The sequence below is a fragment of the Mytilus californianus genome, unplaced genomic scaffold (assembly GCF_021869535.1).
Source record: "Mytilus californianus isolate M0D057914Y unplaced genomic scaffold, xbMytCali1.0.p SCAF_2, whole genome shotgun sequence".
Classification (NCBI taxonomy): Eukaryota; Metazoa; Mollusca; class Bivalvia; order Mytilida; family Mytilidae; genus Mytilus; species Mytilus californianus.
The window spans coordinates 108542586-108672495 of record NW_026262668.1 but is presented as its reverse complement, the minus strand read 5'-3'; the positions used below and the strand labels follow the sequence as shown (position 1 = coordinate 108672495).

The 129910-nt window shown below is 32.6% G+C and overlaps 2 protein-coding genes across 5 annotated transcripts; one reads left to right on the top strand and one right to left on the bottom strand.

The window, feature by feature from the left end:
• Positions 1-16234: 16234 nt before the first annotated feature.
• On the bottom strand, positions 16235-60044 carry LOC127730722 (uncharacterized). 2 transcript variants are annotated; one of them, XM_052239239.1, is made up of 13 exons: positions 59961-60044; positions 55728-55831; positions 53730-53823; positions 53181-53391; positions 49802-50021; positions 48609-48889; positions 43958-44098; positions 41812-42012; positions 39943-40061; positions 37935-38076; positions 29620-30638; positions 22681-22966; positions 16235-22197 (listed from the first exon to the last, which is right to left on the bottom strand). In XM_052239239.1, exons 3-13 carry the CDS (start codon positions 53747-53749, stop codon positions 21784-21786), a joined length of 3054 nt encoding a protein of 1017 aa, XP_052095199.1. In that variant the 5' UTR covers positions 53750-53823; positions 55728-55831; positions 59961-60044; the 3' UTR covers positions 16235-21783. The 2 variants fall into 2 exon arrangements, with proteins under 2 accessions (XP_052095199.1, XP_052095198.1); XM_052239238.1 differs by lacking the exon at positions 59961-60044 and having other exon boundaries at positions 55728-55878.
• Positions 60045-64758: 4714 nt separating this feature from the next.
• Positions 64759-125803, top strand: LOC127730720 (golgin subfamily A member 4-like). 3 transcript variants are annotated; one of them, XM_052239236.1, is made up of 23 exons: positions 64759-64921; positions 77184-77402; positions 78458-78724; positions 79983-80030; positions 82051-82206; positions 83455-83595; positions 83779-83919; positions 86603-86837; positions 89243-89421; positions 89694-89813; positions 90852-91031; positions 91834-96400; positions 96954-97084; positions 98930-99127; positions 101240-101287; positions 104049-104173; positions 110599-110746; positions 111380-111448; positions 115115-115216; positions 117991-118038; positions 118370-118456; positions 119860-119882; positions 120715-125803. In XM_052239236.1, the coding sequence occupies exons 1-22, from the start codon at positions 64841-64843 to the stop codon at positions 119863-119865; spliced, it is 7296 nt and encodes a 2431-aa protein (XP_052095196.1). In that variant the 5' UTR covers positions 64759-64840; the 3' UTR covers positions 119866-119882; positions 120715-125803. The 3 variants fall into 3 exon arrangements, with proteins under 3 accessions (XP_052095196.1, XP_052095194.1, XP_052095195.1); XM_052239234.1 differs by lacking the exon at positions 119860-119882 and adding an exon at positions 119684-119720; XM_052239235.1 differs by lacking the exon at positions 119860-119882.
• The last annotated feature ends 4107 nt before the right edge of the window (positions 125804-129910 follow it).

The window sequence follows — 129910 nt, the reverse complement described above, 5'->3', positions numbered from 1 at the left end:
CAGGCCGATGGTTTTGAATTGTTTTATTTTTTTTCATATCGGGGCCTTTTATAGCTTGCTATGCGGTATGGGTTTTGCTCATTGTTGAAGGCCGTACGTGAACTATAGATACTAACCGGACCTACGCCATTTGGTCTGTGATGGATAGTTGTCTCATTGACAACCATAACTCAAATCCTTATTTCATATCAAAATTGTAAGCCAAAGAAGGTTCTTGACCCAATTTTTGCTGCGTGCCGAAAAGTAGTGCTATGACGATGTATAGGACACTATAGATGTGTTACAGGCATTTTCTAAATTAAGACTGAATTTTCAGGCATTTTTTTTTAAATGCCCAGCCTTGACAGGCATTATATAAGATGACTAAAAATACCAAGTACTTTTGTACATTGACTGAAATTTTAAATAAAATTCAACAAATTGCCTCTTCAGATTCAGCAAGGATCACTATACAAATCCTTGGATTCATGTAATTTGTAGAAAAAGGATATCATTGAGATACATATGACCAAAAACACAATATCTTGTAAAAAGACTAATGGTTCAGCAAAATTGTTTATTCTTCAAATATCAGCAGCGAAAGTTTGTATATCCGTAATTAGTTCCTTTTAGTGAAACTATTTTAGATATGTACTCACTCTGCATGTATATCAGATAGTAGTTCCATGATCTTCTTATCATGATGGCAGGAAGACAAATTGTTCTTACAATAGAACAAAATTCACAAACGAACTTTTAGAAAATTAAGATTCAAAACAAAAGAGTGTGTTATATGTAGCAGATAAAAATAAGAATGTTTTTGATTGACTGATTGTTATTTGTTTGCGTCCAGTTGCAAATATTTTATGCATATTTTGGACGAAAACAAATCAATAATAAATCAGATAGGTAAGTTCTGTAATGGATGGACCCGGATAACGAACAGCAATTTCGATTGCCGCTTGAAATAAATATATGCTGGATAGGGACAAAAATGTTGCCTTCCAACAGAGCACCCGCAGAACGGTAAAAAGAGTTTTTAACATGCAGAGAGCATGACACTCTCTTAACACGATCAGGCATAAAATTTAATATCCCCATTCAGAAGTTGTGCATCCGCCACAGCCAAACGGATTCCCCTCATCAGCATGGGTTTCACCATACAAGGCTTTGTTTGGTTGTGATGCAAAGTTATGGGTATCTTTATCTTCACTGCCTCAAGTTAACAGTCTGATGAATTAAGGAGACATTGGTCTCAAGAAAAGACAAATCAAGGTAACACAGAAAATCTTAGGAAATCGTATGAAATTCATAAAAAGATAGACCGGGTGCCTCGACAGGATTAGCGTCTCTTGCAATTGTAACTGATACATATTCTTCCGCAGTGAGAAAATGAATTTTTTATCGGTATATTACTCCATATTATCAGAGACATATAATACATATATACCTATATATAATTGATAAATATTATATGTCTCCAATATCATCAACTTACAATTTTCATTTTTAGATACTTATGAGTAGACAACCTTTACTATTAAGTTCTTCAACTAGAACATAATGTCTTATCTTGTATATAGAAATGGAATTCGCTGATCGTTTTAAACTTTCTACTTGTGAATAAAGGTTGTAAAAGTTTACCAATTGTGTCGTGATGGCCATTTTATTGAATTATATCACCTTACTTCCTTACGGAGACTTTCAATAGATTTGATATTTGTTTTGTCGGCCAACTAAACGCCAACAATTCATATCAATGATTGAGCTGTATAACCACACAAAATACATGCAACAGAAACTCACCTAGACAAACAATTATCTAGTTCAGAGATTCTTGATCCAGAATTTTACGACATATATCGCAAGGACAGAACATTCCAACCTGGCCATGAGGTCGGTGCCGTGTCAAATGCCGTAAGAAAAGACCTTGTATCTTCAGGAGAAGTGACTTTGCACACTGATTGTGAGATATCATGGAACAAAATACAAGTTCAGGGAAGTAAACCCCTATACACCAGATGTCTCTATAGACAACCAAACAATGAAGCTGTCTCACTACAAAAACTGGACAAATCACTTGGAAGACTCACTCACAACTAAAACCTGCCCAATATAGTGCTTACAGGAGATTCCAACGTCCCTGATATTCAGTGGAAAGATGCATATTCAATCCGATCACCACAACAGTACATCCTAGAGGTAAATGAGACCATTCTTAATATCACAAACGAACATAATCTTGAACAACAAAATAGTACACAAACCAGAGGAATCAACATACTTGACTTAGTTTTCACAACCAACAAAAATATCATAGAGAATATCACTGTAGGGAGCGGAATATGGCTTAAAGCGACCACGAGGCAGTAATTGTGGACATCAAAACTAGAGTTAAACTTACAAAAAAGAAGCCACGCAAAACATTATTGTACTCCAAAGGAAATATACCATGTATAAAGACCAGACTGAAGGACGAATTCCCTGAATATATAGACACGACGAATTATAAAACTATTGAAACTTGTTGGGAAATATTTAAAACCCTTCTTACATCACTTATGGACGAACATATACCACAGAAAACATGCACCAATAGATCGAACATCCCCTGAATGACGAGAGATATCAAGAGAGCTATGCGCAGGAAACAACGACTATATAACAGAGATAAAAAGACCAAAAAGATAATAAGACTGGGTAAAATTCAAAGATATTAGAAGAACCATAAAAAGCCAACTAGAACTTGAACATAAAAACTGTTTGTCCAACTTATTAGAAATTAAAGATGAAATCAATACTGAGTCGCCTAAGCAAGGAATCAATAAACAATTCTGGAGATATATAAAGTCAAGAAAACAGGAGAGTAGTGGTGTATCGAAGACAATCCATCCAAAGCAGAAGCACTAAACAACCAATTCCAGTCTGTTTTACAGAGGAAGACATGGCTTCTTTTTCAAACATGGGACCAAGTACCATCAATAAGATTGACGACATACAAATTGAAGAAAAGGGAATAGCAAAGCTACTAAAACAGCTAAGTATCAATAAAGCTAGTGGTTCAGAAAAAATATCCTGCAGAATATTAAAGGAAACAGCAGATGAAATGTCACCTTATCTAAAATACATATTTGAAAGATCGTTATACCTAAAACAAGTCCCGCACGATTGGACAACTGCAAATGTAATAGCACTAATCAAGAAAGGAGATAGATCGAAACCAGCAATTTATAGACCGGTATCGCTTACATCAGTACCGTGTAAAGTAATGGAGCACATACTCTTTAAACACATCATGGAACACCTGGAATATCCTTGCAGACTACCAACACGGCTTTCGACAAAAGAGACCATGCGAAACACAGCTTATAATTACAGTTGAAGAAATAAACAGATATTTAGATAACAAGCAACAAACGGACTTATTAATACTTGACTTCAGCAAAGCTTTTGACACCGTACCCCATAAAAGACTTCTCCATAAACTAGACCACTATGGAGTCAGAGGAAGCATACACCACACCTCCAAAAACACATACAACAACTGGAAATGGTCCAAAGGAAAGCAGCAAGATTTATCAGGCATGAATATTCTCGCATCCAGGCATAGTAACATCTTTGTTAGCGGACCAAAAACTACCACAATTACAGGAGAGACGAAAAACATCACGTCTACTCCTTTTTTACAAAGTAATCCACCGACTAATTGCAATCCCACTTCCAGAATACTTGATGACACCAGCAAGATTGACGCGTCAGTTCCATCAAAGACGATTTGTCAGATTAGGATCAAGTTCTGAACAACGAAAACATAGCTTCTTCGTAAGAACCATTTCAATCTGGAATGAACTACCGCCTAGACTATTGGACATTGATGACTATGAGGCATTCAAGACCCACCTCATAACAAACAGATATCCGTAAATCCGTGTGATGCGTCAACCGAATCTTTACGGTTTATCCATGTATATGTAGATATATGACTTACTGGTAATTTAAGTATCATTAGATGCAAGCCTTACGCATTGTCATCATAGTGATGGAATAAAACAATCTGTACAAGTATATGCCACATGTTACTGTGTGAAAGAGTAAACTAAATTAATCTTTTGGCAGGACAAGCATCATTGTTATAAAATCTCAATGTAATAGAACATACTTTCTACATGCACATCTTATTATAAAGATCCAACACTATAGCAAATTTATGCACATGCAATTTACAATGCAAGAGATCTTGCGATGACCATGATAGGCCTTGAAACAAATAAATAGGAGTTATTCTGAGTAAATATTCCGAGGACATATTGCCAATGTTTGCAGCTAGGACAAGGTGGGAATCTTAGTTAAAAAGTATCATTAGGGAAACCTCGATGAACCCATTACACTTACATTACCCATGATGGACGGATGAATTGGTGTTTAATGTCCAGTGACAAAGATTACATTATATAAGGACGAAAACATGATGATTTGAAATGAATATGAACCATGTACACTGATTTTTACTAGACTGGAATAATGCTGAGCCAAATCTTTAACTGGGACAAAGGTAACAGTCCACAGGTAAACATGTCATTCTTAATTGACACATTTTTGCTCTTACTCCTAAATTTTAAGTTTATTTTGCTGCAGGAATAAAGCCTCTTTAAAACGATATTTTTAATTGGTGAGGCAAATTATGCATCACTTACTATCGTCAAATCATGATGCCAATAAGCCTGAAATTCGCTCTGAGTTTATATTTCCTATGGGTCAACCGTAAAATGTGACTTTTAAATATAAAGGAGGATGTTATTTGGCCACTGGTTACAGTCTACTGAAGCACTAATATTAATTTTATTTGGTCAACACAGAAAAATAAAACTTGTAAAAAATGATGAGAAGCAATCTAATTAAAATACAGAACTCTGATTTCGTTATACTGGACGTCATACTTCATATCAGAGTTCATATTCTAATTAGATTGTATGAGAAGTTATAATTTTTTCGACTATGATGATATTCTTTTAAAAACATAAACATTTTTCTATTCCAAAGTTGAAACTAGTTCGTCTTTGTTTGTTTTGTGAATGTTGTTGCGTTGCACGTGTGAACATGAAAAAAATGAAGACAAAACACGCAACCTCAAACGTAGACTGTTATTATTGAGTATAATGATAGAAGTATCAGTATCAGCATCAAAGCATGTAAACTTGATGCCAACCTACAATGTGAACTGATTTTCTTTAGCAGCTAAAAATAGTCCAAAATATTGAAATTATCGATCAACAATGATAACATTGATTGCTGATATGAATTGATTTCAAACAAAATATTGTGGTTACTGGTCAACCCACATAATCATATCTGGTACCTTCGCATCATATTTGGTACCTATAAATCATTTCTTGTTATTTTGCAGCGAATGAAAGTTAATCATAATGATATTAATTTTAATGTTGCTGTCTAAAATTAATTGTTATCTTAAAATTGTTCACTAAAAATATTCGACCAGTTTGATGAGATATCCGTGTAAAGCAAAATATTGTCCCCAAGACAATATTTCATGACTTTGTATTCTGAAAATTTGTCCCCATCTATGAAATAATGTCAAGAAAAGGAAAAAATTGTCCATATATAGATATCATTTCATAGATGGATAGTATGAAATTTTGTCTTGTTAAAGGGAGGTTATCCAAGGTTACATATTGTGTATATTGAGACAATATTTCATAGATAGATTGTCTTGAAATTTTGTCTCATGAAAAGGAGATTATAAACATTTAGTATTTTGGATAATGGTATTTTAAAGTGTTTTATTTGATTGATAAAAAACAAACAAACCTGCATAATGAATTGTGCAGCAGTTTATGGTTATAAACATACTTGTCATGAAAAATATTTAAAAAAAAAATCCCAGAAATGCTCACAATTTTATGGCAGAGGATTTCTCAGTGAAGACATAAGATTACTGCATATTTTCATGGACAGTATTTCACAGTGAAATATTGTCCAGGAGGTGACAAAATTTCATGGACAATGACAGTATTTCATAATGAAATATTGTCCTGGACAGTATTGCATTATGAAATAGTGTCCGTGGACAATATTTTGAAATTTTGTCCGATGGACAATATTTCATGGAGGACATTATTTTTATTATGTTACATCTGTACAGATTTGCATGATAGTGTCCGTGGACAATATTTTGAAATTTTGTCCGATGGACAATATTTCATGGAGGACATTATTTTTATTATGTTACATCTGTACAGATTTGCATGATAAGTTCACCCTGATAAACATTCTTGCAAAAAAAAGAATCAATGTACAACCAAAAATGAAGTTTACCAATATACAGGCCACAGTTTCTATATTTGTTTTCAAGATGAAGTAAAAAAAAAAACTAAGTTGAAAGTAACAAAATCATCATTTTATGGCAAAAACTCCCATTAGGAGTTGATTGATAAATTTGTTTGATTTATTTGTTTATCTTCAGTTAGTTGGCTGAACATTTTTTCTGATAATATCTGAAAGTAAACTATTAAAGGGTTTAATGACATTCTTACATTTTTGAAAAATGAAAACTAATAACGAAAACGGATGACTAACCGTGTGAAGTGTCAAAGTTAAGTACCTCCTCATCATATCAGGAAGTTGGACCAATGTTTTGTTTTCACACAATTTATTATGATTTTGTGGGATATTGTTCAAGTACAACATAAACTATAGCCAAAGGAAATTAATGTTCTCATCATTCATGCCATGTATGTGACTGTATTATAAATACCATCCACTGATAAAAATCTCATGTTCTGTGCATAAGTCTCCCAATCATCAATCCTTGTGAAATTTTTAGAGATTTTAATTTGTTTCAGAGGAGAAATTTATATATTTATCAATTAGATTTAATGATTACCTTTGTTGAATTCTTGATATATCAGAGCAAAAAAATGTTTTTATACGAGACCATCCTTTAATGATAAGTGGTAAGTAAGGTTCTGCTTGGGGGGATTTCCAAAATTCTTTCCCCCTAGAATATACAATACAAAATGGTTTGAAACTTCAGGGACCTGATATATGGAAGATCCATCACAAACTAGCATCATTAAATGTTGATCAGTTGGCAAACAGAGCATCCTTTCCATATAAACCCAATGGAAAATCACTTTTCCATCTTCTTTCCTGAAATTACATGTCAAATCTGAACCAAATGTATGGAAGGATTCATACAATGTGGTCTTAAATTATTTTAATCAGATGGAAATCAAGACTGTCAGAAGCAATCTTAAAGTCTTATTAACAAATTTAAATTACTCTTCTTCACTGAAATTACATGGGCAAATGTTTTGAAAAGGGGCATTGACGATTGGAAGACAAGTTAGTCCTTTCATGTGGTGTCAAGCATTTATAATTGATATGTGGTATGTAGGTCCCTCCCTTTAATACCAAATGCAATATAACTTTTCATCTCTTGTTTGAACTTGGCCATCTGAGGTAATCTTTTTATTCTAATTGTCCATTTAAAAAAAAACCTTTTGAGAAATACATGTTGAGTTGCATTGAAACTTCAGGTAAATGATTAAAACAAAACAATCTGAGTGAATTTATAAGACATTATCTTTTCTTGTTAAAAATTCTAAACATTGGTCAATATTTTGCATAGATGCAAGTTGAGCAACACTGGGTCTTTTGGGCCTTCAGGTTTACCATTTTAATTCAACCTGAATAAAGGTAACTACTAAATCAAATGTTACCTTATTATTTACATATTTTTAATATCACAATATAAAAGTAAGGAGATGTGGTATGATTGTGAATAAGGACAACTGTCCACTAATGACCAATTGACCATTAATTTTGATTATCTATAAATGCTTCCATCTATCTAACAAAATTTGATTAACTGTAGGCACTATAGTATAATTATGTTCTTTTTATGAACCATCTTACTTAAGTGTGTTGATTTCAGCATGCATCACCTCAGGCATGCAACAATTGTTTGTTATTATGTCCCTAATGATATTTGCTATGCAGTTGTATTAGCATTGGCACATCTTACATGTTATGTTATGTCCTCCATGCCATCAAAAGTGCAGCTGTCAAATTGCTTTTTATTTATTGTGTGTTGACAGTTTTATTTTATTTTATCATATATGTATTCTATATGTCCTTTTACAGAAAGAAAAATGTTTAACCATGTGGCATTACATTTTAGTACTGTTAAGCAAGTCAGTAGACAGTGGTGTTGAGATTTCCGATCAGCTGAAAACTTTTTCGTTGTATGTTAATTATTTCATTTTTCAAAAAGATAAACTGTATAGAGAAAAATGTTGTCCATTTCAGAGCCATGCCATTAAGTAGATACTCCAGGAATAGGATCAAGTGAAGAGCTTACCATGCGATTATTGGACTATCTTACCAAAAGCTATATTTATGTGATAAACAGTAGTAAAGCTGGATGTGTTCAGAGTGACAGGGTGAGATATAAGTCCAAAAGATGTGGAAAATTTGTTTGTTATAAATGGGATCAAGTTCCTGTCGAGGAGGATGATAAAGTTTGGAACAATATAAAGACAAAACTAAAAGATAATAGGCCGCACTTCAAAGAAGCTCCGATGTTTAAACACAGTTCTAAAGTGGTAAGTTTTGTATGGAACAGAAACATTGTCAGTTCATGTTTTCAAAGGAGAAGGGGTTTCTTTTAGCATCAATATCTGTATGAACCTAGGTTGATGGCATGTTTAGCGTGAGTTATATTAACAATGCCGATGCACACACAGAAAATTACATGACTAATACTGTATTCTGAGATAGACATAAGTGCAAAATAAGTTGCTTACAGTAGGTTATAGTGGGTCAGTATAGCATGCTTTATGAACTCCAACAATTTTAGGATTTTCCATACCAAAACATGGACAAAGTCATTTCTGCTTATATCAGTTTGTTAATCTGCATCTCTTTAAAAAGTATGGAAAAAGAGAAATCACAAAAATACTGAACTCCAAGGAAAATTCAAAACGGAAAGTCCTTAATCAAATGGCAAAATCAAAAGCACAAACACATCAAACGAATGGACAACAACTGTCATATTCCTGACTTGGTACAGGCATTTTCTTATGTAGAAAATGTGATTGACAAGATTTTTTTTCTACGGGACAGGTAGTTGTGCGCCTGTTATTTTGATTTTGAGAACTTAGCTTTTGGGGTGGTTTCCTATAACAAAACATGGACATTGGCCTTTTCTGCTTATATTGTTTTTAGAAGGCAACACATGACCAACATATTTTTTTTTATTTATATGGCCTTTCAACTTATAAACCATAAATATTGAAACCTTTTGAGTCCTTGACCAGTTTTTTAGGGGGTCTTCCTGGTTGTCTCACTTTTAAAATACATGTAACAGGAAAAAAAGTAAAAAATTATATGGAGCAATAGAAAGATGTTTGTGAGACAAAAGTTTAAATGTTGGACAATTGGGAATTGTGTTGATAGTAATGTATTGGGCACAGGACATTTGCGCTTTTTAACCTGACCTGTATCACAAAAGGACATTTGCGCTCCAAACACTATAGACATTTGTGCTTTAAATTTTGATACACCTGTATTAAATTGACCGGACATTTGTGCTTTTTACCTATAGGTGCTACCTGCAATTTTAATGAGTTGTAATCATTACGTAAATAAATTCAACTTATATTTGTCATTAGCTAGTTCACATTGACACAGTCTTAAACATAAAGTTTAAAGTTAAAGAGACTAGTAAAGGGAAAAATGTATATGTCACAACAGATTTTTATCATTGAAGAACAGTCGATTAATTACATTAGAACTAATTCATTATATTGATGAACAGGCACCTCAGTCAAAATACCAAAATATGTGGGCGAAATACCAATCAAGACAGATTACATGAGCTAAAAGTGTTCATTCCTTGGGCTTCAGATATCAAGTGAAAACTGCCTGGTGATGACTATACATGTCTTTATGTCTTTTGTGTCTTTAGAATGTTTACTTTAGATATATATAACTATATCATTGTGCTATGAAATGACTTTTAAACACGAATGTGCTATGAAATGAATGGGTGATGAAATGACTATTTAATTTTTAACCATAAAGAAAACTATGACTTTAAACCTACCGGTCCCAAGCCCTGATAAAAGAGAAGGGAAGTCATAAGAACCAAATCTAGTAAAAGTGCAAATGTCCTATATAAAAAACACAAATGTCCTTTTTAAAAAGCGCAAATGTCCTATAAATTGAAGCGCATATGTTCATAAGAAAATGCGCAAATATCCTATGGAAAAGCGCAAACGTCCCGCGCCGAATGTATTTGTGTAAGTTTAGCAAGTAATTAATCAATTCAGCTGATAAAATTTGAAATAAACATGAAGAAAAGTTGGGTACAAAAATATATTTACATATTTTATTTTGTCTCATGATATTTTGTTAAACTACTGTTTAAATTAAGGACAAGATAAAACAAAACATTGATATAGTTTAACTAGAGATTTTAATTTCATATAAGATCAGAAAAAAAAGAAAAGAAAAAAAACTCTATTAACATAAATTGTAAATTGATAAATTGAAAAAAATATATAATTGAAAATTGAAATTGACATGTTTATGCTGAAAATGAATTTATTCTTTTCCTGCTAAAGATTATCTGAAGAGAATAAATTATAATATTATCTCTCCTATATGTTATTTCTGTAATTCTGAATTTTAAACCTTTCTTTTAACGCTAAAAACTAACGCTAACAAATCACGATTTTTTAGAGAATATATTAAATTAATTTGATTCATTAGGATAATGAGAGAATTAAATTTTTTATAAATTCTAATTATAAGTTAACAAAATATCTTATTCTTACGTTTATTACCATGTGTTAATAGTTTAAACCTATTAACTTTTGCTTCTTTCTGTGCATGTTTGTATGACAAGCTATAACAATTCTTCCTATTAACAGTGCTGCATTTTATACTAATAATAAATTCCTGCTTGTGTTAGTTTTTACTTGAAAGTTATATTATCATTTTAGGTCAATAAAATATATGATTATATTTCATTGCGTGTGTAAATATGTTTTTTAGCTCACCTGGCCCAAAGGGCCAAGTGAGCTTTTCTAATCACTTGGCGTCCGTCGTCGTCCGTCGTCGTCCATCGTCGTCCATCGTCGTCGTCGTTAACTTTTTACATTTTGAACTTCTTCTAGAGAACCACTGAATGGAATGAAACCAAACATAGCATGAAAGTTCTTTATGAGGTGCTGACCAAGTGTTGTTACTTTGTAGTCGATCCATCATCCAAGATGGCCGCCAGCGGGGGACTTAATTTAACATAGGACCCTATGGGAAATACATACAAATGTCTTCTTTTAGAGAACCAGTGAATGGAATGAAACTAAACATGACATGAATGTTCCTTACCAGGTGCTGACCAAGTGTTGTTACTTTGCAGTCGGTCCATCATTCAAGGTGGCCGCCAGCGGGGGACTTAGTTTAAGGACCCTATGGGAAATACATACAAATGTCTTCTTTTAGAGAACCACTGAATGGAATGAAACAAAACATGGCATGCATGTTCCTTATGAGGTGTTGACCAATTGTTGTTACTTTGCAGCCGATCCATCATCCAAGGTGGCCGCTAGTGGGGGACTTAGTTTAACATAGGACCCTATGGTAAATACATACAAATGTCTTCTTTTAGAGAACCACTGAATGGAATGAAACCAAACATGGCATGAATGTTCCTTATGAGGTGCTGACCAAATGTTGTTACTTTGCAGTCAATCCATCATCCAAGATGACCGCCAGCGGCGGACTTAGTTTAACATAGGACCTTATGGGAAATACATACAAATGTCTTCTTTTAGAGAACCACTGAATGGAATGGAACCAAACATGGCATGAATGTTCCTTATGAGGTGCTGACCAAGTGTTGTTACTTTGCAGCCCATCCATCATCCAAGATGGCCGACAGCGGGGGACTTAGTTTAACAGAGGACCTTACGGGAAATACATACAAATGTCTTCTTTTAGAAAACCACTGAATGGAATGGAACCAAACATGGCATGAATGTTCCTTACGAGGTGCTGACCATGTGTTGTTACTTTGCAGTCGGTCCATCATCCAAGATGGCAGCCAGGGGGGACTTAGTTTAACATAGGACCCTATGGGAAATACATACAAATGTCTTCTTTTAGAGAACCACTGAATGGAATGGAACCAAACATGGCATGATTGTTCCTTATGAGGTGCTGACCAAGTGTTGTTACTTTGCAGTCGGTCCATCATCCAAGATGGCCGACAGCGGGGGGCTTAGTTTAACAGAGGACCTTATGTGAAATACATACAAATGTCTTCTTTTAGAAAACCACTGAATGGAATGAAACCAAACATGGCATGAATGTTTCTTACGAGGTGCTGAACTTGTGTTGTTACTTTGCAGTCGGTCCATCATCCAAGATGGCAGCCAGCTGGGGACTTAGTTTAACATAGGACCCTATGGGAAATACATACAATTGTCTTCTTTTAGAGAACCACTGAATGGAATGAAACAAAACATGGCATGAATGTTCCTTATGAGGTGCTGACCAAGTGTTGTTACTTTGCAGTCGGTCCATCATCCAAGGTGGCCGCCAACGGGGGACTTAGTTTAAGGACCCTATGGGAAATACATACAAATGTCTTCTTTTAGAGAACCACTGAATGGAATGAAACCAAACATAGCATGACTGTTCCTTATGAGGTGCCGATCAAATGTTGTTACTTTGCAGCCAATCCATCATCCAAGATGGCCGCCAGCAGGAGACTTAGTTTAACATAGGACCCTATGGAAAATACATACAAATGTCGTCATCTTTTAGAGAACCACTAAATGGAATGAAACCAAACATGCCATGAATGTTCCTTATGAGGTGCCGATCAAATGTTGTTACTTTGCAGCCGATCCATCATCCAAGATGGCCGCCAGCGGGGGACTTAGTTTAACATAGGACCCTATCGGAAATACATACAAATGTCTTCTTTTAGAGAACCACTGAATGGAATGGAACCAAACATGGCATGAATGTTCCTTATGAGGTGCTGACCAAATGTTGTTACTTTGCAGTCGGTCCATCATCCAAGATGGCCAGCAGCGGGGGACTTAGTTTAACATAGGACCCTATGGAAAATACATACAAATGTCTTCTTTTAGAAAACCACTGAATGGAATGGAACCAAACATGGCATGAATGTTCCTTATGAGGTGCTGACCAAGTGTTGTTACTTTGCAGTCAATCCATCATCCAAGATGGCAGCAAGCGGGGACTTAGTTTTACTTAGGACCCTATGGGAAATACATACAATTGTCTTCTTTTAGAGAACCACTGAATGGAATGAAACCAAATATGGCATGAATGTTCCTTATGAGGTGTTGACCAAGTGTTGTTTCTTTGCAGCCGATCCATCATCCAAGATGGCCGCCAGCGGGGTACTTAGTTTAACATAGGACCTTATGGGAAATACATACAAATGTCTTCTTTTAGAGAACCACTGAATGGCATGAAACCAAACATGGCATGAATGTTCCTTATGAGGTGCTGACCAAGTGTTGTTACTTTGCAGTCGGTCCATCATCCAAGATGGCCGACAGCAGGGGACTTAGTTTAACAGAGGACCTTATGGGGAATACATACAAATGTTTTCTTTTAATTAACCACTGAATGGAATGGAACCAAACATGGCATGAATGTTCCTTATGAGGTGCTGACCAAGTGTTGTTACTTTGCAGCCCATCCATCATCCAAGATGGCTGCCAGGGGGGGGGACTTAGTTTAACATAGGACCCTATCGGAAATACATACAAAAGTCTTCTTTTAGAGTACCACTGAATGGAATGAAACCAAACATGGCATGAATGTTCCTTATGAGGTGCTGACCAAGTGTTGCTACTTTGTTGCCAATTTACTGTTCAAGATGGCCACCAGGATATTTTATTAAATAACGGGACCAATATTAATCCAAATTTGGCCTCAATCATTATTTGGGTATCTGTTATGATTTTTATCTATCTTTACATGATTTGTAAAACCAAAGTAGAGTCAGGTGAGCGACACAGGCTCTTGAGAGCCTCTAGTTTTTTAAAATTAATCTCCAAACCTCTAAATAGTTAAATTCGGCAATCCTTCAATAATTATATTAAATCAGATGATAAATGAATAGGACACTTCAGTTAAGGATATCTAATTGTGTTGTCACAGTGATGTCAAAAACTCCTCGAAATTGACACATATTATCTGAACTTACTGATTTACACAAAAGGTTTGGTAAAATAAATTATGAGCCAAGGCTGTACATCAAAAGATATTTTACCAACATTGGAATCTTTGTAAGATACATCCTGTAGCAAAATATCTCAATTTTGTGTAAAGCCCATGCTCATAGTTATGTATTATTGCAAGATCCCAATGAGTTGGTTAAGGCTGATTCTACAGATTTGCGTGAATTGCACGAATTTGAAGCCATAATAAGACACATTTCAAACATATTAATTATGATATCTGCCAGACTGATTGATGTCTTGTGAACTTCTTAATGATGTCATTTGATAGTTTTATAGTACTTTTTGATTTCCAAATTCAAGAGGCAAAAAAAGGAACGTATCATACTTTCACCTTCAGACACCAATATGGAGAATATCCTGCAAAGGTTGGCATAATCAAACTAGAAGACTGCTTTCTTCTGGTATTTTGAAATGGATTTAAAACCATACTAAATATTGTTTTTATACACATATGCACTTTCAGAGTACTTCATTCTGTTGATACCTATGTTTTGGCATTGCACAAGGTCATGTTTTTCTCCGACAATTAATGACGTCTTTACACTAAATCCATTGGATGTTGGATGTGTACTGATAGATATTTTAGTCCAAGATACATGATTTTTTTTATTAGTTATTGGCTTTGAACTAGCTGTCAGTAACTGCGAGTACTCACAGATCTATATTTTGTGTTTTTTGTTGTTGTTATGGATGTATATATACCCTGCCATGTGCTTTTGTTAGATGTTTCTCTGCTTTGTATCGATCTGATTAGTTAACCCCTTTGGCCGCATGTGTCATATCTTCGTCAATTAACTCGATAATATTTAAAAATTTCAGATTCGAATATTATTGTCATTAATTACTTATTGCATTAAAACAACAATTACCGCGTTAAAAGAAGGTTTAACTAGTTAAAATAAGGTAATTTTTTATTATTAATATATCATTTTAAAAGTAGTTTCAACGTGTTAAAAATAAATTTATCGCCTTAAAGATAAATTTAACGTGTTAAAAGCAACGTTAACGCGCTAAAAGCAAGTAACAAGTTAAAAGCAACTTTAACACGTTAAAAGCAATGTTAATGTGTTAAAAACAACTAACATGCGTTAAAAGCAACCCTTATGCGCTAAAAGTAGAGTCAACGGGATCAAATGTAGATTGAATGCCGTAGTAGTTAAAAATGACTTATAGGTTTATCTAGTTAAGCAAAGTTTTAACGCGTTAAGTGATGTTTTAACTCATTAAAATAATGTAAAGTAATAGTGTTGAATTAAACGCGTTAAATGTGATTTATAATTACATATGTGGCAAGTGCGACAGGTATTTTATTGCGATAAATGTCTTTTTTCACTTATGAGTTAGATCTCAAACTTAATCAATGCAAAGTTTAATGCGTTAAATATATTGATTTCTTAACAAGTTAAAACTGTATCTTCACGTTAAATGTTAACGTGTTACTTTATTGGGTTTTTGTCATGAACGGCCTTTTATACCACTGTCCCAGGTTAGGGGAAGGTTGAGGGCTCACAAACAAGTTTAACCATGCTACATTCTTTAAGTGCTTGTCCCAATTCAGGAATAGTTCAATGGTTGTCATTGGTTCATATCTGTCATATTTGTTTTTTCGTAAATTGTTTTGTTATAAATTAGGCTACTAGTTTTCTCAATTGAATTGTTTCATATTTTCTAAAGGGGGGGGGGGGGGGCAGCATTTATAGCCGACTATATGGTATGTGTTTTTCTCATTGTTGAAGGCCATATGGTTGCCTATAATTGCTTACATCCACTTCATATGAACTTTGGTGGATAGTTGTCTCATTGGCAATCATACCACATCTCTTTATTTTTAAATTGATCAGAAAACAGCATTTGGTGCAGACAAGGTTTCCAGAAAAAGCAACACATACCATTATCTAGATCCCCAACACTCATCACAGGCCAGACATAAACAGAATAAACTATTTTCTAATATTTTATTTAAGTCAGTCATACATACAAGAGTGCACACGCTGAAATGTCTCGCCTTCTTTATTAATCATTGATATTATGTTGATAGTCCTAAATATAAAGCTTTATAACAACTGTCACATAAACTTAACATTAACCAAAAAACTAAACATTCACCAATGAACCATGAAAATGAGGTCAAGGTCAGATGAACCATGCCAGGCAGACATGTACAGCTAACAATTCTTCCATACAACAAATATAGTTGACCTATTGCTTATAGTTTAAGAAAAACAAACCATAACACAAAAACTTAACACTGAGCAATGAACCGTGAAAATGAGGTCAAGGTCAAATTAAACCTGTGCGACAGACATATAGATCATAAAATATTTCCATATACCAAATATAGTTGACCTATTGCATATAGTATTAGAAAAAAAGACCAAAACTCAAAAAATTAACTTTGACCACTGAACCATGAAAATGAGGTCAAGGTCAGATGAAACCTGCCAGCTAGACATGTACACCTTACAATCATTCCATACACCAAATATAGTAGACCTATTGCATACAGTATAAGAAAAACAGACCAAAACACAAAAACTTAACTATAACCACTGAACCATGAAAATGAGGTCAAGGTCAGATGACACCTGCCAGTTGGACATGTACACCTTACAGTCCTTCCATACACCGAATATACTAGACCTATTGCTTATACTATCTGAAATATGGACCACCAACACTTAACCTTGTTCACTGACCCATGAAATGAGGTCTAGGTCAAGTGAAAACTTTCCAACGGGCATGAGGACCTTGTATGGTACGCACATACCAAATATAGTTATCCTATTACTTATAATAAGAGAGAATTTAACGTTACAAAAAATCTTAACTTTTTTTTCAAGTAGTCACTGAACCATGAAAATGAGGTCAAGGACATTGGACATGTGACTGACGGAAACTTCGTAATATGAGGCATCTATATACAAAGTATGAAGCATCCAGGTCTTCCACCTTCTAAAATATAAAGCTTTTAAAAAGTTAGCTAACGCCGCCGCCGGATCACTATCCCTATGTCGAGCTTTCTGCGACAAAAGTCGCAGGCTCGACAAAAAATTAAAAATAGTATCAAACAGATGTATAACATGTGTAAATATTTAAACAATATGCGTAGATAATTTAATAATATATTAGATAATTAATTATAAAATATGCTTCAATACATGTAGTAAGTATCTTAATATACATAATGTCAGAAGTCTATTAATTACTAGTAACAGATTTTTGGTAATGTAGAGAATACAGAAGTGTACATTTGTAACTGAAACTGAAAGTACTCTAGCACCTTTCTTAAACAAAAGTTGAAAAATGGTTTGATTCAATGTAGTCTGAGATTAATGATTTTCCAAAATATTGGAAGGAGTTATTATACAAAGCAGAAAGAAAAAAAAAAATTTCAATAGTTCAATATAGCCTTCCTTGCTGGTTGTTCAAGTTTATTTTCTCTCTTTGAGCTTTGAAAGAAAACATTGCAAATTCAGGATTATTTGCAATGATTTTATTATTCTCCGAAGCTTTTACGTGTTAGTAAATTCAATACAAAGTTCAATACGCAAACATTAAATCTGATAAAACATTTGTAAAATATGCAGTGCCTCAAAGTTTAATTTTAAGTCCTCTATAAAATGTTTTAATTCAAATGATGTCTGATTCTTATGAATATAGAAGACTTTTCAAAAGAAAAATTGTATGAAAGCTTAGTTTGGACATTTTTATAGCAATTCAAAATTACTACCCATCACCTTTAGCATGACAATAACAATAAAATTTCTATACAAATTGTTAGACTGATTTTTCATAATTACATTGAAGTGGAATTAAAGTCTTATAGGATTGTAAGTATGCTTTATTTTATCACCTTGCACTTTCATGACTTGACTGTGGTTTTCCACAGCAGTTTGTTCAAATTTCTGACCAGTTGAACAGTTTGGTTTTATAAAACAAATTGCAATTTGGTCAGAATTTTGAATAAGTTGCAATAGGTGAAGAGCAACACTTACAGTCAAGTCACAGTAATAGCCATTAAAGTTTGTATTACATTAAAAAGGTCTGCTAGCAAAAGCATATTCTGTGAACCTGTACAATAAAAGAAGTATGTTTTGTGTCCAAAATAGTAGTTTTAAAGTATATCAATATCTTTTCAAATTTGTCATCTAAAGAGAAAATAAATGTATAATATTTTTAAATTTTATAATTATTTGTATTCATGTTTTATTTCCATCATCTGAATATCAAATATATGTTTTGTAGTGGCAAAAAATATGAAATCAACTTATTTTACCATTAATTGATAATCTTACCATGAAATTGTAGAGATATAATATACTTAACATAAAAAGAAATATGTTCATACAAATCATAGAAAGATGTATCATGCCACAGTTTGTTTGTTTTGAGTAAGGTCTGTGAACTATGTTATTTTAATCAAAATGTGATTGAAAACTGCTTTTTTCTTAAAAGTTCTGATGGTTTGAAAATGGTTGACCAGAATAATGAAGGCATCATACTGGGTAGTCAAGTTCAACATAATCATAAACAATCAACAAAAAACATGGTCTTGAAATGTGTGTGTGTGCATGGTTTACAATTTAATTAACAAAATATAATATAAAATGTAACTTCCTTCTAAAATTTATTTCAAAATATAATATATAAAAAGTAACTTCCCCTTAAGAAAAATCAGTTTACACTTTTGTTTTAAGAATCATCTTAGATTGAAGATCAGTACCTAAAAATAAAAAAAATTTTGGTTGGCATATCTAATAAACAAGAGTGCACACACTGAAATATCTTGCCTGCCTTACTAATCATGATTGAATTTCATACCAAACATCGAATATAGTGAGACTATAACCGGTACTTATAGTATCTGAGAAACAGACCTAATTACGAAAATTGAACATTGAACCATAAAAATGAGGTTACAGTCAGATGAACTCTGCTAGACAAAATGAACACTGTGCAATCATTCAATACACTGAATACAGTTGACCTATTGCTTATAATATCTAGGAAACAGAAATAACCATGAAAACTTAACATTGACTAATGAACCATGAAAATGATGTCAATGTCGAAAGAACTCTACCACACAGACATGTTCACCTTACAATTATTCCATACACCAATTATAGTTGACCTATTGCTTATAGTGTCTGATTAACATAAACTATGAACACTCAACTTTGACCAATGAATCATGAAAATGAGATAAAGGTCAGATTAAATATGCCAGATCTGCCATGTTTACCTTACAATTATTCCATTCACCAAATATAATGGCCATATTGCTTATAGTATCTCATAAATAGACCAAGGAGGTTATATGAGAAGGAGAGAGGACGAAAGACGCTAATTACACATGAAATGTTACCGCCTTTTTTATAAGTGGATGCTAATTAGTTAAGATCGATTCGGTAGCAGAGGGAGACTTTGTCCTAATTACACATCCGAGTAAGAACGGAAACACCCGGAGTGTTATAAACTGACCGTGATTTTACAAAATAAGGCTGAGATCATGTATACTAACAAGATATGAAGGTTTGGCAAGGATCCTAGACTATCAAAAAATACACACCAGATGTTTTCTGTTGACGTATTTCAGTCATCATTTGATCATGGTCGACGATGTATTTACACAAAATGTATAAGCGATGCCTAAGTGTTGGAGCTCGAAAAAGAATTTGACCCAGAAAGATTCTGCCTCTGCAGGACGAACGACTCAGTAGACCTGAGTTGCTTTTACCGTTCTATCTACAGCCCAATGCAATGAGAAACAAACTTTTCGCTGGCTCTCGATAAATTTCTCTTCGTTTCAATTACAAATATTCGCTCCAGTCGCAGCCGGTCACCATAAGGAAAGCGCCTCACATATTCCTCTATTTTCTATGATATTACCTACTAGTTATCATGGGCAGCATCATACAGGTGAAGCGAAAATCTTTGTTTGAAGCAAGGTGGGGTTCAATAGAAATTGCATTCTTAAATTTCTTTCTTTACACCCTCATAACTTTGTCATTTCTTAGCCGATTTTCACCGTAGTTAGACGATATACTTTCGAATTTCGCGTCAACTGATATTGCACAATAAAACACATTAAAACTTATTAGTAACAATAAGTACACCTGTATTTTGATGACCCACTCACCGATTACAATCACGTGACATTAGCGATCCTCCTAATCACACGGACTGTTTGCGGTAACAGCCTGGTACATCAGAGGACCATATCAAGTGGGTGATAAACATGTCGGTTTCTTTATATTTTTATCATTTTCCTCTGATCGAATTGCTATCCTGAGGATGCTAATTTTATCTCAAGCAGAGTGTTCACTCTCCTTCTCATATAACCTCCTTGAATAGACCAAACTGGAAACACTTAATGTTGTCCAATGAAACATTAAAAGGTCAAGGTCAGATGAAACCGGCCAGACAGACATGTACACCTTACAATCATTCCTTTAACCAAATACAGCTGATCTATTGCTTTTAGTATCTGTGAAACAGACCAAACACCAAAAGCTTATCATTGACCAATGAACCATAAAAATGAGATCAAGGTCAAATAAAACCTGACAGTCTGACCTAACAATCATTTCACACTTCAAATATAGCTGACCTATTGCTTATAATATCTGAGATACAAACTTCAACCATGAAAACTTAACCTAGACCACTGATCCATGAAATTAGTTCTAGGTCAGATAAACCCTGTATGACAGACATATAGACCTTGCAAAGATCCTGAATACAAAATAAAGTTATTCTATTACTCATTATAAGTGAGTATTTTACAGGACTAAAAAAACAATAAATTTTTTTCAAGTAGTTGCTGAACCATGAAAATGAGGTCAAGGACAATAGACATATGACAGACGGAAACTTTGTAACATAAGGCATCTGCATACAAGGTCAGTCTGCACCAAAATCTTTTCCAATTACTAGTCTGAAGACCAATATTCCGACATTTTTCTTATGTGTCTAAACAAACTTTTGCAAATACTTACTAGCCCGAATAAAATTTTACTAGTCTGGGGCATCTAGTGGCTAACTGTGCAGACTGTTAGGTATGAAGTATCCAGGTCTTCTACCTTCTGAAATGTAAAGCTTTATACAAATAGTTTATGCAATCGCTGCTGTGGCTGAATTGTAATTCCTATGTCTTGCATTCTGTGACAAAATACAGACGGGGCCAAAAAAAAACTATGAAATATTTCAATGACTTTGTACTGTCCCATCTAAACAGGTCAAAGTCAGATGAATGTGATGCCTGTCAGATAGACATGTTTACCTAACAATTACTCTATACCAACTTCAGACCATGAGGTATATGTTTACAAGATATAAATTATCAAGCTATTCTACCTTTCGAAATTTAAAGGTTTATACAAATAGTTTATGCTGTGGCTGCTGGTGGAATAGGATCCCTATGTCTATAAGTTCAAGGACATTCTTTGCAGGCAAGACAAAACCAAATATTACACATAGAACTAAATCAAGATTTCATCTCTGAAAGTTTACTAAGTACTTCTGTCGCTAATGGACGATTAACAATACTGAGATCCCAACATTTCTTCATCAGAAATTGCAATTTGTTATGAGGTCTATATTTAGTCTCCAACTCTGGTCTAGTACCATTGATTACATATTTACTCAATTCATTTAAATTTTTAGCTATAAACTGATATCCATCTGACTCTACACCAACTGGGTGCGTATAACCTGGACGTGCATACCACATTTCCCATAAAATTATCCCTAAACTAAATATGTCAGCTTCTATCCCATACATTTTTCCCTGAAGGACCTCAGGTGCCATTGTAGTTGGTGTCCCAGTGACTGTTCCCAAGATGTCCTCTGCCTCTTTAGCTAAACCAATATCTGCAATCTTTGCTTCACCATCTTTCACCTGGGAAAAAAAAAACAGTCACTTTGAAATTTCAGTTTTAGGATGTTGATGTGAATAATGGAATATACACTCCCATCAAACACAATCAGTAAAACAACTCATCAACCAAACAGATAACTTGCGTTTCCAAAAATATTCTACATTTTTTGAAAGATGGTTTTAGCTGACATGTCATAGAAGTTCCATGCAATTTTGCAGTTTTATTTAATTTGACAGTTGCCGTTTTTATACAATTTGTATTTTCATTTGAATTGTTTCACATTTTATCATGTCTAGATCTTTTAAAGCTGGCTTCTAGGTGTGGGTTAAACTCATTGTTGAAGCCATAGTGTGACTTATGATTGTTTTTATTTGGACTCTATTAGATAGTTGTCTCATTGGCAATCATACCACATCTCCTTATTTTTATATTGAAACATATATAGCATATAAAGTAAATGTTTTAGATTTACCAAGATACCAAATAAAAGATTTGAACCTTACCAAAATATTAGCTAGCTTGAGATCTCTATGGACAAATCCCATGTAATGGACATGAATTAATCCGTTACATACACCACACATCATCTTTAGATAAAACTCCCATGATGCTTTACACAATGACACGTCCTTGAACTTGAAGCATGGTGGTGGATCTCTTTTCCTGTATACAATGTTTTCTAAGCTGCCATCACAGTATTCCATATAAATCTGAAGAAACTTTTTACTTTGACTCCCAAGTCTGTATGACACACCAAATAATTCAACTATGTTTGGATGATTAAGTTTTCTGTGAATTACAAGATGAAATTTCTCATCAATTCATTAACCCATAATATTTAAAGGACACAATAATATGGTTTAGACACTTGTTTATATCTTGATATGAATTAAAAGATAAGGGGGGGTATACATGTACATTAATGAGACAGCAACCCAACTATATAAAAACAATGGACAACAAACATTCTCAAAAACAGACAGGTGTTTAACAAAATGTCAATCTCTAAATCAGTATGGGTTTATAAAAGTTTTGAATAAAAGAGAAGGTATGGTAAGGGCTAAATTCGGCCTAAAATTTGAAGTTCATCTGATGAAACATTTTTGACATTTTTCAAACACTTAAGTGTCTACTTCAGTCGATTCAATTAGTTCATGTTAAAAATTTGAACTAATTTGGTCATTTAAGACTCTCAAACTCGGTCTACTACTTTTATAGAGACTATCAAAGATCTGCCATCAACACCAGTTCCTTACTTGACATATTGTAATTTAATAGTCTTAAAAATGGACTAAAGAATAGTGGAAGACATGAAAAACATGATGAAACATTACCTAGTATATTTAATAAATCGTTTAATGATAAAGAAATTACATCATAATCACCTCCAAAATAAAAATCACCATACTCATAAAAAAGCTGTCACATCAAAATCATTCAAATATGGTTCTAGCATGCAATAATAAGTTAAATTCAACAAAATATTCCCATAACACCTGTAAAATTCATCAAATCAAAATGTTTATACAGTATGGCCAACAACTCATGATGACTAGCAATCCTAGTGATTATAAAAGCTGTTGGACAAAAGGTCTGCAACTGTCAATCCACTACAGTATGTTAAACATGCTCAATATTCTTGCAAAAATTTAAAAAATCAAAATAGAGGTATTGCATGGTTCACTTAATATGATAAAATCAGTCATACCCAGAATAAAAGTTTGGGAAAACAGTCTCAAAGAAGAAGTCTTCACAAATTGCCATGCTACATTATAGGTAAAAATGGTCAAATTCCCAAAACTTTTGAAATTAAATGCTCTGCATGGCGCAGGTTGATACAACAGCAGAGGTCAAACACTGACAGTTGGGGCAAGTATGGACACAACATTCAAGCTTGATACAGCTCTGAATTTGGATTGTGATTAAATATTTGATACAGCATAGGTTTCTGGCACAGAAAGAATGTGGTCTAAGAACTTAAAAATGTTGAAATTGAACATTTACCTATTACGGTCCAATATCAATAAATTTATATACATGCTTAGATTCAGCATATCAAAAAAACCAAAGAATTCAATTTTTGATGAAATCAAACAAAGTTTAATTTTGGACTCTTTGGACCTTCATGAATGTCATGTGGACCAATTTGATAAAGGTGGCCTAAATCCAATATCAAAATACACGGTTAGATTCAGCATATCAATTAACCCCATATGTTCAATTTTTGTTAAAATCAAACAAAGTTTGATTTTGGACCACAATTTTGACCAACTTAAAAACTGGGCCCAAAACAAAAAATCTAGATACGTGTTTAGATTCAGCATATCAAAGAACCCCAAAGAATTCAATTTTTCTTAAAATCAAACTTAGTTCAATTTTGGACCTTTTGGACCTAAAGTTGACCAATTTGAAAACCAGGCCCCCCCCCAAAAAAATCAAATACAGTTAGATTCAGCATATCAAAGAACCCCAAGAATTTATTTTTTGTTGAAATCAAACAAAGTTTAATTTTGGACCCTTTGGACCTTAGTGCCAAGTTGCATTATTTGTAGATCTTGTCTTGTTGATCTTTTTTGCCTATTTAATGGTAAAATTTTGACATCTAAGGACAGTAACTCCTATAAGAATTATTCTGACAATTTTAATGTAAGTAGACAGTAGGTAGATCTAAAAATTCTCAACATTTTTTCCATGTCAGATTTTCTCTTTCTATAGCAGTTTCAAGAAAATAGACATAACTTGAATTTTATCCCTATATTCTATTTTTTTGCCATGTTGGCCATGTTATTTGGCAGGTGGGGTCATCAGATACATTTTTTTTAAACTGGACACCCAAATGATGACTATGGCCAAGTTTGGTTAAATCTGGCTCATTATTTTTAGATGAGAAGATTTTTGTAAAAGTTAGTAGATGATGGATGGAGAAAAACTCACACTGAGCTGAAAAGGTTTCAACAAAATGATGATATACAATGTAGTATGGTTAACTACACATCATGAATACTGGCAATTTCACTCTGCATGAAAGCTTTCAGACATATGATCTCAGAGGAAAAGTCTTCTCAAGTTCTCATTATGCTACAATATGCCAAAAATGTCAAAGTCCCTTAACTACATCAAATTATTATGAAGACTAAACATGAATTTAAGCTTTCAGGTAAACAGGTGTTAGATAAATGGTGTTCACATATTTTAACATTTTTATCCCTCTGCAATGGCAAGGAACATTGAAAACTGTTGGACAAAAGGACTGAGACTGTCATGATGCAACAATAAGACAAAATGGTCAATATCATATATCTCCCTAGAAAATCAAAATGGCAGTACATTATGATCAACAACACATGACAAGCATTGAAAAGGTACTCTTGTGGAGAGTTGTCTCGTTGGCAATTATACCACATCTTCTTATTTTTATATACAAAATGCTGTAAATAGGCAATAAATAGTCAAAGTCCCATAACTCCTGCAAAAATTGTCACATCAAAATGATGGTATTGATTTTTTTGCAGTCTTAGACATATACATTTGAGTGCAGTATAAATTTCCATTTTTTGGCATGTCATTATTTTTCATCAGTGATTATCTTTTTCAGTCTTGCTTCCAATGGCTTAACAGATTTCTTTTAATATATCTTCATGCATCTGATTAAAACAGATCATTAGATTTGTGTGTTGCTCCTGTAAGATCTAAAAACATTCCAAAGTGAGCTTTTAGCATCCAATCAAATCTTATAAAATATAAACTAGAGGCTCTAAAGAGCCTGTGTCGCTCACCTTGGTCTATGTGCATATTAAGCAAAGGACACAGATGGATTCATGACAAAATTGTGTTTTGGTGATGGTGATGTGTTTGTAGATCTTACTTTACTGAACATTCTTGCTGCTTACAATTATCTCTATCTATAATGAACTTGGCCCAGTAGTTACAGTGGAAGATATTTTGTAAAAATTTACAAAAATTTACCAAATTTATGAAAATTGTAAAAAATTGACTATAAAGGGCAATAACTCCTTAAGGGGTCAATTGACCATTTTGGTCATGTTGATTGATTTGTAGATCTTACTTTGCTGAACATTATTGCTGTTTACAGTTTATCTCTATCTATAATAATATTCAAGATAATAACCAAAAACGGCAAAATTTCCTTAAAATAACAAATTCAGGGGCAGCAACCCATCAACGGGTCGTCTGATTCATCTGAAAATTTCAGGGCTGATAGATCTTGACCTGATTAACAATTTTACCCCCGTCAGATTTGCTCTAAATGCTTTGGTTTCAGAGATATAAGCCAAAATCTACATTTTACCCCTATGTTCTATTTTTAGCCATGGCAGCCATCTTGGTAGGTTGGCGGGGTCATCGGACACATTTTTTAAACTAGATACTTGAATGATGATTGTGTTTAAGTTTGGGTGCATTTGGCCCAGTAGTTTCAGAGGAGAAGATTTTTGTAAAAGTTTACGGACGACGGACGCCAAGTGATGAGAAAAGCTCACTTGACCTTTCAGGTCAGGTGAGCTAAAAATTGTTGTTGGATAAATTGTGAAATATTTCTGAATAAACTTCTGACATTAGTCCAATTTTATGCATCAACCTAGTTATAAACATTTCTCAACTCAGCACAGCAGTAAAGTGTCATTGTTTTATTCATATTTCATGCAATTTAAACTGCATATAAGTCAATAAAATATCAATATAACAGGGCTGGAAATTTTTTAAATGATAGAATAATATCAATATTTTAATTTCCATCTGGTCGTAAAAACTTTCTTCGGTCACAAATTTTTGTAATTTTGCTTGTTTATGGGGTACCCCTCAAATAATGGTTTTGGCAGTCACCTTAAAATTAAAAAAAAATAAATGTTTTATTCAGTTTCAGGCTCTGTTTGTAAATACTTTCGATGCACATATCATCAAGGGTCATCAAAATGCTGAAGACATGAACAAAATACCATTCCTGAATAAAATTTGATAACTTAAAGTTGGCAGGTTTTTATCTTGAAATTTAACACATTTTTCTTTGAAAACAAGAAGACGTATGATTCAAAAATAGTATTTCATATTTGAGTGGAAAGAATATACTATTGAGATACTGTATGTAAATTTCAATGGACAAAATTTGAAAAGTTTTGTTAAAAATCAAGAAATAAAAACATACCTTTTTTTAACTTCAGAAATTTCATATCTTTCAATCATCTTTATTATTCAAAGTAATTATTTATCAAGTTCAATTATTAGGACTTAAATTTGATAGTTTCGATGTGATTTTGTAAATAATCTGGTTTTTTAAGTGTGTTTTGATCACATAATGTTGTTCTTTTTGTGTAAATAAGTTATATATTTGTTGCTTAAATTTTGACATTTTAGAATAGTTAACCGAATCCTTTGGATAAGAATTTTTTCTGGATAATGGCTACTTTTTCCTCATGTTTGAATTTATGATATATTTGAGGTTTGACCTTTGATCTCAATTTCACAAAAATGTGACCACTCTGATATTCAATATAGTTGTGTGTTCTTCCAGTACGTTAAAGTTTTAAGCTAGAGGCTCTAAAGAGCCTGTGTCGCACATCTGCATCTCCAACAATGGCCATTTTTTTAGTAAAAATCAGCATTAAAGGAGAACAACTCAGAGTTAACTGAAAATTTCAGTAATGGGTGCAATCAAGTTTTTTTCTATATCTTAATATTTTGAGGGACCATGCATAAGTGACCCTTAGTGGTGGTATTGTTAATAAAGATACTTGTATAAAACTAGATATCACTGGAATCAGAATTATCTCTAGTTTATAATGAAATAAAAAAAAAGTGTCATTTTAACATATTAAAAAAGTTTTACTCAGAGAAAATGAAAAAAAAGCCCAATCTCAGCATGGAAAAATCTTAAATCAGGTCATGTGCATACCCATGTAGGCATGATACAGGCACATTTCAGATGATCAAAAGTATATGAATTTCAAAGATTTTTACCTGGTCTTTCAAAAAATTCTCGCTTCAGGGTATGTTCACCTGCTCCAGAAAGAGCTACAGTAGCTACAAATAAGTTTTCAATTTTCACTACTAAAAAAGCAAGAAGTTTACAGTGTTGTCTCCCCTTAAAACAAGTATATTTAATCTGAATTTTTAAATTATTGTGATCTTCAACCTGTTTAATTTGAAAGTTAACTAACTATTTTTTATCATCAGATACAAAAAACATATTCTTTTTCACCAATTATGTAAATAAAAGGGATTTCCCTCCATGTCTATTTTTAGTCGAGGAATAACCACTAGTATTTTATACGAAATTGTTTACAGCACCCAGTACTGACATATTTGTAGATCTTATCTTGCTGATAATTCTTCCTTTTCAAAGTTTCTATTTACCTATTATAGTTTTCAAGATAAATATGCAAAAAATGCAAAATAATTGTAAAAAACTATCATTAAAGGGCAATAACTCCAAAACAAGTCTACTGAAGATTTAGGTCATTTTGACACATTTGTAGATCTTCGTCTTGCTGATCAATTGTGCTATTTTTAGTTTCTATCTATCAATAACAATTTTTAATATAATAGGCAATAATGGGGAAAATCGTCATTAAAGGGCAATAACTTCAATAAGGTATCGACTAACGATTTTGGTCATGTCGATTTATTTGCAGACCTTGTCTTGTTGATCATTTTTGCTTGTATTGTTTCTATCTATCTATTATAGTTTTTAAGATATCAGGCAAAAATGCCAAAAATTGGTAAACATTATCATTATAGGCCAATAACTTTAATAAGAAATGTCTGACGATTTTGCATGTTTGACTTATTTGTAGATCTTGTCTTGCTGATCATTTTTGCTTTTTAAAGTTTCTGTCTCATCTATTATAATTTTCGAGATAATAGCAAAAAAAGTTTAAAAAATTCATCATTTAAGGACAACAACTCCTATTAGAAGTGGTCTGACTTTTTCGATGCAATAGACAAAAGGTAGAGCTCAACATTCTGAACATTTTTGACCCGTCAGAATTTCTCTATTTATAGCGGTTTTCAAAATAATAGGCAAAACTTGCATCTTACCCTTATGTTGTATTTTTAGCAATGTCAACCATCTTGGTTGGCAGGCCGGGTCATGGGACACATTTTTTAAACTAGATACCCTAATGATGATTGTGGCCAAGTTTGGTTAAAGTTAGCCTAGTAGTTTCAGAGGAGAAGATTTTTGTAAAAGTTAACGACAACGGCCAGGTGAACTAAAAATGAAATCTGGTTGCAGTACTAAAAGGCCAGCGTGTCACTTAAAATGAATGGTTGATTAGAAATTTGCATGGGCATCTTAACATGACCCCATAGGATAAATTACTGATCTTACATGAGTGACAAACAAATCTAACAGAGCAAAGTAAAAATCTGATCTTCATCAGTTTGACATTTAGACATATTTCTCATATTTTCTCTATAATATTCACCTTAGATTTTGCACTTCACTTAATTGTACATAGGAATCTGTCCTCTCCAAAGGTTTTCTCAGTGTCTTCACAGCAGCTTTAACCCACTGATCCTTGATAAGAACTTCAGTTGCATGTACATCTGAAAATTGTCCTTTACCAATTTCTTCTCTGGTATCTCTTATATTTTTCTTTGGTAATTTATAACCTGAGAAATAATCCATGTTAATCAGAAGTAATTTCCCAAGAATGCTCTTGCAGGAAAACTCTAATGGTTGGAATTGTTTTCGGATTTCACATGATGTTCGGAGTTCATTTTTGATATGACAAATAAACTGTTCATCTGCTTTTATCTGTTGTGGTATAACATTCTCACAGACAAAATCTACTTTCATTTTAAAATCTTTAAGATAAGTCTCTTCCATTAATTTAAAAATAGCCTCCTTATTGTACTGCTCTAAAACTTCTGAGCACCAGTCCATCATATATTTTAATTTATTACAGTTATAATCATTTATTTTCTTTGACTGCTGAACTAAATCCTTGACCCCAGCAGCTACACCAAAAGGAAGTGCTATCAAGCCTGCTCCAACGACAAGAGGAAGCCAAAGAGGGGAGGTAACTGCAAGAACAATTTTCTCATGCTTGGTAAACAGTGGATCATTACTATGATTAGGTGTATTGCTGTAATCATGAAGTCCTTCATCCAGAGGCATACTTATGTCAAGTAAGGTCCTGTTAATCTCTTCACATTGTGCATCAATTAGTTTACACTCTGCTTTAAATAAATTAGACAATTCTTGAGTGATGTCATTGACATTCTCTCTAATACACCAGGCTCTGGTCTCGGTATTTATTCTTTCTATTATCAGCTTCTTTGCTTGGTATTCAATTACTTCAAAATCTGCACCTTTTGGTAATTCTGCTGTCGACCATAAGAACATATTTTTATAAGTTTCCTTACACTTTAGATGCTGATATAACTTGGTGGAAATCTGGTCACAGCGAAATTCAGCCTCTTCTTTTACTCTTTCCTTCACCTTAAAGAAAACATACTAATAATAGTCTAAAAGTAAAAATGTCATCTCTTAATTTCTCATTCTAATATTACACCATTTCTGCAGACAAAAGTGCACTCATTGAAATGTCTCGCCTTCTTTACTGGCCATTGATTTAATGTCGATAGTCCTAAGTATAAAGTTTTACAACAAGTATCACATAAACTTAAAGTGATCCAAGAAAATTATGGCAAGGTCAGATAAACCAAATCAGAAATACATGTACCCCTTTCAATCATTCCATACACCAAATATAGATGACCTATTGCTTATAGTATCTTAGAAACAAACTTAACCAGGAAAACTTAACATTGACCAATGAACCATGAAGATGAGGTCAAGGTTATATGATACCTGCCAGACAGACATATACACCTTACAATTATTCCATACACCAAAAATAGTTGACCTATTACTTATAGTTTAATAAAACAGACCAAAACTCAATAAAATGCTCCGCAGGGCGCAGCTTGATACGACCGCAGAGGTCGAACCCTGAACAGTTGGGGCAAGTATGGACACAACATTCAAGCTTGATACAGCTTTGCATTTGGATTGTGATTAAATATTTGACACAGCATAGGTTTCTGACACAGAATGAATGTGGTCTAAGAACTTAAAAATTTTAAATTGGACATTCACCTATTATGGTCCAATATCCAAAATCTAAATACATGGTTAGATTCAGCATATCAAAGAACCCCAAGAATTCAATTTTTGATGAAATCAAACAAAGTTTAATTTTGGACCCTTTCGACCTCAATGTGGACAAAGTTGATAACGGGGCCCAAAAATCAAAAATCTAAATACATGGTTAGATTCAGCATATCAAAGAACCCCAAGAATTCAATTTTTGATGAAATCAAACAAAGTTTAATTTTGGACCCTTTCGACCTCAATGTGGACAAAGTTGATAACGGGGCCCAAAAATCAAAAATCTAAATACATGGTTAGATTCAGCATATCAAAGAACCCAATATATTCAATTTTTGTTGAAATCAAACAAAGTTTAATTTTGGACCCCGATTTAGACCAACTTGAAAACTGGGCCCATAATCAAAAATCTAAATACATGTTTAGATTCAGCATATCAAAGAACCATAAGAATTCAATTTTTGTTAAAATCAAACTAAGTTTAATTTTGGACCCTTTGGACCTTAATGTAGACCAATTTGAAAACGGAACCAAAAATTAAGAATCTAAATACACGGTTAGATTCGGCATATCAAAGAACCCCAATAATTCAATTTTTGATGAAATTAAACAAAGTTTAATTTTGGACCCTTTGGACCTCAATGTGGACCAATTTAAAAATGGGGCCCAAAATCCAAAAACTAAATACACGGTTAGATTCAGCATATTAAAGAACCCCAAGGATTCAAGAATAAAACCCCATTGAAATTGGTCAAGAAATAAGCAATTTATACGAAGTATCTTCTTTTGCACAATACTGTGCAATTAAATATTTCTTGCTATTGCGCAATACTGTACAATTGACAATTTCTTGCTATTGCGCAATATTGTGCTATTGGATATTTCTTGCTTTTGCGCAACACTGTGCAATTGAAGATTTCTTGCTATTGCGCAATACTGTGCAATTGAAGATTTCTTGCTATTGTGCAATACTGTGCAATTGAAAATTTCTTGCTATTGCACAATACTTATTATATAATAATTTACACATCCTGTTTGGTGTGCATCTCCTACCATATCATTATTATTTGCTTTTAAATATAAATCAGAAATAACCAACTTAATATGGAAAATTTTAAATGAAAAAAAAAAAATGAAAAAAAGAAAAAAAAGGAGAAAAAAAAAATCCCCCCCCCCCCCAATTTTTTGAACCCCCTTATGATTCATCACACCCAAACTCAATCCCAGCCTTCCCTTTGTGGTATGGTACCTTGCAGTACAATTTTAGAGAGATCCATACACTTGAACACAAGTTATTGTCTGGAAACTAGAAAAATGTGTTTCTTGGCCCCTTTTTGGCCCCAAATTCCTAAATGTTTATGGCAATTACCCCCAAACTCAAACCCAGCTTTCCCTTTGTGATATGGAACCTTGTAGTACAATTTCAGAAAGATCCATACACTTGAACACAAGTTATTGTCTGGAAACTAGAAAAATGCTTATTTTTGTCCCCTTTTTGGCCCCCAATTCCTAAACGTTTCGGCAATTACCCCCAAATTCAATTCCAGCTTTCCCTTTGTGATATGGAACCTTGTAGAACAATTTCAGAAAGATCCATACATTTACACACAAGTTATTGTCATGAAACTAGAAAAATGCTTGTTTTTTGCCCCTTTTTTGGCCCCTAATTCCTAAAATTTTGAGGCAATTACCCCCAAAATCAATCTCAGCATTCCTTTTGTGATATGGAACCTTGTGGTACAATGTCAGAGAGAGAGAGATCCATACACTAACACACAAGTTATGTCTGGAGGTTACAAAAATGCTTATTTTTGGCCCCTTTTACCTTTACTGTTGGTACCATAACCCCCAAAATCAATCCCAACCTTCCTTTAGTGGTATTGTACCTTGTGGTAAAATTTCATAGAGATCCATTCACTTAAACTAAAGTTAGAGTGCGAAAACCAATGTGTCTTCGGACGACGCCAGACGACGACGACGACGACGCCAACGTCATACCAATATACGACCACAAAAATTTTTTTGCGGTCGTATAAAAACTGAACATTGAGCAATGAACTGTGAAAATGAGGTCAAGGTAAAATAAAACCTACCAGATTGACATGTACATCATAAAATATTTACATACACCAAATATAGTTGACCTATTTCATATGATTTTAGGAAAACAGACCAAAACACAAAAAATTAACTTTAACCATTGAACCATGAAAATGAGGTCAAGGTCAGATGACACCTGTCAGTTGGACATGTACACCTTACAATCATTCCATACAAGTATCGTAGACCTATTGCTTATAGTATCTGAGATATGGATTTGACCACAAAACTTAACCTTGTTCACTGATCCATAAAATGAGGTTGAGGTCAAGTGAAAATTGTCTGACAGGCATGAGAATCTTGCAAAGTACACACATACTAAATATAGTTATCCTATTACTCATAATAAGAGAGAAATTAACTTTACATAAAATCTTAACTTTTTTTTTCAAGTAGTCACTGAACCATGAAAATGAGGTCGAGGACAATGGACATATGACAAATGGAAGCTTCACAACATAAGGCATCTATATATAAAGTATGAAGCATCCAGGTCTTCTACCTTCTGAAATATTAAGCTTTTAAGTAGTTAGTTAACACCACTGTAGCCCCCACAGTTGCTGCTGCCGGATCACTATCCCTTTGTCTAGCATAATTTCGGCGACAGAAGTCGCAGGCTTGACAAAAAGTCAAGTAAATATTATCATATTTCCCAAATAGTCAGAGAGTAAATGTGGAAAGATTTGAGCCTTTCTTGAAAAACTTGTATTCCTTTTTTAGGATGATGACAGTGAGGTAAGCCACAGAATTTAATATATTTTTTTGGCCATCATATATTTTTACTCATGTCACTAGTAAAAGCAAATAACAAAAGTGCTCTAAAAAATTTTGAATCATGTAATGTGGCATTAAAACAAATTCACAACCAAGGAAACATACTACCACTTGCACAAACTTCTTCCTGGATTTCTAAGGAGAAGGTACATTTTTGGGGCATATTTATCCCTATTAATTCAAAAATCAAAAAAATTATAAATCAAAAAGCTTGACAGCTGTAAGGGGAATAAATAGCTTCGCTGAGCGCAGCTGGATACGACACAGATGTCCAACCCTGAAAAGTTAGGGCCAAAATGGACACAATATTCACGCTTGATACAGGTCAGAACTTTACCCCGTTTTTTTGCATTTGTGCAATACACTATGCTGTTGAATATTAACCCCCCCAAAAAAAATATTTGAAGAAATTTTCTTTTAATTTCTGAAATCTGAAATGAGAAAAATTGTCCCCCTCCAATTTTTTTCACCTCCCCCTTTCCCTTATTCAAACAAAAACAGTTGTGTATAAGTTTTATAACATTTGGTTGAGACAAACTAAATTTAGAGAACGGAAACGAAACATTCAGCAATTTTTATGTTTATAAAGGAACATAACTCAAGAATGGTAAAAGGGTCGCCACCAAATTTTGTACTTAATCTGTATTATGTAGTAATAAGCATTGTGTATAAGTTTCATAACATTTGGTTGAGGCAAACTAAAGTTAAAAAACGGAAACAAACTAATTATCAGTAGGAAGTAAAATTGAATATTGCATTGTATAAAGCATTGGTTGTAGTTGATTCAACTACCATTATGCACAAAGAAAGATAACTCCAATTTTCAAAGAAGACTTTAAAATATTTTTCGAAATGAAGGGTAAAAATTGCTTTAATTTATCAGTGGAAGGCAAAATTAAACATTGCATTGTATAAAGCATTGATTGTAGTTGATTCAACTATAATCATGGACAAAGGGAGATAACTCCAATTTTAAAAATGACTTGATATTTAGAAAAAAAAGAAGAAAAATTTAACAATTTTTCCATTTGTAAAGGGCATAACTCTAGAACAGTAAAAGTGATGGCACCAAAATTCAAACTTGATCTGTATATTGTGGTAATAAGCATTGTGTATAAGTTTCATAACATTTGGTTGAGGCAAACTTAAGTTAGAGAACGGAAACGAAAAATTTAGCAATTTTTCCATTTGTAAAGGAGCATAACTCTAGAACGGTAAAAGTGACGCCACCAAAATTCAAACTTGATCTGTATTTAGTGGTAATAAGCATTGTGTATAAGTTTCATAACATTTGGTTGAGGCAAACTAAAGTTAGAGAACGGAAACCAACTTTGGGAAGTACAGACGGAAAGACAGACGGACGGACGGACAGACGGACAGACAGACAGACAAGGGTAAAACTTAATGCCCCATCCGCTACGGCGGGGACATAAAAAATAATTCTTTCCCTCAAGCTATGGTCAGTATCTCAGACAATCATCATTTCTTAATAAATAATTTACAAGTAGTGTAAGGGAGGTAATCAAACATTGTTATTTAAATTGATTTGGATTACCTCCCTTACACTGCTTTTAAATTGTCTCAATTGTCCTTTAACCAGAAAAACCCTTGTTTTTCCCCTTTTTTTGCCCCTTATTTCCTAAATGGTTTGAGCCATAACCCCCCAAAGTCAATCCTAACCATCCCTTTGTAGTATGGAAACTTGTGGTATAATTTCAGAGAGATTCATACACTTTAACACAAGTTATTGTCTGGAAACTACAAAATTGCTTATTTGGGCCCCTTTTTTGGCCCATTAATTCCTAAACAGTTGGGACCATAACCCCCAAAATCAATCCCAACCTTCCTTTAGTGGTTATAAACCTTGTGTTAAAATTTTATTGGTTTCTATTTACTTATACTTAAGTTATTATCCGGAAACCATCTGTCTTTGGATGACGCTGACGACGAAGACAACGACAACGTAATACCAATATACAAACCAACAAATTTTTTATTTTTGCGGTCGTATAAAAAAGGTACATTAACTGGGTAACTGAGAAATATTGTACACTGAAGACGACCACACCAACCCAAACTTCTTTAAACTAAATAGACCATTGGCAATCATACAACATCTTCTTATTTTTACATTGACCATTGTTTCTTTTGATATAAATTTTCTCCTCCAAAAATAACTTGATTCAAACATATTTTCACCATAACAGGACAATTTACAATTAAAAACCCATAAACTCGAAAATAATAAGTGAATATAGTTAAAATGTATTCTGACCTTAAGACTACATTGTAAAAGTTTGGTGAAGATTGAATTAAGTAAATCACTCAATAAGGCAAAATAAGATTTAATGATATTTGGAAAATTGGTAGTTTTGCAGATTAAAAGTCCAATTTAGTTGAAAATTATCAAAATTTATACCGACCCAAAGACCACAATTCTTAATAAAAAATTTGATATAATACAAATTGTTAAGTCTCTGAGAAATCTTTTCAAAAGACACAAGCTGCTATTTTTCTAAATGGATGCAATTGGGTTACTGTGATGTTAGACCCTCAAACCTATGTTAACAATGCGGCAAAGTTTTGAGTAAAGTAAATGTGTGACATATGAAAAATTGCATACAGCATACAATGAATAAATACATATTTGAAAGAATATTGAATCCACACAATTCTTAAGACACAAGCAAATTCTAAAATTGTATACAGACTGTCCAAACACTATTTTTAATAATTTAGTTCAGCTTGAAGTAAATCAATCAAGACATATCTGAGGTAGCGTGTGTCAAGTTAGGTCCACAGTTGTTCTACCCCCTGGCCCATCAACATTTTTTTAAATGTCTATGGTACAATTGAAATAAAACAATCTTGTATCATTCTAATCTCTTAGTTACATAGACATAGAATATTTTTGAATTAATTGCATTTGGTAAAATCTGAGTGCACTTTATAACCTGCTATAATTGTTCTCATTGTATTTTTTCCTTCAAAACAACAAAACTTAATATGTTCATTATTTCAATGCATTAAGTACTGTCATTTTATGGTTGTTTAAACTATGAAAATCAAAGTACAGGGAATTAACATTTAATTTTGCAAAATCAGAGATAGTGTTGAGGTGGAAGACATCCATTTTGACTGATTTTACACAGTAGCACAGTCATGTCCTATTCTAAGTTGACCATATCTTTAATTCATTATCCTGTGCTTTGAGACTGCTATACACTTTGAACATAAAAGAACCCATACAATTATTTGTTAAGGCCTTATGTGTATTTTTACAATGCAAAGTTTCCTGACCTTCACAGCAACTTTCATTTTTATTGGTCGTTTGCAAAGTGCTGACAGAACCCATTATTTGATGACTTGTTAAATTTTCATCATCCTGAAAATGCATGTAATATTGAACCTGGATGAAAGAAAACATCTATAAGTTACTACTACCAGTTTTAATGTGATATGAAAATATTCATGAGCCAGTCATTGAAATTGTGAGATCATCTGAGTAAATAGTATGTCAGTACTTTGATTTCAGTTATTGATGCCTGTCCCATATTTGGAGATATCAGAAAGTCCTTTTTGTTCTTCAGGAATCAATGAAACAGAACTCAACCATATCAACACCCATAACAACTATTTATCGAAACAGACTGTGTTGTTACTTTGAATAATGAATAATGAATAATTATGTAGTATTTTGTTTTGTATTTGTAAACTCTGTAAATTCAACTTAACACAAATTTTTGTTACCTCTTTGATATTGTAACTCAATTTTTTTATTCGTTCCTCAATGTTCACTTTCAGTTTTTTCTTTTCATCTTCAGTTTTCCTAGATAATTTAATTCTTCCTACAATTCTTTTTAATGCCTTTTCTAAAAACTGTTTCTGCCATCTATAAGGAAGAAAGAGTATAATTTATACATGTACTCATTCTTTGAATAAAAATTCAACAAATCATTTGACATTCAAAACTGGAATTTTTCGTACAAATTTTAACAACAGAATAAAATGATAAGATGAAGAGATGGAAGCATTTAGTCTTTACAAAATATCTACTATCCCTGCACCTTATTTTGATTTGGATGAATGACTTTAATTCCAGACAATGGAAGACCTTTGTTATAGATAACAAATGAAATTATGAACTATACCTAAATGATTCTTATCAAAAGTGGTGATCTGGACAAGATTTCTATGTGCAGACCTTTAACACCTGTGACCTTGACTTTAGATATTCATTTGTACTCATGAAAACCCTTAAGAATGATTAAAGAGTTGTGGCCTAGTATATGTATGAAGGCTTCATCATCAACATCCTTTTTGCAAAAGAGATAGTAATCACTGGAATTTTAAGTTAATTAAAACACAAGTTCTCTCCTTTTGATTTCAATATTGGATTGAACTGTTTGCATGAAGAAATAAATAATTGTCACTAGTATTAGGAAATGATTAGATGATATGTCATTCAAAACTGTATGCACCTTATCATCTTATTGTATTTCATCTACTTGTCTTATATCCAAAGCCTATGTAAAGAGATCAAAAAGCTCTGGAGCAGACATGTTTACTTGCTAAACAATTTGACTTTGAGTTCAAAGGTGAAGGTTATATATTGGTGATGGTGGTATATGACAATAATAATCAAAAGATAACAACTTGCAAATCATAGAAGTCAATATTTAAGGTATTCTGTCAGCCATACTTGTATCCAACATATTATCTTATGGTGATATGCTAACACACTTAATATCATAAGTAAGTCTATGCTAAAAGATAACAATATTCTGGCCAACATAAGCTAACTTGCAAAAAACTATTCATAACTTGATTTAAAGGTCAAATATTAAATATTCAATACAATACTTTGATGATGACTGCTTTACTAATCATGATTGAATTCTACGCCAAAATTTTTATGATCAAGGTTTTACTACACATATAGCATAAACTTAATCCACTAAAATAAGGGCATGGTCAGATGAACTATGCCAAACAGAAATGTACACCTTAGTGCATACCATACCCCAATATAGTTGATCTTTTTCTTATAGTATCAGAAAAATTAGTGTAACCAAAAAATATTTACCAATGAACCATGAAAATAAGGTTATGGTAAGATGAACCATGACAGATGAACATGTGCAACTTACAATCATTCCATACACCACATATATTTGACCTACTGTGTTTTGTAACTGAGAAATGGAATTAAGATATGAAGAATCCATGTCTCCTACCTTCTGAAAAGTACAGCTTTGTGCATAGAGCTAACATAATAACAGGATAAAAATTCAGCATAAACCTATATGGTCTAGATATCAAATCACTGTCAGTTGCACTCGTCTTTGGAAAGCATCAAGTTATAACATTAACAGTACCAACTTTTATGCACCAGATGAGCATTTCAACAATTAATGCCTCTTCAGTGATGCTTGAGGCTGAAATATTTGAAAATCCAAAACCTAATCAAAATATTGGAAGAGCTGATCAAAACAAAAAGGACCTAAAGTATAGCCAAATCCGGACAAGAAATCAGAGCTTTGCATGAGGAAGATATATTCCTTAATTCAAAGTGATTTAAATATTTTCAATCTAACAATATCCATATTTTCATGCCACTACTGGGCTGGTGATACTCTCGGGGACTTACAGTCCACCAGAAGAGGTATAGACCCAAGTGTAGTAATAACATTAATGGTACCAATTTTTATGAACCTGATAATAATTTTTTATCTATAATATCATTGTACCATCTTACCTTGAATGTCTAGCAACTTTGGCCTCTAGACTGGCAGGAATCATTTCTCCTATTCCAATAAGAAGTTTCTGGAAATTGGTAGTATACTCTAATCCTGGAGTAGCTGCTCTTCTTGTCTCCTACCATGGAATAGCATGTTTGATCACTTTTATGTCATCAAATAAATAATTATTAATCCTAATCTTTTCATCACATATTTTCAGATATACAATATACAATATATATCATTTTGAAATCATGCATGAGGTCACACCAATTTGATTTGTGGTTTTTAGGACAAAAGCTCCAAAAAATATTTTTTTGATACAGTTGTTTTCATTATATGGTAATGATTGTTTATTGGCTGCTTGACATCCAGTTGGAACTATTTATCCATATTTAGGATCAACATAATGAGTGAGGTGAATATTTCTTGCTTTGTACTAAAACAACATCCTGACTAAGATAGTTATATTGCTATGCATGTAGATCTCAATGTATTAAAATATTCCCTTAAAATACCTGTCACCACATTCACATGCATTATTCTGACTGAGCAAAATACTCTTTCCTTTTGCTCCTAAAAGCTGCAATGCATTTAAAACTCTTTAGCTTGACTAGAAGTGGTTGAACCAATTACACATCCCTAATTATTATGAGCATGACTATCACAATACCACCACCTTGGTCTCGAATGTTGGAACTCCTAAATTTCTCCTTACAAAAGAGTTCTGCTTGCATGCCAATAGACTAACAAAGGGATATGGGGTTTAATCAAAATAAGATAATTCTGTGATTTTTTAAAAAGTTCATGGCAATTTACAATTAATTTCATCCAAGATAGATAGGTCTATGCCTGTTGAAACAAGAATAGGGGATGACGATGGTTCTAACAAATATTGATGTGATTGTGGTCATCTAATGAAAGATTTTGAATTATTGCCTCCTAGAACAGGTCTTCAAAGGTAAAACGAGATGCATTTTGCATGACTGTGTGTTCAATAACTACTTGTCCACTGAAATGAGTTGACACAACAACATGCTGGCATCCCGATTTTTTATCTTTTATTTACAAATCGATTTATCGCACGTGTGTTTGAATCAATCGGAGAAATATATGCAATAGAAAAATGCTATGTGAAAAAAAAATTCCAAGGAGAAACTAATTTTGGAGCAGCATGCGGACATAAACTTTGCGGAAGCAGTAATTATTTTTTTTTATTGAAAAGTCAATTTCTCCAAAACAGGGGCAGGAAAATCCAAAGAATTAGGAATCAAATTGGTGTGGCCTGAGATATAAACCTGGTTAATCGAATTTTGTCAATCCATACATTTTCAAGGAGCTGCAGATTAACAAACGGTTATAAACAGGAATGACTTTGTCAATGTATTGGTAAGGGAAAATCCCCAAATTAACCTAAGTTTAATGCCAGTTTCTATAATTCATGACTTGTAAGTTTTATTGATGGAATAAGCTGGAGTGCCTGTATTTAAACTACTGACTTTTGGACTACTGAATCTGAAATATTCTAATGAATTCGAAAAGATTAAATGTGCCATGTTTTCAAATGACTGGAGCAAATTTGAACCCCCAACCTATAGGAGATAAGCTGGAGTGATCTGGTAAGGTTAGTGTCCAAGTAGACCACTTGAAGTATGCTATATCGACCAATTACAACCTACTGTAAGAAAGGAATTTAAGGATTTCACACATGTCTACCTCAGAATAGAATATTGGTATTGTAAATTTCTGTGTGTGCATCAACAATGTTTATATAACTAAAGCTAAACATGCCATCAACCTAGGTTCTTACAGATATTGATTCTAAAAGAAACCACTTCTCCTTTGAAAACATGAACTGAAAATGTACTGCTCCGTACAAAACTTACCTCTTTAGAACTGAGTTTAAACATCTGAGCTTCTTTGAAGTGCGGCCAATTATCTTTCAGTTTTGATTTTGTATTTTTCCAAACTTTATCATCCTCCTCGGGAGGAACTTGATCCCATTTATTACAAACAAATATAGCTCTAGTTGGATCAAACTCATACATCTTACTATCCTTCTTTTGTACCTCAAATATCTTCAAAAGCTGTAAAAAATATATATTTCTAATTTATGTTGATAATTGATGTAACAGTATATTTTTAAATATCATATAATGACATCCTAACCTGTTACTTTGAACGAAACATTTTTTCATTAACTTATCAAATAAACCTTAATTTGGAGGTATTTCAAATAAATAATTCATTGTTGACATTAAGCCCGTGAACAAAACAAGAGTGAATGTTTCCACATTTTTTTAACTTTTATCTTACCCTGTCACACCTCCAGCATTAATACTGTTTATCACATATATATAGCTTACCCTGTCACTCTGAACACCTCCAGCATTACTACTGTTTATCATTTTAATAAGCACTTACCCTGTCACTCTGAACACCTCCAGCATCACTTCTGTTTATAACATATATAAAGGCTTACCTGTCACTCTAAAGACATCCAGCATTACTACTGTTTATAACATAGATAAAGACTTACCCTGTCACTCTGCACCTCTAGCATTACTTCTGTTTATAACATAAACAAGCATTCTGAGAGTATTGCATGGCAATACATAGTCCCCTACTGGGTAAAAATTCATTTTACTGGAACAAAATGCTAACTTGTTCTATAACTTGTCATGGTGTAAACAAAAAGTAAATATCATGTCAATATCTTCAAGCATGACTAAAAACAGTGTGGAAAACTGATTATATGAGTGAAAAAAACATTAGATATGATTAATAGTTCTCTAAAATTAGATATGATATAATACGGTGTATATCTATTTTCAAATTATAATCAAATATAATTAATAGTTCCAAGTATTTTTTCTTTCATTTGTCACAAACTAATATAGATTTGTAACTTATCTATAAAATGTCAACAACATTTATCTACACAATGTAATGTATTGAAATATATACATTAATAAAAATAGATTATTATCTAATTAAAGGATTTCTCTTCATAACTTTTTTTTTATATATATAGCATTCAGAAAATTAGTTTATACTAAATAACAAACAAACCTGCCAAAAAATTCTTCAAATAATTTAACAAAGAATGTCTTTTAAAAAATGAGTCCCTTTGTACAGAAATATGGTTTAACATAGTACTCTAACATTAGATATGGTCCAGAGTTATGATGGTCTATAACTCTGGACTAAATCATCAGACCGGAACAAAATTTGAACTTGATCTATAACTTGTCACGATAAAACTATATACCAAATATCAAATCAATATCTTCAAGAACGAAGAAAAAAAGTGTGGAAAGCTGATTTGCCTGACTGACAGATGGACAGACGGACAGATGAACAGACGGACAGATGAACAGACGGACAGACGGACAGAGTGCAAACCTAAAGTCCCCTTCGACTTCGTCGGAAGGGGACTAATAAAGACTTCCCCTGTTACTCTAAACACATCCAGCATTACTTCTGTTTATAACATAGATAAAGACTTACCCTGTCACTCGGAACACCTCCAGCATTACTTCTGTTTATAACATAGATAAAGACTTACCCTGTCACTCTGAACACCTCCAGCGTTACTACTGTTTATCACATAAATAAAGACTTACCTTGTCACTTTGAACACCTTCTACATTACTACTGTTTATCACTTAAATAAACACTTACCCTGTCACTCTGGACACCTCCATCATTACTTCTGTTTATAACATAAATAAAGACTTCCCCTGTTACTCTAAACACATCCAGCATTACAACTGTTTATAACATAAATAAAGACTTACCCTGTCACTCTGAACACCTCCAGCGTTACTACTGTTTATCACTTAAATAAACACTTACCCTATCACTCTGAACACCTCCAGCGTTACTACTGTTTATCACTTAAATAAACACTTACCCTGTCACTCTGAACACCTCCAGCATTACTACTGTTTATAACATAAATAAAGACTTACCCTGTCACTCTGAACACCTCCAGCGTTACTACTGTTTATCACTTAAATAAACACTTACCCTATCACTCTGAACACCTCCTGCGTTACTACTGTTTATCACATAAATAAAGGCTATAGCTTTTGGTAGATAGTCCAGTAATCGCACGGTAAGCTCTTCACTTGATCCTATTCCTGGAGTATCTACTATAATGGCATGGCTCTGAAATTGACAAAATTTTACTCATTACAGTTTAATTTTATGCTATATGAAATAATTAACACAATTTAACCAGATAAACCTTGTAGTAAATGAATAAATTTTCAGCTGATTGGAAAACCCAATATCACTGTCTACTGACTTGCTTTGTAGTACATAAAATTTAATGCCATATAGTCAAACATTTTTCATTCTGTACTTTTAAAATAAAACTGTCAACACCGAATAAATAAAAAGCAAGTTGACAGATGTATGCTGCATTTTTATTGGCAAGGATAACACTATTTTAACATGTAAGATGTGCCAAAGTTAAAACAACTGCGTAGCAAATATCTTTAGGGGCCTTATAACAAATAATTGTTGCATGTCTGAAGCTGATGCCGGACACAACACACCTAAGCAGAATGGTTCATAAAAAGAACATAATTATACTATAGTGCCTACAGGTAATAAAATTTTGTGAGGTACGGTAGACAAAAGCATTTATAAATAATCAAATGGTCCACATAATTTGGTCACTAGTGGACAATTGTCCTCATTCACAATCATACCACATCTCCCTTACTTTTATATTGTGATATTAAAAATATGTAAATAAGTTACATTTGATTTACTAGTTATTTTCATTCAGGTTGAATTGAACTGAAAAAACCTTAAGGCCCCAAGGAGCTAGTATTGCTCAACTGGTATCTCTGTACAATATTGAATAATGTCTACCGTAAAATGTTTAACAAGAGAAGATAACGTCTGACAAATTCACTTCAGATTGTTTTGTTTTAATCATTTACCTGAAGTTTCAGTGCATTTCATCATTAATTTCACAGAGGATTTTTTTATATGGACAATTAGAATCAAAGATTGCCTCAGATGGCAAAAAGCTCAAACAAGAAAATGAAAAGTTATTTTGCATTTGGTTTTAAAGGGACCTACCTGCCACATGTCACTTCTGTTAGACACCAGCAAAAAAAGGAATGTAATTTGTCTTCCAATCATCTATCCCCTTTTTCAAAACATTTTGCCATGTAATTTCAGTTGAGAAGATTATTTTAAATTGGTCAATAAGACTTAAGATTGCTTCTTTCAGCCTTGATTTTCATCTGATCAAAATGAAATGAAACCACCATTGTATGAATCTTTCCATACATTATTCTGTCCAGGGTTGGTTCAAAATTGACATGCAGTTTCAGGCAAAAAGTTGATAAAGTAATTTTCCATTGGGTTTATATGGAACTGTGTGCCAGTAATGCTGCTCTGTTTGCCAACTGATCAACACTTAATAAGGATAGTTTGTAAAGGGTCTTCCATTCAACAAGTCCCTGAAGTATCCAACCATTTTGTATTGTACTTTCTAGGGGGAAATCCCTCAATCAGACCTTTACTTACCAATTTTATCATTTAAGGGTGGTCTAAAAAAAAATTTTGGGCTCTTTCTTTTAAGAAGTTAACAAAGCCTATTATCAATTCTGATTGATAAAAAATATAAATGTCTCCTTTGAAACAAAAATCTATAAAATTTTACAAGGATCGATGATTGAGAGATTATACACAGAACATAAGATTTTCATCAGTGGATGGTAATACAGTCACATACATGGCATCAATGATGAGAACAGTCCATGTTGTATTTGAACAATATCATGGACACCTATCCCACTAAATTATACTTAAGTGTGTCAAAAAAAAACCAGGTTGTTGCGACTTCTGATATGATGAGGAGTTACCAAATATTTGACACTTCACAAGGGAAGTCATCTATTATGCAATTGTTTAAGTGTAAGAATGTCATTTAACCCTTTGAATATTTATTTCTTTCAGATGTTATCACAACTGAGTTGCATATTGAGTATTTTTTTACCAAGAATGTTTATCCGGTGAATTATTATGCAAATCTGTACAGACATCTCATTCTACTTGTCAAACTGACAATTTTTGGTCCAATATTTTTACATTTCATGATTACTGTGAACAATTTTAAGATATAAATCAATTCCAGACAGCATCATAATTATAATAGATTATCATTACTGCCACATCATATTTGTGACCGCCTATTCCTATTCCTGACATAAATCAATTCCAGACAGCTACATAATTATAATAGATTATCATTACCGCCACATCATATTTGTGACCTCCTATTCCTATTCCTGACATTTGAAAAGTTTTAGAGGCAAATGAATATTTAGATTCACCAATAAGAATCAAACATTATCTTTACCAGTTATGTTTTTGCCTGTTAAAAACAAAAAGGCATTCAACAAATTAGTTCCAGCAGGTTTGGATCTGATTATATATGCACTTTCAAAGAAAAAGATGAAAAAGAGATTTGAGGAACATGCAGCCTTCACGCTTAACTTTTGAGTCCACAAGCCAGAAGCTCAATTTAAAAAAAAATTTAGTTGGATTCTGTTGGCTTGTAGAGAAGAATTTTACAAGTCCGAAAGCAATTTTACAAGCCAATGCCGTAGGACTTGTGGTTAAGCGTGAAGACTGACATGTATGACATCATGCAGTCATGCTTGCCATCCAATCATTATAAAATAATGTTTCAAAAGACGTAATTTCAGAATATAATAAACTGTTGACACAGAGATATGTCTCGCCTGTCAACATAAAATTCAGGAAAAGAAAATCTGATGAACAGCAACATTGCTTATTAATTCAAAGTGTTAGACCATGATCTAGTGGGCAGGGCCTCAAAATGGTTGACAAACTGAGATGTTCAAACAGTAATGTAACTTTATAGAAATACTGTTGTCTATTGTAAGTAGTTCCTATCAATCTAACAAAAGCAGAAAACTTAACATTGTAAATTGGTAATTATTTCAGTCACTGGACCATGTCCTGATAGTAATGCAGCAACTTCATACAAAATATCATTGATCTATCACAAGTAGATACTATCAAACTAACTTAAGGATGTGTTCTTCTGATGTTTCAGTCTCGTTGAAATCTTGTTCGAGAATTATTTCCAAAACATGTGATACAAGTGGAAAATATTAATGAATTCAAAAAATATTACAATCAAACTAAACTCTGTGAAAAAATTGTGTACTTACAATAAGTAGTTTTTGAGTAATAAAATTTTCAAAATTTAAAACCAATCCATGCAGTCAGTGTCATCAGCTAAAATGTTGAGAAAATGGGTAATGGTACAAGAAATGATTTTACCAAAAATATGTACATCCCATATAATTTTTTCTTTTCAAAATTCTTAGATATGTATTTTTCAATCATTTATAACAAAGAAGTTGAAATAATATACTTTTTGTTCTAAAAAAAAAAGAGAAAATCCCAAATTTACAAAATTTACAGCATGGTCAAATTTGACACCAAAAAGCAACAAAATTTTATAAAACTTTCTAATATAAACACCAACCTATAGTTTTTTTAAGTTAAATTTATTCAGATTGGTCCACTTCATATTTAGTGAAAGTATGAAAAGTTTAATTATGGAACTGTGATTCTTTTCATGATAATAGCCCAAAAATGGATAAAAATTGATGAAAAATGAGAAAATCATTAAAAATGGGGTACTTTCAAATGGCCGTAGCAATAAAAGATGTGCACCACCATGTAATTTTTTCTTCATAAATTACTTTCTTACAGTCATATAAACCCAAAAATCAGGTTAAGAAAAAAAGTTTAAATCTATAAATGTTTGGCTCCTCAGAGGTGTACATTCTTTAGCAGAAAATTTAACACTGAAAATTGCTAATCAATTCAAAGTCAATGGACCATGTCCTAGAGGGTAGAGCCTCAAAATAGTTGTCAAACTGCTATGTACTGATAGTAATACGACTTCATACAAAATATCATTGATCTATCACAAGTAGTTCCTATCAAAATAACTTAAGCAGAAAACTTAACATTGAAAATTGCAAATTAGTTCAAAGTCGCTGGACCATGATCTAGGGAGCAAGGCCTCAAAATAGTCATCAATCTGATATGTACTGGTAGTAATGCAACTTAATCTGGATAATAAAATTCAATTCCTGCCTCTAGTAGTCATGTTTTTCACCAAATTCTATCAAAACAAGTGAATCTGTGAGCTACTGCTCACTAATGATACCCCTGCCCCGCTAAAAGTATAAGGTTAACAGGGAGTTGTTGAGTGATGAATCTGAAAACGCATCGCACGGTCAAGCTGACTCATATAAACCCTGAAACCAAATTTCAGAAATCCTTGTAATGTAGTTCCTGAGAAAGATCCGACAAAAAATATTCATGGGACGGACGGACTGTCAGACCGACGGATGGACTGACGGATGGACAGACAGAGGTAATACAGTATACCCTCACTTTTTTAAAGCGGGGGTATAATTAAGAATCTATATGAAGGACCAACATACAGTATTTGTCTACATTGGGTCATTAGTTTTAGAGCAGAAGATTAATATGTGAAACATTAACAGATACCAAGTGATTGCAATTGCTCACACTAGCTTATTGGCCAGCTGAGCTTGTTATACAGAAACAAGAATACTAAAGGCATATTACCAATAAGGCATACCTTCAGAATAGGTATTGGCCAATGTATGTCTACAAATTTATATTTATTCTGGTTTGCATCACTGACATATTTTTGCAATTTTTCTTTCATCAATGCAGCTTCCATGTCTTTAGGTAAATGAAGTCTTGTTAGTTCATCATCTTTATCAGTTACAAAGACAGCCTTTTCTTCCTTATTCCATAGTCTACAGATTGTGGTAGTACAGGTCAGCAAGGAATGGGGTAACACATCACTTCCAAGTAACAGGTTCAGTAAGCTACTTTTTCCAGCAGTTGTCTCACCTTACAAACAAATAAAATGGAAACAGAGTACCATACTGGCAGATAAAACTTGTTTACCGAACTATAAATTAAAGGCTTATCTATCAGTAAACATATTCTGAGGAAAGAGAAAATTTCTTTCAGGAAGTTTATAAACCTACTATCAAATTCAACAACCATCTACAACTTTTATTTCTGCTAGAGATATCCAAGCTTTAAATAATGAGATTGACTGAAGTTGAGATCATTGATAACCACTCTGTCAAATAGTTCAACTCGTCTCATCATGGTATAGAAGCACTGAGTACTGAAATTAAAGGTCTGTTTGAAGCTAAAATCAAAGATCAGTGGATGACCTAACTATTTTATAAAATTTCATAATTACATTGATCTTCATAACACTCATAGTTGATATTAAATATAGAATAACTATACATTGTCTCAAAATATAAAATTCATTTTTACAAGGCTTAGAAATAGGAAGAATGTGAGGCTCTGCCGAGCATTTATATCCTGTTTCGAGGGGGCTACAAATAAAATTTATACTGCGACTTTTCCAAATTGCCGTATGAAATATTTTGGGTAAAATCAAACAATTTTGAATTTGAAGTGGACAACATAAAAATTCCTCGAACCTGTATTCTTCATTGACGTCAAAACTAAAACTCTATGGAAACATACTATCAACATCACAAACAAGGCATTATACGGTCAGTGACTGTATATCACAAACAGGGCATTATACGGTCAGGGACTATATCACAAACAAGGCATTATACGGTCAGTGACTGTATATCACAAACAGGTATACGGTCAACAAAAAATTGTCTGCCCAAACAGCACAGTTGCAGTATAAATAATTTACTGTAAGTATCAAGATGAATATGTGCAAAAATTATCATAATCAAAAGTTTAATTGTAAAATGGATATACCTGCCACAACAATTGGACACTGCTCCTCCATTAACTCTTCTTTATAGGTCTTGATTTCTTCTAAAACATCACCAAATTCTATTTTCATTTCTTGTTTTAATTTACTGTCAACCTGGTCATCAGTCATAAACTTTTCAAGGTTACAATAAAGGTCATACAGTTTCCTTTTCCTCTCCATGTCTTTTTCTAAAATTTTCTCAATTATTTTTGCTCCTTGTTGCTAAGAATAACAAAAAAAAGAGATAATTTAATCTGTATTTGTTGTGAATTTGTCTATGTGTGTCTCACACTCTATAGAATGCCCCCAATTTGTGTTGATATAAAACAAATATATTCCTGTTTTGCTAGAATAAATATAGATTCTACCACTGCATCGAGTGTGATACGATATTTATCCACTTGAGACAGTTGAATTTTCAAATTTAAAACTTAAGGCTCGCCGAGCTTTTTAAATATTTAAGATTTAACTGTCGAGAGTGGATAAATATCGTATTGCACAAGATTTGGTGGTGGAATCTGTTTCTCTAATGAGCTTTAGACGATATGCAGACAATCTGAATCCTTCTTTTGCAAAGACTTGCAAAAAGATGTGTTCTTGGTTCGCCTTTTTTCATGACGTCACAATAGGAATTTCAGAGGAAAGCAAGAAAATTTGACGTCATAATCGAAATTTTGACCAATGAAGAACTGAGATCAAACGAACCATATGTTGATAAAATAAAAATAATCAACAGGTCAGGAAAGGGATAAATCGAGTAAGAATTAGAGAAATAAAAATATCATTCACATCAATAAAATAAAATATTAAGTGTATAATGTCATTTTTTAATGAAGATTTCATCAAAGTATTAATAAAATTCAGTCAATGATTTACGAGGAAATGCAGATATAAGACAACTGTTCATTATTATACATAAGACAAAGCCAATGTTAAATCATATCAATCAAAAGTAAAAAAGAATGTTCACCAATGTCATTCTGTACTAAAAACTTTCAAAAAGATTCAATGATTTCAGTTGAATGATTGATCTTTGCTATTTAAAGTCCAGTAGAAAATGTTTCATATATTTTAATGACAAGAACTAAAACCAACAGCTTGATTCATGATAAAAGAATAAACAAAAAACAAATAAAACACATAGCAACCAACGACAACCACTGAATACAGGCTTAGGACTGTCACATGAAGAATGTGATGGGGATAAACAAGTGTGTAAGCACTCAACCTTTCCCTTAACCTAAGAGTTCTTTAATGCTTAGAGAGTTTAGTGTTTTCCTTACATAGGACATTATATTAAATGCTCCCATTTCAACCAGATGTGGGTTTGCATTTAAACATCCCAAACAGCCAAACAAACAACCCCTCAGCAAAGAAAGTGAAACCAATTTCTATACCCTGTGGTACCCTCAATGGTCCCTGGTTTGCAAATTTGCAAAAGTTTGCAAAATTGCAAATACAAAGATGGGATAAACAATAAACATCACAGTGGTCTTGGTTAAGGAGCTGCAAATACAAAGATTGTATTAACAATAAACACTCTCAGTGGTTTTGGTTACGGAGCTGCAAATTCAAAGATGGGATAAACAATAAACACTCTCAGTGGTCTTTGGTTTAGGAGTTGTAAGTACAAAGATGGAATAAACAAGAAACACCCTCAGTGGTTATTGGTTTAGGAGTTGCAAATACAAAGATGGGATAAACATTAAACACTCTCAGTGGTCTTGGTTAAGGAGTCTAAAATATAAAGATTGGATAAACAATAAACACTCTCAGTGGTCTTGGTTAAGGAGTCTAAAATACAAAGATGGGATAAACAATAAACACTCTCAGTGGTTTTGGTTAAGGAGTTGCAAATACAAAGATGGGATAAACATTAAACACTCTCAGTGGTCTTGGTTAAGGAGTCTAAAATACAAAGATTGGATAAACAATAAACACTCTCAGTGGTCTTGGTTAAGGAGTCTAAAATACAAAGATGGGATAAACAATAAACACTCTCAGTGGTCTTGGTTAAGGAGTCTAAAATACAAAGATGGGATAAACAATAAACACTCTCAGTGATTTTGGTTAAGGAGTTGCAAATACAAAGATGGGATAAACATTAAACACTCTCAGTGGTCTTGGTTAAGGAGTCTAAAATACAAAGATTGGATAAACAATAAACACTCTCAGTGGTCTTGGTTAAGGAGTCTAAAATACAAAGATGGGATAAACATAAACACTCTCAGTGGTCATTGTTTTAGGAGCTGCAAATACAAAGATGGGATCAACAATAAACACTCTCAGTGGTTTTGGTTAAGGAGCTGCAAATACAAAGATGGGATAAACAATAAACACTCTCAGTGGTCATTGTTTTAGGAGTTGCAAATACAAAGATGGGATAAACAATAAACACTCTCAGTGGTTTTGGTTAAGGAGTCGAAAATACAAAGATGGGATAAACAATAAACACTCTCAGTGGTCTTGGTTAAGGAGTCTAAAATGCAAAGATTGGATAAACAATAAACACTTATGTTAGTCATTTGTTGTATGTCAAATCTTTTTTGTTCATTTTCTGAATTTATGGATGTATTATGATATTTCTGAGGAATCAGCTGGTCTTTCTTGTAAGTAACTTATTTCTGATAGAGTCAGTATCAAATTTACTCAATGCTGAAGACAATGAGAAATTAATTTTGGAAAATTGGGCTGTGGCTTTGCATGATTTTTTCCATATTTTATTTGAAATATTCTCATAAGCATCTACCCTACCCCTTATTGGCTTTAACCGTTTTTTATTCCCCTGCTGCGGTGGAGGGAGCATTAAGTGTTACCCTTGTCGTCCGTAAAGTATGTCCTAAAATTAGTTTCCGTTCTCTAACTTTAGTTTGCCTCAACCAAATGTTATGAAACTGATACACAAAACACAGATCAAGTTTGAATTTGGGTTGCATCGCTTTTACCATTATTGAGTTATGCCCTTTATAAATGGAAAAATTGCTGAATTTTTGGTTTCCATTCTCTAACTTCAGTCTGCCCCCATCACATACACAATGCTTATTACCACAAAACACAGATCAATTTTGAATTTGGGTTGTGTCACTTTTACCGTTCTAGAGTTATGCCCCTTTATATATGGAAAAATTGCTGAATTTTTCTTTTCTGTTCTCTTACTTTAGTTTGCCTCAGCCAAATCTTAATTAAACTTATACACAATGCTTATTACCACAAATTTCAGATCAAGTTTCGAATTTGGGTGGCATCACTTTTACGTTCTCTAGTTATGTCCCTTATAACGCTGTGCAAGGGGAGGCATCATCTGTGTCCCATGGACGCAGTCTCCATTTATCTTACATAAAGCTAGTTTCACAAAACGTTGTACTAAAAGACAATACATACTGAGGCATCAGTTGAGAATGTCATTGTTGTGCTATCTAATTTCTCAGTTGGTTGCTTTCCTTTCTTCATCAATGTACACACCAATTCTCTCATCTCTTTCTCTGTTTCCAAGTTATCATAGTTTATAGTGTTGTTCTCTAATATCTCACTTAATTCAATGATACCAAGGCTTTCCACTTCCTCTTCTGTATAACTGCATTGGAATGCAGAACTAAAGAAATGGATGAGTGCATACATATTAACCATTTAATAAATGTTGAACTGCATAAGACTATAAAATTATTTAACTTTGTTAATATAGCTTACTACAATGTATACACAAAAAATCGCATAAAAATAAACCTATCAAATAATTAAGTTTCTATAATTTTTTTATACAGTATCATAAATACAGAAAACCTAAATTGTCAGTTTTAGATGAAGGGACAGAAATTTTTGGTGAATATTCTTTGTCGAAAAAACTTGTTATTGTTACTGAGACATGTAAACAAAATTTTTCATAAAATTCACAAAAACATTTGTTCAATAAACTTCACTTTTGATAATTACCCTTCTCGATTCTCTTGCATTCTGAATTTGTTTTCTCTCTACAACTGTGGCTTTTGATAAAATATCATTGTTGCATTTCTTGTAACAATTAAATCTGCAACAGGAAAATAACAACATTTATCAATATCAAGCTTTATAAACAGCCGTCTAAATCTTAACAATTGCTTCGTATTAATCACTTTTGTAATTGTATTTGTTTTATAATGTTCCAACAGTTAAAAGTAATGTACAAATTAATATCTATATGAAACAAGAAATGATTGTAACAGGATGCTGTTACGAAGTCTCCCAAACGAAGCTCCCATAATTCGAAATTCCCAGTGTCGCCTGACATTGGAAAAAGTCCAGTGAAAATTGGTTCGGTCCAGTAAAGTATATGCATTAGTGATGCCTGGGGACTAACCCTGTATATGATTCAAATCATCTTGGCATGACAAACCAGAATATATATGGTTTAGGGGTGGGGATCTCGACCATTTAAAAGATACTAGAACATTGGGGGTGGGGGGAACCCCTGGGGACTGACCCTATACATCATTCAAATGTTCGAGACACGACGAACAAGAATATATAGGGTTAAGGGGTGGGGATCTCGACCATTTACAAGATATTAGAACATTGGGGGTGGGGGGAACCCCTGGGGACTGACCGTATACGTCATTCAAATGTTCGAGACATGATGAACAGGAATATATATGGTTTAGGGGTGGGGATCTCGACCATTTACAAGATATTAGAACTTTCTCAAATAGCAGGGGGTCAGGATGACCCCTGGGGACTAACCCTGTATATCATTCAAACCATCTTGGTATGACAAACCAGAATATATATGGTTTAGGGGTGGGGATCTTGACCACTTACAAGATATTAGAACTTTCTTAAATAGCAGGGGTGGGGGTGACCCCTGGGGACTAAACCTGTATATCATTAAAACCATCTTCGCATGACAAACCCGAATATATATGGTTTAGGGGTGGGGATCTTGACCATTCACAAGATATTAGAACTTTCTTAAATGGCAGGGGGTGGGGGTGACCCCTGGGGACTAACCCTGTATATCATTCAAACCATCTTTGCATGACAAAGAAGAAAAGAAAGGAGGGTTTTACTATAGTAAAACCCTCCTTTCTTTTTGATGTGCTTTATCATGACAAACCAGAATATATATGGTTTAGGGGTGGGGATCTCGACCATTTACAAGATATTAAAACTTTCTCAAATGGCAGGGGGTGGGGATGACCCCTGGGGACTAACCCTGTATATCATTCAAACCATCTTAGCATGACAAACCAGAATATATATGGTTTAGGGGTGGGGATCTCAACCATTTAAAAGATATTATAACTTTCATAAATGGCAGTGGGTGGGGGTGACCCCTGTGGACTAACCCTGTATTTCATTTAATGTGCTTTATCATTTAGAACATTTTCAATTAAAAAGATTGTGTCTATCACAAACGGTTTTCAATTTATAATCATTTGAAAATTTAAAAAAAATAAAATCCCATAGGGTTCTATAGTAAAACCCTCCTTTCTTTTTGCCCCTCAAAGTACCCCTTTATAAACCCCAATGCACAAACAAAACCCTGATTGCACCACTAGACATGTAAGTCTAGCATATTGTGAAACCCTAAGTTAATCTGACAAGCGGTTTTGGAGAACAGGTGCGGACAAGTTCAAATTTAAATGTGGCGGAAGAGGAAGAAGAAGAAGAAGAAGAAGAAGAACTGAGCAAAACCAATAAGTCTTCCCAAACTTCGTTTGGGATACTTAATAAGGAGATGTAGTACAATCGCCAATGAGACTTTTATCCACCAGAGACCAAATCGATCCACCAGCACCCAAATCTGTTAATTTGCCTTAAATGTTAGTAAAAGTAACAATTAAACTGATTCAACACTGAAAACAGGGACTACCTGATCTAAGTTGATATTGACTAATTTTATGTAAAATTACTTCTCTTACTGAGGAGATTGTTGCTACTCATATCAATACAAACCTTCTTAGATGACAATCATGCCCAAATGTCTGGTTTAGTTCATTATGTACAAGTTTCTGTTATTCCTCTGTCTGTTTGCACCAAATAAGCATTGGTTTACTCTGCTAAAAATATGTTTGAAGCATATGAGCAAAAACTATAATAACAAAAGAAGATGTTTTAAAGTGTTTTTCCTTTACCCTCTCCCCCTATATTTAAACTTATCTTACCTCCTATACATATCTAGGAATATAATTGGTTAAATGCGACCGTGTGGGGACTGTGTATATTTCATATGGGGTTAGTAGGCGGGGGTTTATTTTAATACACGGTTAGTAGTGGTGTTACGTCCCTTTATAAAAAACAACACGGAGTTGAAGAAAAATCTGAAACATTTCACCCAGACAACAGATGAAGAAATTGATGATGAACGATTGAAATAAATGCAGAAAACAAGTTAAAAGCTAACAAGTTGTTATTGTTGGCATTCGTTTTTGTATAGACCAATGGAAGTAGTTTCTTTACATTGAAGACTTGGTCACTTTGATAGGCCACTGGTGTAAATGCCACATGTTAAGATAGTCGGTAAGATAAATTCGTTACAGTGTGTTAGTGACCTAATACGATATATATGGGATCAGTAAATTCCATATGGGGTTCGAGCTTCACTTCGCTCTCACCACATATGGAATTTACTGACCCCATATATATCGTATTAGGTCACTAGCACACTATGTAACTAATAATATGTGTCTAAAGATGTGTGTTTTGATAGCGATACATACAATAAAAATGAAAAAATCAGGATATTAAAAAAATACTTGTTGGAACAATAAACAAACAGCTGAAATTTATTTGATACGGTCCACTCTGTTACATTGTTTAATCACCTATTGTTGTGCAGATATCTATTGTCAATGACAATCAATAGAATACAATACAATGACTTCATGAGGAAAACATTAGAAACATTTTTCACAACTTAGTTTATTTTGACACCATCTGCAGTAATGACAAAAAATGCAAATCAAAATCAAGGAAATTTTTTGTTATTAATTTTCCGAAACATAAAATGCATTTAAATATTATATATATCTAAGACCAGACTTCCTTTAAAACTTTAACATTGCACAGAGAATAATTTTTGAGGTGGAAACACAGCCAATTTTCATAATACCTTAGTAAGAAAGATAAATTTATTTTAATGTGGCATAGTGACAAACATCTAAAACATAAACTCTGAAGAGCTTTTCATTGAATATAAAAACATATACATGTACACTTACAAATAAAACAACATTAAAGCATGCAAATTAATAACTATAAAACAGCTGACACTAAAAGCAATTATAAAGCACTAAGATAATCCATAAATGAAAGTCAGAAGATACCAAAGTGATAGTCAAACTCATAAGTCGAAAATGAACTGACAATGCCATGGCAATTGACAAAAAAACAAACAAGACTACAAAACACAACATAGAAAACTGAGCAACACAAACCCCTCTTACCAGGGGGGTTCTCAGGGGCACCAGATGAATAAGCAGATCCTGATCCACATTTGTGCTCATGTAAGGTCAAACCAAGCGATCGATTAAGTCTAATTGGATATGTCACATTTGAGGAAAAGAGAATGGAGTGTGGATATGACTTTTGGAACATATCTGTTTTCATCTGTCCCCCAACTTTGACTTACTTAGAGCGGAGCGTGAATCTAAAGGAAGTCTGTCTCATATGAATAAAGGAACAAGTTGGCAAGAAAAGGAGTTGGTTAAATAAAGTATAATATGATTAGTTTTGATTTAATAGCTTAACATCTAATATCAAAGTAAATGAAATAAGTAATTTGTTATAAATAATAAGAATATATAATACGAGTTTGTTACTCTGGACAGCACACCTCTATGTATTATCCTTATTAACATGATTAAATAAATGTAAATGCATATATGATCATACTGTAGATATGTAACAGTGGTTTGATTCCGCCAGTGTACTTTATCCGGAGGAAGAAAATCACCAGTGATTTTTATCCACCAACAAAAATTCACTAGGTTTTTCTATCCGGGTCCAGTGTAAAACATCCACCAGTCATTATATGGTTTTAAAAAGAATTTTTTTGAAGGGAAAATATATATTAAATGTGGCTTAGTAGTTTTTAGTGTATTTGAAACTTGCATAGTTGATTTATGTAAAAAGTGGAGAGTTTTCATCCAAGGAATGTTCACACTAGTGTTTTTGTACCGGAATGATTGCACTAGTTATCTTATACCGGGATTAATTACACTAGTGCTTTAGATCCATACATTGATGAAGTGATTAATACTCAGTTTAAACACACGATAACACAATAATGCTTATTAACAAATAAGATTTAACACGATAATTTTTCTATGCAAATTTATAAAATCATATGCTTTTAAATTGTCACTAATTGTAATATTCATATTTATTGGATTGCCGAAGTTTTTCTGTGTATTTGCTTTTCGGTCGACTTAGATATAAAATCATATCTTCTATGTCGATATCAAAGGATGCTTCTATAATTGAAACTTTAAGTAAGAACAAATCTGCTCTTTAAATTTGTTTTATATCAAGTTCAATGTCCTGATCATTGATAAAGTATTTTGAGTTATAAAAATATCCTCCTCATCATCATCAATATTATTTACTGGATTGACTCTGGTTAATTAAACTGGTTCCTTGAAAATCATTCTATTTTAACCCATTTATTTATGTAAACAATAAACCGGTCTAATATAAACAAAACAACGATATCAAGATCAACGCTTTCACACTATTTACATCCAATATTCTCTAGGGAAAAACAGTTACCCGGAATAAATACACGGCGGAATGAAAGTACGCTTACATAGAAACATTAATTTTCGTGGGGTAAAAATTTCGTGGTTTTGTCTCTATATAAGAATTCATGGGGATTTAATTTCGTGGTTTGCAGTAAATGGAAGTGTTATTATACGTAGGTTAAATTTTCGTGGGGGTTTTAATTTCGTGGATATATTCTTTCCACGAAATAAACGAAACTAAATCCTCCACGAAAATTTCTGCTTTTACAGTATATATATATCTATAAAAATAAAAAGTATTATTATTATTGTAACTCTATACAAAGATAATCTAATTTAATATTTTATTTCTGTTTTCATTTAAAACCTCTAATAATTGACAAATTATTGTCAAAATGTCTTTATCTTCATTTCCAAATAACCTTGAATAAAAAGAGATTTGTTCTGAAGTTTTGAAATATTCTTATTTTTACTAAATATTTTGCTTATTTAAGAAAAGGATTTCTAACATTAACCAAAGCTTTACATGTTACAAAAATGCATCTTATCTTCTATTTCCTCATTACAGAATTTGTATATTCTATTTCCTAGTTTAATATTAAAGTAATGACCTTTTTGTATTTCAAGTTTGAAGATATGGTAATTTCAATAAGTATATGGCTTAAAATTAATGTTTGGTTTGAATAATCGATAAGTTCTTTGTTTATTTCCAGATTTGTTATTTTGTCTTTTATCATTTAAAATAACTCTTTCTTCCATGAGGGTAGGTGTGCCCTTTAATGTCAGGTGTCAAACCGTCATTTTAGGCTACCGTTAGCGTCAAATTGGTTAAAATTTTACTGTGATTCGTCAAAATATCCTTCTTGTGATTCGTCAGAGGTCTCAAATAATTACCGTTTCCGTTCTTTTGGGGAAAATATTAACGTGATTCGTCAAAATCAGTCGATTTTTTTATCGTGTTAAAGAATGTGTACATTATTGCGTCATGCACCAAAAAAATAGCGTTAACGTCATTTGGCAAGATTTTTTACCGTTATTCGTCAAGAAGGTACCCCCATTACAACCCTCTTCCATATGCTCAATATTTGGAATATTATTTCATTTTCACCACATTTTTAACAGTTTAATGTTTGTTTTAGACAGGTACTTTCTATACTATGATTGCCTCCAAATCCCCATTTTCCATTAAATGCAATGAAACAATAAATAAGATAACTTAGAATGAGGTATCACTTTGGTATATTTACAAAATTTCACCTCTCTTTTATTCAGTATGTTTTCTGTTTTGATATATTAATATCCATTTTGTAATCGCACTTTGAAAATTTACCATTTAATACACATGCCTACAGAAAAGGTCATAAAACTTAAGGAATGGAACAAGAAACGAAAAAGCTCTATCATGAATCTTATGTAAATCATGTACCAATACGATTTATTGTCATACTTGTATGGAATTTTTGTAATGTCTTAGAAAATTCTGCAAAATTCTGTTTACTGTTATCACATGCAGGTTATTTCCAACTTTCACTTTAACCGGAAGTAAATTATTATGGAACAATTCGCACCGTCAACAACTGGACCCGAAACAATCCGGATCGACAAGGACCGTATCGTACTAAGTTCAGCACGACGTGTACAATCTATTCTGCTACAGCTCAGTCAATCTTGAAAACGTTGCATTGACTGGTCAGTTCAATAAAATATGGCAGCATCAAGGTTTTTTTCTCAATCGAGACCAGCTGTATATTAAATAGTTCCAGAAAATAAACGCATTCAATAATGAATCCGGTTCCTTTATACCTGGAAGAAGATACAGATTGCACAAGTTTTTCTATTTCAAACTAAATATTTAATAAATCTTTTCGTTTTCAGATCATTATCAAAAGTATAGCAGTTTTGTAACTGAAGCGTAATCGGTGTCATGGTCTAAATTGTATAGTATGATTGCTAATTCCAGTTTACTTTAAATAGAAAAAAAGCTAAATAGAAGCAAGGATTTGTATACAAATCCTTGATAGAAGTTATTGTATATGGCGTATATGATCGTATATATATATATGAACGAACGAGATCAACGGATCTATTAATTTATTTATCAAATGAAATTTTGAAAAACTCGGATTATATATGATATACAGTATAAAAATATACATGTGCAAATCCTGGTTTAACCAATAAATCGTTTTCGAGTGCATTTTGTTTTACTTTAGGAAAGTTGTCTATTTACAGGTTTCAAATCATCAAAAGAAAAATTAGGTTGTTTTCGTAAATTGAAATAAACAGCTGCGCCACGAGCGCATGATACGCCCGTCGTCTTGTGTGTGAGGTTTTATGCAATAATCATAAATCGTTTCTGAGATACGGCGCGACATGTGAAAACCCCCCTTTTTTATATAAAAAAATCAATAACTCTTAAATAAAATTTTGAATCATCACCAAAAAGTATACAGATCTTTAGATTAATATAATTAAGAAGTGTGTAAAGTTTTAAGCAATAATCATAAATCGTTTTTGAGATACGCCACGACATGTAAACCCCCCACCCGTTTTAGTTACAAAGTCCCGTAACTCAAAAAGTTTTAATCTTATTTTCACCATAAACTATACAGATCGTTTGACCATCATAAGAAACAACTATGTTAAGTTTCATGAAATTTGGATAAGTCGTTCTCAAGTTACGGTGCGACATGTGGACGCCGGAAAGACGGACAGACAGACAGACGGACGCCGGACATTTGTAAACCATAATACGTCCCGTCAAAATTTTGACGGGCGTATAAAAAGAATAATGACTGGCAAACCATTGTAGAGCCGACTCGAGATGGTCCAAAGACTAGCAGCTTGTTATGTATCTAACAAACATCAGGCCTCAATGCGGTGACTTTAAAATGAAGAACAGCAATTAAAGCGCTGTTCCTTTGCTTTTTGTGTGATTTTTGCTGTGCATAACTGATTTTGTGTCATGGAGAATACCCCATATCATTTGTTTTTCTATTACACCCATCATCATGACAGTGGTTGCAAAGCTACATGTCAATTTCAACTTTATTTTGAATTAGGATTACACAATCGTGATTATGTAGCAGCCCCTTTTGTTGCTTATACAACATTGCACAGTACAAATAAAAGGGTCTCCTTATACTTTAGGGGTCTATGTACGTCATGGTTAGTGTTCATCATGGTAAGGTTTAACTGAGGTGCGTTTTCACCATACGTTTTCAATAAGATTTTCCACCCGTTTTAATGACGTATCCCAGGTAAATAGAAAGGCGGTTCACACGATTTGAGCTCAAGTTCATACGATTTTCAAACAATTTTGGCAGGTGCTATAGCAATGAACGTGAGGGGAATTTTCAAATCGAATGAATAACTATTATGAATGAAAATTGGATCTTTCATCTATTTAACCAGATTGACTTCAATATGCTCTTTAAAATAGCAACGATAGTCAAGATGAATTACCTGATTTTAGAACAATTAGTTAAATTAAATATTTAAAATTAAATTGTCTATTTTTAAGATTCAAAGGTCAATAAAACACCTATATATTCCCTAGAAATGATACATTTTTCTCGAGCTATTCTTATTTTCCACTAAATATAATTTAATCCCAGGATATATATATTGTCTAGATTTGTTCTCTCAAGAAGAAATTTTCGTTCCTTTAAATAACTATGTCGTTCCTAGTAAATAGTATAAATTTTCCTTAATCCAAATGTTATTTCGTTTCCTAGAAATATTTCCTGCTACTGCGCGTTTCATTCGTTAGTTTACAATCTGCTTCTTGTTGTTTGAATCCAGTCGGTCACCGATCATTGAACTGTTAGCGACCTGTGCTCACCTGTCCAGGAGTCCGTTTATCAATCGGCGCGCTACGTTTGCGCGAATTTGTCAAACGATTGCGCGAAAAAAAAATCCACGATTGCGAGTCAAAACGCATTACGTTTACGCGAACGTCTAATAAACTCAAAAACATGCATGTTTAAAGAAATTTAATTTCAACTCCTGAATAAGTAGAAAACTACCCGAGAGTAATAGTTCTATATTTAACGGATATAAAAATAAGGAGATATGGTATGGTTGCCAATGAGACAATTATCCACTAGGGTTAAAATGAAGTGGATGTAAGCAATAGGCAACCGTACGGCCTTCAACAATGTGAAAACCCATACCGTATACTGAGTCGGCTACAAAAGGCTATATATATAGTATAGTCATTTAGGAGCAAGCTACAGTATAAGATTTCTAAGAGTTTATTCCGTATGACTTAATATAATATGTAAGTCTATGAAAAGGACCAACCAGCAAATTTAATATGTACCGTACCGTCTAGAATAGACCTCGAGCTCGGACCGCTGTCTTAACCGTCGCGTGGACTGCCTCGTTAGCTTCGTCCGGCGACTAACAGCCAACTTAGAACTGGTACGGACCAGCGGCTCTTTTCACAAAAAATCTTAAGAGTAAAAATACTCGTAAGTCATACACATTTCAGTATAACTTACGATCAATTTTAATCGTAAGATTTTTTTGTGAAAAGAGTCGCAGGGGAATCCGACTGTCTAATTGGATACTGCGCAGATAAGGAAAAAAATATAAAAGTCTAAAGATTTGCGCAATAAAATTTAAATTTGATGTGACGGCATGGTAAGTAGCAATATCATCCTTTACGACAGATAAAATAGCTGATCTGAAAGGTACACCATCTGCTTGCCACTATACATCATATATTGTGTTACAACCCTACATAAAGCCGACGAGGAAAGGCATTACTCAACCAGCGACATCAGTAATTTAATACAGCCTAGGTGGTCGAGTGGTCTAGGGCGCTGGACACGGTGCAGGCGGTGTTGCCACGATGTCACAGAAGCAAGGGGGCAAATAAGGAAATAACAAAAATTTGCTAACGCAAATTTGAAGACCTAACATTGTTGGGCTAAATTTGAGACGAATTACACATAGATCAAGGTAACGACATATTATATCAAAATCCGAATTACTATGCTGTCAGAAGTCAACAAGAGAGTTGGAAAGAAATGACTTTGAAGTTATACATAACAGCCTTAATTTGGTTTATTTGTACATAGTATATAGTTCAACATGTTACCTTATTATACGATTTGGGATGACTTCGGAATTGTATGCTAGTTTCATTGGCGCAAATGAAGTGGTCCAAAAGTATTATTGGCGCAAAGGAATACGTTTTGGCCCAAATGAATATTGGTCCGATAAACTTGAAAAGCTTAAAAAACGATACATGTTCACTATTTTGTAGTGTATCAACTGCAGATGAAGAAAAATGCAGTGTGAATCTGTTTTTCATATAAAGACATTTAAAAAAATTCAAACTTGAGTCCTAGATATCATCTTGAACCATTGAAATATATTTTCAATCACGAGTTTAAGATTAAACATGTAAGGAAACTATTAGCATTATCAGTATTTTTATTATATGGAAACAGGTATAATCAATGATTAAGAAAACCTTCTAAAAACTTGCAAAAACAAAGATATTAAACCATTATTTCCTAGTATTGTCATTCTTCATGTCCAACAAACAAACAAGAGATGGTCATGACTCACATTAATAAAACATTGAAATGAAGTTTGAACCCAAAAATTATAACAAGACATGTAGATATGACATCTGAATCAAGTGTTAGACACTTCTGCTGAATAATCAGATACTGATTTAGAGTATTCATCATTGCATGTTTGAAATACAGCATTGCTCAAATCTTGTATACTTTTTTTATGCCCCTCACCCATCTGAAGTATTGAAAATTTGAATACACCCTTTTTTGCATTCACCATAATTTTCAAAACCCCTTAACTGTATCCCCCATTAAGATTACAAATGACCAGTCCCTAATTCGGAATTATTTAAAATATTCTTTTTCATCACAGGCACTTGGGTCATGGAACCATTTTTTTTGTTCGGTCACGGCGGAGACATATATGTGTATATACTAGTATGTCTCTGGTCACGGTTGGGGATTTTTTAGTAGATTTTCTTTAATATTTCAACATTTTTTAATTTGTACTTGCTCTTGTTCATACGATCTTACAATACTAGTAGTCCATTTATTCTATTTTTTCGCGTGCAGTTAGTGGAATTCAACGGGATCAATCAATACACCTCGCACGAACTCGACTAATAACACCAAAACTTATGTAGACCTCTTGTTTTGTTTTTTTTTGTATTACAAGCATTCACAAGATAGAGATTTGAAACGTGTCCGTGTCAAAGGTGCGCATGACAGCGAACAGATTTGTTATGAGAAAAGAAACAGACTAGCTACCTATAGCTAAACAGTCACTCTAGTGATGTTTAAAAATCTGAAAAAGAAACTTGAACAAGGGGTTGCACAAACACCCTTAAAGGGAGCCCTCAGTGCTGTGACAAAGGTATTTTTTCATCTGCACATTATCTGCAGCATCCGGTTCCATCAGAAATCATGAAATTGTCTCCCTTGAAAATATATACATTGATTGTACCTTTTTAATCACACTAATCATCCCAATTGTTTCAGGAGATATTTTTGTCCTAATAAGTGCACACACCAATTAATTCTTTTCATTGTTCTGTTTTGATTTTTGTTGCTTTTTCTTGAGTATATTTTGTCATTATGTTCCCTCAAAGGGGGGGGGGGGGGGGGGGGGGCTTTGATTTTTTACAGTTTGTTCTTGCTCTGTGTTGTAAGACCACTGTCAAAGGTTAAAGCAGGTTGGGGACATTCATCCAAACGGGTTATAATATACGGTATGAATATGGGTCTGATAAAAAAACTTCTATCCCATTTGGGCTATGATATTTCAAATGGGTAATTGGGTGATTGTGACATCCCCAACCTGTTGGTACGCTCTTTACACAGTAGAGCAGAAGGTAGAGGGCTCACAACCCTGTCACATCAGTATCCAGACAGAAGTATGTCACTGTGACCAACATTTCCAACTTCAAGGAAGTCTGCATTTAAAGAATGATGTTCAATCACACACATTGTGTATATTTGTCACAAAATTATTTGATAAACTATGAAATTGAATATATAGTATACATTATTCAATGTCCTTTTAACAGTTGCACTAATACTGCAATATTTGAATTAAGAGTGGTGCAGAAGAATATTATACACTTATTTACTTGCTATGAGAACAATAGCAAGTTTATAATCCCACGAGATACCAACTATTTTCAGACATTTTTTAGTGTTTCCCCTATCACACAAAAAGGGCATGGTAACTTAATTGAAAAAGGGCATCTAGAGCGCGCTAAAATTTATAAAAAGGGCACCTACAGTGTATGGAAAATTAACAAAAGGGCACCTACAGTACAGGTAGAGACTTATTTTTATGGATGCCTTAATCCGTCTAGATGTCCGACTGGTCTGACAGTTGTCTGAGTGTAATTAACACCTGCTGTGATATTACCTGTGCAATATCAGTGGAAGGTCGTAAATATGTCCCAGCTTGATTAGAATTAAATTTTACCTGTACATATATTTTATTTTTTATAGAGGATAGATACATGTTAAATATTGAATAAAACTTTAATAAACTATTGAAAATTTAATCAGAGATCAACTTTTACATGTATGTGAAGTTGTTATACAAATGAAAAAAAGACGATTTTTAACAATGTATTGCTAATCGTAAATATTTCATATTATTCAACATAACAACAACCAGGACGATTTTCAATTGAAGTTTTCATAAAAATGTTGAGCCATCAATCACAAATAAAAACTGATCCCGTATTATAGTTTTAATAGTTTATTGTATCTGATTTTATGCCCTTTATGGGCCCTGTAATTTGGGAAATAAAAATATTCTATTCTATTCTATTCTGTAGTATGTCTAAAGTTTGTAAACAAATTAAACTATTATTTTCCATTCGACATTAGTTCACCGCTGGTGCCTTTACATCTATTCATCAATGTTCATACCTGTCAATCATTACACGCAAGTTTTGGTCAGCCAGATCACGAGTGCTTACTATTTAAACATATTTCCCGTCAATCTTTAAAACAATTACTTTTTTTTATTACAATATTTATAAAGCCGTGAACATGTTTCGGATCCTAGTATTTATAAAAAAGTTTCAATAGCTGATTGTAGTATTCTAAAGTTTATAAACAAACAAATTAATTAAACTATCATTTTCATTCGACATTACGTTCCCTGCTGGAGCCTCCACATCTATTTATCAATGTTCATACCTGTCAATCATTACTCGCAAGTTAAACATTTTGGTCAGCCAGATCACCCGTGATTACTATTTAAACATATTTCCGTCAATCTTTTAAACAATTATTTTTTTTATTACAATATCTTAAAGCCGTGAACATGTTTCGGATCCTAGTATTTATAAACAAAATAAACAAACTTTTATAGGATTTTCCAGTATTATATTAGAAATTTTGTAAAATTTATAAATTTACATATACATGTAATGGAATTAAAAAATTTGCTGACACGTGAATCGTGTTTTTATAAACAATTTTTACGAATTGTGCCAATCAATACACGAATGTTTTCAGTTTTGATGGTTATTTGTTGGAATTCAAATTAATCATGATTTGCCGATTTAAAAAAAAAAATGATTTAAATTATTCATTAAAACTAAAATAACTCGTAAAATTTAAGAGAAACGGAAGCGGGGGAGGGGTATTCAATCAAAATATTTGGTGCTAAATTTCTTGCTGATGGGTATTTCCGAACTTAACCTAAAAAGAGGTGTCCGAATAAAGATCGTGGTTATGAGAATTAATTAAAAAAATTGGTACTTGATACTTATTAAACAACAATTGTTAGACTCTTTTCGTACAATATAAGTAGCCCTTAAAAGGACTGTTTTGAATTGATGTAACCTTGCATTCATCTTCAATTCAGCTTCATGCTCACGACTTTCAGTTGGTACTCTGGTGTCTTCAGCTTATCATCAAAATACTTGAGAGACTTGCCACTGGATCTCTCTGGGAAAATCTTCTTGGGTAGATCTCCTGTAGCTCGCCCGTCTACTAGAACTGCTCTCAGCAGTACTTTGTAGATATGGTCGATGAAATTGTTACAAATATTTATGGTCACATCTTCTCTCCAAACAGACTTGATACCATTGATGAGATCTTCTTTTGTCCTTGGTTCTTTTTTGGACAATCTAGACTTCATCATGCTCCACACCATCTCGATTGGATTAAAATCGGGACTCTCTGCTGGCCAAACATCCCACCAGTTAATATTCGGCTGCTTCATGAAGTCTTTTGTTGCATTTGCAGTGTGCTTAGGATCATTATCTTGTTGAAATCGATGAGTGTCAGGGTAAACTCGGTTGATGAATGGTATTAGGCCTGTCGCTAGTATAGAGTTAATATAGAATGCTGATGTCATGATGTTTTCAAATATCTGAATACTCATGGTCCCCCGACGACTTTTACCAGCCCAAACGTGTACCTTCAGTGGGTGCTTAGGTTTAGGTAGAACTGGAGCAACGGAGTCTTTTTCTCGGTAGATGATAACCTTGTTATCGTGCAGTTGCACGGAACATTCGTCAGTGAAGATTATATTGTCGAAGTTATCGTTGTCGTCAATGACGGCCTTAGAAAACAGAACCCGTTTTAACTTGTTTGGTTCTCGAACCATCTGTCCATATCTAGGTGAAGAAGCTGTATAACCGGCTGCTTTGATGACTTTTTTGACAGTTGATTTGTTTGTGTGTGTACCCTTGTCTGCTAAAAGACGCTGAATATCGGTAGACGTTTGAGTAGGTTTATTTGCTAGTGCATTCTTTACAAAGTTGACATCATGATCAGTGATATATTTGAAAGTTGGTAGTTTTTCTGCTTCCTTGCTCAAATTTTCGTAGCCTATCTTGCCGCTTTGGTATCTTTTGATGACATGTTTAACGGTACCACAGGTAACATCTATGCCTCGGGCAGCTAATTTATTTACAATGGCATGAACTGGCCAGCTCTGTCTATACAAAGCGATGATTTCTAGGTTGTCGTGATGTGTAAGCTTAAACTTCGGCATGGTATGTGAAGATATCGAACTATGCTGATAAGTTAAATATACAAATGCTATTTAAATGCATCCCCTAACATGGCATGTGTATTGCACGGGAAATTGACCAGGAGTCGACTTGTCTAGGTAACACCTGTAGACCATCATCTGATCAAATTAATACACATGTCAAATCAATCGTGAGAAAGAAAGTTGGAAATGCAAATCGTGTGTTACTGACACTAGCCCCATAAGGCTTTTGTAAAAGAACATTTCATATTGATTAAAGATGCATAAAAAACGGATACACAACAAAACTAAATATACTTTAAATAAAATAATTAACTAATGATTGGATGTAGATATTTTACTCATAAATCTATATTGTTTTCACTCTTAATTGTACATATTAATTTCAGATAATTAAGATATTAATTACCTATCATCTTAACTTAAAAGGCTTCAATTAATCCGATTTCGTTAAAATATTTCTTAATTGAATGATTACATTTTAAACCTGAAGACAAGTATTTATCTTTAAAAATTGTTTAGCATATTTGTTAGTATAGATTAAAAACATGAAGTATTAGATTAGATAAAGATACTTTCTATGTATAACTTATAAATTGAATAAAATGATAAATGAGGGTGTTTACGGGGTTTACAGATTAGATAATAATGCTGAAAATAAGAAAGGCAATAAATTGTCATATTGCATTGGTATAGTATGGACTGGCAGTTGTTGATGGAATTAGAACTCAAGATAGCAAGTGTATTGTTTCAAAATAATATAGTATATGCATCTTTAAATAAAGATGAAAATCAACATTATTCCGGGTAACAGCAAGAGACCAAGGATGTATGTATATTACTAGCTATACATCTTTGTCAGACTTTGAAGGACTAATGCATAAATTTACTAGGTAGTAATTACATGATTTGACTGATGTGGCACTTAAATATGAAGATTAGGATATAAGATCTGAAAATCTAGTTCAAAATTTCACTTCAATTAGTTTCAGGGGACAGTTCTGATCAACAAAAGTTGGGCCCCTTTTTTTAAACCAGGATTCACAGTATAAATGAACTTGTAGAACTTTGTAAGACTATTACACTGCATAATCATTATCCTTATAAAACGTTTAGATCGATATTTGGAATTCATTTCTATAAAGTTGGAACCAAGTATTTGTACAAATTCTTATTATAACGATTCTAATAACTGTAAATTGTAAATTAATCGAGAATTGATCACGTTTACGTTCAATTTACAATGAAATGAAAACAGGAAGTGACAAGTAGATAATAAATTCAGAATGAATCCGGATTCATCTACGGATTGGTTCGTTCCTAAAAAAGGCAGTAAATTATCATTTTTTTTTAATATGATTTACTTAGTAAGAACTATATTTGTCTCTCCTATTTATTTTATACTAAATTTATTTCGTATTTTACGTTTTAGAGTCTATAAATTCATAGGAACACTTTCACGCATGCGCAGTATATCGTAAACAGTAAACGTGGTAAAGGAAGCACTTGTTTGACTCGTGAAAACTTTTCTGAACGTTTCGAATAAAGTTCTATCTTTTTAATTGAAATTGAACGTTTTATACCAAAGATCACGAAAATATGATCATTATTTGACGAAACTATGACAAACGAACTGCAAATTGTGATCGTTTTAGAAATATTGAAATTAAAAAGCGAACTGTCCGGGGGAAAACAATTTTGTTCAAATGACGAAACTACGACAAACGAACTGCAAATTGTGGTTGTTGGCCTTGAGAAATATTGAAATTAAAATGCCAACTGACTGATTTTACTGGGGAAAATTATTATGGTGGTCAATTATGAGGTTTATTAATAATTAACGGATTAGTGACCCATCCGATGGCGATAAGCGGATTAACTGTAATCACAACTTTATAAAACCTGTTGTAAATGTTAATTAACTGAGGGTCATAAACTTGCCAGAAACAGGGCATTTTTTGAGACAATGGCGTCACCCAAAGAAGTGAAAAAAGGGCATGGCGTTATTTAAACAGAGCATGGCGTCTATCCATGCTAAACATGCTTGAGGGAAACACTAATTTTTATAGAACTAAAACATAACAAATGTATAATATGGGTTTGTCCTCGTCTTCTTCATCTATGAATACTTTGGTGCTAGCCTGTAATATATTTTTAGGCAATCATATATATACCTTGAAATTTTATCACAAGGCAGGGTTCTCACTAAGGTGAGTCCATGAGTCCTGGACTCATGAACATCTGTTTGGACTGATCATTTTTAAAAACTGGTGAGTCCAAAGATGCATCAAGATTGAACATGTATCAACTGACCACATACATCATCATTTTATCACAAAAGTTCAAAAATAATCTAGATTTGATGTCATTTCCTTGCTATATTTTTGTCATGGGGACTGAAATAATAAACTATATGGCAATACAATTTTTTATTCTCACTGTTGGACTCGCCATGACCAAAAATGACGAGTCCCTGGACTCACCTTAAAAAAACTTAAGTGAGAACCCTGACAAGGGTTACTGAAAATTAGATTCTTACAAATAACAATGAACAAAATGCTTTCTTTTTGTGCATTATGTGCATGTATATGTGACTATTTTTTCCATGTGGTGTATTTGAAACTTTTGTGTTTTTCGGCATAATAAAACGCTTAAAGACTGCTTATGAAGAACATAGTAAGTTAGTTGTCCTTTCCATACCCACTATTGCCTCTGTCTTGCCTCAAGCAATAGCTGTTATCTCAGGAACAACAAACTTGCTATTACCCTTTTAATCAGTCAATAAGTTTATGCATATACATTGTACTATTGACCTCAATATTCTGCACATTTTCTTTGATATATGATTTTTTATAGCTCCGTAGTATCAAAAACCTTATTTATACGACTGCGGTCGTATATTGGTATGACGTCGTCGTCCGAAGACACATTGGTTTTCGCACTCTAACTTTAGTTTAAGTGAATGGATCTCTATGAAATTTTACCATAAGGTTCAATACCACAAAAGGAAGGTTGGGATTGATTTTGGGGGTTATGGTACCAACAGTTAAGGAATTAGGGGCCAAAAATAAGCATTTTTGTAACTTCCAGACATGACTTGTGTGTTAGTGTATGGATCTCTCTGACATTGTACCACAAGGTTCCATATCACAAAGGGAATGTTGGGATTGATTTTGGGAGTAATTGCCTCAAAATATTAGGAATAAGGGGCCAAAAAAGGGGCAAAAAACAAGCATTTTTCTAGTTTCATGACAATAACTTGTATGTAAGTGTATGGATCTTTCTGAAATTGTACTACAAGGTTCCATATTACAAAGGGAAAGCTGGAATTGAGTTTGGGGGTAATTGCCCGAAACGTTTAGGAATAAGGGGCCAAAAAGGGGCCAAAAATAAGCATTTTTCTAGTTTCCAGACAATAACTTGTGTTCAAGTGTATGGATCTCTCTGAAATTGTACCACAAGGTTCAATATTACACAGGGAATGCTGGGATTGATTTTGGGGGTAATTGCCTCAAAATTTTAGGAATTAGAGGCCAAAAACAAGCATTTTTCTAGTTTCATGACAATAACTTGTGTGTAAGTGTATGGATATTTCTGAAATTGTACTACAAGGTTCCATATCACAAAGGGAAAGCTGGAATTGAGTTTGGGGGTAATTGCCCGAAACGTTTAGGAATTGGGGGCCAAAAAACACATTTTTCTAGTTTCCAGACAATAACTTGTGTTCAAGTGTATGGATCTCTCTGAAATTGTACTGCAAGGTACCATACCACAAAGGGAAGGCTGGGATTGAGTTTGGGGGTGATGAATCATAAGGGGGTTCAAAAAATTTGGGGGGGGGATTTTTTTTTTTTTTTTTTTTTCTTTATTTCCTTTTTTTTTTCTTTTAAAAATTTCCATTTTAAGTTGGTTATTTCTGATTTATATTTAAAAGCAAATAATAATGATATGGTAGGAGATACACACCAAACAGGATGTGTAAATTATTATATATAAAAAGTATTGTGCAATAGCAAGAAATTTTCTATTGCACAATAGCAAGAAATCTTCAATTGCACAATATTGCACAATAGCAAGAAATCTTCAATTGCACAGTATTGCGCAATAGCAAGAAATATCCAATAGCACAATATTGCGCAATAGCAAGAAATTGTCAATTGTGCAGTATTGCGCAATAGCAAGAAATATTCAATTGCACAGTATTGTGCAAAAGAAGATACTTCGTATAAATTGCTTATCTCTTGACCAATTTCAATGGGATTTTATTCTTGAATTCTTGGGGTTCTTTAATATGCTGAATCTAACCGTGTATTAAGTTTTTGGATATTGGGCCCCGTTTTTAAATTGGTCCACATTGAGGTCCAAAGGGTCCAAAATTAAACTTTGTTTGATTTCATCAAAAATTGAATTATTGGGGTTCTTTGATATGCCGAATCTAACCATGTATTTAGATTCTTAATTTTTGGTTCCGTTTTCAAATTGGTCTACATTTAGGTCCAAAGGGTCCAAAATTAAACTAAGTTTGATTTTAACAAAAATTGAATTCTTAGGGTTTTTTGATATGCTGAATCTAAACATGTATTTAGATTTTTGATTATGGGCCCAGTTTTCAAGTTGGTCCAAATCGGGGTCCAAAATTAAACTTTGTTTGATTTCAACAAAAATTGAATATATGGGGTTCATTGATATGCTGAATCTAACCATGTATTTAGATTTTTGATTTTTGGGCCCCGTTATCAACTTTGTCCACATTGAGGTCAAAAGGGTCCAAAATTAAAATTTGTTTGATTTCATCAAAAATTGAATTCTTGGGGTTCTTTGATATGCTGAATCTAACCATGTATTTAGATTTTGGATATTGGACCATAATAGGTGAATGTCCAATTTAAAATTTTTAAGTTCTTAGACCACATTCATTCTGTGTCAGAAACCTATGCTGTGTCAAATATTTAATCACAATCCAAATTCAGAGCTGTATCAAGCTTGAATGTTGTGTCCATACTTGCCCCAACTGTTCAGGGTTCGACCTCTGCGGTCGTATCAAGCTGCGCCCTGCGGAGCATTTTATTGTAATATCAACTGATTTCAACAACTCTCTCTAAAACTATCCTAGTTAAAATGCCAACTTTTTTTATTTCAGTTTTTCTTACACACATGAAATGTACAAAATGATTGCATTGTAATATGTTATATTGTTTTTTTTTATTTTGTATTGATTGCCTCCATGTTTATTACATGTTTTTTTTAAAAATATTCAATTATTTGTAAACATTGATTTACTTGACAAGATTTTATTTTATATAGATATGTTTATCGCAAAGTTAATCAATTTAATACAGCAAAATTCCAGCAGGACTCCACCTGTTTCATGCCAAAGGTCCCACATGTTTATATGGTCTTTTTGTAACCGAAAAATGTCTTAAGGATGTTTGCTCCTCTTGTTTTTGAATTTTTGCCAGATATTCGGAATCCTCTGGTTTTATCCATGTAGTGTCATTAAAAATTTTGCCCACTAACCTCTACTTTTCTTTCCATAATTTGATTAAATATAGTTTAAAATGTCATCTTTGAAAATCTTATAAAATCCTTGTTATTTTTTCATCGTTTTTGAAAGAAAAAAGGTGCCAATGTTAAATGTATGAAAAATCTAGAGAGAATTATTTCCCGCCAAATTTTCAATGGCTTTTATCTCGAAAAGAAGCACACGGACCCTTCATTTTTTTCTGCTTTTTAGCTCACCTGGCCCGAAGGGCCAAGTGAGCTTTTCTCATCACGCGTCGTCCGTCGTCGCCGATAACTTTTTACATTTTGAACTTCTTCCAGAGAACCACTGAATGGAATGAAACAAAACATGGCATGAATGTTTCTTATGAGGTGCTGACCAAGTGTTGTTACTTTGTAGCGGATCCATCATCCAAGATGGCAGCCAGCGGGGGACTTAGTTTAACATATGACCCTATGGGAAATACATACAAATGTCTTCTTTTAGAGAACCACTGAATGGAATAAACCAAACATGGCATGAATGTTTCTTATGAGGTGCTGACTGAGTGTTGTTACTTTGAAGCCGATCCATAATCCAAGATGGCCGCCAGCGGGGGACTTAGTTTAACATAGGACCCTATGGGAAATACATACAAATGTCATCTTTTAGAGAACCACTGAATGGAATGAAACCAAACATGGTATGAATGTTCCTTATGAGGTGCTGACCGAGTGTTGTTACTATGAAGCCGATCCATAATCCAAGATGGCCTCCAGCGGGGGACTTAGTTTAACATTGTACCCTATGGGAAATACATACAAATGTCTTCTTTTAGAGAACCACTGAATGGAATGAAACCAAACATGGCATGAATGTTTCTTATGAGGTGCTGACCGAGTGTTGTTACTTTGAAGCCGATCCATAATCCAAGATGGCCGCCAGCAGGGGACTTAGTTTAACATGGGACCCTGTGAGAAATACATACAAATGTCTTCTTTTAGAGAACCACTGAATGGAATGAAACCAAACATGGCATGAATGTTCCTTATGAGGTGCTGACCGAGTGTTGTTACTTTTAAGCCAATCCATAATTCAAGATGGCCGCCAGCAGGGGACTTAGTTTAACATGGGACCCTATGGGAAATACATACAAACGTCTTCTTTTAGAGAACCACTGAATGGAATGAAACCAAACATGGCATGAATGTTCCTTATGAGGTGCTGACCAAGTGTTGTTACTTTGAAGCTGATCCATCATCCAAGATGGCCGCCAGCGGGGGACTTAGTTTAACATAGGAGCCTTTGGGAAATGCATACAAATGTCTTCTTTTAGAGAACCACTAAATGCAATGAAACCAAACATAGCATGAATGTTCCTTATGAGGTGCTGACCAAGTGTTGTTACTATGAAGCCGATCCATAATCTAAGATGGCCGCCAGCGGAGGACTTAGTTTAACATAGGACCCTATGAGAAATATGTACAAATGTTTTCTTTTAGAGAACCATTGAATGGAATGAAACCAAACATGGCATGCATGTACCTTTTGAGGTGCTGACCAAGTGTTGTTACTTTGAAGCTGATCCTTCATCCATGATGGCTGCCAGATGGGGACAATGTTTAACAAAGGACCCTATGGACAATACATACAAATGTCTTCTTTTAGAGAACCACATACTGAATGGATTGAAACCAAACATGGCATGAATGTTCCTTATGAGGTGCTGACTAAGTTTTGTTACTTTGAAGCTGATCCTTCATCCATGATGGCCGCCAATGGGGGGACTTCCTTTAACATAAGACCCTATGGGAAATACATACAAATGCTTCTTCTAGAGATGCACTGAATGGAATGAAACCAAAACATGGCATAAATGTTTCTTATGAGGTGCTGATTAAGTGTTGCTACTTTGTTGCCGATTTACTGTTCAAGATGGCCACCAGGATTTTTTATTAAATTACAGGACCAATATTAAACCAAATTTGGCCTCACTCATTATTAGGGTATCTGTTATGATTTTTGTCGAGCCTTCGACTTTAGTCGAAAAAGCGAGACATAGCGATCCTACATTCCGTCGGCGGCGGCGTCCACAAATATTCACTCTGTGGTTAAAGTTTTTGAAATTTTAATAACTTTCTTAAACTATCCTGGATTTCTACCAAACTTGGACAGATGCTTGTTTATGATCATAAGATAGTATCCAGAAGTAAATTTTGTAAAAATAAAATTCCTGTTTTTCCGTATTTTACTTGTAAATGGACTTAGTTTTTCTGCCAGGAAACATTACATTCACTCTGTGGTTAAAGTTTTTAAAATTTTAATAACTTTCTTAAATTATCCTGGATTTGTACCAAACTTGGACAGAAGCTTGTTTATGATCATAAGATAGTATCCAGAAGTAAATTTGTTAAACAAAAAAATTTATTTTTTCCGTATTATACTTATAAATGGACTTAGTTTTTCTGCCAGGAAACAATATTTTCACTCTGGTTAAAGTTTTTAAAATTTTAATAACTTTCTTAAACTATCCTGGATTTGTACCAAATTTGGACAGAAGCTTGTTTATGATCAAAAGCTAGTATCTAGAAGGAAATTTTGTTAAAATTTGTACCTGTTTATCCATATTTTACTTATAAATGGACTTAGTTTTTCTTCCAGTTAACATTAAATACAGTCTGCAGTTAAAGTTTTTAAAACATTTATTAGATTCATAAACTATCCTGGATTTATACCAAACTTTGACAGAAGCTTCTTACAATCAAAAGATAGTATCTAAAGGAGTATTTTTATTGATTTTTTTTCCTCATTTTTGTTGAGCCTGCGATTAACAGCAAAAGTAGGCGAGACACTGGGTCCCGCTTAACCCTTACGAATTTTAGTCTATTTTTACATGATTTCCAAAACCAAAGTAGAATCAGGTGAGCGACACAGGCTCTTGAGAGCCTCTAGTTTAGTTTCTTTATTTATATACTATCAATTTATAACAGTCTTTTAAAAAACTTGTTATTTTGAAACAGAGTAGCGAACATCCTTAAAAAAGAAAGTTAACACTGGTCATAATGTAAACAGAATTTATGGTTACATATACAGGGTACTACCTCTGTTCCAATAGACTGTCATATATACAATGTACTAACTTTGGCAAATTGTTTGTAGAATGATTCAAGTACAACTGAAAGTCCAAAGCAAGAAACATCAAAACAGAATGGAAAACAAGGTAGTCCTCAGACTGGTAAAGGTGATGGACAGGATTTTGGTATTCCACAGGCAGAGAGTACACCAAAGAAATTAGGAGACCAATCTGCCAGCCCTGCTGTAGGTCAGCTTGTGGATATACCACTACAGGATGAAGGAACTCCTAACAATACCACTGATGTATGTGGATAATAAAGATTTTAAAAAAGATTGAATCAAACAATGCTACTGGTCAAGAATGACCATAACATGTTATTTAATGTAATAATGGCCTTGATGCTTAAAAAGGGCATACTGCTATATATTATCTTCAGACAAATATTTTTATTTCATATATAAAAACTTTATTTTTTATCCAATTGAGACTGGGAAATTATTTTGTTTTATCTGATTAAGACCGGGCAATGCCAAGTCTTACTATTTGATGAAAGCGTCGGTGGAAGAAACTCATGTGATGCATTTTCTCATAGCTACATGTATATTACATCCTTGCTTAAAAAAATCCAACCATTTTCCGTGTATTTTAACTTGCTTTTGAATATAAATTTCATAGTTAAACTCTATCCTTCCTTTCAGTATAGTGTAACTTGTTGATTTCAATTGACATAAATTTCAGTTCAGATTTAGAAAAGGAAGTAAAGTTTCTGAATTTATTGGAGGAATGATTTATTTGACAAACCTTCTCTTTTTGCTTCACAATAATAAAATATGACATTAATGTTTTGATGAAGTGGAAATCTCTACCATTTTATAGAGGCTTGATACCAAAGTGACCTTGTACCAATAAAAAAAAACACCACACTAGTAACCCACTTTTCATCATGTTCATTGCTAATGATATGATAAAAGTAGAGGATTTCAGTCTCAAAGCTATGGCACCAATCTTGTAACCTTTCATACGTCACAAGACATTTCCAAATGAAGTTGCTATTTAAGAAAAACTGTGAATTTGTACAGTATATAGTCAAGAAATTGCCTGTTTTGTTTAGCTTACAAAACACGAAATCACAGATAAAGGTTACAAATTTCAATATGTAAAATTATGCAAATGAAAATGAATATAAGATTACTTAAATATGAGCTCTCGCAAATGATGCAAAAAAAATAAAAATAAATTAACATGAATTTTGTCTAAAGTGAAATCTTGTTTTAGACAAAAGGTACTGAATTATTGACCATTGAACAGAAATGTAAATAAGTTTGGTATTTTGATTTATTTTGTTTTTACTTTATAGTTTGCATCAGCCTTATCCAACTTACCAGGGGACGAAACTCCTAGACCATCCAGATCTAGAACTTCATCAATCAGTTCTGTTACCAGTGACAGTTCTTTCTTCAACAATACTACATTTGGAACTCACCATTACCAATTACCATCAGATGTGGAGAGTGAAATAGATGAATCAACATCAAACTTTGATTCTTACAGTAAAGAGGATTTATATATGCTTATTAAAAGATTTGAGCGAAGAGCCTACAAATATAAGTCTAAGTTTATGGAGGTATGATAACTGAAATATTTACCACTACTCTTAAAGAGTTATGGTGGATGTTTATTTCCAACCATCCATGCTGAAATTAAGAAAATTAGATAAAAAAATTCTTAAACAAAATTTGAAAAACCATTTGCAATATAACATTTGTTAGATAATACAATTATAATCTTATCTGTATACAAACATGGTCACCACTGTTTCTAAAAATAAAAAAATTGACAAACAAAATTAGAAAAATAAAAAAAATTATGTGAATTTGAAGGACCAATTATTACAAAATTTTTGTTGAATTGTATACATTTTATTGTTAACTACTTTTTTTTCGCAAGAGTTTTATTGCCTTGACTTTCCTGAGTACTTAGTAGAATAATAGCGCAATTTTAATTGTCGTGAGTATGTCCAACTTAGAATATCTCATATTAATACATCAAGTAATTGAGATGATCATTAAAATAGATCAATGCTGAATAGGTATCTACCGAAATAAGTTGGTTTACAGTATTTATCAATCTACGATCAAACATTGATGCCATTGTTACTGAGAACAGAAATTATGTCACAAATTCAATAAGAAATTATGAAAATCATGCAAAGGAGTATTTGTTGTCTTTATATACAGTTAGCAAGGTGCAAAATACTACAAATAATATTCCTAATAATTCCTAATTCCTGAGAATTATTTTGATTCTGATGGAATATATACCATCATAGTTTTAAGTAGAAGCCAACTTTAAATAGTTGATGAAGTTTTTTCTGTTCCCTTCTACCCTTCTTTGAATGAACATTGAACAGAATGATGTAATAATGATAGATAAGATATTCTTGAAAGCTTTATAGTTAAATATTGTAAAAAATACTTCATAAAACTTCTTCTAAAACCAGCTAAAAAATGCCTTTTATAAGGATGAAAATATTAAATGCACAACTACATACAGGTAAATAATAAGTTTTGTGCAAGTGTCAAAAATATTTCAATTTCGTGATATTTAGAAACCATTTTGTGATGTAGCTGAAACAACATGTCATATATTACAGATTGCACTATAATACACACTTTGATGAAATTAATAAAAATGAAATATTAAAAGCCTTTTGTCTAAAAGAAAATGTTACATTATACATGTTATATTCATGAATTGGAGATAAACATTACAAATTGCTCATTTTACAGCTTAATCAAACCTTATTGACTGTCTGCTACATTGATTTACAGCGTCACATATTACTTGTCCAATTCTTATTTTAAATATTTCTGTGTTGACAGGTAGCTGCTGCTTACAAAGACCTAGCTCAAGAAAGGGAGAAAATCAAGGTAATAGGCCATCCCAAATTATTTGCACCTGTATGGCTTAATAAATGTATTGAAAACATGCAGAATTTTGAAAGTTCTAAAAAGGGATTGTTCATAGGACATTTGATTGGACTTGCTTTTATGGATATTTTACACTGATTAGGGGTAAAGTAATATATATAATATACATTTCTTATGAAATTTAAAAGAATTGCATTCAGTTTTCTTATTATAAAAGGGGGAAAAAATAAATACAGAACATTGCTAACAGATCTAAATTACCTCATAATATCTATAATTTATTTCCGCTTTCTTACATTTACAACATGTTTTAAATATTTGATATAATTCGTTTTCTAAAAAAGTTTACAAACTGTTAAAAAAATATCAATGAAATGTTAAATAAAAAACTTTAAGCCTATGTTTACTGAGGAGTCAGACTCAACAGTAATTGTATTTTCATGCTGATTTTACGCAATTGAAAAATTTGAAGAAATAAACAAATAAAATTGCTACTATTTCATTGGAATATGAATGCACACATTAATATATATATAACCAGATGTCCATAACTGATTTCAGAACCTAATTTATTATGTTTTTGTCGAGCCTGCGACTTTTGTCGCAGAAAGCTCGACATAGGGATAGTGATCCGGCGGCGGCGGCTACGGCGGCGGCGGCGTTAGCTAACTTCCTAAAAGCTTTATATTTTAGAAGCTAGAAGACCTGGATGCTTCATACTTTGTATATGGATGCCTCATGTTACGAAGTTTCCGTCAGTCACATGTCCAATGTCCTTGACCTCATTTTCATGGTTCAGTGACTACTTGAAAAAAAAGTCAACATTTTTTGTAATGTTAATTTCTTTCTTATTATGAGTAAAAGGATAACTATATTTAGTATGTGCGTACCTTGCAAGGTCCTCATGCCCATCAGACAATTTTCATTTGACTTCGACCTCATTTCATGGATCAGTGAACCAGGTTAAGTTTTCGTGGTCAAGTCCATATATCAGATACTATAAGCAGTAGGTCTACTATATTTGGTATATTGAATGATTGTAAGGTGTACATGTCCAACTGGTAGGTGTCATGTGACCTTGACCTCATTTTCATGGTTCAGTGGTCAAAGTTAAGTTTTTGGGTTTTGGTCTTTTTTTCTAATACTATATGCAATAGGTCAACTATAAATGGTGTATGGAATGATTGTAAGGTGTACATGTATAGCTGGCAGGTGTCATCTGACCTTGACCTCATTTTCATGCATGGTTCAGTGGTCAAAGTTAAGTTTTTGAGTTTTGGTCTTTTTTTCTAATACTATATGCAATAGTTCAACTATATTTGGTGTATGGAAATATTTTATGATCTATATGTCAGTCACGCAGGTTTTATTTGGCCTTGACCTCATTTTCAAGGTTCATTGCTCAGTGTTAAGTTTTTGTGTTTTGGTCTGTTTTTCTTATACTGTATGCAATAGGTCAACTATATTTGGTGTAAGGAATGATTGTAAGGTGTACATGTCTAGCTGGCAGGTGTCATCTGACCTTGACCTCATTTTCATGGATCAGTGGTCAAAGTTAAGTTTTTGAGTTTTGGTCTTTTTTTCTAATACTATATGCAATAGTTCAACTATATTTGGTGTATGGAAATATTTTATGATCTATATGTCAGTCACGCAGGTTTTATTTTACCTTGACCTCATTTTCAAGGATCATTGCTCAGTGTTAAGTTTTTGTGTTTTGGTCTGTTTTTCTTAAACTATAAGCAATAGGTCAACTATATTTGTTGTATGGAAGAATTGTTAGCTATACATGACTGCCTAGCATGGTTCATCTGACCTTGACCTCATTTTCATGGTTCATTGGTCAATGTTTAGTTTACTTGGTTAATGTTAAGTTTATGTGACAGTTGTAATAAAGCTTTATATTTAGGACTATCAACATAATATCAATGATTAATAAAGAAGGCGAGACATTTCAGCGTGTGCACTCTTGTTTGATTGTTATAAAGCTTTATCCTACAAATTTAATACAAATTTTCAGACCACACTTACAATGACTCAGGACAAAGCTTTCCGTAGGATATCAGAGCTAAAAGAACAGATTCAATTGGATCTGATGGCTAAAAAAGATCTTGAGGAGAACTACCGACTTATGTTGGAAGAAAAGGATGAGCACATCAAAGTGTTTCAGATGCAGGTATACAATTTAGATAATTAAAAGAATTGTATATATAAGTTTATGAAAGCCAATTTGTCATAGCCAAATAGAAATGCTATAACAATGAAGGTCTTATCTAATAAAACAAATCTTGTACTCCCTACTCATTATTATAATGAAAACCTTTAGCAAAGATTACAAAAGAAGATGCAGTTTAATAATAATCTTTTACAGTTCACAGTTCGACTTTTATCACATTTGATTGAAAATTTGTGAGTTTTACTTTGACCCCCATGAGACATGAAACAATTTTCAAAACTGAAAAAATTTTGATCTGAAACCAAACTGTTTGAGTAATATGTAGCCATATAGATGAAGAATGCCTTAAACAAACTATTTTGTATTATAATGCAAACATGAATCAAAGGGATTTTGGGAAGTACTGTGTTGTGTTTTTATTGTGTTATCAGTTTTAAACCTAGATCCTTGAAACTTGATGGATAGATTGTGCACATGTTGAAGTTGTGCACCTGGTATTACAGAATTGTTAAAAAAAAATTTTCTCATTTTTCTTTCAGTCTTAAGAAATTAGACAATTTTCCACAAAATTTTCAAACATTACCAATTTTTATGGCCCCACCGCTAGGCGAAGGGAGCATTAAAGGTTTACCCTTGTCTGTCTGTACATCTGTGTGTCCCGAAAATTGGTTTCTGTTCTCTAACTTTAGTTTACCTCAACCATATGTTATAAAATTTATACACAATGCTTGTTAACACCAAACACAGACCAAGCTGGAATTTGGGTGCCGTCACTTTCACTGTTCATGTGTTATGCCCTTTGTAAATGGAAAATTGCCAAATTTGCTGTTTTGCGCACTCAACATACAGGTACAAAAGTCATTAAGTTTCAAAGAAAACAAAACTTCAGTAGGTTTGAATTAGTGCATTGACTCCTGCATTTTTACACACAATCCCATGGACACATTCTTCTTTTATTTGTAATCAACTGCTCCTGAATTTTTCAGCCTTATCTTTAAATTTCTCAGAAATTTTGCAAGTTTGCACACCCATTGAAGTTGTGTACTTGCACTATTGAGTTGTTTAAAGATCCCCCCTCATTTTTTTCCATTTTATATTTCCATATATTTATATGGTAATTATAGACCATTATCTCCATTGCTAAATAACATTCTGAGCAACTCACCCATTTAAATCTTTGATCTATTTTCAGATCAGTTGTTGTTTTTGTTTGAATTCTTTAAAAACCACTTCTTATTTTATTTGTAGATTCGCTTACTTAGAGAAGGTAAAGAGATTCCACCAGAATTGGAGAACAAAGTTACTAAAGCTAAACCTCAGAGTAAGGAAGTAGGGAAAGGAGACAACTCAGACATACAAACTGATGATGTTAAAATTCTAAATGAAAAGGTTTGTAATTCATACTTTCTGCAATTATTTGAAGAATAAACGACAAATTTATCATTTGATTTGATATTCTATCAATAGTTAAGACCATTTGCTCATGAGGAGAAAAAAAAAATGGTTATTAAAGTAGAATTGGCATATTTCCTTTCATATTAGTATTTATTTGATTTTCTTTATCAATTTCAGGTGAAAAGGCTGGAGGGATTATTAAGCAGGTGTAAAGATACCATCAAAACAAACAAAGAGAAGTATGCACAGATCACAACAGAAAAAGATCAGATTAACAAACAGCTACAAGAGAAAAATACAGAATTAGAGAAATTAAAGGTAAAGTATCCACAGAGTTGTTTAGGGCTGTTCCATTAAAACATAGATTGTACCCAGGAAGGCACTTTAAAAATGGGGTAATTACCTATAGAGGCAAATTAAAATTTCATTTACATTTTAACTTTATTGATATGAGCGTCACTGATGAGTCTTCTGTAGATGAAACGCCTTGTCTGGCGTACAAAATTTTAATCCTGGTATCTATGATGAGTTTATTTACAGGGGCCAAATACTACTCAAACTCTCTTCTCCTGATATAATTTATTACAAAGTAAATGTCTTTTTGAGCCTGATTTATATAAGTTAATATACAATTGAAACTCTTCTGTTATGAGATTTCTATTTGCCTAATAAGTGAAAGTTTTATAGTTTTATGCCTGAATCTAAATATTTGAAAAACATTTACTTATAGAAATCTAAATCTATACTTAAAAGATTAATGTAAAACAATATCACACTCCAATTTATCCTAGCTTGACCCTACCCCCTCCAAAAAAAAAATACATATAGACTCACAAAAATGTAAATGTTTAATTGATTGCTTAATATCTGTTGACAAATATTTCATGCAAGTTCTGGATCTAACAAAACCAAAATGAAAAGATTTATGTGTGCAACTATTGGTAGACTGAAATTTGAGAAAATTTTGATTTTGGGATGTTATCTTATGAATCAACTCTTATTAAACTTGATTTGAAAATGCATCATGTGTCAGATGGAAAACATATTGATTTTAGGGCCAATAACTCAGAGGTCAATGTCACAGCAGCTTTGAATAAACAATTTTGGAAATATTTTGGTTTCCTTAATGTTATTTGTGAACTATATGTCCAAACTTGATTTGATAATGTCCCATCAGATGATAGAAACCCCTATTGATTTTGAAGTCAGGAGGACAGAGGTCAAGGCAACAGCAGCATTTGATAGATTGAAACTGGGTCAAACTTTTGGTTTCCAGACTACATCTGTGTTGAACTATATGTCTAATATTCACCATACTAAGCTTGAGAATGGCCCTTGGAAATTTTTTTGTCAGTAGATTAAAGGTCAATGTCCCAGTTGTATGGAATTTTAAGGTCACCTGGTCAAAGTTACTGCAGCAATAAAAAGACCAGAAATTAAGGCAATTTTTCTTACCTGCATCAAAATTTGCATAAATTTATCAATTTTTATCATGATATTTTGAGATATTATAAATATCCATGTCCGTCTGATAGGTTTTACCTTACCTTGACATCAATTAATGGATTAGTAATAAACTGCAAGTTTTCTTGATTAGATCTATTTCTCAGACACTTTCGGCAACAAGTCAGCTAAATATGGATTATGAAATGAATTTAAGGTGTACATATCCAGTGTGCAGGGTTCATCTGGCCTTGACCTCAAATTCATAGTTTCTTGGTTGACTCTAAGTTTTTGTCAAGCCTGCGACTTCTGCTGCAGAAAGCAAGACATAGGGATACTGATCAGGCAGCAGCGTTAAGTAACTACTTTATAGCTTCATATTTCAGAAGGTAGAAGACCTTGATGCTTCATACTTTGTATATAGATGCCTTATGTTATGAAGTTTCCGTCTGTCATATATCCATTGTCCTTGACCTCATTTTCATGGTTCAGTACTTGAAAAAAAAGTTAAGATTTCTTGTAATGTTAATTTCTCTCTAATGAGTAATAGGATAACTATATTTGGTATGTGCGTACCTTGCAAGGTCCTCATGCCTGTCAGACAGTTGTCACTTGACCTCGACCTCATTTCATGGATCAGTGAACAAGGTTAAGTTTTGGTGGTCAAGTCCATATCTCAGATACTATAAGCAATAGGTCTACTATATTTGGTGTATGGAATGATTGTAAGGTTTACATGTCCAACTGACAGGTGTCATCTGACCTTGACCTTATTTTCATGGTTCTTTGCTCAATATAAAGTTTTCATGTTTTGTTCTGTTTCTTGTATACTATAAGCAATAGGTCAAAAATTTTTGGTGTATGGAATGATTTTAAGGTGTACATGGATTTCTGGCTTAGTTTATCTGACTTTGACCTAATTTTCTATGATCATGTTAAGTTTAAGTGGTACTTGTAGTAAAACTTTATATTTAGGACTATCAGCATGAAATCAATGGTCAGTAAAGCAGGCAAGACATTTCAGCGTGTGCACTCTTGTTTTGACTACAAATTGGTAGAGATTGAATCTTGGCTATGTACCCACAGTGCTTTAGTAACTTTTATTTCCCCCGCTGTAGCGGAGGGGGCATGAAGTGTTACCCTTGTCCGTCCCGTCCCATCCTGTTCGTCCGTACGTCCCAAAAATTGGTTTCTGTTCTCTAACTTAAGTTTGCCTCAACCAAATGTTATAAAACTTATACACAATGCTTATTTCCACAAAACACAGCTCAAGTTTGTAATTGGGTGGCGTCACTTTTACTGTTCATGAGTTATGCCCCTTTATACACATAAAAATTTGCTGTATTTTTCGTTTCTGTTCTCTTGCTTTAGTTTGCCTCAACCAAATGCTATGAAACTTATACACAATACTTATTACCACAAAACACAGATCAGATTTGAAATTGGGTAGCGTCACTTTTACTGTTCTTGAGTTATGCCCCTTAGGGATCTGTGGCCCATAGACACATTGTCCATTTATTTTAATTGAATCAGTGTTTATATTTTATGCTGTTTGCAGACATCTGCTGCACCAGACACTATGATTAAACTGCAGAACCAGATGAAGGAAGCTCGGAAAGTTATAGAACAACTGGAGGTGGATAGAGAGGTTGCCATTGCTGAGGTCAAGAAACAGGTGCATGAAGAAATGGAACTTAAGGATCAGGAACTAAGGGAAATCAGACAGCAGTGTGCCTTACTCCAGGAAGAAAATAAAACTAACACAGATAAAGTGGATAGACTAGAGAAGTCCAGTAAGTTTATATCAGTATACCCAAATAATGGCATGAATGGTAAGTCAATGATATACAAATATTTTAACATTTGCACATCTAATTTCCATGGGGATTGTTTAGCTGTGCTTGTTCAGTAATGGTCTATTGACTTTGTAACTTTTGCATAGCTTACATGTTAAAGTTTATGATTAGGTCAGTTTAAGAGGAGCCACTTATTGTAAGTCAATGATATGGTGTATGCAGCTGTATAAGCATTGGCACATCTCCTTTCCATGCAGATTATTTGGCCCTCTCCTGTGAGTATGTCAGATTTTTTTCGCATATGTTTAATTATCGCTTTTTCACGGCAGCCAAAAAAACTTTAAAAAGTTCCGTGCATATTCAAAGATTTATCGCTGTTTGAAAGTTTCATACATTATACTATTAATTTTCGAGAATACACGAAATTGATTTGAAATCTCTCCACCCTAAAGGTGAAAAAACATTATATACAAATTCAGTCTTTTGTGATGTTCTACAGATCATAAGAATAAGCATACTTAAGATCTGTTTTCATAATAATTAAATAAGCTAATCATATATGTGACACCTTTTGGCAACACAGCAATCAATAACATGTTAAAAGATGATTTATTGATTGGTGTCATAACCCAAAAAGTTTTGCATATAATGTAAAAATGAAATAAAAAATAAATCACATTTACACAGATATTTACATTTGTTATATCATTACACAAATGATCAAAACCTTCAATTTTTAGCATGCCACATTGTACATAATTTATATTCCTTGAAAGTTCTCTGAATTATGTGTATTTTAATTTGCAGTACTCATACATTGTAGTTGTTTGTCGATTACCTGTCTGTCAATCAAGTTTTTGTTGTTAACATATTTAACAATATGATACAGTTATTTTTTTCGCGTGCATTTTCCCTTTCAGCGTATATTATACACAGTGAAAATTTAACCTACCTATTTTGTCATCAAATCGCGAAAAAAAGCCTACACTAAAAAAAACCTGATATACAGTATCTTATTTCCACAGAAATTATTATTTTTTTAGGTGCATCAATGTTAGAAACATTTTAGTCTTTGAAAAACATCAAAGAGATCTATTTTGTTAATTATTTTTACAACTCAAACCATAGGAGTTTAATAGAGGTAAAACTTAATACAATTCAACATTAAAAGTAGAGGATTTTGAAATCCCCTCCTTTTGAGCACCTTAACATGTTAAATGACAAACAACATGCATGAACAATGCAGAGTTTTTATACGCCAGTTTACGGGACGTATTATGGTATACCGTTGTCCGTCCGTCTGTCCGTCCGTCATCAACATGTCGGACATTAACTCAAAAACGCTTTAACCAATTTGCATAAAACTTTGGTGAATTGTTTATTTTTCAGTTCTATTATTTTTACTAGGATAAATGCAAGCCAGGAGAACCAATTAATTTATTTTTTCCCATTGTCTTAGATTGGTTTAAAGGGAAAATATATCAGTCATGTACATGTAATTTAACAAACTACAGGGTTCAAAATAAGCGCTATCCCACTTGCCGGATGCAAGTAAATCTGCTGCGGGCAAGTGAAACCCATCACATAGTTGTCTGCTGGGCAAGTTGAAATATTGTGTTTGTGTATGTCAGACGTTGATTTCTCCGAGGTGTGTGTATTATTGTATTACTATTTTTGTTTTCTGAATTGGTTTCATATGCGCATGCTTGGAAAATCGGAAACATCGTGGTTTCCCCCAAATAATTCTATTGGTCAATTCCTATGTGTAAGCCAATGAGCGACGACGTTTTAGAATGTTCAGTTGCACCTGCTCAGGGATTTCCACTACGATTCGTAAAAGGAAGTCGATACAACTATCTAATCAGAACGCGTTTTGGAAATGACTTTTGGGTTGAAATAAAAATGAAAGTAGAAAGAAAATTTGACAACTGGGTCAATTTCTACACGTACATCTGAAATTTTTTTTCTCTTTTTTTTGAAAAAGTAAAAGTTTTTGTTTTAAAAAATTAGTTTATGGAAACCTGAAATTATATGCCAGGAGAGGACTAGAATGCAGGATTTGGCTTCATTTACCCCAGAGCTTCTGTGGTCCTTAAGCGGCCCACAGACCGCCGGCCGTAAGCACTACGAGCTATGCTTGTCGGCGTGTAAGGCTTCGCTGAACGCAGTTGTAGAGGAAGTTAAAAAAAAGGAAGGCAAATTAATCTATATATTGACTTGCCCAGAGGGCAAGTCAATGGTCTTTTCTTATTTCTACCCCTGAACTAGATTAGTATACAATAGGTTTTTGCACATCTTAATTCATATAGCTATTCCTTATTGATATGTTATTTTAATGTTTTCAATTAGTACTTGTATCTTTTATGTAGAGACATTATTTGTCTATACTTGTGATATTTTAGGCCAGGAAACACTAGAGAAATCAAGGGAGATAATAAAGAGGTTAAAAGATGAAAAGAAGCAGGTGATAGTTGAATCAGAAGAGAGAATAAAACAAGCAGAAAAAACCATTGAAGAGGAGAAAGAAAACCTGATACAGGAATTGTCAAGGGCAAAGGCTGCTGCAGTGACATGCTTACAGGTATGAAAGAGAAATAACCAAATCAAGAGGTAGATAGAAAGAAATTAAAAGAAAAAGTATCTATTAACTGGAAAATATTCTGCCTTTTGTGTAGAGCATTTTTTATAAGAAGAGAAATAATTGCAAGTGTTTTTTTTCTTTTAAAATATAAAGAGAAAATGGTCTAAAGAACCCATATTTGGCATGGTATAGTATAGCAAACATTGTTTGGTATTTTGACTTATTTCTTCTACTTTTTGCTTTTTATTTTAAGTCTCTAGTAATTATTACAGGAAGAAACACACAAGAAAGTAGAAGGAGAAGTTCAGAAAACAGTGGAGGAAAGAGATCAGTTCTGGGAAAAACAAATACATGACTTAGAGAAACAACATTCAAGTGCCATACAAACCCTTGTATGTATAGGTAGTAATCAATAAGTTGAAGAAATAAATTGCTCAGAAAGAGAAAGAAAGGGTGAGGTAGTGGATGTCTCATATGACAATTGACATAAGTGATTACTTCTAGGCTTATAAATATTTGAGGAAGATTGATTTGAGATATTCTTTGCTTTATAAGCTTATATTTAAGATTGCTTAACCCAGAAAATTGTGTAATACAAATGGATATCAGTTTCTGTGCTTGGATGTAATGCTCTGCCCTTTTACACAATTATTTTGACTAAAGAAAATGTTCTCACACAATTAAAGATATACATGTATGACCATGAATAAAAGTTAAGAAAGTGTCTTTATTACAATTTTCTGAAAATGATCACAGTTAGGAAATCAAAGCTCCTACAATATTGACCCTGGTTACTGTAAGGTTTGAGATTGAGCTCATCATAGAAAGACCCGTACAAAGAACAGCAAAAAGTGTTGTTCTTTAATATTTTGATATTCCCCATTGTTTCATGGCATGAGGTTTTCGTCTTGCGCAACATATATCCCTCCTTTGCCATTTTAAGATCTTTGATATATTTTAATTTGCATCTTCAGGGCGTCTAAATTCCATAAGTGTTGTACAGTAATTACTATATGTTCATCCATCACCATTTTTATTTTTAAATACAATCTTGTTTGTTTTTATTGATTGTTATGATTCTCAATCATAATGTTGGCAATTAAAAAATTAAGCTTTTGAGTTTTGTTGTTGAGTGATGTGAATTTGATGATAAAAAAGTCCCCAAAAACTATATAATTTTACTAATGGGGTTTTCAATAAACAAAATTTGGGGAAATGAAACTCTAGTTTAATTTTGTAGCTTTTTGGATTTGTTGTTCTAGACTTACAAGATTTTAATGGTGTATAACTTGAGATATTTATATGGCGACGTATAGATGGCTTTAAAGTGAAAATGTAGGAGGTGTATACTGTTTATCGTTTGTATTTTTCACATACATTTACCTTGCATGTAATGATATATTTTCTTTCAAATAATTTCTTTTCAATAGACAAAAGAGAAAGATATAGCTGTTCGTCAGTTAGAGGAAGAAATAAATCACAGATTATCAGAAAAAGATGAAGAAATGAAGTTGGCAGTCGAGGAACGTGACCTTCAAAAAATGGCTGCCATGTCACAACAGGGCACACTAAGAGAACAGTTACAGGAGGAGGTGAAATTATTGACTAGTGTAAGTATTTTAAAAATAAATGTGGTTAAAGTCATATGAAACAAGTTTCTTGTAATTTAAATGCTATCGAAATTGTTGAACCAATGCATAAAATTGAGAATGGAAATGGGGAATATGTCAAAGAGACAACAACCCGACCAAAGAGCATGCATATATACTTTTACGCTTTTTTATATTTATTATGAATCTATACCATATTATCAACAATAATATTTCATTCAGTGATTGTTGATCGCAAGCTAATTAACTTTCGAGTTTGTTGCTGAAGTTTACGGGGTCAGGACATTGATAATCAATCAACTCAGAGCATATGGAGCATGTGACAAATAAGTGAATTGACAGAGCCAGGATATTTTTCTTTATATTTTGCATGAGTACCCATTTGTTGATTAAACTTTTCCTTAACAGCTGTTAAATGAATTGTTATATAAAATTTGTTCTTTAAGAATCAGTTATTACTATTTTACTTTCTAAATCTAAATATGTTTGTTGACATTCTTTCATCACGATTTTCCCCTTGCACTTGCGCTGTCCAGTTCTAATGAGATGTTTATTAAAGTTCACTACATACGGGAAAATATTGGCGAATTAGTGTACTGGAAGACAATAATTCAATAGCAGTACATTTATGAAGATTTTGATAATATAAAGGATATTCTTTTACAAGAAAGTTTACTTACACTTGTTTAATAGTATAACTTAGCCATTCAAGTATATAAAACATATTCAACTTTTTATTAAAATTTGAAGTTTCATATGACTTTGAATTTTTGAAATATTTAGAATTTTCTTCAATTTACAGAAAAGAACAGAGCTAGAGAGTGCCTTATCAGCTTTGAAAGATCAAAATGAGGCTACAATTGTAGAATTTGAACAAAAATTGAAGAAGCAACAGGAAAATTTCACAGCTGAGTATCAAAATATTCAGTCAAAGCATAAAGAGGAGGTGGAAAACATGAAACATGAATCTTTACGAGCTGCACAGGATCAGATACGGGAAATAATGGAACAACATAGTGCTCAGCTAGAAGATCTTACCAGGAAACATGAGGAATCCATGCAGGGATCAAGTTCTGATCTGGAATCTTATTATAAAGAACAAATAAAGTCACTGAAATCCAATATGGAACAGATGTTACAGGAACGCAGCCAACAGGCAGAACAACTTAGTGCTAACATACATCAGTTGAAGTCAACCTTAGCAGAGAAAGAGAGCAATATTGAACAGATGAAAGCTAATTTTGAATCTGAAAAAGAAGAGACAATGAAATGTATTCAAAGCAAATCAGAAGAAAATGAAAAATTACAAAAAGATCTTGAGAATTTAATAAAACAATTTGAGTCAGCCAAAGTTTCAAGTGAGGAGGAAAGAGATTTGCTAAAAGGTCAAGTTCAGTCATTAGAAAGTAAATGTGGACAGTTAGAATCAGAAAACAAATACATGACTGAGAAACTAGATGAACATGTGAAACAGATTGACACCATGCGACAAGAAACTGTTGCTTGTGAGATAGAATGGAAACGCAAAGTGGAGGAAATTTTACAAGATCATAGCAATACCATGTCAGCAATATCTGCTTCATCAGAGGAAAGTATTAAAACAATGACATTACAGATTGAGAAAAGCGATAAAGAAATAGAGGACTTAACATCACAACTTGTTGATGCTAATTCAAAAGTTATAGAACTTGATTCGAAAGCAATGAGGTTGCAGGAAGTAGATGGCATTCTGACAAAGGTTGAATGCGAGAAACAGGCATTGGAAGAAAAAATTAGATCATTTGAAACATCATTGAATGAAAGTATGAAGGTCAATGAAGATTTAAATGTTAAGGTGAATGAGACAAAAGATTTATTTAACACAAGTCAAGAACATCTGAAAAAGGAGAAGTCAAGCTTAGAAGATAAGATATCAGCTTTATCACATGACCTTGAAATGAAAGATGTGATTATATGTGACATTGAGAAAGCTTTAGCAGAAAAAAGTGAAGAATTAAAGGCCAGTCAGAGTGTACTTACAGGAAGTGATTCACAAATTCAGACTTTTGAAGTTGAAATAAAAGAAAAAAACGAAGAAATTAGTAAAATGAAAGAAAAATTTGACAGATTACGTAATGAAGCCAAAACAAGGTTAAAAGAATTCAAGGAAAATTTGGATCAAGCTAATCTTAAAGTTCAAACTGAGAGTGAAGAGAAAGAAAAAATGAAACAAGATTTTGAGATAGAGAGAGAACAAAGTACAAACAAGTTTAATGTCAGAATCAAAGAACTAGAGGAGAAACTTAGTGAAGGAGAAACAAATTTGAAAAACATGGAAGAGGGATTCAAAGTGAGGTTTGAGGAATTACAAAGTCAGTATAAAGATAATATGAATAAGATTAAGGAGCGTTACCAAGAAAAAATGGCTGAAAAGGAACAGGAACATGAAAAGGCCATAACAGAGTTACTGACTCAGAAAGACATGGGCACACAAGATGTGATGAAGACAATGAATGAACAGAAAGAGCGACAATTTAGTGAGCTTTCAGACCATCATAAATCGGAGATTACTTCTCTGACTCAGGAGTGGGAGGAAAAACTGAATAAAGAAAAAGCTAGGGGAGATAATGAACTGCAGAAAATGACGGAGGATAAAGAAAATGAAGTCAAGAATATCAAAGATGAAATGGATCAAAAATTAAATGAACTGAGTAATGCTAAACTTACTTTGGAAAATGAAATGGAGAACGTGTTAAAAAAACACAATGAAGAACTGCAAAACAGAGATCAGACAAATACAGAAAATTTAGAAAAATGTAAAATTTTAGAGGCTAAAATTGAAGAATTAAATACTGCTTTGTTTACAGTGTCAGAAAAACATGATCATGAAAAGCAAGAAAAAGATCAGATTATTTCTCAGTCATCAGAGAGAATTAGTCAGTTAGAAGAGGCTAATAGATCAATGGAAGAAATGTTGCATGCATTAAATGATCAAACTCAAAATAAGGACGATAGAATTAAATCCTTAGAGGAGGAATTAGATAATAATGGTCAGAAGGTAAAATCAGAATGTGAGTCACAAGTAAAGGAGATTGAGTCAGAGCTTATTCAAAAGGATGCAATAGCAAAAGAGTTAGAAATACAGTGCAATGGTTTTCAGGTACAAATAGATAACTTAAATTCAACATTAAGTGAAAAAGACGAGAGGTTAAAAGGTCTTGAGTCAAAGTGTGAGGAAATGAAATCTGAAAGTGAAAATTTAAAGGAGGCGAAAAACAAAGAATTAAAAGTTGTAAAGGAAGAGTATGAAAAACGTTTGGCTGAAATGTCAGCCAATGATGTTGAACTACAGTCAAATTTGACACAGTTGAATACCAAGGTAAATGAAGCAGAAGCAAAATTAGTTGATTGTATGCAGAGTTATGAAGTTCAAATTGAAGAATTAAATTCTAAACTACAGAGAGAAACTGAAGGTTTTGAGGAACAAAAAGGCATGCTAAAAAAACAATTAGAAGACATAGATAAACAGGCAAGAATGACTTCTGAAGACCTAGAGAATTCTCTTCAGTCAAAAGTACGTGAAGGTGAACAGAAATTATTAGAGCAGGCAGAAGTTCATAAAGCAGAGATTGTCGCTCTTGATGAACAGTGGAAAAGTAGGAACAATGAATTGAAACAGAAAGTCAAAATAAAAATTCAGGACCTTCAGAATCAAGCTGTAGGCATTACTGAGAAAGGAAAAGCTGAAAAGGAAGAATTAAATGCTAGATTTGCTTCAGAACAGGAAAGATTTAAGACAGAAAACTCAGCTTTAAAATCTAAAGTGACTATATTGGAAGAAAGACTTGCTTCTGAAATTGTCTCTGTTCAAACCATTAGTGACCGTGAAGAAAAAGTTAAAATCAGAATTAGTGATTTAGAAAAAAAATTAAGTACTGAACAAGAGGAAAAAGACTCAATTTCTGCTGAACTTGTACATTCCAATACCAAGCTTTTACAATTAGAAGAAAATTCTGGGTCTTCTCAAATGGCCATTGTTGATTTGGAAAAACAATTACGTGAACAAGGGGAAACAATTACAGAGAAGGAAAATACAATACTAAAATTAACAAGTGATTTTAATGAAAAAGAGACAAGATTACAGGAAGTGAAAAATAATTGCCAGGCCATTGAACTTAAATTAAATGAAATTTCTGATAATTGTCAAAAATCTGTTGGAGATAGCCACCTAAAGATAGCAAATTTAGAAAAGGAAGTGTTGGAAAGAGAAAAACAATGTAGTGAACTTCAGAAATTGTTGTGTGAAGAAGAACAAAATGTCCATTCTTTAGAAAATGAAGTTAAAAATATGCAAGAAAAATTGAACTCTTCAGTTGGGCAAATAAAGGATTATGAAAACATTAAAGAGCAGTTAGACAATTCTAATATTAAAGTGAAAAACTTAGAAAGTGAATTGAACAAAGCTTTATCAGAAAAAACAGAAGCAGAAACATCATATCAAGAAAACTTGTCTGCATTTACTCAAAGCTTCAGTAGGGATAAATCTTTAGAAATAGAAACTTTAGAAACCAAGTTTAAAGCTGAAATTGATGAATTGAATGAAAAGTTGTCACTAGAATCAATCTTGAAAGGGAAATTTGAAAGTGAATTATGTGAGTTAAAACATAAGTATTCAGTAGAAATTGAGGAATTGACCCAGAAATGTGACATGGATAGCACTTCTAAAGTGTCAGAGTATAAGAAAAAAGCAGAAAGTTATATTTCGCAAGTAAAAAAACAAATGCAAGTAGAGAAAGAATCTTTACTCTCTCAACATTCCAAACAAATATCAGACTTTGAGGAAAGGTATCAGACATTACAATGTCAGTTAGAGGAAGCATCATCAGAGAGAGATAAACTGTTAAAACAGCACGAAAGTGAAAATTCACATCTCCAACAGATGTTAGACTCCGAACAAAAATCTAAAGACATGATAGCTACCGAACAAAAACAAAAATCTGAATCAAATTCACAAGAAATGAAAAACTTACAGCAGAAGGTAGAGGAACTGTCACATGATAAAGAGGAACTAAACAAACAGATTCTAGAACTGGAATCCAAACTTTCCAAATTGTCAGAATCATATCAGTCTGATTTAAAACAATTAAAATCAGAAAAAAATAAAATAGAAAAAGAACTCAGTGATGTTAAGCAAGACAAAGAGGAAAATAGTGAATCGTTGGTGAAGAAACAGGAAGAAGAATTAGAGAAAATGAAGCAACATTATGAGGAGTTGTTACAGGATACAGAGAATGACCATAACGGCAAGATCAAAGAACTGGTTAAGGAATTCAACAAGACAATGGTAGGCAAAGAGAAAGAATTTGAGAAAACATTCTCTAATGCTTTAGGTAAGGTTATCTATTGGCATATAGAAAGTATTATATTAAAGCAATTTTCATCACTAATTTCCTATAACGCAGATTCATTCTTTTATGTTTATTATCATAGTGTAAGCATGATACCATTTATCTCCATAAAGTTCAGTCTAGGATTTCATTGAAATAAGCAAATTACCCATTTAATTCTAGGAAGACATTATATATTTCAAAATGGAAATAAAAATGGAACACTACTTTTGTCTTACTATAGTTCGTGAGGTCGAAATGTGTTCAACCTTTCTTTAAAATCTGACATACTGCCTAGTTGTGTATCTTTGCCTAAAAAAACATCTACGACTTAGACAGTATAATTTGAAAAAATTCAAGTATGATTTTTTTTTTTTCAAACATTTACAAAAACAAAACAGACATGATGATGAAATTAATTACAGCTTGATTAACTATAATCTATATAAAGCTTAAATATCCTGAAACATATATCATAAAAATAAACAAAACAAAACAAAAAGTTCGATCGGTTAAATAAATGTCTGTCAAAAAATTTATGTGTTTTTATTTTCAGATAAATCTCAGAGAGGAGAAAACCGCCTTTTACAAGACCATAACCAGACAGTAACAGACCTACACAAAGAATTACAGGAGAAAGATGAGGCGTATGATAAAATGAATGAAGAATGGGAGGGACGATTAATGGTAGGACAAACAGTAATATTTTTACTGAAAAATTCTGCAAAAAATGTTATGTTGTCAGCTTTTATGAGTCTGACAGAGATTTTATTGAAATTGTCACAGATGATTTCTTACATAGTGTCATTGTTTACTTTTTATCCAAATAATTTTGGGGTTTCTATTCCATGTTATTGATTTTTTGTCATTCTCACAAATCTATGGTGTCACTACAAATGAAAATTCCTTCATCATAATAAGCAGATTTTAGACTGTCAAAACTAATACAAAACAAATTGTGGAAAAATAGGACAAGGAAAGAAGTAGCTTGTTATATTGTTCAATGTAGTTTTCTTATACATTCAATTTTGTCAAGGTTTTTGGTTAAAATATCTGAAATTTGAAATGACTGCAAAAATTTATAACACATTTTCCATAGAAAAGAACCTATTGGAAAGGGTACAGTGGGAAATCTAGTGACAAAATATTACCTCCCCTGTAAACACTGAAAACTAGATCTTCTCAATGTTTGTCCCATTTTAGCAAGGACGCTATCAATTATGGATTCACGGAAAAACGTTCTGGTAAATAGTAAAAATTGAAATAAATTGAAATAAAAACAAAACTTCCACTCAATGTTATCATTTTCCTCCTTAAGTAGCAAATGACGAGTACAGCAGGCCATAGAAGCTTGGTGTAAAATTGGTTTAAAATGTTGCTATGGGAATAAATTCCTCAAGTACCAACTTCAATTAATTTTTTTACTGTCTGTACACCTCTCTGGAACATGCTAATTATTCGTATATATAAACAAATAGATCAGAGAAAGTCGGGGAAAAAATTCCAAAGGAATCGATTGGTAGGCAGCAAAGATTGGCACTTTTGAAATTAAATTACTAAGCAAAATCAAACAGACCTTATCTCGATGTAAACATTGAATGTGAATAGATCGAGAAGACCGCAAATACTTGTACAAAACTCGAGACGACCTTTTCTTAAAATAATATACAAAATAGTACAAAGATACATACTTTATAAAAATAGTTATCTTTAATTTTTTAACCTGCACAGACAGACTTGTAAATGTTTATATTCACAAAAAGACAATAATTTTCTATTGAATGTACATGTAACAAGAGCAGACCAGTTTGTTCAATAACTTAGGTGTGAAAAAATAGGCATACTTTGGGAAATTGTAACATGCTAAGGACTTTTTGGAACACTCAGAAAATTGGTGACCTGAAAGATCTTTTGATTTTGTATGTACATCATTTTTTCCAATTTTTTTTATCAATTTGCAGCAAAGATTGGCAGTTTTTAAATTTCAGTTTCACAAGCTTCTGAAGCAATTATCTCGATAAATACTGAACATAAAACATCGTGTATTTGTATGTATATTTCTAGTAACACAGTTTAACAAATAATTTCTTTAAAATACACAATTATTATTTAGAAATAACTTTTGATCAGTATCGTCACCGGTATTGTTTTATTATTTCACTTTCTCGACTCTATCATAAGAAGAGTGAATTTTCTTTTGTTTTCGTTCACTGGATATCCCACTTGGTAGAAATGAAGCCTTTTCATTTTGATAAAGCCAAAATGTGTATAACAATACTTTTCAAGAAAATTACATCAATGGTGCATAAATATAGTATCTGTTCCACATGTCATTGAGAAAGTGATATTTAGAATTAAACTTATCTTCCTTTGTCCATAAATGTAGATGAATCAACTACAATTATGGACTCCCAATTCATACTATTGTTTCCAATGCTTAATAAAATGCAATCTTCACCCTTTAGTACTCACAAACATTTTGATTAGAGTCATTGATTTTACTATCTATCTTAAAAAAAATTTATACTGTAGGACAAAGACTTAGAAATATCAACCCAAGTTTCAGAGTTACAACAAGATATCACAAGCTTAAAGCAGCAACATCAGGTAGAGATTTGGGACTTACAGGAGAAATTAAAAAAGTCACATGGAGAATCCATGATTCAGAAAGAAGTTATGCAAAAACAGGAAGTGAGTGCTCTTACACAGGAATGGAATAAGGAGAGACAGGTAAGAATTAGATTGACAGAAGGTGGGTACACAGGTCATTTATAAAGGAGTTTGTCTCAATGACTCTACATACATGTTGTGGACATACACACATTGATTAATACTAGAACACCATGTATGAAAGGGATATGTTAGTTTTGCTGTTTTCATTTTACTTGATGTGGATTTGAATTACTTTAACAAAGACTGGATTCATATATTAAGGAATAGCTTTTTGTATTTGCACACAAGATAATAACTGATGTAAAACTGATTTCAGAGCACTTCTTTCTTTAATCACAAATGACTATTTACTGCAACTAATTTGTGATGCTTTGAATCATCAGCTGTTTGTTTTAACAAAATCTTTTTATCTGAAACCATCAGGCCTATGTTTATTGCTGTACAGTCGTAAAATTATACACTTGCTGATCAATCAAGATCACCACTTTTACTCAAATAGAAATTAAGGTTTATGTAAAAAAAATTAATTGAAAAATCATGAAAAATTTTGTAAATAAATTTAAAAACTACGGACTTTCTTTCTATATATGAGGGATTTACCTTACAGTTTGCATTGAATTGTTTCTTAAGATGTATGGTGTAGATCAAATGATTATTTACAGTTGTTGTCCAATATAACTTTAATAGACAGAAGCAAACAGGAGGAGATATGTTTTTGTCAAACGAAATTGATAAATAAACAATTATTTCTACAGGCTCATAAATGGCCTTACTTAGTAAAGATAAAATACTGAAAACTAGTCACACCATTGCATATATATTTATTCAAAAATGTCTTTTTTTGTTTTTCTTTAATCTTTTAAAAACAGATCCATACCATCTTTACATTATAACCAAAATTTTTAGCCTTAAGTTAGATTGGGTGTCTTTTTCTGAGCATCCCTTCTGGGCATGTTGCAAAAATACTCTTTTGGTTTAAAAATATTTTACCAGGTATCATTCAAATACAATAGAAACATCTAACACTTGAAATTAAAAGATTAAACTATCAAAATATTAAGTGTCGTTAGGTGTATTTAAGAGTTTCAGAAAAAATCCTTTTAAAATCAAGGGCAGATAATTATACTGAATTTGATGGAGCAATTTGTGTTATTTGTATTTTTCAAGAAAATAAGGCCTGTGACCCCCTAATTTTATTTGATATTTCAGAAGTATTTATGAAAAGCATTTCTACCCTTGAATTTAAATAATTCTATTGTTTAATGTTTCTGCAATAAGGACAAATTAAGTTTCCCATATATAACCCAAATAACTGTGATTTTGTTAATTTCAATGTATTTTAACAAAAAAACAAGGTCCCAGACCTCCAGTTTTTATATTGAATTTTGAAAGTACAAAAAGTCTGTTACAGAAGTTTAAGAAAAATCTATCGTTGAACATGTAGACACCCCAACTACCTTAAAGGGGAACAAGCTGACTTAAACTTCCATATGTGATTTATTACATACTAAAACGTATATCAAAATGGAGAAAGTCCAAAAGGAACAACTAACAATGCTTGGACTCTTGTATAATGTATCAGTATTTAAGACAAGATGCCATCTAATAAACCATAGAGATGACCTTGGAAAACTGCTGATGGTCATATGATCGGATGTAATAATAAATATAGACTGTTTTATGTTTTTGTCATAAATTAAAAAATGTTTTTGATATTTTTTGTGGGCTGATTCAGTCAACAAAGTGGCTCCCTTGTTTCACTTTTATAAATGTTTGAATAAAAAATTTCATATTAAATTTTTTGACTAAATTGTAGCTAATGCCCCTTTAATGGTTATAGTTATAATAGTTCATATTCATGAGTTGGAATCATCTGTTTTTTTTTATATTCAATATTAAATGTCATACTGTAGACTGAACATTTATATTAAGTCCACCTTTCTATAGTGAACTTTTTTAGTTTCCGTTGGATAGTCACGGAAGACAGATTTTTCTGTAGTTTATCCCATGTAGATAAAATTGTATTACAAAATATTAAATTATCTCGGATGTATGGAAGTCAAAAACTAAAATGTTGAGATTTGATTTTGTTAATAAGACAACGAGACAAATATGTAAATGCAGGTTATGTAGGTTTTATGTTTATATACATGTTGTTTTTTTGTTTAGTATGATGTTGTACAGCGAGCTACCGATTCCTCCATTATAGAACCACAGGTATTTTATTTCACAACTTTTGTTTCTTTTTTACTAATTCTTTTAAACTCATCTTTTAGATTTAGAGAATGGCATCACACAAATTTCAGCTTTGTTTCTGGTTTTGAATAGCATAATTTATACAGTTCTAAATTATTGTAATATATGTTGACAAATTTTAAAATTTCTCATTTATCTAAAAATAAAATGTTTTGATATCTATATTAAAAGACATGCATGATTCACATCCCAGTGTTTTCTGTTTAGAATGTTTTTAGTCACTGTATAGTCCACATAGAATTAATTTTTAAATGTCACTTCCCTTCTACTGGATTTTTAACTTAACTGGCTATTATGGTCAGTATGAGGCATTTCCATCTCTTGGTGTTTGTCCTCAACTTTTCCAAAAATTATATTTTATACCACTGACAAAATTGGAACCAAACTAAGCAACAAACATCCTTTAAGAATGTATAATTTCACAATTTCATCTGATAAACCTACCATTAAAACACACATGACCACCATTACTGAAAATAGAATGTGGGATAAATCAGTGAAAAGTTCAATATATCATTCTGCCAAACTTTAAGATAGTATTAATAAGTTCAGTTATGCACAGAGATTATGCAATGGATGTAGGAGCTTTAAGTCTCTAATTTTCTTTATTTTCATACTTTATTTTAACATTTTTTTAGATTTCTTTAAAAATTTCTAGCAAAGTTAGTGAAATTTAACAAAACTGAAAAATAAAAACATCCTTTAAATCCTTCCTATATTTTTGTGGCAGTTGTAATTTGTAAAATTGTAGGAGTGGTCATATGCAGTGACATGCATGAATCAGATTCCATTCATCTTTTTTACTTGCTTGATATATCAAATTGTTAGATAATTTTCATTCTATTTTTTTCTATTAAGAGCAGTTAATTACATTTTCTCTCTTCATTCTTACAATAATTTATATATTTACCTTGTTAGCAAACCTATGCATTATTTTTAGTTTGCCTATATGAATTAGTTTGTTGGTGTTTTAAGTTTAACACCACTTTCAGTGCCCTTGTCTATATTATAACTACCAGATTTTATTAGTGGAAGAAGCAAGGAGTACCCAGAGAGAACAACCGCCTTTGACAGAAAACCTGGTAATCCTTGTCAATTAAGATTGAAGTTGTACACACCTTGCCGTGGGAGGGGTTGGAACTCACAATCTCAGAGTTGACAGTCTAGTGATCACTGTACATGAACTACTTAGACCAACAAGGAACCAAGGCTCCTAATGAATTTGAGGACAACTTCTAGAGTACTTAAGTTGCCACTGGATGTTAAGGAAACAATAATCAGTCAATCTAAAATACTTTGATGTCCACATCAGTTGCATGCTTATGTCTGGTCCTATATCTCAAAAGCTTTTAGTAAGAGGATTATTTGCTGACTTATGGAAAAGATAATACTATATCATGTAGTCCCATTAAGCTTGCATGAAGATGCTATGTAAGAAAAAGGTAAAATTTGACCTTATTTTCATGCTTCACTGACTGAAATTTGCATTAGAGTTAGTGCTAAAAGGCATGAAGTTGAACCATATAAACTTGCAAACTTGTTCATTTAATGAGTAGGTAACCAGACAAAAAAAGGACAATTTGACTGACATTTCAAGTTTCATTGAACTTCATTAAATTTGACTTCATAATGTGCATTTTGACATTAGTGGGATTCAGAGCAGTGTAGACTATCACATTCATTGAATGTGAGGTTAAATAAGTTCATCCAAAGCTTACTTTTACTTGCTTTGTTAAAACTTTATTTTTAAGTTTATTTGTCTTTTGTCAAATGCTTTATGGTCTTTTAACATATTTTTTTTGTAGGCAGCATACATTTGAAAATAGATCACACTTAACTAGTTGATATGCTACTATGACTTTGGTCTAAGTTTAGCAAAAGTTGATTTTTTTGGGGGTATTTTAAGATGGTAAATAATGTAAACATGCTTGAGGGTTTGGCGCCAGCCAGCATGTTGAACCCCACCACATTTTGTATGTGCTTGTCCCAAGTCAGGAGCCTGTAATTCAGTGGTTGTCATTTGTTGCTGTATATCATATTTGTTTTTTTTTGTTTTGTTTTTTTTTTGTTTTGTACATAAATCACGCTGATAGTTTCTGGTTTCAATTGCTTTACATTTTGTCTTTTGGGGCCTTTTTAGCTTACTTTGAGGTATGGGTTTTGCTCATTGTTGAAAGCCGGAAGGTGACCTATAGTTGTTAACTTCTATGTCATTTGGTCTCTGGTGGAGAGATGTCTCATTGGTAATTACACCACATCTTCTTAATTTTATATTGACTTTTCTGGGGTACAATTAACAAGAAAATTACCGAATTGATGTTACTTTCAATCAAAGGAGTTTCAAAATTATGTTTTGATAGCTGTAAATCAATCAATTGAAAGCAAACATAGAAATTACTGTCCAGGAAGAATGTTGAATTTGCTGTTTATCAGAGGGAAATCTAGCATTTTAGACATTGGAAGTCTCATGGCACTAGAATACAGGTAAAAACGGGTCATTTGAAATCCCAGGTTATTTAATGACCTGTGCCGGTATTGAAAAATCTTGTGTGAGCTCTTAAATTCCTGGATGTGGCCCACAAAAATCAGGTATGTCACAAATGGTGAAATCTTTTCATTTGTTAGAACTTGATTATAAACACCTTTAATAGTAAATGACCAAAATGAGGATTAGGCCTGTCATGCTCATTAACAATGTTTTAATTTTGGATCTATATTTTAGGAATTACTACATCACAACCAGTTAGCTATTAGTGCTTTACAACCAGGTTCAACTAACATAACCCAGTTACAGCAACAGGTTGTCTTACTCACCAGGAAATTGGATGAAATAAAGGAACAACATAGGTGAGCTAAGTTTCTACTCAACAAAACACACTTATAGGCTGTGTCAGAATATTATAATTTGAATCAAAACAGATATCTTAGAAACCACTTGATGAAAAAGGAGCTCATTGTTAACTACACAATTTTTCTGATCTTAAAAAATCTTAAAAACAGATCTCAAATTCTTACCTTGTAATCCTGTAACCATTAAACTGGAGTTCCAATTTCCGCTATATAGATGATGTGTTCTCACTAAATAACTCAAAATTTGGTAACATGTACTGTAAATTCGGAAATTATTGCGATGTTTTTATTATTGCGAAAAATGCGACAAGGTTATAATTGCAATAATTTAAACTCGCATTTTGAAATTTCTTTTATGAATTAAACAGGATTTTTCTCAATATCGCAAAAATCTAAAATCGCATTTTAGTCTTAAATGACAAAATCGTAATAATTAATGCACGCAACAATTTCTGAATTTACAGTATATTAAACGCATCAATCCCATGGAACTTGAGATAAAGGATACAACAGATACAGTTAATTCTGCCTCATATCTTGACTTACATCTAGAAATTGACAATGAGGGCTGGTTGAAAAAACTTTATGACAAAAGGGATGATTTCAGCTTCCCAATTGTGAACTTTCCATTTCTATGTAGCAACATTCCAGCAGCACCTGCATACGGAGTATATATCTCCCAGTTGATATGATATTCCAGGGCTTGTATTTCCTATCATGATTTCCTTGATAGAGGGTTGCTGCTCACAAGGAAGCTATTAAACCAATAGTTTCAAGTGGTGAAGTTGAAGTCATCCCTTTGTAAATTTTACGGACAAGTTGGTTGACCGTTATGGAATATCTGTTTCACAGATGATAGGGGATATGTTCCAATTATAGTTACTACAATCCTGTCCCCCTTTCCCCCAATGTGACCTACCAAATTAGACTTATTACAGGGTTTGTACTATCATGAGCAACACGACGGGTGCTACATGTGGAGCAGGATCTGCTTACCCTTAAGGAGCACCTGAGATCGCCCCAAGTTTTTGATGGGGTTCGTGTTGCTCAGTCTTTAGTTTTCTATGTTGTGTTTTGTGTTCTGTTGTTTGTCTTTTTCTTTTTTAGTCATGGCATTGTCAGTTTATGACCCCCTGCCATTTGAGAAAGTTCTAATATCTGGTAAATGGTCGAGATCCCCACCCCTAAACCATATATATTCTGGTTTGTCATGATAAAGCACATCAAATGAAATACAGGGTTAGTCCCTAAGGGTCACCCCCACCCCCTGCCATTTAAGAAAGTTCTAATATCTTGTAAGTGGTCAAGATCCCCACCCCTAAACCATATATATTCTGGTTTGTCATGCAAAGATGGTTTGAATGATATACAGGGTTAGTCCCCAGGGGTCATCCCGACCCCTGCCATTTGAGAAAGTTCTAATATCTTGTAAATGGTCGAGATCCCCACCCCTATACCACATATATTCCTGTTCGTCATGTCTCGAACATTTGAATGACGTATAGGGTCAGTCCCCAGGGGTTCCACCCACCCCCAATGTTCTAGTATCTTGTAAATGGTTGAAATCCCCACCCCTAAACCATACATATTCTGGTTTGTCAGGCCAAGATGATTTGAATGATATACAGGGTTAGTCCCCAGGCATCATTAATGCATATAACTTTACTTGACCAAACCAATTTTCACTGGACTTTGCCTAATGTCAGGCGACCCTGGGAATTACGAATTATGGGAGCTTCATTTGGGAGACTTCGTAACAGCATCCTGTTACAATCATTTCTTGTTAACTATCATGATTTTCAAATAAGTATTAATTAGAAACAACCCCAGGCTTAATTCAAGACAGTTAATATCTCATGACCTGTTACATAATTAAATAGACACAATTTATTACAAACCTAACTGAATACACACATTCTTGACCTCAATAGTAAATATACAAATGTATTATTTATTTTGATCTACACTACATTAAAATATTCTGTTAATTTTGCTAGCTAGCTGAATGATTAATCTGATGTGGGTTTTTTTTCAAAGAAAATACTTAAAATGAAAAAAAATATGTATAAAAAATGCAAGCAAATTTTATTTTACTTGTAAAATCAGTGCCATTATCATCTGACATAAGTCAATAATCAAGTTCTAATTAATTAGCTACAATTATCAGAAATTTGGTTGAAATATTAAACAAAATTGCATAATGTTACCTGAGCATTTTCTGCAATAAAATTTATTTGTTTGTTTTACATTTATATCCCATTATATTGCTATTTAACAGTAATTGGAAATATCTCAGCATTAGGTATTTGAATTATGTACATTCAGATTTGAATACAGGAAATGTATTTTTTTCTTAATGAAGAATGAACACAAATTTAGATAAAGAATAGTTATTATTTTTTTTTATTTTTGTTGTTGAGAATGTGCATTTATAAGGCCTCTTTCTGGAAATTATTAAACCTGTCATTATTAATGGCATATCAAAAAATATATTACTTGTTTGACGATTTTCCTTTCCATTCTTGTCTGACAGAGTCTAATATTGAAAGATCAGTATATATATCTATATTTGCATCAATATTGCGAAATTCCCTACCTTTGGACAATAACAGAAATTTTACAGTACGATTGGAAATGAAAAGAGAAAGAATATGAGACTAGCTATGAATATGGCTGGATCACAACATCAACGATGCTTTGATTAGATTTGTCCGGCAAATTTGACCGTTTTGGAAGACTTGCTTTCGCCTCTCTTTTACAGACCCTTCACTTTCACTCCAGAATAGTAAAAGTGCATGTTTTTGTAAGAGTTTGCTATACCAAGTCCTTATTTTCATGCAACTAATTAATTGTAGGAGCTATTTCGAAATAATATTAGTTGTTGAAATCAAGATCTTATCTAGTGTAGTTAGTTGTGGTAAACTTGGTTAAAATTATCATTGTCTGTTGTAACCAGAGTAAATTTTATTTTTTAAAGTTATCAAAATTGTTTGTGTACTGGTAAATGGGGTATACTTAGGTAAAGTTATCAAAGTTGTCTGGTGTACTGATAACAGGGGTATACTTAGTTAGGTCAAGTTATCTAAGTTGTTTAGTGTACTGGTAACACGGGTATACTTAGGTAAAGTTATCAAAGTTGTTTGGTGTACTGGTAACACGGGTATACTTAGGTAAAGTTATCAAAGTTGTTTGGTGTACTGGTTACACAGGTATACTTAGGTAAAGTTATCAAAGTTGTTTGGTGTACTGGTAACACGGGTATACTTAGGTAAAGTTATCAAAGTTGTTTGCATTTTACTATTAAAAAAAACATACAGATAGAAAGGTGTTCACTTGTTCTTAACATACATTTGAGACAACAACTAGAACTTGTTCTTAACATACATTTGAGACAACAACTAGAATTGTTTACTAGAAAAAGATATCTCTGGATTTTTATATGAAAGTAGAACACACCAGCGACATCGTGGGTCCGTGACTGAATTAATTAAAGTACCTATGCCTAATTTTTAGTCTGGAGTTTTAGTTTTCTTATTGTAATCTGATAAAGTCATGCTGATTATAAGGTGCACAGTTTTCTCTGCTCTCAAAATCTTTCTGTTTGAACCCGTCCTGGTTTTCTTACTACAATAAACTTACTATAAACTAAATTTAATTTTTAACTAATTAACCAAAATTAATAGTGGTATTTAGGTAGAAGATAACAGACTTGTTAAATAGTGTACTATAGTGTAACATAGATATGAAACAACTACTGAAAGAATTCCAGGTTCTCCTGATAAAGGTGGGGTTTACAGAAGGTATATTCAACCGGAAACTCCATGTGACATATTCTATTGGTATTGGTATCGGATTCGGCCCGGAACATGTTAATTATTGGGTGAAAAACAAAAGGGCCTGGAATGGTGTTATTTTTAAACAACACCATTGTCCTATATTAGTTATATATAAAGTTGAATTCTTTGATTCGTCTTTTTACGTCATGCTGGCTAACAAATTGGACCTCGTTATTTTAGTAGTATAGATGTAAGACAAATAAAAATACAGGTCTGTTTAAGGTTACATTATAAAAATGAATAGAGTAGGTAAGTCGGTATTTCCATTTTATTTTTTATGCCCCCGCCATAGCGGAGGGGGCATTAAGTTTTACCCATGTCCGTCTGTACATACGTCCGTCCATACATCCCAAAGTTAGTTCCCGTTCTCTAACTTTAGTTTGCCTAAACCAAATGTTATGAAACTTATACACAATGCTTATTACCACAAAACACAGATCAAGTTTGAATTTTGGTGGCGTCACTATAACCGTTCTAGAGTTATGGCCCTTTACAAATGGAAAAATTGCTGAATTTTTCGTTTCTGTTCTCTTACTTTAGTTTGCCTCAACCAAATATTATGAAACTTATACACAATGCTTATTACCACATAATACAGATCAAGTTCGAAATTGGGTGGCGTCACTTTTACGGTTCTTGAGTTATGCCCCTTTATAAACATAAAAATTGATGAATTTTTCGTTTCCGTTCTCTTACTTCAGTTTGCCTCAACCAAATGTTATGAGACTTATACACAATACTTATTACCAAAAAATTCAAATCAAGTACAAATTTGGGTAGTGTCACTTTTACCGTTCTTCAGTTATGTTCCTTTATAACTTTATATGATATGCAAGCAGGGGCATCATCTGTGTCCCATGGACACATTCCCCATTTATTACAACATGATTTTGAGTCGTGTGGTTTGTATTGCCGTGGTCTGAGTTGTCCATGGGCCAAGTTTACCTGTATTTTTAATGATTGGATTATTTCCCTTGGTTATTGGTTGGAAAAAAATGGCGGCAAAGTGTTTATTTCATCACACGAGTATCAAGTTTCCTTAAAACATCCGTCATATTCACGATTGTTAACATTGGGATTATCAGGCAATTGATTAAATTTATTGGCAACTCTAACTTCGCTTTTGACACAAGTTCCGTTATTTTTATGCCCCACCTCAGGCCTCTACAATAACTTTTTTTTCAACTTGTCCAGTAGGACAAGTACATACCAAAATTTACTTGTCCGAATGAAATTGTAACTTGTCCAAAAAAATTCTTTATAATAACCTTTTTTACATTTTAAGTTGATTCAAGGAACAAAATGAATTTAAACAATATAACAGAAGTTAGTTTTATATCTTTTGATATACTTTTCAAAAATATGAGTCGAGAACAACTGAATCTAGCCATGTCACAGGACTTTAAGGTTCTACTGTTCATCAATGCCACATTAAATACCGTCTGATAGGCCTGTCAATGTACACTCATTGGATTTGTATCCTGTTTTTTTTTAAGCTGAAAAAAGTTTATTCAAATGCAATCAATAAAAAAAGAAAATGAGGTTTGATTGCCAATGAGACAACTCTCTGCTAGAGACCAAATGACACAGAAATTTACAACTATAGGGTACCGTATTGCAAGTATTGTTTTTTTTTCTACATATGATTTTGTGAATTTCATGGTAAATAATTTCTTTTTTGGTATTTATTATAAAGCAACAGAATCAAGGTAGGAAAACGAGGTACTGATTTGAGGTACTGATTTGTCTTGGTCCCGAAATTTCTCCTGCGTTGCCAAACTGTCTATTTATCATGTCTATTAAATATGTCTCCTACGGTGCCAAACTGTCTATTAAACTTGGAGCCGAATTGTTTCCAAGCTGGCGACGACGAACTGTCTTATAAAGTTATCTATCTAAAAAGCGCATGCTGATTCGGATCAGTAGGACTGGTTTCCGATAATAGTATGCCTTTTACCTGTTAAAAAGTACCTGACAAAGAACCAGTTTTAAATTATCGATTACAAGTAAACATGTCAAACTAATACTTGTTTTTATCTTCTTTTCTTGTTTTTTGTTTATAATTACTTTGTTCATCAAAGTTGGATTAAATTTATTTTACATGTTTTTATGCAGAATAATTTTACTGGTCGCATCGGACAAGCTTGATATAGCTTTTACTTGTCCGACCTTTTTTTCCTCTGGTACCGGACAATCGGACAAGCGTTATTGTACGATAGTAGAGGGGCATTATGTTTTTCAGTCTGTGTATTCGTTCATCTGTTCGTCCGTCTGTCCCGCTTCAGGTTAAAGTTTTTGGTCAAGGTAGTTTTTGATGAAGTTGAAGTCCAACCAACTTGAAACTTAGTACACATGTTCCCTATAATATGATCTTTCTAATTTTAATGCCAAATTAGAGTTTTGACCCCAATTTCACGGTCCACTGAACATAGAAATTGATAGTGCGAGTGGGGCATCCGTATACTATGGACAAATTCTTGTTTCTCTTTATGACAGAGATAAAATGACTTAGGGTCGGCGCTCCAATACTCTTTAGTAATTACCACAAGTATGTTCTAGTACTCATTAAAAGCCATTCTATTGTAGACTAGAAATAGCAGAATTACAAGGTAGAAGTGAGATGAACTCTCTACAGCCTCCACTCATTGACACACCCTTCAGAAAGAAACGAGTTCATTTTGAAGATCAGACAGAACATGCTCAGAACATGGAATTGATCAATATAGATTTGGAGGTAAAAATGTTTTACAAATATGAGCATTGTGAATGGTTAAAAAATTGTATATTTACCATGTATAAAATTGAATATATGGTATCAATGTATAAAAAGAGTGTACACATCTCCATCAACAGTATTTTGAAATGACAGAAGCTGTGCTTAATAGTCAAGTTATTATTTGGCTTTGTATAGTATTGCTTGTGTAACAGGCATTTCATGTTTGATTCCCTAGTGGTACAGCTTTATAGAGAAGGATAACCTGTGTTATTGATGTTCTATATTTGATTATTTGTTTAAATAGCAATAAATATGGCTTGTTAGCTGGTGATAACATGTTTAATTCCTTGTTGATATAGCTTGATAAGAAATGGCTTGTTGGTGAGGTTTTGTGACAGGGATTACATTTTTTTTGTTTCCCTATTGTTATAGTTGATTAGTGGTAACTTGTGTGCCAGGGGTTCCAAGGTATAGTTCATAGGGTGAAGTATTGTGATTGTTAGGGTTGTATGTACGATTCCCTGTTGGTATAATTGAAAATTGAGAAAAAATTAATACTGCTAATGTTAATATTGATTCTTTTACCAGATTTGACATGTTTGATGAAACAGAATGTTGAAAAGAGATTATTTTGTTTTATTAATATTTCAGGCAAAACTACAACAAGTGAAAACTGAACTAGCTCAAACCAAGATCAGGGAGAATGAACTGAACAATAAGGTAATATACAGCTGAACAATAAGGTAATATACAGCTGAACAATAAGGTAATATACAGCTGAACAATAAGGTAATATACAGCTGAACAATAAGGTAATATACAGCTGAACAATAAGGTAATATACAGCTGAACAATAAGGTAATATACAGCTGAACAATAAGGTAATATACAGCTGAACAATAAGGTAATATACAGCTGAACAATAAGGTAATATACAGCTGAACAATAAGGTAATATACAGCTGAACAATAAGGTAATATACAGCTGAACAATAAGGTAATATACAGCTGAACAATAAGGTAATATACAGCTGAACAATAAGGTAATATACAGCTGAACAATAAGGTAATATACAGATTAGTCATTTTCATTAGTTACCTTTTTTAGCTCAAAATGTTGGATTAACATGTTCACTTTTAATTCATTATGTCTTATCAGTCAATAGAATAAAAAAAAAAATCATTTTATAAAGTTTTGGTTGGAATAAAATACAATGATTTCCCAGTCAAATAAAAACTGATACCGTAGCTTTTTTTTTCCGCGAGTATAAAATTTCGAAATTTAGGAGCAACAAGTATACGAAAAATTTGGCGGTTTCTTAGTTCCAATTAAATATTTTGGTGGATACTGAAATTGTTGCAGTTACAAGTAAATAGTAAAAAGAAATACATATGGATAACGAAAAACAATATTTGAGGTAAAACACTTGTTTTGATATGTAGAATAAAAGGGTGTTAATCAATAGAATACCAGTAACGAAGATATTTGTCACAGGTGTACAAACTTCTTGTAAATGTTACAGTTGATTAGTTACATGATTGACGTGACTTTTGATGTTCTTATTAGGTTCTTAAATTATAAAGAGTACCTAACGCTCTTATATTATTTCACACCAATTAATAAGGGTGAAGCTTTACCTATAAGAAAGTACCGAACGTATGCATAAATTCTCATGGAATTTATTTTCACCATTTTCATTTAATCGCCAAAATAAGCGAAATAAACACCCCATGAAAATTACCTGCTACACAGTATCACATGTGAAATAAATCATGTATACTCACTCCTCTGATGACCTACAACAATAATTGTTATTATACCTCACATATGTATCTATTATTAGACAATTTAGTTGTTAAACAAAATTTCCTGTCAAGAGAGACAACTTTGTTAGAGATGAGACGATACAATTGTCTACTGGTGAACAATACTTATGTCACATGCCAGACAGGAAATTGTTTCTGAATAGATTCCGATTTATTGGCACTGGACGTTATTTGTCTCATGCTTATTTTAATAAATTATATACTCTCGTTATTATCAAGTACCATTCTGAAGCATATACAAAACCCAAAAAGTTTGGTATTTAAGCTTGATGCCAGAAGCTTATCTATATGATGTCAGATGGTTTACCTGTAGGTGTCAAAGATGAGAACAATGTTTTGCCCAATTTCTGATTTATTGATTTTTACACCAAATTAATGGGTGAAATGTGCAATGTTTTGTTTAATTAACGTTGAAATGAGGACAACCATATTTTATTTTAACTTTCTCCTGCGTAAAACTATGTTTTATAAAATTTTCATTTAAAAAAAGGTTTAGAAAATGGTGTATAAATTGTTGCTGAAACAATTGGTTTATATGCCACCGCCGCAGCGGAGGGGGCATTAAATGTTACCCTTGTCCATCTGTACGTAAGTCCCAAAATTGGTTTCCGGAATGTTATTAAACTTATACACAATGCTTATTTCCACAAAACACAGATCAGGTGTGAACTTGGGTGGCGTCACTTTTACCGTTCCAGAGTTATGTCCCTTTATAAATGGAAACATTGTTGAATTTTTCATTTCCGTTCTCTTAACTTAAGTTTGCCTCAACCAAATGTTATGAAACTTATGCACAATGCTTATTGCCACAAAACTCGGATCAAGTTTGAATTTAGGTGGTGTCACTTCTACCTTTCTCTAACTTAAGTTTGCCTCAACCAAATGTTATGAAACTAATACACAAGGCTTATTACCACACAACACAGATCAAGTTTGAATTTGGGTGGCGTCACATCTACCATTCTCTAACTTAAGTTTGCCTCAACCAAATGTGATGAAACTAATACACAAGGCTTATTACTACAAAACTCAGATCAAGTTTGAATTTGGGTGGTGTCACTTTTACCGTTCTAGAGTTATGTCCCTTTAGGTGTAATACCACCAAATCATAGTACGTCACATCCGGTTGCATACGAAAATAGGTCGAAAAAAAATATTCCCTTGAATTTGACAGTTGTAGGTAATTGATCCTACATTTCATTGCAGTAAAACATTTCTGGGTCATAAACATATATTGGGTATTTCACAGCACCATTATTTTTTTATTTGGGGTTTCTATAGAATATTTTGGAAACTTGAGGTTACATGGTTACTAAAGCTTGTACACAGGTTAAAAAAGGGGGAAAATTTGATTGGTTAACTTCCAGTGATGGTTATTTTCTTATATGCAATGAAATGTTATGTGAAATTTTTTCTACAGTACTGGACAGGATCAAACTTTACTCATGCCAAATATTTCTTTATTTGAAACAAAGATAAATTCTGCACAATTTTTTGAAAAGTGCAAATTTAACAAAGACTAATAGGGGAAAATCAATGGTGGTATTACACCTTTATAATGTTATATGCAAGCGGAAGCATCATCTGTGTCCCATGGACACATTCTCCATTTATTTATTTTCTTAAACACCCTTAATTATTCTTAAACAGATTCTCCTTATAATAGAACAAGAATATTTCAATTGTTAACCCTTGAAGTGTTGTCTTCCCAACTCAGGTTAACAGTTGGGATGTTCACCTCATATGAATGCAATAATTGTAAATTGTAAAAAGACATTGTTAAAGAAGTTGAATCAAATGAACTGAGAAACTGTAGGAAAATATAGTTCCATACATTTTCTACTTTATTTACATTAAAAGTCAATGTAAGAAAAAAGATAACTTATCCGATAATTTAAATGTTATATAAAATGTTCTTCAACTCTTTAAAGAACAACACTGATAGTTCCCACATGCTCTACACAAACAAGTCACTCGTTCAAAGGAGTAAGCTTGGTATGAAAGTGCCATATTTGGCCCTGAATATTAAGTCCATTGTTTCCAAATTAGAAATGTTTCAAGTTGATAAAGTGACATTGTAAGAAAGTGAAATAGAGCTACTTTTATCAAACTTTTCTGACTAAGTTTTGACATCCACACCCAAAATAGGCATAACACAGATTTTGGTGAAAGAATATGTCCTATCTAGTCATTGCTTTTGCTATGAATCATTGTGATATTGGTCTAAAATCCTAATTTTAAATTTCAGCCGCAAATAGGGGCCATATTAGGGACCTTATCAAACCTACTCCTTTAGAAAATTAATTTTCTGGACATTCAAATTCTTGGATTAGTTATTGTACCTAAAGAAATATGAATAAAAGGAGGACTTATGAGGTGAATGTCTGTTAGGCAACAATCTGAATAGTCTAGTTCACCAAGCTTCACATTTAGAAATCAATGTTCAATCTGTATATATGGATGTATTATGATGTATAAGAGTAATTTTTAGGCTGAAATTTGATTAATTATGAACTATTTTCTATATTTAACTGTTATATAAATGCATTGTTCTTTTTAGTTACATCATTATGAAGGAAGGCATGGTGATATTGATTCACCACCTCTTAGTCCTGGTTACCATGCCACTGGTCCCCTGTTGCAAGAACCAACTCAGTGTGAGGTCAGTTATCTACCCTACATTTCAATTGACTACATAGTCATTGTGCCAAATGTGCAGTCTTCGAGCTATAGATATAAGAAGATGTGGTATGAGTGCCAATGAGACAAATCTCCATCCAAGTCAAAATTTATAAAAGTAAACCATTATAGGTCACAGTACGGTCTTCAACATGGAGCCTTGGCTCACACCGAACAGTAAGCTATAAAGAAAAGAAATGATATGTTTGTATCATATTTCTGATTCTTGCATGCCAAAAATGGAGTAAAGCCAAAGGTTCATTGCTTTTACACATTTCTCAGCATAATATTTTGTTTTACCACAAATTTATTTTAATTTAGACATCCTGGCTATGGGCCTGTTCTTAAATGAAAAAAAAAATGAATTAGTTTACTATTGAAGCCACTTGATTCAATTTTAATAAAATACATTTGCAAATAGTTCTTGTGTGTATAAAAATTTATAAATGATTTGAAGTAATACAGCTCATAAAAATTATGATAGTATTTTATTAGTACCAGTATCTTATGCTTGTGGCAGTAATTGAAGACAGTTATGTACAAGAGTTGATTTATCACATTTGGTCTCATGGTAGCATGCTCGCCTTTAGTGATGGCGGCCAAGGGTTCAATCCTCAGCCAATCCCTTTTAAAATTGGTATTTGCCTTTTATCTGCTTAGCAGGCAATATTAAGAGTGAGAGCAAAGATTAAGGTCAGATTCATAAGATATGTCCTTGTAGGGTGACATGTCTTTCTATGGATGGTTACCTTGTGAACTAGCACATTAAATTTGATTTCTCACACTATTTCAAATATACAAAGGGAGACAATTCAATCTCAGTTATTGATAGCTTGCATTTTCAAGTTTACTTAACGTTTTATTTTAAATGTTTAATTTCAATAACAATTTTCTATATGGATGAGGTATACAAAAGAGATTTTTTCAACCAAGTCATGTGTATATCCCTTTTATTACTTGAAAGAGAGCTTCAAATAACTTTGAATAAATCTCTTGTAACCCAGTTTTCAGACAAAAACATGCTGTAAATTATTTGGGGCTGTATGGCTGAAATATCTCTGTGTGATAACTTGACACCATTCAACCAATTCTTTTCTAATTTTTGAATCGCTTTGATGGAGTCAAAAAGCGAGACATAGGTATGCTGTTTCCGGCGTCGGCGGGGGCGGCGTTGTCAACAATGTATTAGTTTGTGATTAGGTCTAGTTTATGGTGAACCACAAGTGGTAGGTCAATACAATTTGGTATGCAGTTGTATTAGCATTGGCACATCTCATTTCCATGGAGATTATCTGGCCCTGCCCTCTCAGTCATGGTCTATTGACTTTGAAATTTTTGCTTATTTTACATGTTTTAGTTTGTGATTAGGTCAGTTCAAGGGGAACCATTTAGGGTAGGCAAATGTTAATTGGTATTCAGTTGTATCAGCATTAGCACATCTCAGTACCATGGAGAATATTTGGCCCCGCCCCCTCAGTCATGGTCTATCGACTTAGAAACTTTTGCTTAGTTTACATGTATAAGTTTGTGATTAGATCAGTTTAAGATGAACTGCTAATGTTAAGTCAATGATATTTGGTACGCAAATTTATTGGCATTTGCAAGTATCGTTTCCATGGATATTATATAGCCCCACCCCCTCTTCATGGTTCATTGACTTTGAAACTTTTGCATAGTTTACAAGTTAATGTTTGTGTTTAGGTTTGTTTAAAGGGAAGGACTTATAATAAGTCAATGGTATTTGGTACGCAGTTGTATTATCTTTGGCACATCTCATTTACATGGAAATTGTTTAGCCATGTACCTCAGTCAGGGTTCATTGACTTTGAATATTTGCATAACTTATGAAACATGTTAAAATATTGCTATTTTAATTTCAACATTTGCATAATCAAAATTACAAAAGGGCGAGACATATCTCTGTGATAACAGTTTATTTAAAACATGTTTTTCTCAGAATTTAATATAGGTCATGTTAGATCTCGATAATTTTCACTTCTCCTGTTAAGGAGTTATTGTCTTTGATTGATCGTAAAATGATGCTTTATGTTGTTCCCCTGCAATAACTTGAACACAGTTTAACCAATCCTTTTCAAAGTAATAATATGTTGTTTCTCATGATACACTATAGGTCTAGTTAGATAGTTATGATTTTCACTTGTGCTGTTTATGAGTCATGGTCCTTTATAGATTCAATAATGGAACTTAATGTAGTTTCTGTCTGATAACTTGAAAACTGTTAATATAGGATTGTATTGGTCAGATCTCTCTAATATAGACATTAATAAGATATTTGGCTTGTTGTTGTATCATTGTCAGGCAGTGTAATATATACCATCATGACTGACATTTGTCTTTTGATCATGAAATCAATTACATTTTACATTCAGGGGTACAAGGTTAAGAACTTTTGATTCTTGGAATATGGATTCCCTCCCACAAGATGTGTGCATACCATTTAGACTGACTTTTAGATTTATACTCAAGGTCAATTTTTTTCTCTCATACAGGCATGTCAGGGCCAAAAAACTGTTATATAGACATCAGATATTTAGCATGTTGGAAAATAATTGCAAGCTCATGTGTGGCATGCTATTGTGACTGATTTATGACCTTATTACTATTAAGTTTTGTCCTTTTTTCCTCAAGCACCTGTGTTTGCACCCAAAATGGCCTTAAGGGGAGACTTGTGTTTTACTGGACTAGAATAATTCTAGCTTCATGGAAATATTTCTTTAAATCTGATTTATTTTTTAGTATCTGAAGAATATACTATACCAGTATATGATGGGAAGAGAGACCAAGGTATGTATTGAATCTAACTTGAATATCATGATTTGTTCTATATTTCTATTCCTGTCATCAGAATTGTACTTTGTACACTCTCTTTCACTATTTTAGGAAAAAGGTTTATAATTAGAGATGGCAAAATTAAAAAATAATACATTACTATTATTTCAAAAATTGCATCTTTTCCCCTCATTAAGATATTGTTTTACCATTTCAGTTAAGAGAGAAAGCTACTTTTTTTCCTTAGAGCTTGACTACTACAGAATAAAAGGCATGAAATTTTTTTTATTTTGAGTAACTGACCAGATTGATAGGAACTGAAGTATTTTATTTTTTTAATTTACAGACTCTATCTAGAGTGATAGGAACTGTAGTACATTTTAATGATGAACAAATGAGGAAAGTAATTGCAAGAGAAGATGCTAAAACTAATGTAAGTATATAAAACTATGGTAAACTATTCTTAAAAAAAATTTCTGTCGTTCGGAATTGTACAGGTTTTCAAAAAGATAGAAGATTTGAAAACGGTAGCATTATCTGATTATAATGACAAAAATTATCATAATTGTATCCAGTAATAAATAAATTCTGCTACCTTAGTAAATATTTAATTTAATGTATGTATTCATTATTATTCATTGGATACCAATTTTCGTTGATAATAGTGCCACGAAATTAAATGTTCATATAAGTACAAATTTTCTTTAGGCTTGTTTGCAGACTTTAGCAAAATCGGATGGAAAATAATATTTTCTGAATCCACGAAAGGAAATTAATCCACAGTATATAAGACAACAATAACAACACTTATCCTGAGATAACTATTGTGATTAACTTGCGTACTGTTTAATGCGCTATTCTAAATTTTGTCTACTAGATAATACGTTGAAATTTAAAACTTGAAAGTATATTAGTACATAGGTGTCAACTCTCAAAAACCTCCAAAATATGAGATTTCCCTTAACAAAATTTTTTATTGTAATGGAGATTCTAATATTATTTTTTCACCATTTCATGTGCACCTTAAAGCTCTCTGTAAAAATAAAGGATTGCAAGTTGAATATAACATTTTAGGAGTTTGTGATATCTTATCAATTTGTGCCCACTTTACTCTTAATTTCTATCAAATTTCACTATCATCAACATTTTTAAGAAAAAAAATTGAAACATGATCTGCAACAGCACATGGTAAATTAAGATCACTGATGAAAAAAGGTTCTGAGGATGTTTTTCTTTATAACTGACTCAGGATTTTGTTAAATGAAATTACTAATTACTGATCTTCTTTGTAAAAAAGAGCTATGCTGTTACGTGATTACCTGTTGATTCATCCATTTTTTAAATTGCACAAATTTGCTTTAAGCCATATTGGAAGCTTTACCTTTAAATAATTCTGTACATCTTTTCTCTTTGTGTCCCCGCTTCTCATAAAAGGAGATACTTTATTCCTGGTGTCATTAGAAAAAATAACACTGAAAAAACCCCCAATATTTAACAATGTTATTACAATTATGTAACCTTTTGAAATGTGAGGGAACAATTTCTGAATATTTTTTTTGAGGCTCCAAACCAGATTGACACAGTTGACATCTATGTAGATAATTGTTCATAATTGGTACCAGTAAAATTTATTTTGCTTATTGATAATGCTGCTCCCTAGGAACCTTTGTCTGACAGAAAATTTATATGTATTTAAAGTGAGTTTGAATTTACATGTGTGCTGGGTAATGTTTCTTACGAAGCTTTGCATGGAATAATGCATAACTTTTAGCAGTAACCTAGGATACACACAAAGACATTTTATCTGGTTCTGAAGCTTTGCTATATTATCCACAGGTCTGATCCAGGATATTTCTCGGGTTTGTTTTGAATTTATTTCTTCTTATTTTTCAATGGGCATTTCCTTACTCTTTGTCTATTCATTAAAACCTTTTAAAAAAAAAATGTATAGGGATAAAAAAAAAAATCAATACAAAAAAATGTACTTGAACAGTCCAATACCATATATATATAATCTTGACATTATGCTATAATTGGATGAAAGCGACAGAACAAAATATTTTACTCATCTGATAAATATATTAAAGCACAAAAAACTGATATAGATAAGTTGTATTTAGTATCACTCTTCAGAATACATATGTATACCCTGTGCTCATGAAATCCTATTCCTCATCAAAACTTATGCATGGGGCTTTGGTGTTGGTTCATTTCTGTTTATTCTCTGTAAACTCACAAATTTTTTCATGCTTTATTATTGTGATTGTTTAATAAAGACAAATGCTAGATTAATTATTGTGATTTAAGGAAAGGCTGCAAAGGAATAATACTTTCCAAATTTAAAATATGCGTTTTTATTTTTTTCGAAACATATCCCATCACAGTTTGTACAATGATAAAACATTGACACAATTTCTGAGTTTACAGTATTTAGTTTCAGTTATACATATTTCGTTCATTATGCACATATTTATAACGCAGAATAATTTTAAGAAATATGCCTAAAGCAGACAAAAAATGTTTTTAATTAAATTTAATGAAACTAAGTCATGGTAAATAAATAGATATGTATGTCTCATGATAGAAGAAAAATATATTTTAAGGTTTATAATCTTGATAAATATCATTACATATTCTTTTCAACATAATCTGTTTTTTCAATTATTCAATTGTCAACTTGATTTTTTACAGGCTTGGCTGAGCACACCTTCATAAAGAAAAAGTTGTTATAAACATAAATAGTTCGTTGAAACCAAAGACACCAAGTAGAAATCCAGTACATATCCAAAACAGTACCAAGTCAAAAACCAATCAGGTGTCCTGAATATTCTCTTAGAATAGTTGGAATCTTTGCAATTTTAGCATTATTCAGAATCTGGATATGCTTGTATTGCTACATTATTGTACTGTTATTATTTGTTTACTATTTATTTTGTTAAGAATAAAAATTGTATGGGTTTGTTTCTGTAAATTATGTTAAAATAAGAACTTGCAAAATGACTTTGCTTTCATTTTTTAAATATCTGAACAAAGGCTGTGAGAAAATATAAATATAGCTGTGATTTGATGACACGTTTTTATTATGTCAATACTAAATGATGACACATGGAAGATTTGTCAGATTTTAGCAAACATAGGCTAATGTCAAAAACTTTTTGACAGAATTAGAAAAGACCACAAGAGTCACACATTGTATTTGTTTTGCCATTTAATTATGTAATCACTAAATCACATTTCCTATTGAATATATCTTTGATTGAAAGTTAATAGGTATATTATATCTCAGCAGATGTAAGTTGGTTGAGATTTTGAGAATTGGTTTGTTGAATCACAATTTATTTCAACATTTCATTCTGAAACTTGGAGAATACATTTATTTATCCTGCTATATCCCTTTGCATTGCTTTGGTGTATACTTGTCTGTGATGATATCTACTTAGTATGGAAGATAAACAGATAAAACCATTAATTTGTTTTACAAATTGGGCTAATCCACAGAAATCTTGAGTGATAACTGAAATGTTTGTCAGTTGTGTTCTGAAATTTACTGGTGCTGTGCAACATATTGCCTAAAGTAGTACAAAATATGTAAATATCTGTTATTTTTGTTATTGATGGTTAATATGTACTTTCTGATGGATGAATTGTGTGTTTGGGTTTTGGGACCAATTAGTTGTTATACAAGGTTTAATATTTTATTGTCAAAGGTTGTGTTAGTGAATTGAAAAATATGTGTAAAAATAGCTTAAACGCTTCAATATCTGTCAAATGCAGATATATTTCAAAGGAAATAAAAAGAAAATTTAGTGCCAAATATAAAACAAGTTTGAAAATGAAGTAATTAATGGAATCTTAACATTCATGGTTAAATTTGATTGATACATGTTTTGAGCAATATTAATTAAATCTAATAACAATGGAGAAATCCTTCAGTCCGTGTTGCATGTAGAATCAGTAGTGACTATCACTAGTGACATTTCAGTTTGTATTTTAGAGTTGTATGTAAATAAAAGTAGTAATATAATGTTATATATGTGAAGTATAATTTCTTTTGTTTGATGCTTATGTGATGTATTGTCTTGTTTACTCTTCTTTGATTGCACAATAGTTTATAATGTCCAAAGAAGGGCATTAGTTGTCCAGCATTTCATACTTGCAAATTTCTTTGTATCCCTAAAAGTTAAATCTGAGGTTGTTATTTTATCAGAATGAAATGAGTAAAATTCTTTCTGTAACATTTAAGTAGGCTTATTATTTATTGTGAAGAAAATTATTTTATGTCGTGTTTGAAAAGTGGAGATGACATACTGTGGATTCATTATTATTCATGGGATATCAATTTTTCATGGATTTCTTGGGTAAAGGTGTACCACAAATTCAAATGTTCAACGAAATACAAATGTTCTATAGGCTTGTATTCATACTTGGGCAAAACCACAAAATCAAATATCCATGAAAATGTAATGTTTCCTCAATCCTCGAAAATTGATAGCCACGAAAATAAATGTATCCACATTATAGTTTTATGCTCTATGTTTTATGTCTCTCCTGCTTTTGGCACTAGATTAAAGTATAATGTAGTTTTATTTGATAGCAATATTTAACTTCATGATTGAATACTTCAAGATGTGAATTATTTAAAATTATGTCTGATCAATTAAGTTAAGTTCTAAATTAAAAAAATAATTTAACATGAAGTTAACATGATGCCTATATGAAATTTGTCAAAGAAAGATTCAAGATTTGAATAATTTATACTATATGTAAAAAGCTGCCTTTGGCTTAAATTTATGGTTCACCGGTGATATATATTATTATTCAGCATAATGCTATTGCTAGGCTTTGTTACTCCCTTTAAACTTGTCAGAGCACTGTGTCAGTGAACACTGACAATTTGTTTTATTGTATTTTGATTTGGTCATGAATATGCCACACTAAAGGGGGATACATGAAGACCACAATAAGCACAATACTTGGGTGGTAACATGGATGTTACTGACTTTCTGTTTAGTTTGTATATTTTGTTCTGTGTCACAATAGTAACCATGAAATATGTTTTAAAACAATCATTTTAATTGTCATACTTGGCTGATACAGCAGCTGAAACATACTTTACTATGCCATATATCTGATCTGGTGTCTGTTATTAATTTTTCTCTGATTATCATTTTTTTCAGGATTCAGAACTGTCATTTATTGCAGGACTCTTATTGATTAAGCATTACCATATTGATAAGATAAAAGTCCGTTCAGATATTTTAAAAGTAATAAATTCTGGAAGAATTTTTTTTTTTTTTTAGTTTTGCAACATTTTACTGTTATATAAGGAAGATAATAGATAAATTAAGTCAATTAATCTATGTACAGATATGACCTTGTTAATGATTTATTTCCTGAAATATTGGGGTTTGTGCAATTATATTACTTCCTTGTTTGATAATTGATTTGTTATGAATATGTTATTCTATTATTTTTATGGTTATTTTTGTCACATCATATTAAGGTTTCAAAAATGTTCACATTAAAGTTAAATTAACTAGGTTAAGGAGAGTTTGAGTGCAATTTATAAGTAATAGAGAAGTTTGACCTAAAAAACAATACTTGGAAATGTGTTATACTCAGCAAATGGTAAAAACACAATAAAAACATGTCAAATAATTAAGAACAGTCGTAATAAATTGCTAAGGAAAGAGGCATTGCATTTTAGGTATATATAAAATCTTAAAAAGTTATTTGAATCAGATTCTTTTTTATCAAATATCTGTAACATGAGATCTTCCATAAAACAGGTGCATGCCAAAAGAAAAACGTGAAGTTGTGATAGCTATAGCTGTGATGTATCCTGATATTGACTATGTACCTATACGTGCATTCATTGTTATTTAGATGTTTGATACAATTCTGCTCATTTACATTTACTTTCACAAGAAGTGCTACAAAACTTAGAAAACAACAATGTTATATACAATTCTTTGGATTTTCCTTTTTTATCCAGGTTCGAAAATAAAAATAATTGCATTGATCTGGCAATTACTTTGCCCAAATTCTGTCCTATATTATTTAGTTCAAAATATGATATGTACCATTTTGGAATTTAAAAAGATAAAGATATTCTGGTAAAAAGAGAAAATGTAAAATTTATGTACAAAAGTATAATGGAAAGCTTTTTATCACATGTATTTATTTAGTTTTTCATAAGGCTGATTTCCCATGGCTGACATGAACTCTTGTCATTTCCTCATTTGGGGAGTCTACTAAAGTAAATCTCTTACTAGTTGCATAGGAATTAAAAATAGAAATGCTTTGTGACATGGACAATTGTGCAAAGCAATTTTTTTTTAAAGATTGCATTTTTTCAGTTTTCCATAGTTAACATGGGTTTTGCCATTTCTATATATTGGATAGTTTTTCAGTGCTCACTTTCATCTGTTTTCATATGAATAGAATTAAATTTTACAAAAAATGTTTTTAATATGTGCAGATGTACATTTTATAGTCAAACAGAAAAGGAAACAAACTAATTTCAATTTAAAACATTTTTCTGAAGTGAATATGCATAATCAGTTAAGTTCTGTATGACTAGTTTTAAAAAAAGACAACATTTATCCAGGCATTTTGACATGTCATCTATGTGTGTTGTAAGGATATGATACTCATTTAATATACTCCTAGCAGTACAATACTGCAAGCTATTATTTAATTTACATTTTTTTTATGTTAACAGTAACAGGTCATGAAAAACCAAACCATTAGAACATATAAAACATAAATATAGTCATTTCATTTCATTTAATTTGCTTTCATGCCATTATCAATTTTTATTTTAGAAAGAAACAAATGATTTAAGGAGAAGGCATGATAGGGCTTTTTTTTTTGCCCCCTGAATAAGAAAATCAAAAGGTATTATAATTATCTACTAAGTAACATCCTTCTTATAATCATTGGACATTAGTCCTAATATAACAGTATTAAGTTTTTTTTTATTCTCTTTCTCTAACATATTTGCATTAGGGCTTCTAACTTTTTGCATAATGCAAAACTGCCAAATCAACAAAAGTAGCCTCATTATGAGATCTTGTCATTAATGTTTAGATATGAACAAAGGCTTTAATTTCCTATAAGACATATTTCACAAAGGTGTGTATGTTTGTTTTGTAAAATGTCTTCTAGTGCAAGTCCTTGGCTGATATATATTTTGTCCAAAAACCATGTGTAAAATTGCCATTTTATATCAAATATGTTCATTTCAACATGTTGATGACACCATATTGACTTCACAAGTGACCATTCTGTACAGAAAAGTACATATTATTTCAACCTGTTCATTTATCTATAAAATTAACATAGTTTTGAAAGTTTTAGAGTAAAATTTCTATTTTTTGCTAATTCAGGGGCCAAATATTGGCTCTTATCATACCTCCTATTCAGTGCTTGTTAAGATAAAAAGTAATGTAATTACCATAATGTCATATCAAATGTATTATATCATTACTGTATCTTTTAAATTTAGAATAACTCATTTATAGATAATCAGCCAAAATATAACTGTCTTCTGGGTTGCTGTTCAATCATTGCAGCTGTGTTTTAGTGTGGTGTAAAGTTGTGTGTATTGTAAAAGTATGAATGTGATATTTATGAGGGTTGATAAGCTCATGCTTTACATTACTTTATATTGATGATTACATAGAGGACACTGTGTTGATAAAGTATATCACCAATATTTCTTCATTGTTATTATGATTACATATTTTATGAATCAATAAATCTATTTTTAAACTAATTTTTGAGTTTTGATACACAGTTTGGTCATGTGTTTGTATAGTATTGTCAATTAAAACCTAGTGAATAGTATAAACTATAAATTCCATCAATGTTTTCTATGGACAACAACTATTTAGGAGTATTAATTGCTTGCCTTGTTAGAAGGGCCAGTGTGGCTTATTGTTATACTTTGCTTCCAGCATCTGAAAACATATTTTAGAAACCTCTTCCTCTTTAATTGCTGAGCAAATGGGGAAAAAGTTTGTATCCATATCTTAAGGGTTTAAAAAATTTTAGATGTTTCCACTGAACAATCTTTGAGACCTTTTTATTGGAACATGTTGCACTAAAAAGTTAACTTATAGTAAAAACCTCAATATTTCAGAAGGAAAAAGAGCTAGACAATCACTACAAACAAAGGGGCTAAAAATGAATTGATTTTTATGTCCCTGTGTCTGATTCAATACTATTGAATGTCTTCAGGGATCTTAATGACACCAGGATAAATGAGTTTTTAAGTTTTTGTCTGAAAGGTCAATGTCACAAACTTTTGCTGCTATTTTGTAAATTAAAGGGTCTAGGTTATAAGTGTCAACTGCAAAAATAATCAGCATGACAAGATCTATATAGTCTGATATTTGACAACCCGTTTGGGAGTTATTGCCCCTGAAATGATGATTTTTACTGTTTTAAACCAGGTTTTTCGAAGGAAAATCCGATTGATAAATTTGTGAAGTACAGCTAGCAGAAGAAAGGCGGGCGGCTGCAAACAACTTCCATGCAATAACTTATGAACTGTTCAACCAATGCAGTTCAAATTTTAATATGTTGATAATGATAACAAAATGGAGGTCAACTTTGATATTGACCATTTTCACTTTTTTAAAACTGTTAAGGAGATACGGTCCTTTATATATTGGAGGGTGCATTACATTTTCGCGCATTTAGGGATTAAAATTTTTTAAGTTTGCGCAGAGCTTTTTGATTACATTTGTGCGCATTCATTTTACAGGTAGCACAGGTAAAATAAAGATAATTCATAATGAATATGACTATAGTTTATATGAATTTTCAACATGTTCTATTTGTAAATTAAAATTATATATTTTTCATATTGAATTCTAAAAAAAATATACAAAAAAAATACAGAAAACCGATAATAGCTTAAGACATACATGTAAGTTAATTGCAAATATTTCAGAGTAAATAGCATTCTGTTTCATAATTTTACCGAATAGCGATTTAACAAATAATTTAAGTAAGTTTGTAAAGTTGCATCAGGGTACACATATGGAGTTTCGTTTGTCAGAAACAAATGGAGGGGGGGGGGGGGTAGCATTTGTGTACGATGGATTTACTATTTGTATCGACAGAACACTTAAGTCTTGGACATTTCATGGCGATGCACTGTAAAGAATTGCAAAGGTATTTTACCAGATTCTCTATTTCCTCAACATCTTTGGGCATCACTATACCATCAACAGAATCCTGGCGTACTACAAACGGCCCGGAATCATTCCATGCTCACTACAATGAGCAATTTTATTCAGCACATCCATGTATTTTTGTGCACGTTACGTCATGTAAAATCAGTACTTTTTCTATGTTTTTTACATTTTTATCTGTTTTTATTTCCAGGACTAAGTGCTTGAGCACAATAAAACTGACTTATCCTGCTCGAAAATAAATAAGTTTAATCTACCTGAGTTTACCTGTAAAAGAATGCGCTCAAATGTAATCAAAAGCTGCGCACAAACGGAATGATTTTTGCACACAAATGTAATGGTAATGCGCGCAAATGTAATGCACCGATATTGGAAATGGTACATTATGTCGTTTCTGTTTAATAACTTATGAATCCCTCTACTATTGGTTTTCAAATTATGATATGTTGTTACTGGTGACAAAATGAAGATCAAGTTTGATATTGACGATTTTCACTTTTACCGTTCAGGAGCAATGGTCCTTAATCTAATGGAAAATGGCACTTTATGTCGTTTCGGTGCAATTACTTATAAAAAGTACAGCCAATGCTCTTAAAATTTTAATATCCTGTTATTGATGACAAAATGATGATCAATTTTAATATTAATGATTTTCGTTTTTGCCGTTCAGGAGTTATGTTCCTTGATAGGTTGGAAAATATTCATAGAATGTGTCAGGTAAAAAAAATCCGGAAAGTGCCTTCCAAAATAAGAAAAAACAGTTTTGCTGTCAATTTGACAGCTACTTCCTTGTTTGCTGTTATCTCTAATCTATATATGTATTAAACGTGTAAATTGCAAAAATAATCAGCAACACAAAGAGTAACTATAGTGTGTGCATATAAAAGTACTAATTAGCAAACTGGCGATTTTTTCACCAAGTTACAGATTAACTATATATATGTGTGGTCAATAGAATCATTGCTGTGTGTATTTATGTCTGTCCAACAGTTTCACTGGAACTTCATTCACCTTCTGTTTAGATATCAAGTTTTTATACGACCGCAAAAGATTTGCCTTCATATAATGCTATCATGTCGTCGTCGTCATCCGAAGACACATTTGGTTTCCAGACAATAACTTTAGTTTAAGTGAATGGATCTCTATGAAATTTACCAGAAGGTTCAATACCACAAAGGGAAGGCTGGGATTGAGTTGGGGGTAATTGCCCCAAACGTTCAGGAATAAGGGGCAAAAAACAAGCATTTTTCTAGTTTCCAGACAATAACTTGTGTTTAAGTGTGTGGATCTCTCTGAAATTGTACTACAAGGTTCCATACCACAAAGGGAAGGCTGTGATTGAGTTTGGGGGTAATTGCCCCAAACGTTTAGAAATTAGGGGCAAAAAAGGGGCCAAAAAAAAACATTTTTCTAGTTTCCAGACAATAACTTGTGTTAAAGTTTATGGAACTCTCTGAAATTGTTCATATTTTTTTTCTTTCAAATTTTTGAAATTTTTTTTTTTGGGGGGTTCATAATTTTTTTCTTCAAGATTTTTCAAAATTTCAAATTTTTTCAAAACAATTTTTTTTGGGGGGGACAAATTTTTTAGGGGGATTTTTTTTTTTCATAATTTTTTGGGTTTTTTTTCCCAAATATTTTCCATTTTTACATTGATTATTTCTGATTTATATAAAACAGCAACATATACTGATATGGCAGGAGATACACACCGAACATGGTGTGTAAATTATTATATATAACAGATTAACTATTAGTAAGTATTGTGCAACAGCACAGTATTGCGCAATTGCAAGAAATCTTCAATTGAAAATAAATACAAATCTTTTAACCAATTTCAATGGGATTAATTTAAAGTTTAATTTTGGGGGTTCTAACCTTCTATTACTATTTTGGATATTGGGCCCCATTTTTAAATTGGTCTACATTGAGGTCCAAAGGGGCCAAAATTTTTCATCAAAAACTGAATTATTGCGGATCTATGATATGCTGAATCTTATTGTGCATTTAGATTTTTTATTTTGGGCCCTGTTTTCAAATTAGTCCATATTAAGGTTTGAAGGGTCCAAAATTAAACTTTGTATGATTTCAACTAAAATTTAATTTTTGGTGTTTTTTATATGCTGAATCTAACCATGTTGTTAGATTTTGGATATCAGACTATACTAGGTAAATCAAATGTTCCATTTCAAATTTTTAAGATCTTTGACCACATTTATTTTGTATCAGAAACCTATATTATGTCAAAATTTGATCACAATCCAAATTCAGACAGTATCAAGCTTGAATATTGTGTCCAAACTTGCCCAAACTGTTCAGGGTTCGACCTCTGCGGTCGTATCAGATTGCGCTCGGCAAAGCATTTTATTTTCTAAATGCCTTTATTGTTAAACCTAATAGGTTCAGTCTTTTCACATAGTTGGAATTGCTCTTTGCAAGTTTGAAACACGTAGTTTAATCTTAATATCATAACTTTCAGCTTGTTATTCAGTCATATTTAAAGGAACATTTTTGTGTCCATTCTTTTTCATTCTTTTTCATTCGCGTTGCTCCTTTATCGAACTGACCCAATAAAATAATGAATGACGTTTAAATTTTCAGGAAACTATGATCTTTTGAGTCTAAAATCAGACACACTAAACGAATCTTTCGTTTATTATATCCCTTGAAGGAAAATATAA

Excerpts from the sequence above, each read along its gene's own strand:
- LOC127730722 (XM_052239239.1), bottom strand. The coding sequence starts at position 53,749 with ATGCAAGAGAATCGAGAAGG. Across the intron at positions 42,013-43,957 it reads GAGGTGTTCAGAGTGATAGG|CTTTTGAAGATATTTGAGGT; the intron begins GTAAGTGTTTAT and ends TATTTTTTACAG. Across the intron at positions 30,639-37,934 it reads TGAGTTACAATATCAAAGAG|GTGAAGGAAAGAGTAAAAGA; the intron begins GTAACAAAAATT and ends GTTTTCTTTAAG.
- LOC127730720 (XM_052239234.1), top strand. The coding sequence starts at position 64,841 with ATGTTTAAAAATCTGAAAAAGAAACTTGAACAAGGGGTTGCACAAACA. Across the intron at positions 83,920-86,602 it reads CAGAATTAGAGAAATTAAAG|ACATCTGCTGCACCAGACAC; the intron begins GTAAAGTATCCA and ends TGCTGTTTGCAG. Across the intron at positions 118,457-119,683 it reads GAGAAGATGCTAAAACTAAT|GAACCTTTGTCTGACAGAAA; the intron begins GTAAGTATATAA and ends GCTGCTCCCTAG.